A 144,179-nucleotide genomic window follows, 5' to 3' on the forward strand; every position below is an offset into this window, starting at 1 on the left:
AATCAGTGAAAGCCGCCTCCCCATACCAGAACCAGTTACATTCAATGGAGAACCACTCTCGTTCACTGACTGGAAGGTCTCTTTTCAGACTCTGATAGACAGGAAGAACATACCAGCAACTGAGAAGATATATTACTTAAGAAAATATGTCGGTGGGCCTGCCAAGAAAGCCATCGAAAGTTACTTTATGTTAGGAACAGAGTCAGCCTACCATGCTGCGTGGACCATTCTTGAAGAAAGGTACGGAAACAAATTCCTCATCGCCAAGTCCTTCAGAGATAAGCTCAATGCATGGCCTAAGATAGGATCCAAGGACAGTCTTGAACTTAGAGACATTGTAGACTTTCTTCGCAGCTGTGAGGCTGCTATGTCTCAGAATAAGGGCCTGGAGGTGCTTAATGACTGTAATGAAAACCAAAAGATCCTCGCTAAACTTCCAGATTGGCTAACTTCAAGATGGAATAGAAAGGTCGTAGACATCTTAGAAGAAACTGAGACCTTTCCAAGCTTCAGTCAGTTTGTGAAGTTTCTCACGAGAGAAGCAAAGATCGCTTGCAATCCTGTAACATCCCTTCATGCTTTGCAATCAAGCGAAGATGGAAAACCTAAGACACCAAGGATTCAAAGCCCCGGAGCAAGGGTGTTAGCAACTAACTCTGATGAGAAAGATACTGTTACTAGTTGTGTCTTCTGTGAGAAGTCAGGTCACAGTCTCCACAAATGCTGTAAGTTCATGGATAAGCCCACCACAGAGCGACAAAAGTTTGTTCAAGAGAATAAATTGTGCTTTGGCTGTTTAAGGCCTGGGCATCACTCAAAAGATTGTGATAACAGGAACACCTGCGACACGTGTCAGAGGAGGCATCCATCCTGCCTGCACGAAGATCGTACTAAAGAAAGGTTAAGGGATAGGAAGACAGAGCCCCCACAAGATAAGGGGACAAGAGCGTCAAGTGAGGCCATATCCAACAGAGTCGTAAGGGACATTAACAACACTCACACCTCCACAATCATTCCAGTATGGGTGTCAACCACAAGTGAGCCAGATCGTGAAGTTCTTGTGTATGCACTTCTTGACACCCAGAGCGACACCACCTTTATCCTTGAAGAGACAACAAACGCTCTCAATACAAGGAAGGAGCCAGTCCAACTGAAACTCTCTACAATGGCTTCAAGGAATACCATTGTGCCCTGCCAGAAGCTGTCTGGTTTGCAGGTTAGAGGGTTTTACTTGGAGAAGAAAATCCCTCTGCCAACGACTTACTCGAGAGAGTTTATTCCTGCAAACAGAGATCATATTCCTACTCCAGAGACTGCAAGAGCATGGTCTCATCTTGAACACATTGCAGAGGAGATTGCTCCTCAACAGAGCTGTGATGTCGGTCTCTTAATTGGCTACAACTGCTCCCAGGCTCTCCTTCCAAGAGAAATTGTGTCTGGTAAGGAAAATCAGCCTTTTGCTCAGAGAACAGACCTTGGCTGGAGCATAGTCGGCTATGGAAACCCATGTATCGACCATGGCGACGCTATTGGAGTGAGTCATCGGGTTATCGTTAGACAGGTGATGCCAAGCCTTCAATCTTCTTCCAACGTCACAAATCAAGTACACTATGTTAGTAGAACACGCGTAAGCGAGGTAATCACAGCACTGGACATTATCAAGACGCTTGAATCCGACTTCAACGAGAGAACTGCAGAAGAGGACCTCATATCTCAAGAGGATATCCGGTTCCTGACAAAAATGAAAGCGGGAATCAGACGCAAGGACAATGGACATTATGAGATGCCGCTGCCGTTTAAGGAAGAAAGACCCAACCTGCCGAACAATAAAACATGTGCAGTTCACCGTCTCAAGTGCCTGGAAAGGAGGCTAAGGAGAGACAAGCAGTACTACAAGGACTACACAGCATTCATGGAAGAGACCATAGCTTGTGGAGATGCTGAGAAGGTCTCCAAAGAGGAAATTAACAAGCATCCAGCATGGTACATCCCGCACCATGGGGTTTATCACCCACAAAAGCCTGGGAAGATACGAGTCGTCTTTGACTGCTCAGCTAAGTTTCGAGAGACGTCCTTGAATGACCATCTCCTTACCGGTCCAGAGTTGACAAACACATTGCTGGGCGTCCTTTGTCGTTTTCGTAAGGGTCCAGTTGCAATCATGTGTGATGTAGAGCGCATGTTCCACCAGTTTCATGTGAAAGCAGAAGACCAAGATTATCTACGGTTCCTTTGGTGGGAGAACGGAGATCTAGAGTCTCAATCCTCAGTGTATCGTATGAAGGTCCATTTGTTCGGCGCAGCTTCATCTCCTGGTTGCGCCAACTATGGTCTCAAACATCTTGCTGCCGAAGAACGAGGAAGCTTCAGCGAGAAGTATATCCAGTTCATAGAAAGGAACTTTTATGTTGATGATGGGTTGACGAGCGTATCGTCTGAAGCTGAAGCGGCCCAGCTGGTGAAAGAAGCAAGAGAGCTTTGCAGCATCGGCAAACTCCGGTTGCACAAGTTTATCTCTAACAGCAAGGAAGTTATAGCCATAATTCCCAAGGAAGAATGTGCCGAGGGTGCCAAAAACCTGGATATGGCTCTGGGTGAACCACACATGGAGAGAGCGCTTGGTGTACTGTGGTGTGTCGCATCAGACGAGATCCAGTTTAGAGTAGTTGTCAAGGAACGCCCACTCACAAGAAGAGGAGTATTGTCTACAGTAGCCTCTGTATATGATCCGCTTGGGTTTGTGGCACCCTTTGTCCTGGCAGGGAAGCAGATCGTGCAGCAGATGTGTCGTGACAAGATCGACTGGGATGACCCCCTTCCAGATGACCTACGTTCCCAGTGGGAATTCTGGCTCCAATGTCTACAAATCTTGTCTGAAGTAAGGATTCAACGAGGCTACTTGCCATCAAGTTTCAAGGAGGTGCAGAGTTATGAGCTCCATCACTTCTCCGACGCTAGTACATCAGGTTATGGAGAGTGCTCATACCTCAGAACAATCAATACAGACAGAAATGGAATAAAGACAGAAGAAACGCAAGGATTAATGACATTGTCATCTTGCAAGATGATACTGCACCACGCAACCAGTGGAAATTGGCAAAAGTTACAGAAGTGTCCCCGAGACAGGATGGCCGGGTGAGAAGATTCAAGTTACTGATCAGCGACTCCTGGATGAGAGAGGTAAACGCATCACCAAACCCACCTATCTGGAGAGGCCCATCCATAAGATAGTCCTGGAAGCCGATCAAGAAACCTGCAGACCCCTTTCACAGAAATCACCGGTGATTGGTGGGAGTGTAACTGACAGTTAGACTTACAGGTTATGTCGTTGTTTTGTGTTTGAATTGTGCAACTGACAGTTAGACTTACAGGTTATGTCGTTGTTTTGTGTTTGAATTGTTTACGTGTCCGCTGTGCGGGGAAATGATAAGACAAGCGGAACTACGTAGCTAATAACTGTTGTAACGGGGATTCTTATTGTAGCAACACACTTTTGGAGGGAAGGCAATCCCGCGCTGTGTTAGCTAAGTTTTCATGTCATCGGGTGTAGTTCATAAAGTTTGAAGCGTATATGTTAGGATGGTAACGTTATAATAATTAAGGATGAAGCGTGAATTCATGCCAGGAATAATAAGTGTGAAGTTTGATTTCCTCCCTTCTGTAATAAGCAGCCAATGAGTGTCACGACTTCTGCCGAAGTCGTTGCCTCTCCTTGTTCGGGCGGTGTTCGGCGGTCGACGTCACCGGTCTTCTAGCCATCATCGAACCATTTTTCATTTTCCATTGGTTTTGTCTTGTCTTCCCACACACCTGTTTTCAATCCCATCCATTACCTATTGTGTATTTAACCCTCTGTTTCCCCTCATGTCTTTGTCAGAGATTGTTATTTGTCAAGTGTTGTGTTTATTGTGTATAGGTGTGCGACGGGTCATCGTACCCATATTTGTTTTTCCTATGAGTGTTATGGAGCAGATTACTGGGACTATAATTAAAAAACTCCATTCTACACTCTATTTGACTCTCCTGCGCCTGACTTCCCTGCCACTTATACACGCAACTGTGACAGAATCTCTGACCTTTTATATATGAAGTTAGCAGGAGAGGACACGACGCCCATGGAGGTGGAAAAGCGCGTTATGGAACAAGCGAAGGAGATTGACTGTTTGAGCGCCGTCATGGATCGCATTGTCCAGAATATGGATCGCTGGGAGAGACAGGGAGTTTCTCCAGCGCCTCCACTGCCACAACTGGGATTTACCGTTAACGCGTTTTCCCCACCTGAACCTAACAAAATCCGTTTACCCCTACCCACGGGTTACAACGGAGATACTGCCGGCTGCCAGGGTTTCCTCCTTAAACTGAATTTATATCTGGCCACGGTCTCCCCAGTACCATCCGACCGGGAGAAGAGTTCCGCCCTCGTCTCATGCCTCACCGGGAAAGCACGGGAGTGGGCCAGCGCTGTGTGTAGAGAGGAGAATGCGGCGTTGGACCATTTTGAGGAGTTCACCCTTTATTTCAGGAGAGTATTCGACCATCCTCCCGAAGGAAAAACGGCGGGTGAGCTCCTCTATCATCTGAGGCAGGAGACGAGGAGTGCCCAGGAGTTTGCTTTGGAGTTTAGGACCTTGGCTGCCGGCGCTGGATGGAGCGACAGGGCCCTGATCGACCATTATCGTTGTAGCCTACGCGAGGACGTCCGTCGGGAGCTGGCCTGTAGAGACACCACCCTCAACTTCGACCAGCTGGTGGACATGTCCATCAGGCTGGACAACATGCTGGCTACTCGTGGACGTCTAGATCGGGGTCTGGTTGTTCCATCCTCCCGCACCCTCTCTCCCGAACCAATGGAATTGGGAGGGACGGTGCGCCGGGAGACCGGAGGGGGTTCCCGCTCGAGCACCATCTATGGTCGCAGAGATCACACTGCTGGTCGGTGCCGGGTTGGTTCCTCTGGGAATAGAGAAGGCAGGCAGGGCACTCTGGCATCACCCCAGGTGAGTAGGCACCATTCTCATCCAGAGCCCTCTGTTGCACTTATGTTTGTCTCTGTCACTTTTCTGGATTTTTCCCTGCATTCCCAGTATAAGGCGCTAGTAGATTCAGGCGCGGCTGGAAATTTCATTAATAAAAATTTAGCTCATAGTTTAGGGATCCCTATTGTGTCTGTGGATATGCCTTTCCCTATTCATGCCTTAGATAGTCAACCATTAGGGTCAGGTTTTATCAGGGAGGTCACCGCACCGTTGTATATGATAACGCAGGAGGGTCACAAGGAGAAGATTAGTCTTTTTCTTATTGATTCCCCTGCGTATTCTGTGGTGCTAGGTCTACCCTGGTTAGCGTGTCATAACCCCACTGTTTCTTGGCCACAGAGGGCTCTCACGGGGTGGTCGCGAGAGTGCTCAGGTAGGTGTTTAGGGGTTTCCGTTGGTGCTACTACGGTGGAAAGTCCAGACCAGGTCTCCACCGTGCACATTCCTCCAGAATATGCCGATTTGGCTCTCGCCTTCTGTAAAAAGAAGGCGACTCAATTACCACCCCATCGACAGGGGGATTGTGCGATAGATCTCCTGGTAGACGCTGCATATCCCAGGAGTCACGTGTATCCCCTGTCGCAAGCGGAGACGGTGGCTATGGATACATATATCTCTGAATCCCTGCGTCAGGGGTTCATTCAGCCATCCATTTCACCCGCCTCTTCGAGTTTTTTTTTTGTGAAGAAGAAGGATGGCGGTTTACGCCCGTGCATTGATTATCGAGGTCTCAATAAAATCACGGTGAAATATAGTTACCCGCTACCTCTGATAAATACAGTTATGGAGTCAATGCGCGGGGCACGCTTCTTCACAAAATTGGATCTCAGGAGTGCGTATAATCTGGTGCGTATTCGGAAGGGTGATGAGTGGAAGACGGCATTTAGCACCACCTCAGGTCATTATGAGTACCTGGTCATGCCATATGGGTTGATGAATGCTCCATCAGTCTTCCAATCATTTGTAGATGAGATCTTCAGGGACCTGCACGGGCAGGGTGTAGTGGTGTATATAGATGATATTCTGATATACTCCGCTACACGCGCCGAGCATGTGTCCCTGGTGCGCAGGGTGCTTGGTCGCCTGTTGGAGCATGATCTATATGTCAAGGCTGAGAAATGCTTGTTCTTCCAACAATCCATCTCCTTCCTAGGGCATCGGATTTCCACTTCAGGAGTGGAAATGGAGAGCGACCGCATTACAGCCGTGCGTAATTGGCCGACTCCAACCACGGTAAAGGAGGTCCAGCGCTTTTTGGGGTTTGCCAATTACTACCGGAGATTTATCCGGGGTTTTGGTCAGGTTGCGGCTCCCATTACCTCACTGCTAAAGGGGGGCCCGGTGCGCTTGCAGTGGTCGGCTGAGGCGAACAGGGCTTTTGGACACCTGAAGACTCTGTTTACCTCGGCGCCTGTGTTGGCTCATCCGGATCCCTCTTTGCCATTCATGGTAGAGGTGGACGCATCCGAAGCTGGGATAGGAGCAGTGCTCTCTCAGTGTTCGGGTGTGCCACTGAAGCTTCGCCCCTGTGCTTTCTTTTCGAAGAGGCTCAGCCCGGCGGAGCGAAACTATGATGTGGGGGACCGAGAGCTGTTAGCTGTCGTAGAAGCCTTGAAGGTGTGGAGGCACTGGCTTGAGGGGGCTAAACACCCTTTTCTCATCTGGACTGACCACCGCAATCTGGAGTACATCCGGCAGGCGAAGAGAATGAATCCTCGCCAGGCAAGGTGGGCCATGTTTTTCACTCGTTTTGTGTTTACTCTTACTTACAGACCAGGCTCCCAGAACGTCAAGGCAGACGCATTGTCTCGGCTGTATGACACAGAGGAGCGGTCCATGGATCCCACTCCCATACTCCCAGCTTCGTGTTTGGTGGCGCCAGTAGTGTGGGAGCTGGACGCGGACATTGAGCGGGCGTCACGTGCAGAGTCCTCTCCTCCTGAGTGTCCAGCTGGTCGTCTGTACGTTCCGTCTGCTGTCCGCGACCGATTGATCTATTGGGCTCACACGTCACCCTCCTCTGGTCATCCTGGGATAGGTCGGACGATGCGCTGTCTTGATGGAAGGTACTGGTGGCCCACTTTAGCTAAGGACGTGAGGATTTATGTTTCCTCCTGCTCGGTGTGCGCCCAGTGCAAGGCTCCTAGACACCTGCCTAGAGGTAAGCTTCAACCTTTACCTGTTCCTCAACGGCCGTGGTCGCACCTGTCGGTGGATTTTTTGACTGATCTTCGACCTTCACAGGGTTACACCACGATCTTGGTCGTTGTGGATCGGTTTTCGAAGTCCTGTCGTCTCCACCCTTTGCCCGGTCTCCCTACGGCCTTACAAACTGCAGAGGCCCTGTTTACACACGTTTTCCGGTACTATGGGGTGCCTGAGGATATAGTGTCTGATCGGGGTCCCCAGTTCACATCAAGGGTCTGGAAGGCGTTCATGGAACGTCTGGGGATCTCGGTTAGTCTTACCTCAGGTTTTCACCCCGAGAGTAATGGGCAGGTGGAGAGAGTTAACCAGGATATGGGCAGGTTTCTGCGGTCCTATTGCCAGGACCGGCCGGGGGAGTGGGCGAAGTTCGTGCCCTGGGCAGAGATGGCCCAGAACTCGCTACGTCACTCCTCCACTAACCTTACTCCTTTTCAATGTGTATTAGGGTATCAGCCGGTTCTGGCTCCTTGGCATCAGAGTCAGACCGAGGCTCCTGCGGTGGACAATTGGTTTCGGCACGCTGAGGAAACCTGGGAGGCAGCCCACGTCCACCTTCAGCGTGCCATAAGGCGCCAGAAAATTGGCGCAGACCGTCGCCGCAGTGAGGCCCCGGTGTTCGCACCAGGGTACAGGGTCTGGCTCTCGACCCGAAACCTGCCCCTCCGCCTGCTCTGCCGGAAGCTGGGTCCGCGGTTTGTGGGGCCGTTTAAAGTCCTGAGGAGAGTGAACGAGGTATGTTATAGGTTACAACTGCCCACTAATTACCGTATTAACCCCTCGTTCCATGTGTCTCTCCTCAGGCCGGTGGTGGCTGGCCCGCTCCAGGAGGCTGAAGTGCGTGAAGTTCCTCCACCTCCTCTAGACATCGAGGGGGTCCCGGCGTATTCTGTTCGATCCATTTTGGATTCGAGACGTCGGGCGAGGGGCCTTCAGTACCTCGTGGACTGGGAGGGGTACGGGCCGGAGGAGAGATGCTGGGTTCCGGTGGAGGACGTTTTAGATCCTTCCATGTTAAAATAATTCCACCGCCTCCATCCGGATCGCCCTGCACCTCGCCCTCCGGGTCGTCCCCGAGGCCGGTGTCGACGCGCTGCTGGAGCCGCGCGTCAGGGGGGGTGTAATGTCACGACTTCTGCCGAAGTCGTTGCCTCTCCTTGTTCGGGCGGTGTTCGGCGGTCGACGTCACCGGTCTTCTAGCCATCATCGAACCATTTTTCATTTTCCATTGGTTTTGTCTTGTCTTCCCACACACCTGTTTTCAATCCCATCCATTACCTATTGTGTATTTAACCCTCTGTTTCCCCTCATGTCTTTGTCAGAGATTGTTATTTGTCAAGTGTTGTGTTTATTGTGTATAGGTGTGCGACGGGTCATCGTACCCATATTTGTTTTTCCTATGAGTGTTATGGAGCAGATTACTGGGACTATAATTAAAAAACTCCATTCTACACTCTATTTGACTCTCCTGCGCCTGACTTCCCTGCCACTTATACACGCAACTGTGACAATGAGGTATTTTTCCTTTATTCATGTGTTTAATCTAATACTGTTATAGCGCCGGCTAAACTGTTTATGTATGTAAGCACTTCAGAGTTATACCAAGCTAATAAGTCACTCGTAAGATAAGGTTGTAAGAGTATGCTTAACTGTATTTTTCATTTACTTTATAGTTCTCATGGAAGGTGATAATTCTGACTAAATCTACAGAATAAAGCCGCCAGTTAAAATCAAGGAACGGTTGTGCTCGTGGTTACTGGAGGGAGCTACACACACTCCTGTAATAAAAACACATCTAAATGAAACCTTTCTAAAAAAGGATAAAACCGACTGTGCCTGTGTCTCTGTTTTTACACTCCTTACATTAATAGTTGTGATGTTAATAGCCATAAAAGGGGTGAGTAAAAACAGTGCTAATAGAAAAGAAGGCATTTTGAATAGTTAAAAGGGGTTACTTTCCGGGTACTTTCTCTCTCTCCCTCCGGGGTAAAGGGGGTGGCAGGGAGAGGAGGTTAAAACAGGACTTAAAAAGGAGATTTTGTTGGAGGAGTTGAGGGGGAAGGTTCTAGATTCTTCCTCCCCCTGGGAGCTCTCCCATTCCAACTTGCCCTTTTTTTCCTCACCCTGTTCGGGGTCGGAGAGCTCCTCAGCATTTCTTTTTCGTGGGGGAAGGTGTTCCTCCAGAATCTCCCCCACGTCTCCTGTATCTCCTGACACCGTCCCCATGCTGTTTGACCCACTTAGGGAGCTCTCGCTCAAAAACTCTTCCTTCAGGGGTCACAGCAGTCTGGGTCAGGGGGACTGGGGTGGGGAGGGTTTTTTCCTCTCCTCCCACTTCTTCCACCACCGCACCTTCCACAGGTGGGTGGGACCGCTCGCCACAGAGGTTGCACAACCTTCCGTTCGTGCATTCCTCGTAGCGTTGGCACACCTCCCGGCATTTCATGCAGACCACCTTGTCGCAGGCTTCTGCTAGGTGGCCATGTTCATCACACTTACGGCACAGCTTGGGCTGGTCCTGGTAGTGAACATAGGATGGCTTTCAACCACCATAGCCCCCGAGATCCTCCCTCTGCTGGACAGTGACCCTCCAGGCCCCTGTCCAGATCCCATCGGGATCCTTCACCTGGACCAGGGGCCCCCTCACATTGCAGTACCTGCCCAGCCATACTGCAACGTCCTCCGGTTCTACAGTTTCGATGTACATACGAATAATAACCGGACTCCTGGGTGTTCAGGGCGTTCTGGAGTTTCCCCCAGAACTCCCTCAGGAAGCTGGCACAGGTAAAACTAACATTGAAGCCTTTCCCATAGGAGAGGGCTAGGATGCAGTTCACATGCGCGGGTTTGAAAACGAGCTCTTTCTGGAGGAATTTTCTGGAGAAATCCGATCGGGATAACTCCATAAATTTCCCTCCCTTCTCCTTTAAGAGGAGGCGCACATCATGGTGCCTCCTCATGCCAGCCTGTGCTGGCATGCTCCCTTTAAAACCAAACACCAGTGAAAAGGGGGAGGGGAAGTGGAAAATGGGAGTGGGAAGGGAGAGGGGGTTGGGAGGAAGGGGGAGGAGTGTAGGCAACCGAGGAAGGTAGCAGGCTCCGCTAGGCTATGCTAACAGGGCCTACCAGCACCATGGGACATACAACAAACTATCTAGCGCAGCACCAAACTAATCTTATCTACAATGGGAAGGGACACTAGGAGGGGAATTTCAACTATCCACAAAGGGGAAGGGCACAAAGGGGAAAGACAAAAGTACACTACAAACCAAATAAAGGCTAGGAGGCCACACCAGTAGGTCAGGCTAAGCCTACCAGCTAGCAGGCCTGCCAGCCAAGAGGCCTCACAACAAAAACAAACAAAACACACAAACCAAAAGGAGGGACAAACTAGGGGGTAAAACTAGCGAAACAAGATGGTTGGGGTAAAGAGGAATGAGGGGACAACAAAAACACTGACCAACAATACCTGCCAAACTTAAGGGACGAGAAAGCTAGCAAGCCTCACCAGCAGGCCAGGCTAACCAGCTAGCAGGCCGGCCACCAAAAAGGTTCCTCAGTTGACAACACAAAACAACAAGAAACTGAAACAATGGGCAATTTGGGGAATAAACTAAGGGTACAAGATGGGTGGGGTCAAAAGTGGATAATGAAAGACTATCAAACAATGCCTGCCACGCCTAAGGGGCCAGGAGGCTAGCAGGCCAAGCCAGCTAAAGCTAGCAGGCCGGCAAGCCAGAAAGCCACCCCAGCTAGCAGACAACACAAAACTGAACACAGTGGGAGGAGCTAGGGGAAGACTATTAGGATACACGGGGGGAGGGGAGATGCAAAACAAGACAAGCAAAAGGAAAAACAAAAATTGAATTAATAAAGAAAAAGGACCAGAGGGCCTTAACTCACCCTACAGGTGCTAGTGCACCTGTAGTCCACCACCAAACCCATCCCACCTAACGCAGGACAAAAGAAAACAATGGTGAAACAGAACAAGAATAACACATTTAACAAAAATAAACCGGGCCCCCCCGGCTTATGATCGCCTCTCCGATCAAATGCAGCAACTGTTAAAGAAACTACACTTGATCTTAGCCAAAAGGCCGAGAAGCTAACTTCCTTCATACTGGACACAGACTTCATCATTGGTAGTGTACAATATATATTTTTTTAAACATTACACAACAGAACACTTAAACTGGAATGATACTCTCAGTAACGGTTGCACAAGAGGGAACTTGTGATCTTAGAACTACACCCATGTATCCCTGTCCTTTGCTTTCATCAAGCCCACCAAAGCCAAGGGACATGCTACTGAGGGGCTATTTTAGGCTCACAGTCTGACAAGTTCAGAGTCTACCTCGGCTGACTGCCAGTGCAAATGTTTGGCTTATCACAAACCTGGGCCTCTTTGAACTTCACCAGGCTGCTGATAAATTACTGGATCAATATTGACATGTGGCCCATCAGTCTGCCAAACACACTCTGCCTATTTCATAATTTTGTGTGACAGTAACCGGTTCAGAGGATGGTGCTAGTTAGTGAGAACCTCACCTGAGTGGACCAGTGTAATGCTGAGAAGGAGGTGGCATGTTTGGGAGACAAAGAAACACATTTATTTCTGAATAGAGCAATTCCCTACTGAGACATTAAATTATTTTAATCTGCTCTCTTGTGAAATGCGCCTTTGCTCATAGGCTCCACATTGGCCCCAAGGCTTTGACTCAGTTTTGCCCAGTGTGGGCAGCCCAAAGGTGCTTCATTCTGTAGCTAGAGGATTCCTGATATCTCCAGGAGTGATTAGTATACTTTTTGTCTTTTATCTGTTGTTGTCTAGTACTGTCTTTTTGCTAGCTAGGGCCATTTACTTTAGGTGCTGCCTGTCTTCCCAGTAGACTACTTGGTGTGTGAACTGCTGACTGCTATTAATTTGCAGATGATTGTTGACACATCAACCAGGATTAAGGGGCAGGGCAATTTGCGCTGTTGTTGTTTTGGTAATCAGAGGCTGTATTGGAGGGGGGGGGGTGGTTTCTCCTCTCCTATTCAATTAGTACCGGGAGGTGTGCTCTTCACCTTTGCAAAGCAATTTGCTATTATACTGAACAAAAATATAAAACGTAACATGCAACAATTTCTAAGATTTTACTGATTTACAGTTCATATAAGGAAATCAGTCAATTGAAATAAATAAATTAGGCCCTAATCTATGGATTTCACATGACTGGGAATACAGATATGCATGTGTTGGGCACAGATACCCCCCCAAAAAGTAGGGGTGTGTATCAGGAAACCAGTCAGTATCTGGTGTGACCCCTATTTGCCTCATGCTGCGTGACACATCTCCTTCGCATAGAGTTGATCAGGCAGTTGATTGTCGTACACATCGATCCAGAGCATCCCAAACATCCTCAATGAGTGACAGGCCATGGAAGAACTGAGACATTTTCAGAACTGAGACATCCTTGCGACATGGGGCCGTGCATTATCATGCTTTAAATATGAGGTGATGGCGGCGGATGAATGGCATGACAATGGGCCTCAGGATGTCGTCACGGTATCTCTGTGCATTGAAATTGCCATCGATAAAATGCAATCGTGTCCGTTTTCCTTAGCTTATGACTGTCCATACCAAAACCCCACTGCCACCATGGGGCACTCTGTTCACAACGTTGACATCAGCAACTGCTCACCCACACAACACCATACTGGTCTGCAGTTCTGAGGCCGGTTGGACATACTGCCAAATTCTCTGAAACGACGTTGGAGGAGGCTTATGGTAGAGAAATTAACATTAAATTATCTGGCAATAGCTCTGGTGGACATTCCTGCAGTCAGCATGTCAATGTCATTCTCCCTCAAAACTTGAAACATCTTTGGCATTGTATTGTGTGACAAAACTGCACATTTTAAAGTCGCCTTTTATTGTCCCCAGCACAAAGTGCAGCTGTGTAATGATTGTGATGTTTCATCAGCTTCATAATATGCCACACCTGTCAGGTGGATGGAATATCTTGGCAAATGAGAAATGCTCACTAAAAGGGATGTAAACAAATTTGTGCAAAAAGCTTTTTGTGCACATGGAAAATTTCAGGGATCTTTTATTGCAGCTCATGAAATATGGGACCAACACTTTACTTGTTGCATTTATATTTTGGTTCAGTGTAGTATTAGTACTTCAGTCTCCCATTTTCTAAGCCGTAAGTGGCGGTCTCAAAGCAAAACAAAGACCGTTGCCGAAACAAAGACGATTGTGCAGAGTTGTTCGAGGAAGGAAAGTGAGTAAGGCTCCACACCACTTTTTACATAGTTATTTTCAGATGATCTTACTTTGCTCTTTTGTAGCTTTGGCATCTATGTGTGTGTTTTCTATCCCTGTTTACTCCTCTCCCTGTAGGCTTTACAGACGTTCTCACCCCCTGGCTGCAACCCTTCTGATATAGATGCACGCACAACCCATTTGGAATTCCTGGTCTTTGGCAGCGTTTGGAACTGCCAATCTGAGCATATGGTGCCCTTCAGTCCCTCGACTTTGTGGCCCTGGCGGAGACATGGATCACCCCAGAGAACACTGCTACTCCAGCTGCTCCCTCTTAATCTGACTATATTTTCTCTCATAGTCCAAGAGCATCTGGTCGTCACGGTGGTGGCACAGGGCTACTCATTCCTCCTAAGTGGAGATTTTCTGTTTTCTCCCTCTCTCACCTGTCCATCTCCTCGTTTGAATTCCATGCTGTCACTGTCACTTGTCCACTCGAGCTTAAACTTGTTGTCATCTGTCGCCCAACAGGTGTCCTTAGAGAGTTCCTCAATGAGCTTGACACCTTGATAAGCTCATTTCCTGACGATGGCTTACCTCTTTTCATACTTGGCAACTTCAACCTCCCGACGTCTGCCTGATTAATTTCTTTCCAACTCTCTTGCCTCTTTTTACCTCACTCTTTCCCAGTCCCTTTCCACTCACAAGGCAGGTAATACGCTTGACGTCATCTTTACTAGAGGCTGTTAGCCTACGAACCTCACTGCAACCCCCTTCAGGTCTCTGATCACTACTTTGTTTCTTTTTCTGTGTCCCTTTCGTCCAACCTTAGCCATTTAGCCTCTACCCAAATGGCTCTCCCCTCCTGCTCTGTGGCTGAGTGACCCCCTCCCCTCCTCCCTTCTCCAGACCATCTCTTGAGACCTTCTACCGTTCCTCACATCCCTCATCCTTGACCACTGGCTACATCCCCTCTGACTTCAAAATTGCCCGTGTCGCTCCCCTCATCAAGAAACCAACAGTCGACCCCTCTGATGTCAAAAACTACAGACAAGTATCCCTTCTTTCTTTTCTTTCCAAAACATTTGAGAGTGCTGTCTCTGACCAAGCTCTCTCAAAACGATCTTCTTGACCTTAACCTGTCAGGCTTCAAGACCTGTCACTCGACCGAGACTGCTTTTCTCTGTGTTACGGAGGCTTTCCGCACTGCCAAAGCTGACTCTCTCCCCTTTGTTCTCGTCCTCCTAGATCTATCCACTGCTTTCAACAACATGAACCATCAGATTCTCCTCTCCACTCTCTCAGGGCTGGGCGTCTCTGGCTCTGCACACTCTTGGATTGCATCCTACCTGGCAGGCCGCGCCTACCAGGTGACAAGGAGAGGATCTTGTCTGCACTATACACTCTCACTACTGGTGTCCCCCAGTGCTCGGTTCTAGGCCCTCTCCTCTTCTCTCTATACACCAAGTCACTCTGCTCCATCATATCCTCACATGGTCTCTCCTATTATTGTTATGCAGATGACACTCAACTACTTCTCTCCTTCCCCCCTTCTGACACCCAGGTGGTGACACACCACATCTCTGCGTGCCAGGCAGATATCTCAGCTTGAATGTCGGCCCACCACCTCAAGCTCAACCTCGACAAGATGGAGCTGCTCTTCCTCCCGGGGAAGGCCTGCCCACTCCAAGACGTCTCCATCATGGTTGACAACTCCACAACTCTGTCGTTTTCTGCAAACATCAAAGCAGTGACTCGCTCCTGCAGGATCATGCTCGACACCATACCATGTCACCCCGCTCCTCCGCACACTCCACTGGCTTCCAGTCGAAGCTCGCATCCACTACAAGACCATGGTACCTGCCTACGGAGCAGCAGGAGGAACTGCCCATCTCTACCTTCAGGATGTGCTCAAACTCTGCACTCCAACCCAAGCACTCCATTCTGCCATCTCTGGTCTCTTGGCCCTCCCACCCCGACGGGAAGGCAGCACAACAATGGTGGAACCAGCTTCCCCCTGAAGCTAGGACAGCAGAGTCCCTGCCCATCTTCTGAAAACATCTGAAACCCTACCTCTTCAAAGAGTCTTAAATAAACCCACAGCACCCACCCCCCCACAAAAAATACTTTTGTGAACTAACACTCGCACTTGACTTTGTTTCCACCTTACGAGCTCTGACCTTGCTGATAGCTACCTTGAGGAAAATGTTTTACTTACTATGACTGTGATATGTGTTTGTCCCACCTAGCTATCTTAAGATGAATCTACTAACTGTAAGTCACTCTGGATAAGAGCGCCTGCTAAATGTCTAAAATGTAAATGCAGTCCATATCTGGTGAGGGCAGCCCTCACTTTGCCAGAAATTAGCCCATCTTTTGCCATTAAACATACCAATATTGGCATGATGTGGGCTCAATGCGGGTTAAAACATTGGGCCCATGAAGGCTGCCCACATAGAGAGCAATAGTAATGGTGTCTTTTTGTAGGTACTAACTCCACCATGGGCAAACCCTATGGGGATAATGAATAGAGTTTTTCGATAAATGCCAAAAATAAGGTCTGTGGTAAACACAGGCTTAGGAGATCTTACACGTTTTATTCTAATCAAATCAAATTGTATTGGTCTCATACACATATTTAGCAGATGTTATTGTGGGTGTAGCGAAATGCATGTGTTCCTAGCTCCAACAGTGCAGTAGCATCTAACAATTCACAACAATACACACAAATCTAAAAAGTAAAATAATGGAATTAAGAAATATATAAACATTAGGACGAGCAATGTCGGAGTGGCATTGACTAAAATACAGTAGAATAGAATAAAGTATATACATATGAGATGAGTAAAGCAGTATGAAAACATTATTAAAGGGACTAGTGTCCATTATTAAAGTGGCCAGTGATTCCATGTCTATGTATATAGGGCAGGAATGAGTAACCGGGTGGTAGCAGGCTAGTGATGGCTATTTAACAGTCTGATGGCCTTGAGATAGAAGCTGTTTTTCAGTCTCTCGGTCCCAGCTTTGATGCACCTGTACTGACCTCGCCTTCTGGATGATAGCGGGGTGAACAGGCAATGGCTCGGGTGGTTGATGTCCTTGATGATCTTTTTGGCCTTCCTGTGACATCGGGTGCTGTAGGTGTCCTGGAGGGTAGGCGGTGTGCCCCTGGTGATGCGTTGGGCAGACCGCACCACCCTCTGGAGAGGCCTGTGGTTGCGGGTGGTGCAGTTGCCATACCAGGCGGTGATATAGCCTGACAGGATGCTCTCAATTGTGCATCTGTAAACGTTTCTGAGGGTCTTAGGGGCCAAGCCGAATGTCTTCAGCCTCCTGAGGTTGAAGAGGCGCTGTTACGCCTTCTTTACCGCACTGTCTGTGTGGGTGGACCATTTCAAATTCTCAGTGACGTGTACGCCGAGGAACTTGAAACTTTCCACCTTCTCCACTGCGGTCCCGTCCATGTGGATAGGGGCATGCTCCCTCTGCTGTTTCCTGAAGTCCACTATCAGCTCCTTCGTTTTGTTGACATTGAGGGACAGGTTATTTTCCTGGCACCACTCCGCCAGGGCCCTCACCTCCTCCTTGTAGGCTGTCTCGTCATTGTTGGTAATCAGGTCTACTACTGTTGTGTCGTCTGAAAACTTGATGATTGAGTTGGTGACATTCGTGGCCACGCAGTCATGGGTGAACAGGGAGTGCAGGAGGGGGCTGAGCACGCACCCTTGTGGGGCCCTTGTGTTGAGGATCAGCGAAGTGGAGGTATTGTTTCCTACCTTCACCACCCGGGGGTGGCCAGTCAGGAAATCCAGGACACAGTTGCACAGGGTGGGGTTCAGACCCAGGGCCCCGAGCATAATGATGACCTTGGAGGGTACTATGGTGTTGAAGGCTGAGCTATAGTCAATGAACAGCATTCAGACGTAGGCATTCCTCTTGTCCAAATGGGATCGGGCAGTGTGCAGTGTGATGGCGATTGCATCGTCTGTAGATCTAATGGGGCGGTAAGCAAATTGAAGTGGGTCTAGGGTGTCAGGTAAGGTAGAGGTGATATGATCCTTAACTAGCCTCTTAAAGCACTTCATGATGGCAGAAGTGATTGCTACGGGGCGATAGTTCAGTTACCTTTGCTTTCTTGGGTACAGAAAGTGGGGACAGCAAGTGGGGACAGCAAACTGGGATAGGGAGAGATTGAATATGTCCGTTAACACTTCAATGTGTCCGTATACACTTAAATGTGTTACTCAAATGTCTTACCAGTGTCGGTGGCACTGTGTTATCCTCAAAGCGGGCAAAGAAGGTGTTTAGCTTGAATGGGAACAAGACGTCGGTGTCCGCGACGTGGCTGGTTTTCCCTTAGTAATCCGTGATTGTCTGTGGACCCTGCCACATATGTCTTGTGTCTGAGCCGTTGAATTGCGACTCCACTTTGTGTCTGGACTGACTTTTTGCCTGTTTGATTATCTTACGGAGGGAATAACTACACTGTTTGTATTCAACCATATTTTGAGTCACCTTGTCATGGTTAAATGCGGTGGTTCGTGCTTTCAGTTTTGCGCAAATGCCACAGTTTCTGGTTTGGGTAGGTTATAATAGCCACCGTGGGAACAACATCCCCTATACACTTCCTGATGAACTCACTACCCATGTCCGTGTAAACGTCAATATTATTCTCAGAGGCTACGCTGAACATATCGCAGTCCACGTAATTAAAACAAACAATCTTGAAGCATGGAGTTTGATTGGTCAGACCAGCGTTGAATAGACCTTAGCACAGGTACTTCTTGTTTGAGTTTCTGCCTATAGGAAGTGAGGAGCAAAATGGAGTCGTGATCTGATTTGCTGAAAGGAGGGCGGGGGAGTGCCTTGTAGTAGTGGTCTAGTGTTTTTCCTAAGCGAGTACTACAGTCAATTTGTTGATAGAACTTCGGTAGCATTTTCCTCAAATTTGCTTTGTTAAAATCCCCAGCTACAATAAATGCGGCCTCAGGATATGTGGTTGCCAGTTTGCATAAAGTCCAGTGTAGTTCCTTGAGGGCAGTTGTGGTATCGGCTTGAGGGGGAATATACATGGCTGTAACTATAACCGAAGTGAATTCTCTTGGGAGGTAATACGGTCGGCATTTGATTGTGAGTTATTCTAAGTGGGGTGAACAAAAGGACTTGAGTTTTTGTATGTTATCACAATCACACAATGAGTAGTTAATCATGAAACATACACCCCCGCCTTTCTTCTTCCCGGAGAGTTCTTAATTCCTGTCTGCGTGAATAACTGAGAACCCAGCTGGCTGTATGGACGGGGACCGTATATCCAAAGAGAGCCATGATTCCATGAAACAGAGTATGCTACAGTCCCTGATGTCTCTCTGGAAGGAGATCCTCGCCCTGAGCTTGTCTACTTTACTGTCCAGAGACTGAGTAATATACTCAGACATTTTTGCAAATGTATATAAAAAGAAAATGAAATACTATGTTGACAGAAGTATTCAGACCCTTTACTCAGTACCTTTGGCAGCGATTACAGCCTTGAGTTTTCTTGGGTATGACACTACAAGCTTGGCACACCTGTATTTGGGGAGTTTCTCCCATTCTTCTCTGTAGATCCTCTCAAGCTCTGTCAGGTTGGATGAGGAGTGTCACTGCACAGCTATTTTCAGGTCTCTCCAGAGATGTTCGATAGGGTTCAAGTCCTGGCTCTGGCTGGGCCACTCAAGGACATTCAGAGACTTGTCCTGAAGCCACTCCTGTGTTGTCTTGGCTGTGTGCTTAGGGTCGTTGTCCTGTTGGAAGGTGAACCGTCGCCCTAGTCTGAGGTCCTGAGCGCTCTGGAGCAGGTTTTCAACAAGGATCTCTCTGTACTTTGCTACGTCCATCTTTCCCTCGATCCTGACTAGTCTTCGAGTCCCTGCCGCTGAACAAGATCCCCACAGCAGGATGCTGCCTCTACCATGCTTCACCGTAGGGACGGTGCCAGGTTTCCTCCAGACGTGACGGTTGGTATTCAGGCCAAAGAGTTCAATCCTGGTTTAATCAGACCAGAGAATCTTGTTTCCCATTGACTTAGAGTCCTTTAGGTGCCTATTGAAAAACTCCAAGCGGGCTGACATGCGCCTTCTACTGAGGAGTGCCATAAAGGCCTGATTGGTGGAGTGCTGGAGAGATGGTCGTCGTGTTTCTGGAAAGTTCTCCCATCTCCACAGAGGAACTCTGGAGCTCTGTCAGAGTGACCATCGGGTTCTTGGTCACCTCCCTGTCCAAGGCCCTTCTCTCCCGATTGCCCAGTTTGGCCGAGCGGCCAACTCTAGGAAACTCTTGGTGGTTCCAAACTTCTTCCATTTAAGAATGATGGAGGCCACTGTGTTCTTGGGGACCTTCAAGGCTGCAACAATTCCTTAGACCTCATGGCTTGGTTTCTGCTCTGACATGCACTGTCAATTGTGGGTTTTTATATTTGTGCCTGTCCAAATCATGTCCAATCAATTGAATTTACCACAGGTGGACTCCAATCAAGTTGTAAAACATCTCAAAGATGATCAATGGAAACAGGATGCACCTGAGCTAAATTTTCGAGTCTCATAACAAAGGGTCTGAATACTTATGTAAATAAGGTTTTTCTGTTTTTTATTTGTAACACATTTGCAAAAATGTTTAAGAACCTGTTTTTTCTTTGTCATTTTGGTGTATTGTGTGTAGATTGGTGAGGGAAAACATTAATTTAATCAATTTTAGAATACGGCTGTAATGTAACAAAATTTGGAAAAAGTAAAGTGGTCTGAATACTTTCCCGAATGCACTGTATATCCAGGTATCTCTGCCCTGGCACTTAATCCCATTACATTACACATAAGTCATTGAATAAAAGTGTCTTCTGTAGGGGATGAGATTTGTTAAGAGCCGTGACGCATGGTCTGAATCATAACAAGCATTGCTTGTGGTATGGTTTTGGAAACATAAGGACCTTATCTTTAATATCAGAGAGAAATACTTTTCAAAAAACAAAAGGTTGTTGATACACACCTTTTAATAGGGCTAGGGTTCCCACAAGGCCATATTTCCATGTTACAGCGCTTGTTTACGGAAAACAGACAGAAGACCATGGACTACCTGTACTAGTTAGCCATCTTTGTCTCCGAACACCTGTGTGTAAACGGAAGACCGATGACACAAACCTGTTGTCACTGAAAAATACTGTAGGCTGCAACTGTATACAGTACAGTAAGTGTGTATTTTGCATTTGTGAAATGATTGATGTGATATGAAAGTAGAGGGATGTATGTTGCTAGTACCATTCCCGCAATTGAACATCGATAAACCTTTAGATTGTGAATTTGGCTGTTTTGGCTTCCAGAGCCAATTCGCCCTTTAAACAGAACATGTAAGGTCCTTGGACTAAGATGAGTAATGTTATGCTACTTTAGTCCAATATTGGGCATACTTGCCTTAAAATGCTTAAGCAGACTGGAACTGTGACAACAAAAAAGTAATGGTAAACGGCCTGAGTGGGACATCGTCATTGATCCACCATCTTTGATTTTGCTTTAGGACCTAGGCAGAAAGTAAGATGAGAAGCGAGAGGGTTTGCTCAGCCTAAAATCTGTCCAGGATAATAAAACCAAGAAGTGAGGATTTTTTTATGGAAGTCAATGAGTGTAGAATTTGGTCAACAAAAAATGTAATTCCTAATTTGCTACGTGAGTCTTATTTGATCGAATAGAAGTTGTATGCATACCTCACAAGGCATGCCACAAAAGGTCTCTTCACAGTCCCCAAATCCAGAACAGACTATGGGAGGCACACAGTACTACATAGAGCAATTACACGGAACTCTATTCCACATCAAGTAGCTCATGCCAGCAGTAAAATTAGATTTTAAAAAATAATTAAAAAACACCATATGGGACAGTGGGGACTGTGAAGCAACACAAACATTGGCACAGACACATGCATACACACACGATAACATACGCACTATACATACACATGGATTTAGTACTGTATAAATGTTGTGCTGGTGGAGTAGGGGTAATGTATTGTATTGTAATGTTTTTTAAATTGTATAAACTGCCTTAATTTTGCTTGACCCCAGGAAGAGTAGCTGCTGCCGGGGATCCATAATAAATACAAATGGTTAGGTTGTTAAGACGCACGTGGCATTCCGGCAATAAATAAATAAAAACGACTATATTGGTGTTGTGCCACTTGTTGACAAGCAAAACTGCCCTCTCATTTGCTAGAATGGTCCCGCCTGATCTTGCCTGCCTTCTATCTTTGAGGACATGTATTTCCATCGTTAGAGCGGTCATTCGACTATCTCTAGATTTTCTTTCACCAAGTTGATGATTCACCGAGTTCTTCTCCACGGCCCACTTTGATTGGCCACAGGTAGGCCTACATGTTCACTTGAACCTAGTATGGTGTTTGAAACGGTGGCATGACCGAAACTGGATACAGTTTGTGAAGTTGCTAGTTACATTTTATTTGTAGCAATAGTAGAGTAGCATTGCAGCAAAATTGATTATAGCCTACATGTAAACGACAAGGAAGAGGAGCTTTCACCGCTGAGAGGGCAATGGTGATTTCTGACTGGTAGAGTAGACGTAGCCTATCACGTCAATCCTACCTGAATTCATTGCAAATGTTTCAAACCAACTGCACAAGGTAAGTTTGTTTCGTGACTAACGTTAGATAGACAAAAGTATCACTTTTGCAGGATTATAATCCAATTCGCAGTGGTAGTCTATAACATTGAGTTAGTTCATAGCCAAGGAACTCAAACCTCAGCCTCTGAGGTCGAGAATACATAGTCACTGAATATGGCCCATAGACAATGCAGTCATGCAACATTCAACTAACCTTTACTTGCCGGTACTTTCTTCAGAAAGCTGCGGTGTATTATTCACATCTGTCTCCAATTGCAGGTGGAACGCCCAAAAAAAGAAAATATCCAGGAAAATCTTAAATCCACTTTTTGTATTAAGTGAGATGCGTCTTGCATGTGTGTAGATCTTTGTTTGGGTCGCGTGGCAGCGGCGTTGTCACTTAAAACTGAATAGTTGATGGAACGTGAAATGTCTCCTAACTAAAATGTATCCTCACTCTGTGCAAAAATTGCTTTTAATATCTTTCTGATGAATATTACCTGATTATTAGGTTTCTACCTGCAACTAGAACAGGAGTTTATAAGACAATGCGGACTTCCGAATCGAGATTTAATAAAGTATCGCCAAGTAGTCTGTAAGAATGGCAAAACATTTGCTGATTAGGCAAATCCTTAAACAGCACCATCATATCAATGGCTATTCGCAAGCTTTAACATGTAATGTTGGGTATAGTTTATTGGCTAGTTAGTATACATTGTTTTTTGTTTCACAATGAACTTTCAGAAAAACTGAAACCAGAAAAAGACACAATTATGTGTATTGTGTTGCTCAGTTGCAACACCAGGGTTGTGGGTTCGATTCCAACGGGGGACCAGTATGCTAATGTATGCGCTCACTACTGTAAGTTACACTGGATAAAATCGTCTGCTAAATTGCCCTTGTCTGGCATATTAGAAAATAAAGGACAACATGTGTGTAACACTGAGTAAGTAATGACCCCATCTGTAGCGTTTCAGTTCTGAAGTTCATGTTAGTAAAGTGGGACAAGTTTAGTGCATTAAGAATGGGCTTTAAAGGGATACTTCGGGATTTTGGCAATGAGGCCCTTTCTTTACTTCCCCAGAGTCAGATGAACTTGTGGATACTAGCATTTTAAAATACTTTCTTAACTCTATTTCTGTCAGATATCAGATGCGTGCCTATGCCTCACCTCAAGACAAGGCTATCCAATAAAATAGGTCAAGTACGAGAAATGTGGATATTATGGAGACCTCAAACTCATTTAGCATTTCAGAAGAAAACCCCTCATAGCATTTCAGGATAAGGCTATACATGATCACCTTCGCTTTTCCAAATGATTGCATGATGGATTGTACAAATGCTAAAGCATACCCATGATTATACACATCGGGCAAGTAGGTCAGAGAAGACCTTTTGACAACTTAAACAGTGATATTATACGGCAGACAACCAAATACATGTGATGGTTGGCTGAACAAGAGTAACTTGGGGGTTGATCTATCAGCTGATGAAATTGATGCAATGTTTGCTCTGGCCATGCACTTAGCCTACGGTTGCTTAATGTTTCACATGCAAATTCGGCAATAAAGATACTGTATACATTTCACAAGAGAATGTGTATTCTGTCAAACATTGTTTGAAGCAACTGGACGAATGACAACTTTCTGGTATCTTTGTTTTTCCCCTCAGTCTATTCAGCCTCTTTCCTCACAAGTCCACCATGCCGATTGAATTGGCCATGCCGCTCTACCTGTCAAACGACGACTTCTGCTACACGAGGTCCCCGGAATCACTACAACCACTACGACCCTGTCTGAAGCCCTGCCTGCGGTTCAAACCCTCTGCCCCTCCTATGCAGACTGAACCAGATTTGCTTCATGAGAAGAATGGGAAACCTAAAAGGCGAGTGTCCTTCGCTGACCACAAGGGCCTGGCCCTCACCAAGGTGAAGTTCTTTTCTCATTTTGACACTATTGACATCCCGCTCAACATCACAGACCTGTTCAGCTCTTCGCTCAAGTTACCATATGAGGAGGACAGACTGGTAATGGGCTTCACCCAGCCCTCCTCTGATTATCTGCTGTTCCGTCAGCGTCTGGAGACTGAGCTTGTCTGCCTAGAGCACTGCATGCTGAAAGAGAAGGCACTGTCTGGAACCGTGAAGGTCAAAAACCTGTCCTTTGAGAAGTCTGTCAAGGTGCGTGTAACCTTTGACACTTGGAAAAGCTACATGGACTTGGAGTGCCAGTACTTGAAGGACAACTACACAGGCTCGAACTATGACACCTTCGCCTTCGAGGTTTCCCTTCCAGCTGAGCTGAGGCCGCACAAGCACATAGAGTTTGCCATCTGCTATGAAGTCAATGGCCAGACATACTGGGACGGTAACCAGGGCCGAAACTACAGGATCATCTGGTCTGCTTTGAAGATGGACGGCCAGGGCAGCTTCAGCAGTAACCAGCAGAGACACTCGTTTGATCTTGGAATTCAATTCGACTTCTATGGAAGTCCCAGATGCTCCCATGGGATGTTCCCAGAGTGGCCAAGTTATGCAGGATATGAGGATATTAGACCTTACTACTGAAAAGCCGTCATCCTTAGAGTAAAATGTTTTTTTTGTTCAGAGAAAGTGCTGTTCCCGAAAATGAGTGATTTTTCAGGCCAGGCCCGTCCAGCCATGCTCGGGGGAACAAAAGCAATAAGAAAAATGTATACATTTTGGGATGGGGGTTGTATACTCTGTGGATTATTAGAATATTCAGATGTGACATTTACTGATTGCATAGCAGGTTTAATTAACAGGCATATCCCAGTGTAGATGTTGACTGAACCAAGAGAAAAACATAATTCATATCTAGCTTTTGTACTTGATCTACAGTGGGTTCTGGAATTATTGGATCCCTTGATAAAGATTAGTAAAAAACAAACAATTCAAACTGGTCTCTATTCTATGGTCAAAAAATGTAGAAATTATTATATTTTATACTAATACAATTGCTGAGACAAAGATTTTGTTAAACAAGTAATTTTAAAAAATCTCAAAGATGAGGTCAAAATGATTGGACCCCATGTTTTCAATAAGCCAGCACCCTTCCTGTGCGAGGATAATGACAATTGATCCTTTTTCAAAAATGTTTTATTAGATTGGAGAATATGTTGGAAGGGATCTTAGTTATTGTCTTGCTGGAAGATTCACTTGCGGCCAAGTTTCAGCCTCCTGGCAGAGGCAACCAGGTTTTTGGCTAAAATGTCCCGGTCATGGGTAAATTTCATGATGCCATTGACCTTAACAAGGGCGCCAGGACCGAAATAGCCTCATAACATCAAAGATGCACCACTATATTTTACAGTAGGGATTAGGTATTTTCTGCATATGCCATGTTCTTTGAAGGCTAAACCCATCATTGGTGTACATGGTCAAAGAGCTCTATTTTCATGTCATATGACCATAGCACCGCCTGAAGTTTGCTAAACGGCAATGGCACTTGGATTGGAACCGGTGCTATTGTCATAAGACATGAAAATAGTGGTCTTTGGCCACGCACACCAATGGTGGATTTAGCTTTGGAAAGAACGATGTGCATGCAGAAAATACCTCATCCCTACTGTGAATTGTGTCGTTATCCTCAAAAAGGGAGGGTGCTGGACTATTGAAAACAGAGGATCCAATCATTTTGGCCCTTTATCTTTTTGAGGTTGTTTAACAAGTAATAGATAAAATATACAATTCATGCAATATAGCTCAGTATTTATTTTATACAGTGTATTTTGCCCATCTTTGTCAAGTGATCCAGTAATTCTGGACCCCACTGTATGTGTTGGGATAAGCCATTGTTGACTCAACAGGAAATTACACTAACTGGTAAAACTATGTACACTGTTATGTGTGATGCAGGTCAAAATAATTGGAAGAGCAATGTTTATGATGAAACTTTCAATGATTTTTAACAAATAGATTCGGAATCAAAATGTCTATGTACTTTCACATCACATTTCTTGTACTGAGTTCTTTAAGTTGATTTATGTTAAGTGATATGACTTCAGAATAGACAGGTGTTTTTAAGTCTCTTCAGGATTTGCACCATGTTTGTACTGAGCTCATTCTGGTATGTGGGTGTTTGAGTTCAAATACTTTAATTTTTAAAGGGGTGGGAATGGCAGGAATTTACTTGACGGGAACCTTAGAAATACACATTTCTGTCTGCTCCTGATGATGATTTAAAATGTTTTACAGTGTTCACTATGCTGCTCTATGTAAATAAGAGTCATTGGATATGTTTTTAAAGGAACAAGTATGAAGGATGGATTTTTGTATGTCAGAATTAAATATGTTTTGCAAGAATATTACATTTTTTGTTTATTTAAACTCCTGATTGAAACCTTCAGTACAGAGGTGGTATTATTACTGTGGGTGATATGAAACGAGCCTTTTGATGGCAATTCAGTGAATGATAGGAGAGCTAACCAAAGGTTTGTTTGACTTATCAATCTCATGACCTCGTCACTATGAACTATGATACTCAAACAGATGTCTATAGAAGTGACTGATGAAGCCTGTTCAACGCATAGCAACCTGTACAAAGGTCTGCCAGCTGAACTATATTCAGCAAGACCCTTAGACACCATTCACCAAGCCATACATTAACAGATAAGACTGTTTACTGTGGAGTTCACTACTATATCAAACACACTAAAAACAAAAATGAAGTGAGTGAGGGGGAAGAAATCTTTCTTGATCACTAAGAACAATTTGCTGCCTTTATAAAGGGTCTTATAAGAGGTGGCAATTTTAGCATGTAAATCTTGGTGGGGCAAACAAAAAATAAGGGATTTGAAATGATTTATACTTTAACCTCTACTTTTGATACTTAAGTATATTTTAGCAATTACATTTACTTTGAGACTTTCTCAAGTAGTATTTTGCTGGGTGACTTTCCCTTTTACTTGAGTAACTTTCTATTAAGGTATCTATACTTTTACTCAAGTATGACAATTGGGTACTTTATCCATCACTGACAAACGGTGCCCACAAACTGTTAGGGCCTACATAAAGCTTTCCCAACTGCAGAGTACCAACATGCCTTACCACTGCTACACCTGGCAATCAGCGGAGCCTTGTGTGGAAGCGAAACAGTTCATTCAGCCTCATTTACTGCCTTAGAAAAAAAATCATGGCTGACTTGCTTAAACAAATGTGTTTTCTACTGACAATTGAGATGTACAAAATATGGCATAAGGGGACGACAAGCGGAAAAGAGGCAAATACGTAATTTTAAGAAATGAATGAGCGAGCTAGGTTGGAGGTAGCCATAACTATTTGTTCACCACTTTTGAAATGTAGAGTGACAAAATTCAGAACATGGGCCATTCTTACAGTGTTCTGTAAGACCAAGTCAGAACCGTAGCATAGATAATGGGGGCATATAAGCAGACAATGAAAGCTCTTACAATATTCAATGATTACATTTCTCTAAAACTTGAACCCGATCGAACATGTCTGGAGAGACCTGAAAATAGCTGTGCAGCTACGCTCCCAATCCAACCTGATGGAGCTTGAGAGGATCTGCAGAGAAGAATGGGAGAAACTCCCTAAATACAGGTGTGCCAAGCTTGTAGCATCATACCCAAGAAGATTCGAGGCTGTAATCGCTGCCAAAGGTGCTTAAACAAAGTACTGGCTAAAGGTTCTGAATACTTACACTACCGTTCAAAAGTTTGGGCTCACTTCGAAATGTTCTTGTTTTTGTAAGAAAAGCTTTTTTTTTTTTGTCCATTTAAAATAGCATCAAATTGAGCAGAAATAGTGAAGACATTGTTAATGTTGTAAATTTCTATTGTAGCTGCATAGAAAAAGCCATATCTCAGACTGGCCAATAAAAAGAAAAGATTAAGATGGGCAAAAGAACCCAGACACTGGACAGAGGAACTCTGCCTAGAAGGCCAGCATCCCGGAGTCGCCTCTTCACTGTTGACGTAGACTGGGGTTTTGCGGGTACTATTTAATGAAGCTGCCAGTTGAGGACTTGTGAGGCGTCTGTTTCTCAAACTAGACACTCTAATGTACTTGTCCTCTTGCTCAGTTGTGCACCGGGGCCTCCCACTCCTCTTTCTATTCTGGTTAGAGCCAGTTTACGTTGTTCTGTGAAGGGAGTAATACACAGATCTAGTACACAGATCTCGTACACAGCTTTGCACGATATCTTCAATTTGCTTTTCTTTCAAAAACAAGGACATTTCTAAGTGTATGTAAATGTGATATTTCCATTTTTAATTTTGTATACATTTGCAAACATAAAAAAAAATGTTTTTTGCTTTGTCATTATGGGGTGTTGTGTGTACATTGAGGAAGAAAAAAAACGATTTAATACATTTTAGAATAAGGCTGTAATGTACCAAAATGTGGGAAAAGTCAAGGGGTCTGAATACTTTCCGAATACACTGTATGTACAGTACCAGTCAAACGTTTGGACACACCTACTCATTCAAGGGTTTATTATTTTTTACTATTTTCTACATTGTAAAATAATAGTGAAGACATCAAAACTATTAAATAACACATATGGAATCATGTAGTAACCAAAAAAGTGTTAAACAAATCAAAATATATTTTAGATTATTCAAAGTAGCCACCCTTTGCCTTGATGACAGCTTTGCACACTCTTTGCTTTCTCTCAACCAGCTTCATGAGGTAGTCACTTGGAATGCATTTCAATTAACAGGTGTGCCTTGTTAAAAGTTCATTTTTAATGCGTTTGAGCCAATCAGTTGTGTTGTGAGAAGGTTGAGGTAGTATACAGAAGATAGCCCTATATGGTAAAAGACCAAGTCCATATTATGACAAGAATGAGTAGTTGTGTCCAAACCTTTGACTAGTACTGTATGTGGAACAATCTCTTACAATTATGTTTAGTTATTCATTTAATTTGAGAATAATTCACATCCCACTGTTAAATCAACTTTCCATGCACAGTGTAAGCACCAGTATTCCTGCCTGAGTTGTGCTGTGACCAATGTACTGTAGCTTCACCATTATTGTATACTGAAGAACAATATCAACGCAACATACAACAATTTCAAAGATTTTACTGAGTTACAGTTCATTTAAGGAAATCAGTCAATTGAAGTAAATTCATTAAACCCTAATCTATGGATTTCACATGACTGGGAATACAGATATGCATTTGTTGGTCACAGATACCAACAAAAAAAGAGGTAGGGGTGTGGATCAGAAAACCAGTCTATCTGGTGTGACCACCATTTGCCTCATGCATTGCGACACATTTCCATAGCATAGAGTTGATCAGGCTGTTGATTGTGGCCTGTGGAATGTTGTCCCACTCCTCTTCAATGGCTGTGCGAAGTTACTGGATATTGGCAGGAACTTGAACACGCTGTCGTACACGTCAACCCAGAGCATCCCAAACATGCTCAATGGATGACATGTCTGGTGAGTATGCAGGCCATGGAAGAACTCGGGTATTTTCAGCTTCCAGAAAATGTGTACAGAACCTTCCGACATGGGGCTGTGCATTATCATGCTGAAACATGAGTTGATGACAGCAGATGAATGGCACGACAATGGGTCTCAGGATCTCGTCACGGTATCTCAGCGCATTCAAATTGCCATCTGTAAAATTAAATTGTGTTCATTGACTAGTTTATGCCTGCCCATACCATAATCCCACAACCACCATGGGGCACTTTGTTCACAACGTTGACATCAGAAAATCTCTGGCTCACACAATGCCATACATGTGGTCTGCGGTTGTGAGGCCGGTTGGACGTACTGCCAAATTCTCTAAAATTATGTTGGGTATGGTATGGTAGAGAAATTAACATTCAATTCTCTGGTAACAGCTCTGGTGGACATTCCTGCAGTCAGCATGCAAATTGCTCATCCCTCAAAACTTGAGACATTGTGTTGTGTGACAAAACTGCACATTTTAGAGCTGCACCTGTGTAATGATCATCCTGTTTAATCAGCTTCTTGATATGCCACACCTGTCAGGTGGATGGATTATCTTGGCAAAGGGATGTAAACAAATTTGTTTACAACATTTGAGAGAAATAAGCTTTTTGTGCTTGTGGAAAATGTCTAGGATATTTTATTTCAGCTCATTAAACATGGGACCAACACTTTATATTTTGCGTTTATATTTTTGTTTCGTAAATTAGATTGGTTGCTTATTACTTTCTAGTGCCTCCTTGCTTAGATTCAACTAAAAAGAGGAGTCTGGTAGTCGATTTACTGGTGTAATGGTCTTCCATGTCAGCAAGTGGCGCTAATGTATTTTAGGCGTCAAGTTTAACCGGAACTGCAACCGGAGATTACGTTTGATTGTTTATATTTTCCCACAATTTTACGTTTTAGCTTGCTTGCCAGCTAGCTATCCAAATGTATATGTAAAATGTGTATTGTCTGAATAAGGTTGGAAAGATATGAATAAAGGGAAGTGTCTAATATGATGTAACGTTAACGTTGTTCCGCGACAAACTTCGGATAAATATTTTTTTTAAGCGCTGACCACTGGCACGGACACGCGGGAAGAACGCGCGGAAACAGGACATGACATGACAGGAGGATTGTTTGCTACAAGAGACATCTACCAGTTAGCTAGCAAGTAGCACGCAAACATTTTATTTCCAGTCAACATACTTGGATTAGTTGGTTGAGACAATCCTATCCCTCAATAATGGAGGAATACAAGGAGAATATTCAAGACAAGGGTGACAATGTGAAATTGTCTTCTAAACCCGAGGAAGATGACAAGGTGAATAACTTACTGTACAGCTAATGTTAACTCTGCTACAGTAGGAATAACAGCCAGGTGATGTTTTAAACGAGTTACCTACTTGTGAGACTAACGCTATATTCCTTTCTCTATTTCAAGTCTTGCAACAAGGTGTGTAGTAACATTGGTGAACCTGTCCCTCAAGTATCTTCTACTCGTGGCGAGTTCAGTGATCCTGTTTACAAAGAGATTGCTCTTGCAAATGGACAGATCAACCGCATGAACAAGGATGAGCTTCGGTCTAAACTGGCAGAGTGTAAGCTTGACACAAGGTATGTAGGAACACTTGTTTCAGCAGGAGATTGTTACAAACGTAATCCATTGGGGTTCAGGATTTCTACGTTAGGAAATCCCAGAGCTGCTTGACATGTCACTGGAAAAAGATCTGTATCACTGAACATGATCCCAAGTGTGTCTCTCTCTCTTTCACTGTGTGTAGAGGTGTGAAGGATGTGATGAAGAAGCGGTTGAAGAACTACTACAAGAAGCAGAAGCTGTCTTTGATGCAGTCTGTGACAGAGGGTGGACCAACTGATGCCTACTACGACTTCATCTGTGTGGTGGACTTTGAGGCAACGTGTGAACAGGACAACCCCCTTGACTTCACGCATGAAATCATTGAGTTCCCAATGGTCCTGTTCAACACCCACACTTTAGACATTGTGAGTAAGTGAGGAGGGGACATTGTTAGAATCAATGCTTTGTAAGGCTTGTGTGTACTATCAGATGTATGGCCCTTTTGAGTTCACATTATTAGTTGATGCAAATAATACAACTTAAACACACACACACAAATGTTTTGTTATCATGAATGACACTGGATTTCATTGTAGGAGGACAGCTTTCAGGAATATGTCAGGCCAGAAGTCAACACACAGCTGTCAGAGTTCTGCATAAAGTTGACAGGGATAACACAGGTGAGACACCAGACAGATGTTGTCTAAACCAATTTTGAAGGACTAGAATACTATGATCCACAATACTTCACACATTGTAATGTTAATATAAGAGTTTTCTAACTGTGCTTTTTTTGGTCCAGAAAATGGTGGATGAAGCAGACACATTCCCCAATGTTCTTAAGCGGGTGGTGCTTTGGCTTCAGGAGAAAGAGCTTGGCACAAAATACAAATATGCCATTCTTACAGATGGGTACGTACGTGTTGTCAGAGGGTACTAACACTGCTTTTGTGTATCAATGATAACTAGCGAGATATTACATGTTCTCATTAGTACAACTATGTGCTTTGTTATTTCCACAGATCTTGGGACATGAGCAAGTTCATGAACACCCAGTGCCGTTTAAGTCGGCTCAGATATCCACAGTTTGCAAAGAAGTGGATCAACATCAAGAAATTCTACGGAAACTTCTATAAGGTTGTGATAATAAAATTATCAGAAATATCTCTCTAAATGTAGAGACATGTTAGACACGATCTGTTGAGTAGAACAATAGAACTAGAATCCTCACTTTCTTTTTCACAGGTCCCTCGTACCCAGACCAAGCTGAGCAGCATGCTAGAGAAGCTGGGACTTCAATACGAGGGCCGCCCTCACTCTGGCCTGGATGACTCGCGCAACATTGCTCGCATTGCGCTGCGCATGCTGCAGGACGGCTGCCAACTGCGCATCAACGAGCGCATGCACGAAGGACAGCTGCGGACTGTGCCCAGCTCTGCCCCCGTGGAAGGAGCCCCACCCCCACATACTCCTCGCAGCAGAGACTAGCCCCCCACCTCGACTTCAGCTCCACATCCCCTGGCTCTGACTTCCACATTGGGGCCTTCAAGCAGGCATCCCGTGTCTGTTTTACTCCCATGACTTGAAAATAATACATAGCATTTTTCCCACTCAATCTGAGTCTACTTTTTGTCCCAAATTGTGGGACTCTGGATAGTTTTTTAATTTTATTAGTAGTGCCACTTACCACAATAAAAATGTTGTTTCTGCCTTTTGACTACTTCTGTAGATTTCCACAGTAGCACTCAGACATTGTTTGCTACGAGTTTCTTTAAAGAATAATTGTTATTTCGCTGGGCTTTTGTATTTCATATTGTCTGAAAACAAAACAACCTTGCTGACCCTCAAATGTACTGTGTCTGTTAGAGGCCTGGCTTCAGTTTTTTATTTTTATTTTACAGAGCATGGCCTTTGTACTTATTTAACTTGGGTCCACTCTAAAACAGGTTCAAGAAAATTGAGGATATGTTTGGTGTAAGCAATGCACAAACTCGTGGGCTAAGAATGTATGAGCTAATGTCTTAAACTATTTCTCGTTTAATACTAATAAATATTTCCTTTGTTTTAGCTTGTTTTCTTTACTTTCTGGGGGGACGAATATTTTAAATGTTTTAAAATTTTGTGGGAAAAATACCCAATTGTCATACTTGAGTAAAAGTAAAGATACCTTTTTAATAGAAAATTACTCAAGTGAAAGTCACCCAGTAAAATACTACTTGAGTATTTTGTGAATTTTGTGACACTTCTGTGAAATCAAACTGTCCACTGAGGAAGCAACACTGATTGACAATAAATTTCACATGCTGTTGTGCAAATGGAATAGACAACAGGTGGAAATTATAGGCAATTAGCAAGACACCCCCAATAAAGGAGTGGTTCTGCAGGTGGTGACCACAGACCACTTCTCAGTTCCTATGCTTCCTGGCTGATGTTTTGGTCACTTTTGAATGCTGGCAGTGCTTTCACTCTAGTGGTAGCATGAGACGGAGTCTACAACCCACACAAGTGGCTCAGGTAGTGCAGCTCATCCAGGATGGCACATCAATGCGAGCTGTGGCAAGAAGGTTTGCTGTGTCTGTCAGCGTAGTGTCCAGAGCATGGAGGCGCTACCAGGAGACAGACCAGTACATCAGGAGACGTGGAGGAGGCCGTAGGAAGGCAACAACCCAGCAGCAGGACCGCTACCTCCGCCTTTGTGCAAGGAGGAGCAGGAGGAGCACTGCCAGAGCCCTGCAAAATGACCTCCAGCAGGCCACAAATGTGCATGTGTCTGCTCAAACGGTCAGAAACAGACTCCATGAGGGTGGTATGAGGGCCCGACGTCCACAGGTGGGGGTTATGCTTACAGCCCAACATCGTGCAGGACGTTTGGCATTTGCCAGAGAACACCAAGATTGGCAAATTCGCCACTGGCGCCCTGTGCTCTTCACAGATGAAAGCAGGTTCACACTGAGCACATGTGACAGACGTGACAGATTCTGGAGATGCCGTGGAGAACGTTCTGCTGCCTGCAACATCCTCCAGCATGACCGGTTTGGCGGTGGGTCAGTCATGGTGTGGGGTGGCATTTCTTTGTGGGGCCGCACAGCCCTCCATGTGCTCGCCAGAGGTAGCCTGACTGCCATTAGGTACCGAGATGAGATCCTCAGACCCCTTGTGAGACCATATGCTGGTGCGGTTGGCCCTGGGTTCCTCCTAATGCAAGACAATGCTAGACCTCATGTGGCTGGAGTGTGTCAGCAGTTCCTGCAAGAGGAAGGCATTGATGCTATGGACTGGCCCACCCGTTCCCCAGACCTGAATCCAATTGAGCACATCTGGGACATCATGTCTCGCTCCATCCACCAACGCCACGTTGCACCACAGACTGTCCAGGAGTTGGCGGATGCTTTAGTCCAGGTCTGGGAGGAGATCCCTCAGGAGACCATCCGCCACCTCATCAGGAGCATGCCCAGGCGTTGTAGGGAGGTCATACAGGCACGTGGAGGCCACACACACTACTGAGCCTCATTTTGACTTGTTTTAAGGACATTACATCAAAGTTGGATCAGCCTGTAGTGTGGTTTTCCACTTTCATTTTGAGTGTGACTCCAAATCCAGACCTCCATGGGTTGATAAATTTGATTTCCATTGATAATTTTTGTGTGATTTTGTTGTCAGCACATTCAACTATGTAAAGAAAAAAAGTATTTAATAAGAATATTTCATTCATTCAGATCTAGGATGTGTTATTTTAGTGTTCCCTTTATTTTTTTGAGCAGTGTATAAATAGTAAAGTACAGATACTCCCAAAACTAATGCTGTACTTTAAAGTATTTTTACTTAAGTACTTTACACCACTGGTCCTTAACATGTATCGTTTATCTGCGTTTTTTAATCAGTTTGAACTTCATGGACTCATGACTGTTCAATGTACAGTTCCAATGCCAAAAGAGGGAGAAGGATAATTGCAATACAAACTAGCATCGCATTTGCATAAAATATAATTTACAAATGGTACATCTAACATTCCTAACATTTCTGTGCTTCATGGTATCGGTTTCACGAGAAAAGCATTATGCCCTTTTTATGTTATGTACAAATCCAATCAAATTTCAACTTTGGGCTCCCGAGTGGTGCAGCGGTCTAAGGCACGAGCATGTGTTCTTAACTGACTTGCCTAGTTTAAATAAAGGTAAAATAAAAATGTCTAATTTCAACACATAATCCAATGTGATATGGTGACGTAATGGTTTTACCAAACCCCGTGCATTCACATCATATCCGTTAGATGGAGACAAATCACATGTAACTCACGGTACAAAGAACACGCAGTTTCCCGTCAACGTATACCAAGAGAAAGTGGTACAGTGTTTTGTATTTGCCCCCAATGAGACATCAAATCAAATGTTATTTATCACATGCGCCAAATACAACTGGTGTAGACTTTAAAGTGAAATGCTTGCTTACGAACCTTTCCTTACGATGCCTAGAACTCATTACATCATGTACGTTTCAGTGTCTGCTACTAAAAAATACCTTTGGAAGGGGGACATTAAATATGGTGCTTGATAAAAATAACATTCCAGAAACTTAATTCTGTACTATTTGGTCTGTATTTCTTATAAGCATTTTATATCCCATCTATGACCAGAATAATTATGTGGAAAATGAGCTCAATATAGAATCATTAATTCAACTTTTTCAACTCATCAGTTGGTGGGGAAAATATATCTAAATAAAATGGAAAACAGTTGTCTTCTCTGGATTAAACATACATATTCCTTTATTTATTATTATCAATTTTCTTTCCAAGCAATAATAATAGCTTTTCCTCATCATGGTCAATAGAATAAATAACTTAACGAAGAAGGTGTGCTCAAAAGCTGACGCAGTGTGTTCTAGGCGTTGGTGCTCTTTCCACACGTCCCTGAGCAGGAAGGACTGCAGTTCACGAGAGAACACGGGCAGAGAGAGTAGCAACTAGCGAGACAAAAGGAGTGACCGTTCCCGTTGTTTGATTTCATGAATTGTTTGTTTGAATAAGGGACGCGATTGGATGCTACGATACCAGATAATGCGATGGAGGGGCCAGCCGAAACGCATGGGTTTTAAAATAGACTTGAAATTGCGGTAGGTTTCCCTTTTCATTGTGTGGTTCGCCGCCGTAGATAAAAGATGCGTGAAGCGCTGCTGCCCAGGTCCAATCGTCTTGATAGGATTGAAAAGCATGTTTCCTTGCTCCTACTCGAAATGGAGTTGTCGTTTTCCCCGTTGTTTGTATTGTTGATGATAAGAACAATAAACGATGAAACAAGCACCTAGACCGCCATGCGACCAGGATAACAAGGAGGGGTCGGTCTGCAAAGCCATGGAGGACAAGGAGAACAATCTCAAAACGGCTACGCTGTGGAGAGATGCTGCTGTCCGCTCTAGGAAGCTGCGAAGCAACCTGCGTCAGCTCACTATCTGCTCCAAAGACAGGGAGAGGATAATTCTACCTGAAAATATAAGCGAGATAGAGGTGCTCAATCTGGGCAATAACTCGCTGCACGAGCTACCAGAAGGATTGGGGGCTACCCTCACAAACCTGCGTATCCTTATCCTCCGCAGGAACAAATTTGTCACAGTTCCTTTTGTGGTGTTTGAACTAGGTCAACTTGTGGAGCTGGACATGAGCCACAACTGCTTGAGCCACTTCTCTGAGGATATAGGCCTGCTGAAGGGGCTGAAAAAGCTCTGCATCAGTCACAACAAGATCCAGTACCTGCCGTCACAGATTGGGGCACTGCAGTGCTTGGAGGAGCTGGACATAAGCTTCAATGACATACGTGATTTCCCCAGGTCCTTCTCACAGCTCAAGAGGCTCCGTACTCTGGATGCCGACCACAACAACCTGGACCAGTGTCCCCCGGAGATTCTTGCCTTCAGTGACCTGGAGGAGCTCGACTGCTCTGGGAATACGTTTGCGTGTCTACCAGGGGACATCATGAAGCTGCAGTTCATCAAGATCCTGTGGCTCAGCAGCATTCACATCTCCTCATTACCTGACACCTTCTGTCAGCTGCACAACCTGGAGAGCCTGATGCTGGACAGTAATAACCTCTCGGCTCTGCCTCGTTCCTTTGGCAACCTGCAGAGACTTAAAATGGTCAATCTTTCATCTAATGAGTTTGAGGAGTTTCCCCAGGTTATCCTGAACATCACAGGACTAGACGAGCTTTACCTGAGCAGAAATCAACTGTCTTTTGTCCCAGATGAGATAGGCCAGTTGCATAGGCTGGCAAACCTCTGGTTGGACAATAATAAGATTACTTATCTGCCTGACTCTATTGTGGAGCTAGAGAGATTGGAAGAGCTTGTTTTACAGGGTAATCAAATAGCCATACTTCCAGATAACTTTGGAAAACTCTCCAAGGTAAACATTTGGAAGGTGAAGGATAACCCCCTCATCCAGCCTCCCTATGAGGTCTGTATGAAAGGAATCCCCTACATCGCTGCCTATCAAAAGGAACTCGCACATTCCCAGCTCGCTGTGAAGCCCAGATTAAAACTGGTCCTGATGGGAATGAAAAATGCTGGGAAAACACGGCTCAGACAGAGTGTGGTGAGTGAGCAGCAGGATGCCAACTCTGCTCAGGCTAACAAAGGGATTGATGTGACTAACTGGGTAGCGGACGCTGATCGCAGTCTTACATTTTTAGTGTATGACCTGTCAGGGAAGCCAAATTATGACCTCATCAAACCGTTTTTTCTCTCACCCGGTGCTCTGTATATCCTTGTTGTGAATCTGAAAACGTACTCACCCAAGAGCTTTTACGCCCACGTGGGGTACTTCCTCCACCTCCTCAGTGCCAAAGTGCCCCACGCTGTGGTCTGCATGGTGGGCACACATACAGACCTGTGTGGAGACATGGAGGTGGAGGAGAAGAGCCTGGATATTCACAGACAGATTGCCCTGCAGGAGAAGTGGGACAGCCATTGCCTGCGGACCCTCGCCCACCAGGTGGACCAGGCCCTGGAACAGGGCTACAACATCCGCACCTCCAGCCCTCACATCCTCTTCTACGGCGTCACAGACAAGAACCTGAGGCGGAAGAAAGCCCAGCTGCAGTACATGCTGAACCACAGGCTGCAGCTCCTGTCCCCTGTCCTGTGTGTCAGCTGCACGGAGAGCCAGAGGAACATCCAGAGGCTGAGGGAGAAGCTCATGTCAGTGGCTGACCACAGGGATATCTTCCCCAACCTCCACCGCGTGCTGCCCAAGTCCTGGCAGATGCTGGAGGAGCTGCACTTTAAGCCCCAGGACCTGTGGCTCTCGTGGTGGGACTCGGCCCGCTTGGGCCTCCAGGCAGGACTCACAGAGGACCGCCTGCAGAGTGCCCTGTCCTACCTGCACGAGAGCGGGAAGCTACTCTACTTCGAGGACAGTCTGACACTAAAAGAGTACGTCTTCCACAACCTGCCACGCTTCATCGCCATCCTCAATGTCTTCTTCCAGAGTGATGAGTCCACGCTGCTGGAGAGGCTACTGTCAGATGGGGAGAGGGGGGACAAAAGGAGGGCCAGTGTGGTTATGGAGGGGGAGAAGGAAGAGGACCTCCGGGCTACCCATCTACAGCACCATGTGGAGGGCTTCCTCAGCCACGGCCTCCTGCCTTCCAACGTCATCCGGCTGCTCCTGAGACCTCTCATCCAGACCCAACAGGACCTCCACCTCATCATGGAGCTGCTGGAGAAGATGGGGGTCTGCTACTGCATCAACAAGCCCCGCAGCAAGCCTCTGAACGGGGCCACCGTCTGGTACAAGTTCCCCAGCTATGTCAGCAATGAGGAGCCCCATGCCGAGGCCTGGGTGAACGGGAGCTCAGTGGCTGCTAGTCCGTTCTTCTCTGTGGAGCAGCTGAAGATTGAATACAGCTTCCCCTTTCTCTTCCCACCTGGACTGTTTGCACGCTACAGTGTGCAGATCAACAGCCATGTGGTTCAGAGATCAGATGGGCGGCACCAGATATTTGCCTACCGTGGTAAAGTGCCTGTGGTAGTCAGCTACCGTCCGGCTCAGGGCAGACAGCAGTCCGAGACACTGTCCATAGCCAGCCATGCCTCCCTGCCAAATATCTGGACTGCTTGGCAAGCTATAACACCACTGGTTGAGGAGCTGAATGTCCTTCTGCAGGAGTGGCCCGGGCTCTACTACACTGTTCATGTTCTGTGTTCCAAGTGCCTCAAGAGAGGGTCACCCAACCCACACACCTTCCCAGGTAAATATGCTTTCCCCTCTCTCTGACTCTTTGATTCTCTGTCCCTCTCTTTCTCGATCACGTCCCTCTCTTTCTCTATCGAGTCCCTTGTCAAGCCTCCTAGAAGTAGGCACATTTTCATTGGCACCCTTCTAATTTAGCAAAGATGTGTAAAGGACTTTAGTTTACATTGCCCCACCCTAATTTTCATTATTTTAATGACAATATTGAGGGTTATATGTGGTGAGAGCAACTGGAAGTGTAAAATTATACTCAAGTATATCAGTTACCAGTGGTTTAGAATCATCATGGCATTATGGAAATATCTCATGGAGGGGACATCTGATACAGGTGTTTTTCATGACATACTCCTCTCCTGGGATTCATTTGAATGGATGAAAGAGAATAATGAACTGCTAATAACAACAGATTTGAGTCAGCATCACACCGTGGAATTACCCAACAGTAATATGTTCTGACCTATTATGAATGTGTCTAACAATCTTTGGAGGTTTGAGTGAGAAAGTGAAAGCTGTTCTGTACACTCATTCACTGCTCTTGTGCTATAGTCAATCAAAATAGGGGTTTATTGCTGTGTTTGTGTGAGGATGACTCATTAGGTTTAAGTTCAGTCAGTCAGTGGGGGATGGAGGCTACACAAAGGCTACAGTGCCGTTGTAGGTGACATTAGCTCAGCTAAAAGAGGGAGGAAGAGCTCCGTGGGCTCAAGCCCCACCTCTGATACACAAATTGACCTCGGAGTTGTCTATTCTCGGCCTCTGGCTGAGTTCATGGACAAGTTCTGACGTAGTGTAGACTGACGGTTGCCATGGCAACACACTGCCTTTATTGTCTTGGAATGTGACTATAGTAGATGGATCATACAGCGCGAGCAAGCCCAATGTCGGCTCTTTTGTTATGATGCACAATGCCATCCAGACATCAGTAGACCAGTGCAAGCTCATATGGTGAAATCAGTAAAGGTCTCCCTTCATGCATTCAGTGGGAAGAAGTGTAGGCCTACAGTACATTGTCTCGTTACTGCTGCTAGTATGAGATTGATTTTGTTGTGATGTCATTATATTACCACCTCGAGTGCACTCTTTTGTATGAGAATAGAGCGCCTACTCATTTTCCAGCTCCTATGAATGACAGAAAATCTGCCAGACTGATATCTTTCCCTTTTTTTAAATAGTGCTTTTAAATGGGCCTTTTCATACTGCAGATCTTGTTTGTATCTTCTGCTGAAGCAGTCTGTAGTGCTGGAGCTATGCGCCAACCAGGATTGTTGATATCGTAAGTTAGGTGAGGTCTGGAATTGAGCAGACAGCTGGGTCTTGGCTGGATGGGTAGCTACCCCAATCCCTGGCCCTCCTACCCTAATTTTATTTCTCCCTCTTTTCTTCTCTCTGTGTCAGTTCCCCACACTTGTGTTTTCACGCTTCAATCCCCACATCCACCTCTCCCTCTCTGGCCCAGGGAGGGCTTTGGCGGTCTTTTGTGGATTAGTTCACGTCTGTGGCGTGGCTGGTTTGAATCATTAGACATGAGACCGTGCTTTTTCAGAGCTGTTTCACTGGCATGCCTAGGCTTCCGGAGCAACCGTCTGTCTGACTGGCTCGGGAGCCGGGACACAGACCAGCGCCTGCTATACTAATACACTGGAGCTTAGCTAGGCACAGAAACTGGCCGGTAGATCAAAATAAGGCAGTTCTCTGGCAGATAGACTAATGTCATATACTGTAGTAGAAACCTAGGAGGAACATAGGAACTGTTGTAGTTTGCCACATTTCGGAAGGCACAACATATAGGGATTAAGTTTAGCAAGGTGATTGTCCTGTAGACACCAACAGTTTATTTAACTGAGTAGTAACTAGATGGTGACTGCTTCGTGCTTATGTAAATCTGTCACATTTCATTGCAAGCGTCATTCTAATTTCTGCTAGATAGGAGTGAGTGAGTTACTCTACCACAAGCTCGTCTTTCTGCTTGGGTATTTATTGAAGCAAGGCTGGATGTGATATCATGCTTGGGAGACTTTGACAAATTGAATGGGGTGGGAGGGAAGGGAGGAGACGGTTTTGTTTGCGTGGGTGGGGGATGTAATGTGTTGCAGGTTAGTGATTTGGAATTCAATTAATGGAACTTTAGCCCTGTAGCCTCTTTCTGACCAACCCCAGCTGTGCGCTTCTTAATTTCGACTGGCCAATAGCTGAACTTGAACAACTCACTCAAGTAGTTACTTTGCAGGTGACTGGCTCTCAGCTGCACCTGCCTGTTTCCATGGGAATGTGCCCTCTTGTTGTGTTCACTGGAGCAACTCAATGGTAGCTATAGGTTTGCTCTTCTGTAAAAACATTGGTGATTCAACTCCTATAGAATGTCCCTTTACCCCTGCTTTGTCCTTGTAGAAATGAAAATGTTCTACCTTTTTCCACAACCTGTGTTCCTCCTCCATTTAGCTTCACAGCTTTTCATATGTCCTAATATGGCCATGTTTTTGGCTGCTGCAGCTTGTTGACTCAGTGTTGGGGCTCCTCTCTTTCCGGCAGACTAAACATGGAGGACTCTTGAATATAATCTTTCTTCTGTGGAATCTAGGGAGAAGACCTCCATCGCAATAATCTTTTCCTTGCATCTGTTTTGGCCTGACATCTCTGAATCAAAGGCATGTACTCCCCTTTTTATTCATGACCTGATCTGCCTTTATATGGCTGAAAAAAAATCTCAGCCATGCAGACCAATTTCCCCCCTACACGATGCAACCCCACAAACCTTGTATTGTGTGTGTGTTTGTGTACGTGAGAGTCTGTTTGTGCTTTTGCTTGTGTTGAATGTATGTGTAAAGTGACAGCGGATGGTGAGTGAGTAATTAGTAATGTGCAGTTAATTGTCATTTCCTCTTCCACACACATCCAGATTTGTTTGTTGCCTTGTGCTGATCTGACAGATAATGACACTTGTTGTAAGCAGAAAGCCTTCACGTTCCACAGGGGTTAGTCACAAAGGTTATCCTTAAAATTGATGTGCCCACTCGCTCCTGACCACACAAATGGTGTTTTTAAAATACTGTTCAAATAGCCCTCGTTTTGGTGGAACTCTTATTGACCTCTTGAGTTTTTTGCGGGGGTACAGTACATGTTCCTGAAAATCGTCTCAAAGCTGCCGTCAGTCGACCCTGAGTGGAAGACGTGTGAGAAACCAGAGCATGATCTCTGGCTGGGCGCCCAGGGTCTGCCCTTCTCCTGTACTTTGCTGTACCTCGTGTAGCAACCTTCTCCCCTGCCCAGTGCTTAAGCCTACTCTGTGAATTGCAGTACAGTAACAGCACAACAAATAAACCTGCTGGCCCACTGGCCTATATATCTGGTTAATCAACCTGTGAACTTTTAAACATGCTTGGTGCAATTTACATTCCAAGTTGCTAAGTGCATCAGATATATTTCAGGTGCCTACCAAGATGCCTTATCTCACAGATCATTCGTGCCCATCATACAAGTTCAAAGGAAGAGGATAGTATTTTGTGTACATCTGCTCTTTTCAAATCAAATTTGATTGGTCACATCCAAATATTTAACAGATGTTATTGCGGATGTAGCGAAATGCTTGTCTTCCTAGCTCCAACAGTGCAGTAGTATATAACAATACATACATCTGAAGTAAAACAATGGAATTAAGAAATATATAAATATTAGGACGAGCAATGTTGGAGTGGCATTGCCTAGAATACAGTATATACATATGAAATGAGTAAAACAGTATGTAAACATTAAAGTGACCAATGATTCCATGTCTATGTACGTAGGGCATCAGCCTCTAAGGTGCAGGGTTGAGTAACCGGGTGGTAGCCGGCTAGTGACAGTGACTAAGTTCAGGGCAGGATACTGGGTGGAGGCCGGTTAGTAATGGCTATTTAACTGTCTGATGGCCTTGAGATAGAAGCTGTTTTTCAGTCTCTCTGTCCCAGCTTTGATGCACCTGTACTGACCTCGCTTTCTGGATGATAGCGGGGTGAACAGGCCGTGGCTCGGGTAATTGATGTCCTTGATGATCTTTTTGGCCTTCCTGTGACATCTGGTGCTGTAGGTGTCCTGGAGGGCAGGCAGTGCCCCCGGTGATGCGTTGGGCAGACCGCACCATCCTCTGGAGAGCCCTGCGCTTGCGGGCCGTGCAGTTGCCTTACCAGGCGGTGATACAACCCGACAGGATGCTCTCGATTGTGCATCTGTAAAAGTTTGTGAGGGTCTTAGGGGCCAAGCTGAATTTCTTCAGCCTCCTAATGTTGATGAGGCGCTGTTGCGCCTTCACCACACTCTGTGTGGGTGGACCATTTTCAGATTGTCAGTGATGTGTACATGAGGAACTTGAAGCTTTTCACCTTCTCCACTGTGGTCCCGTCCATGTGGATGGGGGCGTGCTCCCTCTGCTGTTTCCTGAAGTCAACGATCAGCTCCTTTGTTTTGTTGACGTTGAGGGAGAGGTTATTTTCCTGGCACCACTCCACCAGGGCCCTCACCTCCTCCCTGTAGGCTGTCTCTACTGTTGTGTCGTCTGCAAACTCGATGATTGAGTTGGAGGCATGCATGGCCACACAGTCATGGGTGAACAGGGAGTACAGGAGGGGGCTGAGCACGCACCCTTGTGGGGCCCCTGTGTTGAGGATCAGCGTAGTGGAGGTGTTGTTTCCTACCTTCACCTGGGGGAGGCCCGTCAGAAAGTTCAGGACCCAGTTCCACAGGGTAGAGTTTAAACCCAGGGCCTGAGCTTAATGATGAGCTTGGTGGGTACTGTGGTGTTGGAAGGCTGAGCTGTAATAATCAAAGTATCTGTTGTTGAAGGGCAGAGATCTAGGGAGTGGTGTCCAAAGCCGGCTTTGATTCTTAGTGTCGAAGGCGAGTCCTCCAGCACTTTCCCTCTCTGTGTGGATCCTCAAGTCCAGTTTGACTCTGTACCACTGGACAAACCCCTCTAATCCAGTTAGGGGATCTGCTAGGATCAGGCTGCTAGTGATAATGGTCATTCAGGGGACTGGCCTAGAAGGCAAAGCTGAGTTGGTTAGATTATCACAGAAACACAGACGCATAGTCACATAGACACACGACCAAACACATTCATCATTTCACTTACCCTCAAGCTCCTCACAGCCTCATCCACCCATACCTTTAGAGGTATAGTAGTTACATTGAACTTTACCCAGTTTTTCCTGTATCATTTCATCGTTCTTTTGTATTCTAAAAATGAAAGAGATGAGATTACTGAAAGCTCACGACTAGGCTACATGCCCAGCAACGACGGTATGAAGACATTTCAGTTCACTGGAACATTTGTTGGGACATGTTCCCACATAATTTTAATTTCATTCTGACTTTTTAGTGAATAAGAAACTGACTTTTCACTGTGGACGAGCTGCTAGCTGCTTGCTGAGGAATTGGATGAGTAGCGGTGAGCCGTAAGTGCCCATAGGGCTCCCTGCTTGCTAGTTATTACAGTCTGTACAGGCAGTCTATCCTCTTCCTCCCAGTAAGCCATGGATATACTGTATCAAGAAGGAGCATAGATCAGTCATACAATCATGTATTGTTTTCTCACCACATGGCGGTCAATTTAATTGGACTCCTTAAATGTTATTTAGATCCCCTGGGGAATATCTGGAAAATTCTTAGGCCAACTTAAGATAAATTATTGTGCTTTACCCCAAGAGACAGAACTGGTGGGTGCTCCAAATATAGCCAAAGGCCTCCAAGGCTAACTTTACGAGAAAGTAAGACGAGCCACTACATTGATACCTGTCACAGGAATCACAGAGAAGATGTCTATGTGGTAGTATCGGCTAAGTTTCATTGTTTAAAAATGTAGCAAACCACCTTTCGAAGTCTTGAGCAATATGGAGCTGTCATTACCAGTAATTGAGTACAGAGATTGGCAATGAAGTCTAAATGAGGAAAAAGTTGAAAACCTGTCAGTCTGTCTCTTGCAGCTCTTCAGTTGGAACTTCTCTGTCCAGTTATGACTGTGTGTTTGGCCCATTAAAACATTCCGCTGGTGGAAGTGCTGGGAAATAACGCAGCTTAGACGTTCTGGCCAATGACTGACTGCAGGGTCAAGAGGAAACTGAAAGGCTGGTGATGATTGTTACCTCAGTAACAGCCATGCACAAGGAACTCTGGAAGAATGAGCCAGAATCTATCAACCAAAGTAGAGCTGTTTTCAGGAACGGTTCGGAGACTGGAGTTTGTTGATTAATACAAACTTAGTAAGCTGCTGAAGGGCCTGACTTGTTGCTGAGTGGCTGTATCTAGTGAATGTGGGCCAGTCACAACTGTTGAGGCAGGGAGAGAGTTATCATATTAGTGATTGTGGCAGGAAACCTGGGGCTGGTTCTGCTATAAGGGAGAGGTTCAGATGTCTTGCGTTTCCGGCTCAGGGACAAGGCTGGAAGTGAAAGTGATAGAGCTCATATTGCCCCTCTGACTGATGTGCTGCTGTGGCCTTCTGAATTGTCTGTCTGTTCAGTACAGTTAGCCTAAAGTGTTCTTCTCGGTCGTGTATGTCTGTGTTGGTGACGTGAATGAGCCGTTGACCTGAAAGAAGGGGAGCCTAAAGGGTATTTTGTTTTGTTTTTAACTCTGTGGATATCACATGGGAAATGGTCTTATGGATATCTCACATTAGATGTGACCCTCTGATGACCTTACATGAAGTTAAATAGGGCTGGATAGGCCTACCTATGATTGTCTTCCTGTACAGCTCATGCTGAAATGGTTTTATTTTCTACCTGTGAATTCTAATTCTTGCTGTAGTCTGAGGAATTACTCCTGTCCGCACCTACCTGTGTACTCTTAACCACACACTAACTACACTTAGGTGGATAAGACACCAGTGAGTTAAATTCGTTTTCAGAGTTGCTGTGGGTTTTGGATGGTTTGGTCTGCTCTAAATGTTGTTTTCAATATCACCTACTTGTTTTGTTTTTTATTGCGCTGTATGAAATCTGTCCTCAAAGCAGCCTAGTAATCTCTAAGAGAGGACGTCAATCCTGTTATGTCACCAGTTGGCTGCCCAACTGGAGTTGTGTGCAGTAAGCCTGTCCACTGTATTATCTCTTAGACATGTGACAGACAGTGGCTGTCGGGTTTGGATGGGTTCATAGCTTCTATCCCGTGGGAACGCAGAGTCAATGGTCACTTGGCCTCTACCGAGTCCCCAACAATCGGCTGTTCAGGTTTTGTTGCTGTATTCATAATGTATGGGTTTTGCAAGCCTGGTCACCAGCCTTCGTTTTGTGTGATTGAATTATATCAAACCCTTTTCAGCATAGCTTTCCCCTTTTGCCCGCTAGCAAATAAAATTAGGGCACTCTCATTTATAGTTCTTCACATTCAGGCCTTTCTTCCGGTCAGCGCACACTCCTTTGACGTGGTCAGATGTCTAGAGCTGATAGCAATGGTGGAAATGGGCTGTTTTGGTCACCGTTGGACAGTTCACGTGAAGCATGAGCACAATGTTCCTCTAGGCCAGGGATAGACAACTTTGATGGGGGATGGAGCCATAAAAAATCTGAACTGATCATGAGGGGCCGCAGTTGCTCACGGATTTGCCTATCCACATCCCCCCCCCCCCCCCCCCCACTGCGAGCAAAACATTTTAGTGACCCCGTCTTTTGCAATTACACACATTTTGCCATGGGGTGTCGAAGTGTTTGGTTTACAGCTAATTTCCTGCAGTTCTACACATTTTGCCATAGTGGATAGAAATGTTTGCAGTTTTTAATATGATATCAGAGTCAGACTAACAAAATCAATAGGGGCCCCCTAGCTGGTAATTCAACCATGCTAACAAGGAGAATGAACCTGTCCTCCGATCATTTCAGTCCCTGGCAGATTGCCTTGCAAGCTGCCATTTACTCAGCTCTGCCTGAGGAATGATACATTTATCCACTTTAAACCCAACCAATGAGTGTACGTATTTATAGTATGTGGGTTGTTTTTTGTGGGGAGGGGGGTGGTGTGGTGAGCCGGCTGTCTGTTTTAATGACCGTGATAACCTAGCTATTACTGTTAGCTGCTAATTAATACACAGGGCTGTTCAGCAGCATCCTGCCCCAAGGAAAGGACAGCTATTTTAGGAGCCCCTCTTTTGTTGATTCTACTCTGGGTTTATTTTCACCATTGGTGGACATATACAGTTGAAGTCGGAAGTTTACATACACCTTAGCCAAATACATTTAAACAAATTTTTTCACAATTCCTGACACTTAATCCTCGTAAAAATTCTCTGTCATAGTTCAGTTAGGATCCCCACTTTATTTTAAGAATGTGAAATGTCAGAATAATAGTAGAGAGAATGATTTATTTCAGCTTTTATTTCTTTCATCACATTCCCAGTGGGTCAGAAGTTTGCATACACTCAATTAGTATTTGGTAGCATTGCCTTTAAATTGTTTGACTTGGGTCAAACGTTTTGGGTAGCCTTCCACAAGCTTCCCACAATAAGTTGGGTGAATTTTGGCCCATTCCTCCGGACAGAGCTGGTGTAACTGAGTCAGGTTTGTAGGCCTCCTTGCTCACACACACTTTTTCAGTTCTGCCCACAAATTATCTATGGGTTTGAGGTCAGGGCTTTGTGATGGCCACTCCAATACCTTGACTTTGTTGTCCTTAAGCCATTTTGCCACAACTTTGGGAGACCGAACGCGTCTCCTTCCTGAGCAGTATGACGGCTGCGTGGTCCCATGGTGTTTATACTTCCGTACTATTGTTTGTACAGATGAACGTGGTACCTTCAGGCGTTTGGAAATTGCTTCCAAGGATGAACCAGACTTGTGGAGGTCTACAATTTTGTTTCTGAGTTCTTGGCTGATCTCTTTTGATTTTCCCATGATGTCAAGCAATGAGGCACTGAGTTTGAAGGTAGGCCTTAATACATCCACAGGTACACCTCCCAATTGACTCAAATGATGTCAATTAGCCTATCTAAAGCCATGACATCATTTTCTGGAATTTTCCAAGCTGTTTAAAGGCACAGTCAACTTAGTGTATGTAAACTTCTGACCAACTGGAATTGTGATTAGAGGTCGACCGATTATGATTTTTCAATGCCGATACCGATTATTGGAGGACAAAAAAAGCCGATGCCGATTTATTAAAAAAAATATATATATATATTTAAAAAAAAATATATATATATATATCATACACACACACATTTTTGTAATAATGACAATTGCAACAATACTGAATGAATAATGAGCACTTTTATTTTAACTTAATATAATACATAAATACACAAATACACACACAGCTCTGAAGTGACAATGATACTGAAGAGTCTGCTTAGGAGACAAATACTCTCAACTGTTTGAATAAAAATAGTTTAAGTTACCTGTGATGAATGTTGAAAACAAAAACTTTAATTTCTATATGCAGGAAATCCTATTTTAATAATGGGCATGGTAAGAATTGACAACCAAAGTGCGAGTCATAATTCCCATGACACCTCTGAAAAGCGGTTCCTTCATTTATTCCATAGGATATTTTTAGATTCACTTAAAATAAGGTCTGTGTTTCGTGTAGGCTTACATCACCGTGCCAATTTTATAACTGTGTAGATATCCATAGGACAAGGTAACTCTGATCAATATTGGCTAAATATAAGCTAAGATTAAAAAAAAAATTGTAGAGTGGATTTATGAAAATATGTTGACAAACGTTACCTTATCCTAGTGGGATTTACACGGGTATCAAAACGTCGAGGCGGTTTAAGCCTGCACGAAACACAGACCTTATTTGAAGTAGATCAAGACATTCTCTATGGAAGACATGAACGGTAAAATAACGAAGGAACCCCTTTCAAGTTCAGCCGCAAGTTATTACAGGAATTATAACGCGTCGTCTATTTCTCTCTAAACCATATACCTTTGACTAATCCGGAAACTACCACCTCGAAAACAAAACGTTTATTCTGTTCCGTATTTTATCTAACGGGTGGCATCCATGAGTCTAAATATTCCTGTTACATTGCACAACCTTCAATGTTGTCATAATTACGTAAAATTCTGGCAAATTAGTTCGCAAAGAGCCAGGCGGCCCAAACTGTTGCATATACCCTGACTCTGCGTGCAATGAACGCAAGAGAAATGACACAATTTCACCTGGTTAATATTGCCTGCTAACCTGGATTTCTTTTAGCTAAATATGCAGGTTTAAAAATATATACTTGTGTATTGATTTTAAGAAAGGCATTGATGTTTATGGTTAAGTACACATTGGAGCAATGACAGTCATTGATTGATTGTTTTTTATAAGATAAGTTTAATGCTAGCTAGCAACTTACCTTAGCTTACTGCATTCGCTAACAGGCAGGCTCCTCGTGGAGTGCAATGTAATCAATGCAAGATTGGATCCCCCGAGATGACAAGGTTAAAAATCTGTCGTTCTGCCCCTAAACGAGGCAGAACGTTCCTAGGCCGTCATTGAAAATAAGAATATGTTCTTAACTGACTTGCCTAGTTAAATAAAGATTTTAAAAAAAAAAGGCAAATCGGCGCCCAAAAATACAGATATCTGATTGTTATGAAAACTTGAAATCGGCCCCGATTAATCGGTCGACCTCTAATTGTGATGCAGTGAATTATAAGTTAAATAATCTGTCTGTAAACAATTGTTGGAAATATTACTTGTGTCATGTACAAAGTAGATGTCCGACTTGCCAAAACTATAGTTTGTTTACAAGAAATAGATAACCGACTTGCCAAAACTATAGTTTGTTAACAAGAAATTTGTGGAGCGGTTGAAAAACGAGTTTTAATGACAGCAACCTAAGTGTATGTAAACTTCCGACTTCAACTGTATCTGGTTCTCTCATGTTGTGACATTACCGTGTAATTTAATGTATCCATGTTCAAGCTGATTTTTAAGAGGATACTGGACTGTCCATTTTCAGTGTTGATATGGGCTACATTTGAATGTGACAGATTTTATGAAAGACATTTGCACACAGGAAAAAAAATGTTATTGCTCGAGTGGACAATAATTGCATGAATTTTGCTGTGGGGAATCTTAAAAAAAAAAAAAAAAAAAAATGTCCCCCGCTCTCTCTCCCATTTCCCTGGGGCAGACTGAGGCATATTTGCTAGTCACATCACATGGTGTATTTTCCTGCGTTATACAGTCGCCAAGTGTTACAGGTGTTACCATTTTAAACCCATATTTAGTAATTTTCTTGTTTGCATATATGACCTTGCTACAACAACCCGATATACAGCACACAGTGTTTTTAAACGGATATCTGTTTTAATATGCATTACTCTATATTAGCATTCCTTTAGTTAAGCCCAAGGATTGTCTCATTCAAAATGAACATGATTGTGATGTAGGGCCTTAAGTCATCCGCACCAGCCAGGCCCATCAGTGTGAGTGGGCTGATAATGTGATTGGACAGCTTCAGTGTCAAAGGGAGAGGAGGGCAGTGGGGCTGGGGCTGTTTTTGACTGCTGTGCTGCATCAGGGTGATCATCTCATTATGCACCAGATGTTAACATCTGGCCCTGCAGCACGCACACACGTTCGCTCTTGCATGCACACACCACTGTCCGGACAGATGAGCAGCAGCTGTCTCTGTGCGCACAATATACAGGAGAGAATATAATGGTCTGCTAGTAGTTATTCCATATCCTGCCCTGGTTATAAGTGCCTGTCTGCCCTATGTTACTGCCCTGGTTATGATAAGTGCCTGTCTGCCCTATGTTACTGCCCTGGTTATGATAAGTGCCTGTCTGCCCTATGTTACTGCCCTGGCTGTGATAGGAGCTTGTCTGCCCTATGTTACTGCCCTGGCTGTGATAGGAGCTTGTCTGCGCTATGCTACTGCCCTGGCTGTGATAGGAGCTTGTCTGCGCTATGCTACTGCCCTGGCTGTGATAGGAGCTTGTCTGCGCTATGCTACTGCTCTGGCTGTGATAGGAGCTTGTCTGCGCTATGTTACTGCCCTGGCTGTGATAGGAGCCTGTCTGCGCTATGTTACTGCCCTGGCTGTGATAGGAGCCTGTCTGCGCTATGCTACTGCCCTGGCTGTGATAGGAGCCTGTCTGCGCTATGTTACTGCCCTGGCTGTGATAGGAGCCTGTCTGCGCTATGCTACTGCCCTGGCTGTGATAGGAGCCTGTCTGCGCTATGTTACTGCCCTGGCTGTGATAGGAGCCTGTCTGCGCTATGCTGCTACCCTGGCTATGATGGGAGCCTGTCTGCGCTATGTTACTGCCCTGGCTATGATGGGAGCCTGTCTGCACTATGCTGCTACCCTGGCTATGATGGGAGCCTGTCTGCGCTATACTGCTACCCTGGCTATGATAATGCAGACAGGCTCCTATGTTACTGCCTCCTCTCTCTCTCTCTTTAGTGCAGATGTGTTCATGTTCAGGATAATGCCGCTGTGATTAAACTCTCTTCTCTCCCTGCCAGGATTAAGCTCCACTTTAACCACAGCCATCTTAAACACACAAGTGCTGCTGGCTGGTTCTCCCGTCTTCACCTCTTCATCCTAAATTACCCCAGAAGGCTGCCTTTGACACTGCCAGATTCTCGTCTGGCCTACTTGCTGTTTGCCAGGCAGGCCCAACTCAGTCTCCAAGGCAACCCACTGTGGCATGGCCAGAATGGGTTATTTTTGTGCCATCTCCTCTGGCAGAGAAATAGGGCACACATTCCTCAGGCTGTGGGCCTGTCCGTGTCAGGAGGCAGGAGCCACTCGCTGTTCAAAAGGGATTAGTCTAATTTAACGTGTTTGAGAGACTGGTCACGATATCTTCCCGTCTCTTTGTTAAGCTGCCTCTAAGATAGTCATGTCTCCAAACGAACTCCCTCTGTCTGTGTAACCCTGACTCTTATCAGACTAGTCAGCGAAGTGTTTCTACATTTGTTTCTAGTGTTTGTTTTACCCCACATCTTGTTCTATAGCGGACTACAGTGCTTTATATAACTGATAGGAGCAACTATTTTATGATTTGGTCAATATTTCCCTCCTTTGGGATTTATGGAGTTTGTTAGAACTAGACTAGAATGCCAAGCAGCAAACTCTGTGTAATTATCCTCCCCCACTTTCTGGCAATGTGCATTGTTCATAAACAAACAGTCAGTTACCTCATCAGACAAATTATGATCTCATCGAGGTGGTGGTCCAAAGTGATGCAGCAACTAAAACTGGAACACTTACATTTGCTGGCCAAGGAAAGCCACTCCAACACTCAAAGCCAATCAAATTGCAGGCTTTTTGTTGTTGTTGTGGAGACTGAGTAGGTCTTGGCTGAGGCTACCAAGACCAAAGTTTATGCTCCACACCAGACGTCACAGACGTAGGCTAGTAACAACAGAACGTTGAGTGATTTAAAACCCTTGTTATGCAGTACGTGTAAGGTAACGACCTTGGTGATCAAAATGTGTGTTACTTAAAGTAGAAAGAATGTGGTTTGCGTTAGGACATTTTAAATGGCGTTCTGTTTGGGCCTCGTCCTGGGCCTCGTCCTGGGCCTTCTCACCTGCACAGCACAGAGTGGGCAGAGCAGACAGCTGCCTGTGTGGAAATCTCATTCGCACCCAGCCCTGACTCAACTGCATCTGACCACCAGACGGCTGCTGAACTCTGTGTGTGTTTGGGTATATGTAGCACTGCTATATGTCGGTCTGTGTCAGTGAGACAGAGTGAGTTGTCTCTGGCCATGTTTGTTGATCATGACCGGCTGCTTCATGTGATGTGCTTGGCCTGACTGTTGTTTTAACACACTGTGGTGTTAATCCTCTGACTGAGCTGCTGGCCTCTGGATCTGAACTCAGAGCAGCTGCCTCTGCCCTATGTCTACCACTGACTCACTGCTCTCTCTCTGCCTGCCCTGGGCACTACCACGTGGTCTGATGCTGCACTGGTGGCAACCTGAGCGCTGTGTCTACTCTACTGTCCAAGATGTCTGATCTGTTTACTAGAAACTCAAAGGTCAGAGTATGCCAGTACTCTGGCATCCAAACATCCTGAGGTCCTGACTGTACGAGCGACACTGACACTCTTTACTCAGGAAGAACCTGAACTGATCGGACTATGTACAGGCAAGCTGAGCTCTCTTTCCCTGTACTAGTGTAGATTTCCATCACTGTTCTCTGTGAGGGGTCAAATGGTAGGCTGCTGATGAGGGACATATAGTTGAAGTCGGAAGTTTACATACACCTTAGCCAAATACATTTAATCTGTTTTTCACAATTCCTGGCATTTAATCCTAGTAAAATTCCCTGTCTTAGGTCAGTTAGGATCACCACTTTACTTTAAGAATGTGAAATGTCAGAACAATAGTAGAGAGAATGATTTATTTCAGCTTTTATATCTTTCATCACATTCCCAGTGGGTCAGAAGTTTACATACACTCAATTAGTATTTGGTAGCATTGCCTTTTTAAAGTGTTTAACCTGGGCCAAATGTTTTGGGTAGCCTTCCACAAGCTTCCCACAATAAGTTGGGTGAATTGTGGCCCATTCCTCCGGACAGAGCTGGTGTAACTGAGTCAGGTTTGTAGGCCTCCTTGCTCGCACACGCTTTTTCAGTTCTGCCCACGAATTATCTATCGGTTTGAGGTCAGGGCTTGGTGATGGCCACTCCAATACCTTGACTTTGTTGTCCTTAAGCCATTTTTCCACAACTTTGGAAGTATGCTTGAGGGTCATTGTCCATTTGGAAGACCCATTTGTGACCAAACTTTAACTTCCTGACTGTCTTGCTTCAATATATCCACATATTTTTCCTCCCTCATGATGCCATCTATTTTGTGAAGTGCACCAGTCCCTCCTGTAGCAAAGCACCCCCACAACATGATGCTGCCACCCCCTTGCTTCACGTTTGGGATGGTGTTCTTTGGCTTGCAAGCATCCCCCTTTTTCCTCCAAACCTAACGATGGTCATTATGGCCAAACAGTTATATTTTTGTTTCATCAGAACAGAGGACATTTCTCCAAAAAGTACGATCTTTCTCCCCATGTGCAGTTACAAACCATAGTCTGGCTTTTTTATGGCGGTTTTGGAGCTGTGGCTTCTTCCTTGCTGAGCGGCCTTTCAGGTTATGTCGATATCGGACTCGTTTTACTGTGGATATTGATACTTTTGTACCGGTTTCCTCCAGCATCTTCACAAGGTCCTTTGCTGTTGTTCTGGGATTGATTTGCACTTCTCGCACCAAAGTACGTTCATCTCTAGGAGACAGAACACGTCTCCTTCCTGAGCGGTATGACGGCTGCGTGGTCCCATGGTGTTTATACTTGCGTACTACAGTTTGTACAAATGAACGTGGTACCTTCAGGTGTTTGGAAATTGCTTCCAAGGATGAACCAGACTTGTGGAGGTCTACAATTTTTTTTCTGAGGTCTTGGCTGATTTTTCTTTTGATTTTCCCATGATGTCAAGCAAACTGGTACTGAATTTGAAGGTAGGCTTTGAAATGCATCCACAGGTACACCTACAATTGACTCAAATGATGTCAATTAGCCTAACAGAAGCTTCTAAAGCCATGACGGAATTTTCCAAGCTGTTTAAAGGCACAGTATGTCCCAACCGACTTAACAAAACTATAGTTTGTTAATAAGACATTTGTGGAGTGGTTGAAAAATACGTTTTAATGACTCCAACCTAAGTGTATGTAAACTTCTGACCTCAACTGTATGTGGGCCAGTTGAACTGTAGGACAGAGGACACTCCAGCTGAATAAGTGAAAGGAAATCTTCTGAAGTAATTCGAGGTTGTTGAGATACAGGCAAGTCTACTGTCATGATAAATCACCCTGAAAATACCACAATTATTTAGGCCTGGTGCTGTTTGCCTCAGAAAATATGTCTCTTCATGATCAGTGTTGGCTAACTGTGAGCTGAATTTTGACAGAAAATTGTTTGAGCAACTGTATTCCAGTCATACATACGGTACAGCTGTTTGTTGTGTCCCTTGAACACTTAAGGTACATTCCCGGAGAGCTGGAAATACTTGACCCAAGTTTGACAGAAGCATGTCTCTGCTGGATGCGCTGGTGAAAACGTAATGGTATGTCAGGACTGGATAGTTATCATAGGATATTATTACAACACAAACATTACAGTAGTAGCTCTGCCATTATCTCAGCTTTGTGTTTGTGGGTCATAGTTCAAATTCAGTAGGTTTACAACAACACATCAGTTATTGCGTTGGGAGGTCTGACTCATTTCTTTCATGAGTCAAATCATATCAAATCAATTACCCTGGATAGTTGAGGTAATTGAGGTAATATGTACATGTAGGTGGAGTTATTAAAGTGACTATGCGTAGATAATAACAGTAGCAGCAGTGTAAAAGGGGGGGGGGGGGGGGGGGGCAATGCAAATAGTCTGGGTAGACATTTGATTAGATGTTCAGGAGTCATGGTACTGCGGTACCACATGCCGTGCGGCAGCGGAGAGAACAGTCTACGATTAGGGTGGCTGGAGTCTGACAATTTTTAGGGCCTTTCTCTGACACCGCCTGGTATAGAGATCATGGATGGCAGGAAGCTTGGCCCCAGTGATGTACTGGGCCGTACGCACTACCCTCTGTAGTACCTTGCGGTCGGAGGCCGAGCAGTTGCCTACCAGGCAGTGATGCAACCTGTCAGGATGCTCTCGATGGTGCAGCTGTAGAACTTTTTGAGGATCTGAGGACCAGTCTCCCGAGGGGGAAGAGGCGTTGTCGTGCCCTCTTCACGACTGTGTTGATGTGCTTGGACCATGATAATTTGTTAGTTATGTGAACACCAAGGAACGTGAAGCTGTCAACCTGCTCCACTACAACCCCATCGATGAGAATGGGGGCGTGCTCGGTCCTCCTTTTCCTGTAGTCCACAATCATCTCCTTTGTGTTGATCACGTTGAGGGAGAGGTTGTCCTGGCACCATACAGCCATGTCTCTGACCTCCACCCTATAGGCTGTCTCATCGTTGTCGGTGATCAGGCCTAACACTGTTGTGTCATCTGCAAACTTAATGATGGTGTTGGAGTCGTGCCTGGCCATGAAGTCATGAGTGAACAGGGAGTACAGGAGGGGACTGAGCACACACCCCTGAGGGGCCCCCGTGTTGAGGATCAGCGTGGCGGCTGTGTTACCTACCCTTACCAACTGGGGGAGGCCCGTCAGGAAGTCCAGGATCCAGTTGCAGAGGGAGGTGTTTAGTCCCAGGTAGAGGTCGACCGAATATGATTTTTCAACGCTGATACCGATTATTGGAGGACAAAAAAAGCCGATGCCGATTTTTAAAAAATGTCTTTGTAATAATGTCAATTACAACAATACTGAATAAACACGTATTTAACTTAATATAATACATCAATAAAATCAATTTAGCCTCAAATAAATAATGAAACATGTTCAATTTGGTTTAAATAATGCAAAAACAAAGTGTTAAAGAAGAAAGTAGAAGTGCAATATGTGCCATGTAAGAAAGCTCATGTTTAAGTTCCTTGCTCAGAACATGAGAACATATGAAAGCTGGTGGTTCCTTTTTAACAGGAGTCTTCAATATTCCCAGGTAATACGTTTTTGGTTGTAGTTTTTATAGGAATTATAGGACTATTTCTCTCTCTACCATTTGTATTTCATATACCTTTAACTATTGGATGTTCTTATAGGCACTTTAGTATTGCCAGTGTAACAGTATAGTTTCCGTCCCTCTCCTCGCTCCTACCTGGGCTCGAACCAGGAACACATCGACAACAGCCACCCTCGAAGCAGCATTACCCATGCAGAGCAAGGTGAACAACTACTCCAAGTCTCAGAGCGAGTGACGTTTGAAACGCTATTAGCGCGTTCACCCCACTAACTAGCTAGCCATTTCACATCGGTTACACCAGCCTAATCTTGGGAGTTGATAGGCTTGGAGTTGATAGGCTTGAATTCATAAACAGCAGAGCTGCTGGCAAAACGCAGGAAAGTGCTGTTTGAATGAATGCTTACGAGCCTGCTGGTGCCCACCATCGCTCAGTCAGACTGCTCTATCAAATCGTAGACTTAATTATAACTTAATAACACACAAATATGAGCCTTAGGTCATTAATATGGTCGAATCTGGAAACTATCATCTCGAAAACAAAACATTTATTCTTTCAGTGAAATAACGGAACCGTTCCGTATTTTATCTAACGGGTGGCATCCATCAGTCTAAATATTCCTGTTACATTGCACAACCTTCAATGTTATGTCATAATTACGTAAAATTCTGGCAAATTAGTTTGCAATGAGCCAGGCGGCCCAAACTGTTGCATATACCCTGACTCTACGTGCAATGAACGCAAGAGAAGTGACACAATTTCACCTGGGTAATATTGCCTGCTAACCTGGATTTATTTTAGCTAAATATGCAGGTTTAAAAATATATACTTCTGTATTGATTTTAAGAAAGGCATTGATGTTTATGGTTAGGTACACGTTGGAGCAACGACAGTGCTTTTTCGCGAATGCGCACTGCATCGATTATATGCAACGCAGGACACGCTAGATAAACTAGTAATATCATCAACCATGTGTAGTTATAACTACTGATTATGATTGATTGATTTTGTTTTTTTATAAGATAAGTTTAATGCTAGCTAGCAACTTACTTTGGCTTCTTACTGCATTCGCGTAACAGGCGGGCTCCTTGTGAGGCAGGTGGTTAGACCGTTGGACTAGTTAACCGTAAGGTTGCAAGATTGAATCCCTGAACTGACAAGGTAAAAATCTGTCGTTCTGCCCCTGAACAAGGCAGTTAACCCACCGTGTGTAAAAATAATAAATAAAAATCGGCGTCCAAAATTTCCGATTTGTTATGAAAACTTGAAATCGGCTTCCGATTAATCGGTCGACCTCTAGTCCCAGGGTCCTTAGCTTAGTGATGAGCTTTGAGGGCACTATGGTGTTGAACGCTGAGCAATGAATAGCATTCTCAGATAGGTGTTCCTTTTGTCCAGGTGTGAAAGGGCAGTGTGGAGTGCAATTGAGATTGCATCATCTGTTGGAGCGGTATGCAAATTGGAAGGGGTCTAGTTTTTCCAGGATGATGGTGTTGATATGAGCCATGACCAGCCTTTCAAAGCACTTCATGGCTACAGATGTGAGTGCTATGGGTCGGTAGTCATTTAGGCAGGTTACCTTAGTGTTCTTGGGCATAGGGACTATGGTGATCTGCTTGAAACATGTTGGTATTACAGTCTTGGGACAGGGAGAGGTTGAAAATGTCAGTGAAGATATTTGCCAGTAGGTGAGCGCATGCTCGGAGTACACGTCCTGGTAATCCATCTGGCCCTGCGGCCTTGTGAATGTTGACCTGTTTAAAGGTCTTACTCACATCAGCTACGGCGAGCGTGGTCACAGTCGTCTGGAACAGCTGATGCGAGCGTAGAAGTAATTTAGCTCGTCTGGTACGTGCATGTCACTGGGCAGCTCGCAGCTGTGCTTCCCTTTTTGTAGTCTAATAGTTTGCAAGCCCTGCCACATCCGACGAGCGTTGGAGCCGTTGTAGTACAATTCAATCTTAGTCCTGTATTGATGCTTTGCCTGTTAGATGGTTCTTCGGAGGGCATAGCGGGATTTCTTATAAGTTTCCGGGTTAGAGTCCCGCTCCTTGAAAGCGGCAGCTCTACCTTTTAGCTCAGTGTGGATGTTGCCTGTAATCTGTGGCTTCTGATTGAGGTATGTACGTACAGTCACTGTGGGAACGACGTCATCGATGCTCTTATTGATGAAGCCAATGACTGATATAGTGTACTCCTCAATGCCATCGGGAGAATCCCGGAACATATCAAATAAATAAAAATATTTGTCACATACACATGGTTAGCAGATGTTAATGCGAGTGTAGTGAAATGCTTGTGCTTCTAGTTCCGACAATGCAGTAATAACCAACGAGTAATCTAACCTAACAATTTCACAACAACTACCTTATACACACAAGTGTAAAGGGATGAAGAATATGTACATACAAATATATGAATGAGTGATGGTACAGAACGGCATAGGCAAGATGCAGTAGATGGCATAGAGTACAGTATATACATATGAGATGAGTAATGTAGGGTATGTAAACATTATATTAACTTCTCTGGGATACTGTAAAAAGTTTGACGCTAACGTCCCACTTGGCCAAAAGCCAGAAAAAATGCAGCGCGCCAAATTCAAATATATTACTATAAAAATCAATCTTTCATGAAATCACACATGAAAGACACCAAATTAAAGCTACACATGTTGTGAATCCAGCCAACATGTCTGATTTCAAAAAGGATTTACGGCGAAAGCACACCAAACGATTATGTTAGCTCAGTACATAGCCACAGAAAAACACAGCCATTTTCCCAGCCAAAAATAGGAGTCACAAAAAGCAGAAATAGAGATAAAATGAATCACTAACCTTTGATGATCTTCATCAGATGACACTCATAGGACATCATGTTACACAATACATGTATGTTTTGTTCGATAATGTGCATATTTATATCCAAAAATCTTAGTTTACATTGGCGCCATGTTCAGAAATGCCTCCAAAATATCTGGAGAAATTGCAGAGAGTCACATCTAATAACAGGAATACTCATCATACACTTTGATGAAAGATACATGTTTTACATAGAATTAAAGATACACTTGTTCTTAATGCAACCGCTGTGTCAGATTTCAAAAAAACTTTACGGAAAAAGCACACCATGCAATAATCTGAGACGGCGCTCAGATAGTGGGGCAAAAAAGTATTTAGTCAGCCACCAATTGTGCAAGTTCTCCCACTTAAAAAGATGAGAGAGGCCTGTAATTCATCATAGGTACACTTCAACTATGACAGACAAAATTAGAAGAAAAAAAATCCAGAAAATCACATTGTAGGATTTTTTATGAATTTATTTGCAAATTATGGTGGAAAATAAGTATTTGGTCACCTACAAACAAGCAAGATTTCTGGCTCTCACAGACCTGTAACTTCTTCTTTAAGAGGCTCCTCTGTCCTCCACTCGTTACCTGTATTAATGGCACCTGTTTGAACTTGTTATCAGTATAAAAGACACCTGTCCACAACCTCAAACAGTCACACTCCAAACTCCACTATGGCCAAGACCAAAGGACACCAGAAACAAAATTGTAGACCTGCACCAGGCTGGGAAGACTGAATCTGCAATAGGTAAGCAGCTTGGTTTGAAGAAATCAACTGTGGGAGCAATTATTAGGAATGGAAGACATACAAGACCACTGATAATCTCCCTCGATCTGTGGCTCCACGCAAGATCTCACCCCGTGGGGTCAAAATGATCACAAGAACGGTGAGCAAAAATCCCAGAACCACACGGGGGGACCTAGTGAATGACCTGCAGAGAGCTGGGACCAAAGTAACAAAGCCTACCATCAGCAAGGGCATTGAAGATGAAACGTGGCTGGGTCTTTCAGCATGACAATGATCCCAAACACACCGCCCGGGCAACGAAGGAGTGGCTTCGTAAGAAGCATTTCAAGGTCCTGGAGTGGCCTAGCCAGTCTCCAGATCTCAACCCCATAGAAAATCTTTGGAGGGAGTTGAAAGTCCGTGTTGCCCAGCAACAGCCCCAAAACATCACTGCTCTAGAGGAGATCTGCATGGAGGAATGGGCCAAAATACCAGCAACAGTGTGTGAAAACCTTGTGAAGACTTACAGAAAACGTTTGACCTCTGTCATTGCCAACAAAGGGTATATAACAAAGTATTGAGAAACTTTTGTTTTTGACCAAATACTTATTTTCCACCATAATTTGCAAATTAATTAAAATCCTACAATGTGATTTTCTGGATTTTCTATTTTTTATTTTGTCTGTCATAGTTGAAGTGTACCTATGATGAAAATTACAGGCCTCATCTTTTTAAGTGGGAGAACTTGCACAATTGGTGGCTGACTAAATACTTTTTTGCCCCACTGTATATCAACATTTCTCCGCCATGTTGGAGTCAACAGAAATACGAAATTACATCATAAATATTCCCTTACCTTTGATGATCTTCATCAGAATGCACTCCCAGGAATCCTAGTTCCACAATAAATTGTTGTTTTGTTCGATAATGTCCATTACTTATGTCTAAGTAGCTACTTTTGCTAGCACGTTTAGTGCACATGTCCAAACGCTCGCGCAGATGCAGGCGAACTCGGACGAAAACTTCAAAAAGTTATATTACAGGTCGAATAAACTGGTCAAACTAAGTAGTGAATCAATCTTCAGGATGTTACCATAACGTTCCAACCGGAGAATTCCTTTGTGTCTCTAGAAGTAATGGAAAGCAAGACAATATCGTTTGGAATGCACATAGCCAGGAACTGGCATTCTGCCAGACCAATGACTGAAACACCTCCAATCCGGCGTAGGAAGTGCAAACAGATCCATATCTTACAGGGAATTGAATAGGCGATGAGTTGAACATCGACCAGCCTCAGAATTCTCACTTCCTGTTTGGATTTTTTCTCCGTTTTTTGCCTGCCATATGAGTTCTGTTATACTCACAGACATCATTCAAACAGTTTTAGAAACTTCAGTGTTTTATATCCAATAGTAGTAATAATATGCATATATTAGCATCTGGGACAGAGTAGAAGGCAGTTCACATTTCCAAAAGTGAACTATCACAAGTTCAGTGGCATTGTTTAAAGTGGCTAGTGATACATTTTTTACATCAATTTTTCCATTATTAAAGTGGCTGGAGTCGAGTCAGTATGTTGGCAGCAGCCACTCAATGTTAGTGGTGGCTGTTTAACAGTCTGATGGCCTTGAGATAGAAGCTGTTTTTCAGTCTCTCGGTCCCTGCTTTGATGCACCTGTACTGACCTCGCCTTCTGGATGATAGCGGGGTGAACAGGCAGTGGCTCGGGTGGTTGTTGTCCTTGATGATCTTTATGGCCTTCCTGTGACATCGGGTGGTGTAGGTGTCCTGGAGGGCAGGTAGTTTGCCCCCGGTGATGCGTTGTGCAGACCTCACTACCCTCTGGAGAGCCTTACGGTTGTGGGCGGAGCAGTTGCCGTACCAGGCGGTGATACAGCCCGACAGGATGCTCTCAATTGTGCATCTGTAAAAGTTTGAGTGCTTTTGGTGACAAGCCGAATTTCTTCAGCCTCCTGAGGTTGAAGAGGCGCTGCTGAGTGGTGCCTTCTTCACCGCGCTGTCTGTGTGGGTGGACCAATTCAGTTTGTCCGTGATGTGTACGCCGAGGAACTTAACTTACTACCCTCTCCACTACTGTCCCGTCGATGTGGATAGGGGGGTGCTCCCTCTGCTGTTTCCTAAAGTCTACGATCATCTCCTTTGTTTTGTTGACATTTCCTGACACCACACTCCGAGGGCCCTCACCTCCTCCCTGTAGGCCGTCTCGTCGTTGTTGGTAATCAAGCCTACCACTGTAGTGTCGTCTGCAAACTTGATGATTGAGTTGGAGGCGTGTATGGCCACGCAGTCGTGGGTGAACAGGGAGTACAGGAGAGGGCTCAGAATGCACCCTTGTGGGGCCCCAGTGTTGAGGATCAGCGGGGTGGAGATGTTACCTACCCTCACCACCTGGGGGCAGCCTGTCAGGAAGTCCAGTACACAGTTGCACAGGGCGGGGTCGAGACCCAGGGTCTCGAGCTTGATGATGAGTTTGGAGGGTACTATGGTGTTAAATGCTGAGCTGTAGTCGATGAACAGCATTCTCACATAGGTATTCCTCTTGTCCAGATGGGTTAGGGCAGTGTGGTTGCGATTGCGTCGTCTGTGGACCTATTGTGGCGGTAAGCAAATTGGAGTGGGTCTAGGGTGTCAGGTAGGGTGGGGTTGATATGGTCCTTGACTAGTCTCTCAAAGCACTTCATGATGACGGAAGTGAGTGCTACGGGGCGGTAGTCGTTTAGCTCAGTTACCTTAGCTTTCTTGGGAACAGGAACAATGGTGGCCCTCTTGAAGCATGTGGGAACAGCAGACTGGGATAAGGATTGATTGAATATGTCCGTAAACACACCAGCCAGCTGGTCTGCCCATGCTCTGAGGACGCGGCTGGGGATGCCGTCTGGGCCTGCAGCCTTGCGAGGGTTAACACGTTTAAATGTTTTACTCACGTCGGTTGCAGTGAAGGAGAGTCCACAGGTTTTGGTAGCGGGCCGTGTCAGTGGCACTGTATTGTCCTCAAAGCGAGCAAATAAGTTGTTTAGTCTGTCTGGGAGCAAGACATCCTGGTCCGCGACGGGGCTGGTTTTCTTTTTGTAATCCGTGATTGGCTGTAGACCCTGCCACATACCTCGTGTTTGAGCCGTTGAATTGCGACTCTACTTTGTCTCTATACTGACGCTTAGCTTGTTTGATTGCCTTGCGGAGGGAATAGCTACACTGTTTGTATTCGGTCATGTTTCCGGTCACCTTGCCCTGGTTAAGCAGTGGTTCGCGCTTTCAGTTTTGCGCGAATGCTGCCATCAGTCCACGGTTTCTGGTTTGGGAATGTTTTAATAGTTGCTGTGGGTAAGACATCGCCGATGCACTTGCTAATAAACTCACTCACCGAATCAGCGTATTCGTCAATGTTGTTGTTTGACGCAGTGCGGAACATATCCCAATCCACGTGATCGAAGCAATCTTGAAGTGTGGAATCATATTGGTCGGACCAGCGTTGAACAGACCTGTGCGCGGGAGCTTCCTGTTTTAGTCTCTGTCTATAGGCTGGGAGCAACAAAATGGAGTTGTGGTCAGCTTTTCCAAAAGGAGGGCGGGGGAGGGCCTTATATGCATCGCGAAAGTTAGAATAACAATGATCTAGGGTTTTACCAGCCCTGGTAGCACAATCGATATGCTGATAGAATTTAGGGAGTCTTGTTTTCAGATTAGCCTTGTTAAAATCCCCAGCTACAATGAATGCAGCCTCAGGATATGTGGTTTACATAGAGTCAAATAAAGTTTGTTCAGGGCCATCGATGTGTCTGCTTGGGGGTGAATATATGCGGCTGTGATTATAATCGAAGAGAATTCTCTTGGTAGATAATGCGGTCGACATTTGATTGTGAGGAATTCTAAGTCAGGTGAACAGAAGGACTTGAGTTCCTGTATGTTATGATCACACCACGTCTCGTTAATCGTAAGGCATACCCCCCCGCCCCTCTTCTTACCAGAAAGATGCTTGTTTCTGTCGGCGCGATGCGTGAAGAAACCAGTTGGCTGTACCGACTCCGATAGCGTGTCTCGAGTGAGCCATGTTTCCGTGAAGCAAAGAGCGTTAGTCTCTTATGTCTCTCTGGAATGCTACCCTTGCTCGGATTTCATCAACCTTGTTGTCAAGAGACTGGACATTGGTGAGTAGTATGCTCCGGAGCGGTGCGCGATGTGCCAGTCTCCGGAGCCTGACCAGAAGACCGCTTCGTCTGCCCCTTTTACGGCGACGTTGTTTTGGTTCGCTGGCTGGGATCCGATCCATTGTCCTGGGTGGTGGGCAAAAGAGGATCCGCTTTTGGAAAGTCGTATTCCTGGTTGTAATGATGGGGAGTTGACGTTGCTCTTATATCCAGTAGTTCCTCCCAACTGTATGTAATAAAACCTAAGATTACCTGGGGTACCAATGTAAGAAATAACACGTAAAAAAACAAAATACTGCATAGTTTCCTAGGAACGCGAAGCGAGGCGGCCATCTCTGTCGGCGCCGGAAGTACCGGAATATTCCAGTCTGTGGCTAGCAAAACAGTCCTGTAGCTTAGCATCTGCTTCATCTGACCACATTTTTATTGATCTAGTCACTGGTGCTTCCTGCTTTAGTTTTTGCTTTTAAGCAGGAATCGGGAGGATAGAATTATGGTCAGATTTGCCAAGTGGAGGGCGAGGGAGACCTTTGTACACCTCTCTGTGTGTGGAGTAAAGGTGTTTTTTTCCCCTCTGTTTGCACATGTAACATGCTGGTAGAAATGAGGTAAAACGGATTTAAGTTTCCCTGCATTAAAGTCCCCGGCCTCTAGGATCACCACCTCTGGATGAGCATTTTCTTGTTTGCTTATGGCTTTATACAGCTCGTTGAGTGCGGTCTTAGTGCCAGCATCGGTTTGTGGTGGTAAATAGACAGCTACGAAGAATATAATGAAAACGTCTTCGTAAATAGTGTGGTCTACAGCTTATCATGTGATACGCTACCTCAGGCGAGCAAAACCTTGAGACTTCCTTAAATTTCATGCACCACCTGTTGTTTACAACTATACATAGACCGCCACCCCTTGTCATACTAGAGGCGGCTGTTCTATCCTGCCGAAAAAGTGTAAAACCCGCCAGCTGTATGTTATTCATGTCGTCGTTCAGCCACGACTCGGTGAAACAAGATTTTAATGTCCCGTTGGTAGAATATACTTGCTCGTAGTTCGTCTATTTTATTATCCAGTGATTGTACGTTGACTAATAGGATTGATGGTAAAGGCAGATTACCCTCTCGCCGTCAGATCCTTACATGGCACCCAGACCTACGTCCCCGATATCTCCGTCTCTTTCTCCTGCGAATGAGGGCCTTGTCGGGTGTCTGGAGTAAATCCTTAGCGTCAGACTCGTTAAAGGAAAAAATATATATATCTTCCAGTACAGGGTGAGTAATCGCTGTCTTGATATCTAGAAGCTCTTTTCGCTCATAAGAGACGGTGGCAGAAACATTATGTACAAAATAAGTTACAAATAACGTTTAAAAACATTCACAATTGGTTAGGGGACCGTAAAATGGCAGCCATCTCCTCCGGTGCCTTTCTCAGATAAACATAATGTGTTTAAGTTACACGTGACGTGGCGAATTCAGTGTTTTAGGTCGATTCCCTGTCCGAATATTCTGTTTGTTTCAACAGAAAACTGCAGTCAGTCCCGTGTGACTAATTAGAGCACGGGAGCTGGTGGAAATCCTCCTCTGGTGTGTGTGCATGCAAATGATGGTGAGTGTGGATACAGCGGCGGGGGTTCCAGGATCTCTCACACACAGCCCCACCCAGTTGTAGCTCCATTGTGTCGTTTCCCCCCCCCCCCCCCCCCGAACAGGACTGAGGCTGCAGGGGTGTAGTTTGAATACAGCCACTGTCCTCCTTTGTCCCCCTGCCTCAGAAAGGCTGGTGCATCCTCCCTGTTTCAATCCACTTGAGTCCCAGCGGTATCTTTGTGTGCACAACACACACACACACACACACACTAGTTATACATCTAGAAGGCTAGACCTGTGGGGCATGTTGTTTTGTGAAAGGGGCTGGCAGTGGCAGGCTGTAGGCTGATAGGAGGTTGGTAGTGTTGTTCTGTTACCCTTTGTATGGATATGCTCCAAGAGCATAATAATGTAATGCTGCAGTAGACGGGTGGGGCTGGGACATGTGCAGATGCTATCACGAGGACCATCATCCATGGGGTTGGGGATTAAACTGTGGAATTGGTTCCTAAAATCCCTTTGCTGTGACCTAAGCTGATTTTTTGTATTGAAACCAAATATGATCTTTTGTGCTTTGTCCAATCCCCCCTCTGCCCTGTTTAGCCTTAAAGGTGATTATGAATATGGCTATGACATGCTCACTGTTTGTCCTGTGTGTATTCTTCTGTTTGGTGTAGTGTATAGGAGTTCTCCTCTTTACCCTTCATTAATATGGAGTAACCTAATGTAGTAGGCGTAAAAGAAATGCCTGAGCGGGGTCGTCAGAACCCGTACGCATCCGGTTTTCAGGCTTCACCTCTACTCTCATTTCCCCCTGAACTGGATGCTTCCGGCTTCTACCAACCCCTGAGGGTGAGTGTGGATACTGGGGAGAAGGCAGCTAGATGCCCGCCCTGTTTGCTTTAGGCCAGACCTGGGCACACTGCCAGCTTTGTCACGGCATTGGCTGTTAGTCTGCGAGGGAAAGTCGCCTCTTCTCGGTGGCATTGCCTTTTCTTCACAGCTGTTCTAACAGAAACACTCTGGCTTTTTATCGATCTTCTCAAACCCCAGTGTGAGTTCTCACCTTCCAGTGTGGAGCGTGGCAGATGTGGAAAGAGGGAGGGACCCCTCCTTTTTGTTGTATAATGAATGATGTAACCTGAGGATGAGTAAGAGGGAATTAGTGTGTAAGAAGACGATGATTAAAATTTGGGGAAATGTTTGATGTTGTGACAGAATGGAAGAGGGACGAGGCCTGTAAAATCAGTCTTGATTGGATGCTGAGGGTCATTCCCCTTGCGGGGGATGGAGGCTGACTACAAGTGACCCATTTGATCTTCCTACAGAAACATTGTGTACAGAGAAAGATGTATGAACGAGAAAGTCATTGAGTCCGACACCCTCAGAAACCAGGCCCTTTCATGTGTTCACATGCCCCTCCTCCATCCCTCTGAGTGTGTGTTGTTATCGATCATTGTCAATAGCCTTCTTTGACATGAACCCCCTTCTACGACCCCCCCAACCCCTCTTCGCCCCTCTCCCTCTCTTTCCAATGATGCCTAAAGCCGGGGAAAAAGGGGAAGTAGAAGCGAAGGACTCAGTCTATTGTGAAAAGACCAGACGTGGACATTCTCAGCTAGACTCCTCCTGTGTTTTTCCAAACACATCCAACATCCTACTGGGACATTCTTGGAAACAGGGAAAAAATATATATATTTCTAGCAAGCCTGGAGAAATATCAGTTTTCCTTTTATTGGTGGCAGTGGTAGAGTTCAGTGGAGAGGAAAAAGAGCAGAAATGGACAACCTGGCAGAAAATCAAGCCTAGCAGAGCAGGGCAGCAGCACAGGAATGTACATGCTCATTATCCTACCTGCTTGCTGATGCTATTGTGAGGGGGGAGTGGAGGTGAATAGCACATTCCTAGTCCTTGATGTCAGGGCCAACAGAGTCCTCTGTCCATCTACATACTGTATGACTAGTCTACACCCAGTGAGCAGTGAAGGAGGTGAGACTGGAGTGAGTGTTTTTACTGTCCTCTGTCTGACTCTCTGACCCAGATGAGGGGAGCGGCAGAGATAACTAACTGGCTGTGTGATTCGGCACGTATGCTTCCTGTAACAGACTCCCCACTGTTTCCACACAGAGCGATCTGGTGCCAGCAACATTCTCAGGAATGAACCACTAATACATCACGTCAGGACGTCCTGTATAGCAAAGCTGTGATGTTATACATTCCGACTGTATTGCAGTGGACAGCAGCACTACAAGCACAATACTGTAAAAATCACATCTTTTTACCAGGACAAAAAACACCATGACTAACTTTTATTCCAGTCTGTCTGTTTCCGGTGCTAAACAACTCCAGCATGCTAGTTGGACCCCCTGCTTTGTCCTGGTGAGAAGAGAAAATCAATGGGTTAAGTGCTGCTTAGGACAGGCTATTAGATTGGGTGTGTAGAGCAGTAGCCTGAGGGAAGAACAGGCATTGGGATGAATCCTATACATTGTGTTGAGTGTAGGGAAGAAAATCTGTGTGAACTAAGTTTTCAGGACTAAAGACACACAGAGAAATGAACAGCGCTTGAAATTATTAGACATACCAAGACCAGAGCAAATATCAACCATGGTAACAAACTAGCCATATCCTTGGTAACAAAAAAATCCCCATTGCCTTTTGGATAGGGTTGCTACGAGGGTTTTAGTTTTACAGCATGGTGACAGTCATGGTCACACAGCCTCGGAGACAGTACTGGAGCTGAACAGTATTGATCCAGCAGGTCATGACGATATGAGGTGCAGATAGTAAAACCAGGTCAATCTTTTTCTGTAGCAGATAAGCCCAGATCAGACCCTGCCGGTGATGGGCCAGTACAATATTAGTCAGCTATCTAGGCAGACTAACAAAGACAAACAAGAGGGGTGCATCATTGGTTAACCAAGGAAAAGGATCATCGGGCCTAATCCATTCCTATAGCTAAACCATTCAAATCATGTGAGCTCTGAGCATGGTACAAGCCAGTGAGTATAGATGATTCTGTCAAAGTAGCATGCAACATCTGTCTCTCTCTCCACCCCCCAACAACATATTGATTGGGTTTGCCTTTAAATCACACAACAGAGATTTTATAATAAAACCATTAATGATAGAGAATGTAGTGACATAGTATTACTGATGGGATTTAACCACAGTTTGTCTCATGGACTTCCAAGCACTATGTGAGTACATTATCCAGTTGGCTATAGTAGCAGTGCGTGGTCAGACTGTCTGTGTACAGACAGAGCATGTACTAAACCCACTCACTGTCTGATGGGTGTAGTCTCGTGCTGCACTGCATTACTGTCAGAGGCAGCCAGCCAGCCAGGCAGGATGACCGTAATCTTATTCAGTGACGGATGATGTAACAACATTGTTTCTGCCTGCCTCAATCGGACCGATACCCCGCCATCATCACAAACAGACCTACGCACAGCATCCCAACATGCCCTGTTAGTTGCGAACTGGCTGACAGCGTTTGGAGGAACCCTGGCTGTGCCACACAGGACTTCTCTTAGAACCACAGTCTCTTTCCATTAAGGATGCAGCAGAGAATGAAGGAGAATTGGGATGTTTGTTTGTACCTTTAGCTGTGTTTCTGATTCTGTTCGTGCTGAACCTGCTCTGTTTCCTGCTATTGTTCTGAAAACAGAAAGAAGTCTTTCAAAAATGTTCTGCATAGATCCCTCCATTCAAACAAACTAAGGCTTTAAGGGTAATATTTAAGGTTTAGTTTTCTAGAAGATGACGAGTAAATCTACCAACAACTGAAGTCTTACATGTTGCTCGTTCGATATGAAGTGGTCCTGGATAGAGAATGAAGTTCAGGCATGTTTTTCTGTACATTCACGATCACACAACACAGTGGTTAAAGGCTTGCAGATGGCCTGTTAGTGAGACAAATGGGGCGTTTTTGTTTTTCCTATAATTAGAAGGCCATAACATGTGACGTACAGCCTGTTCTGTGCCGATAGTCAGGAAACGGCCTTGGTTACAGAACATGTGGTGATAAACACCCATGCACGTTCACATGCACGCGCATATTCAAACACACGCACAAGCTCTTTCTCTCACTAACATACATTCCCCAACAAACTGCCAGTACCTTGTGATTTTGCTGACGAGGACACACCCTTTGAATATGAGGGGATCTGCAGCTATTAAACAAAGCCTGTTGGAGCCCTCCACTCCAGAGGTCTCAAGGGAAATGAACATGCAGTTATTTTTCTCTGTAGCAGGCTCTGGCAATCAGTGGTAATGCAGTGAAATTGCCATCTAGTGGACAAATAAAGAATTATTTTGTTACAGCTCAAATTTTGGATCCTGTACAAAATCCACTATATCCTGATATCATTGGATAAATAATCTCTGTTGGTTGGATAATTAGAGTATTATTTTTAAACTAACTCTTCCCCCCCCCCCCCCCCCCCTGTCTTGCTCTTTCTTAGGTGAGCTTCTAAGCCAGCCGCGCCCTGAGGGGCTGACTGAGATAATCTGCCCAAAGAATGGTTTGGAGCGGGTCGACGTGGCGCTGGTTTACCCACCTACGCCCACTGTGGTCAGCCCCTGTCTCAAATGAGCCCTGCGGCCTGGCCTCTACTGTCCTGTCTGACTGTACCCTCACGCCCGACTCTCTAGCCAACACCTGCTGCACACCTGAGTCTGAACCCCACACCCCAGCTCTCCCTCTGAATCCCCTCAACCCACCCAGGCAGCAGCCAGACTGGACACATAGCCATGCAAGGTCACAGAGATATGCACCGTCAGCTGGATGGAGTAGAGCTGATAACTGTAAGTATCTTCCAGAAAGGGTCATAGGTTGGTAACTAGAGGGTTAGATGCTTAGAAGCTTCTATATACTGTGTAAATGGATCGACATCTAACCTTTTTATTTGAATATACCTGATAGCATTGATGATAGTGAAGCTGTACTACATATGACAAAGTATATAAGTAAGAGTATGTTATGTTCTTTGTATTTTATTTGCAGGTTATCCAACTGTTCGTACACTGCCTCACTATGATGACAAAGACCATATTACAGGACTTTGGCTGAAAGCAAACCTTCACCTTGGTCGTTTTTAAGACCCATCAACAAGCAGTCTTTTTCCCCAACTCTCTTACTCCACGCTGCCCTCCAGATCTATGACAAACCTCTGCCTACAACCTAACCAAGACGAAACACAGGAAATCCACCGTATCAACTATCCATCCATGCTATCAATTATACAATCGAGAGACGAGGGGGCAAAGACTTGGACGGATTTCTCTCTTTACTACTTAGTGGCGTCATGAAATGTTGGAGACCTCTTGGCTGGACTGCTACCCCATTCTAATTTCCTGTAATGCTCATTTTCCTGTCCACGTGTAAAGGCTGTGATTGGAAGAACATAGGAAAGAGAACTGACTGAACCTCCTACTATATCATGCTATGACTGACAGTTGTGGGGTTCTATCCGCCTGTCTGTTTCTATGTCTGTAAACCAAATATAGTCTTGTATAGCCAAACACATGTACACCACCTACTCTTAAAGAACACAACACACGTTACCCCCGTACGGACCTTAACCTTTGCTTTAGCTTGCGAAGGGGCAGATGTATCATATGAAGTAAATGCTGGGATTACATATTCTGTGAAGTCAGTGGACTGTTTTCATGCCAAGGAAATTCCACTTCAGCTGGACTTGTTTCATTTTAGCATATCCTGACTCTGGTTGGACGTATTTTGTGATTTGCCATTTCAGCTTCAGTAAGAAAAGTACTCAGTTTCACTTTAGACTCGTTCAAAAATGATCATTGTGTGTAAATAAAAGATGATCATGTTCTCTAAAGGAAACAGAAAAAAAATGTCTGTAGGTATTGAGTTTGAAGTCTTAATAATCTTTGGTCATGTTGGAATAGAGGAATTTATTTCAAGATGGTTTTCACTGGTATGGGGGAGATACTGCAATATGTTTAAAACATGCAAGAAAAAAGTTTAACTTTTGTATATATCTTTATTTTTGTATATTGACAAGTTGTCACCACCCTCTTTCAACATTATTTGCAGTGCAACGTTGTGCATGGCTCACTTAGCCATTGTGAGAGTAAGGCTACATACAATTTTATAAGTAGCAGGTCAAACTGTCTCACAGCACAACATAAAAAGCACCAAATACAAAATAAACCAACTACTGGTTTAAATATGACCACGTTGTGTCTTTTTCATTTGTCTTTCTCTACACACTAATACTGATTATACATTTTATGGGAAAGATACTTTGATATTGGTCGCTGTGTTTAAATAACTTTACATAGAGGCCGATAAGTCATGACTGATGGCAGCAAACTGTCTCCCAGCACTGTGTATATCACATGTTTGATTGATTAAAGTCAGGAATGTAGTCTCTGTATGCTCTCTCAGTAAAACTGCTCTAGCAGTAGAGCATGGGCGCTTAGTTGAAACGCCATGATAGTGGGTTCAGTTCCCAGGACCACCCAATATTTTCAAGTGTATGAGCACAACTACGTCACTTTGAATAAAAGCGTCTACTAAATGGCATATATTATATTGAATGACCACTCTCATCTCCGCCAACTACACACACCCAGTTTAATTAGCTGAGGTCACGTTCCTGACCTGGACTCCCAGTCCAGGCCAGAACGCAAGGATATTACACTGATTAGATTGACTAGAGTTCAAAAAAAGATGACCTGCCATTTTTGAAACTCCTAATCTATAATCTACATTAGATCTACTTAGAGGGGGCACCTCCACTGCAAACTGATCAGGTCAGAGATCAATAATGTTCTAGCTAGGGCAACAAGAGAAGAGGGGATGAGATACAGGATATTGTGCTGCTAAGGTGAGTTATTCCACACAACAACATATGCGCTGAACTCATATAGGTGATCGAGACAGTCTAGAATCAAGGGAAAAAATACAACATGCTGCATAGACCATCTATTTTACAACCTGGATTTCACAGACTAGTTCACAGCACTTTCTGATAAAAAGGAGCTCTCGTATATCAGTTACTTACGTCACAGCTGGTCCAATGTTGACTATTTGCCAAGGTGGCAGCATCACAAAATCAGAGACTCCTACAAGCATTTGAATGATTAGCCCCTCTAGTGATAAAACAGACCTCAGCTGCACACCTAATCATTTGAGGTGGAGATGAGTGGTCCCAAAAACTCAGCGGTGGAAAAGGTACCCAATTGTCATACTTGAGTAAAAGTAAAGATTCCTTAATAGAAAATGACTTGAGTAGAAGTCACCCAGTAAAATACTACTAGTAAAAGTCTAAATAATTTCAAATTCCTTAAATTAAGCAAACCAGACAGCACAATGTTCTAGTTTTTAAAATGTTTTTACAGATATCCAGGGGCACACTCCAACATCATGAAGCATTTGTGTTTAGCAAGTCCACCAGATCAGAGGCATGTTCTCTTGATAAGTGCATGAATTGTACCATTTTTATTTGAACCTTTATTTAACTAGGCAAGTCAGTTAAGAACAAATTCTTATTTACAATGACGGCCTACCCAGGCCAAACCCGGACGATGCTGGGCCAATTGTACACCACCCTATGGGACTCCCAATCACAGCCAGATGTGATACAGCTTGGATTTGAACCAGGAACTGTAGTGGCCTTAGACCACTGCACCACTCGGGAACCCCAGCATTCAAAATGTAACAAGTATTTTTGAGTGTCAGGGAAAATGTATGGAGTAAAAAGTACATTATTTTCTTAGAGGAATGTAGTGGATTAAAAGTAAAAGTTCTCAAAAATATAAATAGTAAAGTAAAGTACAGATACCCCCAAAAAACTACTAAAATAGTACTTTGAAGTATTTTTACTTAAGTACTTTACACCACTGCAAAAACTCCAGTACAAGAACATGATCTTATATTAAATACATATAAAGGTAGTTAGAGAAATGTGTGGTTTATGAAAAACAAGGCAACAGGAAGCATGTTGTCCCCCACGAATGATGCAGCCTCCCATCTTGTAGCCCCCGCCTTGTACCAATCAGTGGAATTTAGTAAATGCCAGATCTCTATGGCAAGATGCATCATTCACCCAAGTTTCGTCAAAATCCAGCTAGTGCTGTCTGAGATATCACATGTGACTAACGTACAAACGTACTAAAGAACGGAGACAGATGCACAGTTACCTCCCCGATTTCATCGTGGGGGTTAATCATTGAATTACTTACAGTATATGATCCCATCAAAATACTAGACTATTGGTCCCATCAGGCCTTTATTCTTATATTGATTTAGACAGGGGTCCTGAACTGCTCTGACTGAAAAACAGAAACCAAAATATATATTTTTAAAGGCAACAGTAAATATGTTGTCCCCCCACAAATGATGCAGCACCCCCCTTGGGCCAATCAGTGTAATTGTCTAAGTGATGGATCCCCTTGGCAAGACGCATCATTCACCCAAGTGTCGTCAAAATCGGGCCAGTGGTGTTTGATATATCACATGGGATAGCTAGACTCGTATCCCTGAGAATGTGTGCCAAATTTCAACACTCTGAGTCAAACAGATCAAGCAATATAAACATGTGCCCATTATAGCGCCACTGTGTGGTTGATATTAATGTTCTTTCGTGTACTGAGTCTTCACAGTGTTTGCAAGATGTGTACCAATTTTTTTGACAATACGAATATCCTTGACTGATTTATATGCATTTATGTGCCAGACCACGCCAACTGGAATGTTTATTGGTCAATAGCGGCCATGTTGTTTTAGGTACTAGTCTGTAAAATATTGCGTTGAGAGACCTTTGTCCATAGATGCCACATAATCAAGTTTAGTGCAGATCGATTTTTTGGTGCCAGAAGATTAGTGTTTAAGTGTTTTTTACAAAATAAAAAATCCATCATGGCGGACCTTATGGCTCACTGAGGCAAATTTGTTCCTTGTGAGGGGAGGGGGCTATGTATTGAATTTCATGACTTTAGGTCAAACGGGGTGAGGGGCGTGACCTTTGAAATAATTTTAAATATCTTGTTATAGTACCATCATCTGGCCAATTAGTGTATTTTAGTAAATGCTGGATCTCTATGGCAAGACCCATCATTCTGTCACGTTCTGACCTTAGTTCCTTTGTTTTGTCTTTTGCTTTAGTATGGTCAGGGCGTGAGTTGGGTGGGTTGTCTATGTTAGTTTTTCTATGATTTTCTATTTCTGTGTTTGGCCTGATATGGTTCTCAATCAGAGGCAGCTGTCAATCGTTGTCCCTGATTGGGAACCATATTTAGGTAGCCTGTTTTCTGTTGGGTTTGGTGGGTGGTTATTTTCAGTCTTTGTGTGTCTGCACCAGACAGAACTGTTTTCGGTTGTTTCTTTGTTGTTTTGTTATTCAGTGTTCAGTTTTGATTATTATTAAATATCATGAACACTTACCACGCTGCACCTTGGTCCTCACCTTCTTCCACCGACGACAGCCGTTACAGAACCACCCACCAAAAAAGGACAAAGCAGCGTGGTAACAGGCAGCAGCAGCAGGAGCAGGAGCAGCGCTATAAGGAGGAATGGACATGGGAGGACATTCTGGACGGCAAGGGTTGCTACACATGGGAGGAGATCCTGGCTGGAAGGGATCGCCTCCCATGGGAACAGGTGGAGGCAGCCAGGAGAGCGGAGGCAGCAGCTAAAGGGAGCCAGCGCTTTGAGGGAACACGGCTGGCAAGGAAGCCCGGGAGGCAGCCCCAAACATTTATTGGGGGGGCACACGGGGAGTGTGGCTAAGCCAGGTAGGAGACCTGAGCCAACTCCCCGTGCTTACCGTGGAGAGCGAGCGTACGGGCAGACACCGTGTTATGCGGAAGAGCGCACGGTGTCTCCAGTACGTGTGCATAGCCCGGTGCGGTACATAGCAGCACCTCGTATCGGCCGGGCTAGATTGGGCATCGAGCCAGGTGCCATGAAACCGGCTCTACGCATCTGGTCTCCAGTGCGTCTCCTCGGGCCGGGGTACATGGCACCAGCCCTACGCATGGTGTCTCCTGTACGTGTACATAGCCCAGTGCGGCTCCACCTCGCCGCACTGGCATGGCTACAGGGAGTATTCAGCCAAGTAGGGTTGGGCAGGCTCGGTGCTCGAGACCTGTAATGCGCCTCCACGGTCCGGTCTATCCGGTGCCTTCTCCAAGAACCAGCCCTCCTGTGGCAGCCCCACGCACCAGCCCTCCGGTGGCGGCGCCACGTACCAGGCCTCCAGTTCCAGCACCCCGCACTCGCCTTGAGGTGCGTGTTCCCAGCCCGGTACCACCAGTTCCGGCACCACGCACCAGGCCTACTGTGCGCCTCCAGGGTCCAGTATGCCCTGTTCCTGCTCCCCGCACTCGCCCAGTGGTGCGTGTCCCCAGCCCGGTACCTCCAGTTCCGGCACCACGCATCAGGCCTACAGTGCGCCTCCAGGGTCCAGTATGCACTGTTCCTGCTCCCCGCACTCGCCCAGAGGTGCGTGTCCCCAGCCCGGTACCACCAGTTGCGGCACCACGCACCAGGCCTACTGTGCGCCTCAGCAGGCCTGAGTTCTCCCGTCTGTCCAGCGCCGCCTGAGCTGCCCGTCTGTCCAGCGCCGCCTGACCTGCCCGTCTGTCCAGCGCTGCCTGAGCCGCCCGTCTGTCCAGCGCTGCCTGAGCCGCCCGTCTGTCCAGCGCTGCCTGAGCCGCCCGTCTGTCCAGCGCCGCCTGAGCCGCCCGTCTGTCCTGAGCCGTCAGAGCCGTCCGTCAGTCAGGAGCCGCCAGAGCCGCCCGCCAGTCAGGAGCTGCTCTTCAGTCCTGAGCTGCCCTTCAGTCCTGAGCTACCCCTCAGTCCTGAGCTACCCCTCAGTCCTGAGCTGCCTTTCAGTCCGGAGCTGCCTTTCAGTCCGGAGCTGCCTTTCAGTCCTGAGCTGCCTTTCAGTCCTGAGCTACCCCTCAGTCCTGAGCTGCCTTTCAGTCCGGAGCTGCCCTTCAGTCCGGAGCTGCCCTTCAGTCCTGAGCTACCCCTCAGTCCGGAGCTGCCCCTCAGTCCGGAGCTGCCCCTCAGTCCGGAGCTGCCCCTCAGTCCGGAGCTGCCCCTCAGTCCAGAGGCGTCCTTCAGTCCTGTGGGCCCATTTACTAGGGTTCCCAGGCCAAGGTCGGCGGCGAGGGTCGCCGTTCCTAGGAGGCCACAGAAGCGGACTAAGACTATGGTGGAGTGGGGTCCACGTCCAGCGCCAGAGCCGCCACCGCGGACAGATGCCCACCCAGACTCTCCCCTATAGATTCAGGTTTTGCGGCCGGAGTCCGCACCTTGGGGGGGGGGGAGGGGGGTACTGTGACGTTCTGACCTTAGTTTCTTTGTTTTGTCTTTTGTTTTAGTATGGTCAGGGCGTGAGTTGGGTGGGTTGTCTATGTTAGTTTTTCTATGATTTTCTATTTCTGTGTTTGGCCTGATATGGTTCTCAATCAGAGGCAGCTGTCAATCGTTGTCCCTGATTGGGAACCATATTTAGGTAGCCTGTTTTCTGTTGGGTTTGGTGGGTGGTTATTTTCAGTCTTTGTGTGTCTGCACCAGACAGAACTGTTTTCGGTTGTTTCTTTGTTGTTTTGTTATTCAGTGTTCAGTTTTGATTATTATTAAATATCATGAACACTTACCACGCTGCACCTTGGTCCGACATTTCTTACTCCTCAGACGAGGAGAACGAAGACTATCGTTACACATTCACCCAAGTTTCGTCAAAATCTGGCCAGTGCAGTCTGAGATATCACGTGTGACTAATGTACAAACGCACTAACGGACGGAGACAGATGCACAGTCCCCTCCCCGATTTAATCGTGGGAGACAATAATATGTCTCTGTTGATGGTGGTACTGTACTTGAAATAGTCAGAGAACATCATTTTCCTGCTCTTTGAGCCCATCTAGTCAGGGGGCGACTTAGTGATTTGGAGGGCTCAGGCAGAGGATGGAGAGTAAAGACGTAATTTAACTATAATAATGTATTACCTTTTAATGTGCCATGACAGTCATGATGTTTTCATCTGATTGTCAAACAAATCACTTAAAGTAAGTTACCCTTGCACGTTCATCCAAAATAATTCCAGCATCCGAACAGTGCACTGTGCACTTGCCAACTCTCCTTCAATTCGCAAGTGGCTGAAACTATCTCACTGGAGAAAGCATCCGAGCGAGCGTAGCAGCGCCCCTCTGTCTTACTACACAGTATGTAGCCCATGTATCTGAAGCTGTCTGGCCAGAAAGAGTATGATATGCCATAACATTTTTTGGACCAGACAGCATCAAGTACATGGGCTACACATGCATGTCCTCTGCCTCGATGACAATAGCAGTATTATCAGCAGCACCTGTCTTTTTACTAAAGAAATGCGTATTGTATCCCCCTAGAGTCTAAGGGCCTAGGTCTGGGTTTTCTACTATTTTACTTGATCTTATTTAACCTTTATTTAACTAGGCAAGTCAGTTAAGAACAAATTATTGTTTACAATGACGGCCTACTAAAAGGCAAAAGGCCTCCTGCGGGGGCGGGGTCTGGGATTAAACATCGAAATAAATTAAATAAAAATATAGGACAAAACACGACAAGAGACAACACAAGTGTAAAGGAATGAATAAGAATATGTACATAAAAATATATGGATGAGCGATGGCCGAACGGCATAGGCAAGATGCAGTAGATGGTATAGAGTACAGTATATACATATGAGATGAGTAATGTAAGGTATGTAAACATTATATAAAGTGGCATTGTTTAAAGTGACTAGTGATACATTTATTACATCCATTTATTACATATATGAGTATTTCCACGATAAAACAACATTCAGAGCTTTCTTATGCTGATTGTATCTCTCAGATATAGGACAGGTACTTCAAAACATACTTCCTTTTGTTCCTTCTGTTTTTCCATGTATGCTCTGTTATTCAATGGATTTCTATGGACTAAGGGGTAAGGCCAAATGTTTCATAAAATATATATATTTTTTATATATATACAGGTATTGCTAAATTATCCTTGGTATGAAAATCTTAAAACAATTCCATATGTTACATGCCATGTTGTGTTGCTACCATGTTGTTGTCATGTGTTGCTGCCATGCTATGTTGTTGTCTTAGGTCTCTCTTTATGTAGTATTGTGTGTAAAAGGTAGTTGTTGTGAAATTGTTAGATTACTTGTTAGATATTACTGCATGGTCGGAACTAGAAGCACAAACATTTCGCTGCACTTGCATTAATATCTGATAAACATGTGTACGTGACAAATAAAATTTGATTTGATTTGATAACTTTTTACGACGAAATTCCCTATTCAATTCCATTCATTTTTTAGCCCGGTATCGGTTTACCTTCAGACGAGTCCCGTGACACTTGTTTATTTTTTTTTTAATGCCCAGCTCATGAGGCCTCTTGTTGACGTGAGGCCTCTTCTGCCTAATGTTAAGTCCGCCAGTGCATCTAGTACATAAACGTTTCACAGTGCTTGTTCAAAACGAGAATGTAATGTCTTTGTAATACAACAGGTGGCGGTAAACTCTGTGTATTGGAATAAATGCCTGTCAGAAATTACACTAAAGAAGAACACCTAATCCCGTTCAAAGATCTCTGAATATATCGCGAGACGACATTCACGATTTCCACTCCCAGAATGCTTCTTTCTACCTCTTCCCTTCCGCGGCCTTAGAAAGTAAGTGAGCCGATATTCAACTGCTGCCGAGAATCCATGTAATCGCTTTAATATCTATGGCATCCCGATTCTTAAATGTTCAATTTACATGTATTTAAACCACTACTTAGAAACGTCGGTGTCCAAGTGTGTATCGGTGGCTATTTTCACCAAAAGTCATATTTGTGATATGCTTGGCCCCCAGCCACTTTTAGCATTGCTAACGAAACCATGACCATAATGTCGTCCCCGGCCCTACGAATGAGTTTTGATGAAATACATAGTCCCAGTGATGTAGTCTTTTGTGATTTGCTCGTTGTCTTGGGTTGTAATTACCCTACAGTTGCTGGTTTAACGTTTGCTAGCTATCAACTAACACGTAGCGCATCCTCCAAAGTGTCTTAATTGTTTCTCAGTCAAGCAACACACTAACACGTTCTCCGACTAGTTTTAGTCAGCTAGTTAACAACCCGTTTATCTTTTGCAGATCTCTGAAAATGGTCCGCTACTCGCTCGACCCCGAGAACCCGACTAAGTGTGAGTACCGGTGTGATTGTTTCCCTGGCTTTATTCATTAACTCGCTAATGCAAGTTAACAAGCTAGCTAGCTTATCAGACTTAACCATGGTTGCAATGATGACTTTCTTAGGACACCTTTAGATTACCCATGAAAATTAATATGAACGAGGCTGAGCAACCACACATTTGCACATAAATGGTTTATTCACCATGTAAGGTTATTTCTGTCTTGTGACCTCACTGATCATTGCTGTATTTTCTTCTGAAGCATGCAAGTCGAGGGGTTCTAATCTCCGGGTTCACTTCAAGGTAAGGTGTTCTCTCTTCTGATTCACATGAGAAGTTGCCTTCAGACATTTTGTCTACTGTAGTTGTATCAGTGTTGGAGTTAGTTGCTGTTATGTATTGGTAGTCATAAATGTGTGCAGACTGAAAGGTATGATGCATTGCTTTGATGACAACTTTGGAGACCTTTGGAATCAAATGTGACAATATCTAACAAATAACTGAGCAATTTTGCATTCATGCCTATCAAGACAGTTATAACAATCTGTTATTGATATAGCTAGCTACTACAGTATATGGATGCTTCTTGTTTGTTTCCCATCAGAACACCCGTGAGACAGCTCAGACCATCAAAGGCATGCACATCCGCAAGGCCACCAAGTACCTGAAGGATGTTACCATCAAGCACCAGTGTGTTCCCTTCCGTCGCTACAATGGGGGTGTCGGCAGGTGTGCCCAGGTAAACGCCAATCCAATTACATTTACTCTAGCCTCAATTTAAATGTGTATAGGGGACTTTGGTTGGTTATCTTCTGACAGTGTTTACGCTTTATTGTATTTCCCATGTAAAAGTATTGGGATTAGCAGGTATGAAAGTGATCTTTAAATAAAAAAATACATTTGTTCAACATGGGCTTTGGAGAGGGGCACAAAATGACTTAAAATCTTTCTGGCTTATCAGACCTGGCACTTATGGTTTTAATGCATGTCTGTATGAAATGGTTGCAATGATGACTTTCTTAGGACACCTTTGGATTACCCATGAAAATAAATACGAATGAGGCTGAGCAACCACAAATTTGCGCTTATGTCTACATACATTTTCCCCGATGTTGACCAGAAATGAGGGCACCTATTATGTCCCAGTCTTGTACACGACTGACCCAACTGTTCCTCTGCAGGCCAAGCAGTTTGACTGGACACAGGGCCGCTGGCCCAAGAAGAGTGCAGAGTTCCTTCTCCACATGCTGAAGAACGCTGAGAGCAACGCTGAGCTTAAGGTAAGGTTGGTAGTTTTGTTAGGCCTGCCTCTCATCGTGGCATGCCTGTAGTGGAGAGATTTGTGAAAAGTATGATGCTACCAAGCTTGTTGGGGTTCAAACTGTGAAATGGGCACAATTCATGATTGCAACGATGACCATTTGGGACATCTTTGTATTAACCATGAAAAATTACATCTGAGCCACCGTGATGCTTGTATGAACAATATAATTTAAAGCTGGAATCCTTCATTGAGAAGATTGTTTTGGTCAAAAGCTGCGGGATGGGCCTGAAATGTTAACCCTTTCAAATTCAAAGCGAGAGCTTTGAATGCATGGACTGACATCCATGATATAAGCATTGGGTTCAACCATGTTTTGAGGCTATGGTATTTGTTTAATATACTTTTTCAAACATTGGACTATAACAAGCTTATTGTGGGTTCTGATGGGGTACAACAGTTGAATTAAGATCATGAGGCATTTAGAAATTATTTTCTTCCCGAATCAATGAGTACATATTATTAATCCTAAAATTGATGTAGCAATTAAGGATTCTAGCTTTGCCATTTTCAACACTTATATGAGTGTAAATAATTAGATTTGTATGCTGAGACGCCCCTAAATTGGAACGTAGTGGCTGTACAGTGACATGCGATACATGTCAGAGTTCTGGCTCTGCGCTGAATGGGTTTTGACTGATGGCCGTTCTGAACTTGAGCACCACGAATGACAAGTTGCTCCACCCCTCCCGCTGTTTGAGGAAATTTTGCAAATTTTGCTTGAACGAGGGAATTGCTGTAAACTAAGATGACTATGTATTTTGACAGATGAGATGTTGAGGATTATAATAAATACCGCTTTGATGTAGCAAGCCAAACAGATGTCCAAATGTGCACTTCACATGTCCAAATCATAAAACTCATGTCAGTGTCAACGTTTATGATCACATTTAGCTGTAAAGTTACAAAGATGACATGTCTTTGAACAAAATTTGCTTGATTATTGAGAACAGAATTCGCTGCAGCACACGCACCTGAATGCACTCATGACTCCTTTCTACTGTGCATTCGGGAAGTATTCAGACCACTTCACTTTTTCCACATTTTATTACGTTACAGCCTTATTCTAAAATGGATTACCTTTTTTCCCGTCATGATTCTACACATAATACCCCGTAATGACAAAGCGAAAACAGGTGTTTAGTGCTCGGGTGCATCCTGCTTCCATTGAGTCCACCTGTGGCAAATAAAGTTGATTGGACATGATTTGGAAAGGCACACCTGTCTATATAAGGTCCCACAGTTGAGGATTGTGTCGAGGCACAGATCTTGGGAAGGGTACCAAAACATTTCTGCAGCATTGAAGGTCCCCAAGAACAGTGGCCTACATCATTCTTAAATGGAAGAAGTTTGTAATCACCAATAGTCTTCCTAGAGCTGGCCGCCTGGCCAATCGGAGGAGAAGGGAGCTGACCAAGAACCCGATGGTCACCGACAGAGCTCCAGAGTTCCTCTGTGGAGATGGAAGGACCTTCCAGAAGGACAACCATTTCTGCAGCACTCCACCAATCAAACCTTTATGGTAGACTGGCCAGACCAAAATTGAACTCTTTGGCCTGAATGCCAAGCGTCACGTCTGGAGGAAAACAGGCACCGCTCATCACCTGGCCAATACCATCCCTACGGTGAAGCATGGTGGCAGCATCATGCTGTGGGGATGTTTTTCAGTGGCAAGGACTGGGAGACCAGTCATGATTGCGGGAAAAGATGAACGAAGCAAAGTGCATAGAGATCCTTGATGAAAATCTGCTCCAGAGCACTCAGGACCTCAGACTGGGGTAAAGGTTCACCTTCCAACAGGACAATACCCTAAGCACACAGCCAAGATAATGCAGGAATGGCTTCGGGACAAGTCTCTCAAGGTCCTTGAGTGGCCCAGCCAGAACCCGGACTTGAACCCGACCGAACATCTCTGGAGAGACCTGAAAATAACTGTGCAGCAACGCTCCCCATCCAACCTGACAGAGCTTGAGAGAAGAATGGGAGAAACTCCCAAATACATATGTGCCACGCTTGTAGCGTCATACCCAAGAAGACTCAAGGCTGTAATTGCTGCCAAAGGTACTTCAGCAAAGTACTGAGTGAAGGGTCTGACTACTAATATAAATGTGATGTTTTATTTTGAATCAATTTGGGAAAATGTCACCTTTTTTTGCTTTGTCATTATGGGGTATTGTGTGTAGATTGGGGGGGGGGGGCAATTGAATCGATTTTAGAATACGGCTGTAATGTACCACATTTGGAACTCGCGAAGGGGTCTCAATACTTTCCGAATTCACTTTATGCCCACCAATTACGATGTTTCTCTGAATTACCTTGTAAAAGGTTAACACCGTAAAATTGTATTTTATTACTTAGCTAGTCATGTTGGTAATAGAACAAGCTTTCAAATCATGCCCACCTGACTCAGATTGGGACTTAAAATGGACCGTTGTTGTGTTCCAAAAGAAACCACTACAAGCGTGCCTGCTCTAGTTCAACGGCACAGCTAGGATAGCTCAAAGTACTTCATAAACTAGGTTCCTATCTAATTGGCAACAGATTTTTATGCAAATATTCTCATCTGCATAAAAACAATATCTGCATTTTCCCTCCAGAGATGTTTCCATCAAATTGACCTGTTGCGGATAAAAGGCTGTGAGTGATGACGTAGTGCATAGAAATAAATACAAGTGAAATGGTTTTGTCAAAAACAAAAGTTCTATTGCGACTGTGCCCAATCTGGTCTTGGCACGTATGCTCTAGCCGACAGCTCACAGATACAGTGTGGGTAGGATGACCTGCATGAGATTATTATGGACAAGAGTGAGAATTTTTTTTGTCGAAGGGCAGCCTCGCCTCGAGTATATCTCCAGAAGAGTACCCTCTATTTCCTGGAGAGGAACATTAATCACTGTGCACTTTCACCACCTTGTGAAGTTCATCGCTTATTTCATTTGTAGCCTAATAAACTGCATTCTGTCAATTGCTACTTTGCATGTACTTTTCGTATTTATTTTGTAAAAAACATTGTAATTTAGCCCTATACACACGGGCCAATTCCCACAAGTGTCAAGGTTAAGTACTGTATCCCACAGACAACTGGCCATGTAAGTGGATTATTTGACTTGTTAACCGGTTTAATCTTTGCTCTATTCTGACAGGGTCTGGATGTAGACTCCCTGGTGATCGAGCACATCCAGGTGAACAAGGCCCCCAAGATGCGCAGACGCACATACCGTGCCCACGGTCGCATCAACCCCTACATGAGCTCCCCATGCCACATTGAGATGATCCTCACAGAGAAGGAGCAGATCGTTCCCAAACCAGAGGAGGAAGTCGCCACTAAGAAAAAGGTACGCATGCCAACGCCTTTTGCAGAAGACTGCTTGGTATTTTTCTGAAAATATGCACTTGTTCCCATATTTCCCATGTAAAAGCAGTGTGATTAGAAGGTACAAGCTCTTGTTGAACAAGAGCTCTGTAGACTGTAACGAAATAGTTTACTATCCTTCTGGCATTACTTGTTAAATCTTATCAGACCTTTCACATAAGTGTGTTTGAAATGGTTGCAATGATGACTTTCTTAGGACACCTTTGGATTACCCATGAAAATAAATGTGAATTAGGCTGAGCAACCACAACTTTTCATTTAAGTCTACATCATTCTGTTCCTATGAGGGTAGTATCAGAATCAGTATGGTGTATGTTGGTCTAATACAATTTCTTTGTCCTGCAGATTTCTCAGAAGAAGCTGAAGAAGCAGAAACTCATGGCACGGGAGTAATGTAAATTAAATGGAACCATTCGTACCAAAATGGAATGTCTCTGTCTTTTCATGCTTCTTCATAAGTATTATGAAATCCCTACTGCTCATGTAAAGTTGGCTTTAATCCATCTAAAGGCCCTGGGTTTGATATGACCCAAATAGATAGGATACATGATTCATGACTAAGATCAATGCTGTTAAAAAGTTGCAGGTGAGACGGGTTATTTGGGTTACTTACTGAAATGTCACGTGCCGAACTAATCATATTCCGGCTTTAAGAGATATCTATTATTCACATCAGTATGTACATTGTAAAATCAAGCTGTTGGCACTTGTGACTCCAATGCTGTCTTTCATATGAGGGGCAAAGGGATTTATGTAAAAATGGAGGTGCTAGGCCACAATGTGCTATGAGGATTACATTTCAGATTAGTGCACATGACATTTCAACCTCATTTTCATTATTTCTAGAACATTGGGAAGGTGTTTTTATGTTTAATAGAAAAAATGTGTTAAACATTTCTACTCGACGACATCAAAAGTTTAAACATTTAACCTCTACGTGATCTCCAGCCTCCCTCCCCCCCGCTGGACGGTTGAGCTAAAGGGATTAGCATGACGTAAGTAACAATAATTTCCCAGGACCTAGACAAGTCTTATACGGGCAGAAAGCTTAAATTCTTGTTAATCCAACTGCACTGTCCAATTTACAGTAGCTAGTACAGTGAAAAAATACTATGCTATTGTTTTAAGGAGAGTGCACAACTTTTATTACGGCAACTGGTATGATGTATTCGTCTCTGAAGGTAAATAATGTACTTAAGTAATCTTGCTCTGATTTGTCATCCTGAGGGTACCAGAGATAAAATGTAGCACAGTTTTGTTTGAAAAAATACATTTTTGTATTAAAATGTAGGAACTGGGTTCTACAGTTTGAACCCATGCTGTGTCTGCACCCCCCTGTCAAGGTTGGTGTATTTTCTGTAGGGAAGCTTATTATCCATAATTTATGACATTACTGAGTGTGTAAACTTAAATGTATTACCATATCATATTTGTGTGTTCTCTAAAGTTATGTACTTAAATGTATCAATTGACCATTTTGGCTTGATACATTTTGAACAGTAATACAATGGTTCATTAGATTAGTCTAAATCTTTGCATATACAGTGCTGCTGTCTAGTGGCCAAAATAATTGGGTCTGGAGTCCTAAGTGATATACTGGTGTACTCTTGCATTTCAAAGATGGAACAACAAATAGAAAATGCATGTTTTTTTTGTTTTATCTTATACCTGATCCAACGTGTGTTATTCTACATTAATTTCACATTTCCACAAATTTAAGTGTTTACTTTCAAATGGTATCAAGAATATGCATATCCTTGCTTCAGGTCCTGAGCTACAGGCAGTTAGATTTGGGTTTGTCATTTTAGGTGAAAATTGAAAAAAGGTGATGTGGGGTGTGAGGAAATACCCTCCCTTGCTCTAAAGTTGTTGCAGGTTATGAAAATTTACTTTTAATCCTACCCTGTGATGTGAGACAAGCATTGTTGTAGGACCTAATCCTTTTTAACCACAGATCATAGAAAAGCTCTGTTCACGTGTAGATACTGGTTTGGTGCTGGAGTTGATGAATGAGGTTAGTGGCAGAATTGGCCTTTAATCCATTGACTTGGAAAGGAGTTTACACCAATTTATTTATACGAACAAAAATATAAACACAACGCGTAAAGTGTTGGTCCCATTTTCATGAGCTGAAATAAAAGATCCCGGGGATGTTCCATATGCACATAGCTTATTTCTGTCATTTGTATTTCTCCTTTGCAAGATAAACCATCCACTTGACAGGTGTGGCATATAAAGATGCTGATTAAACGGCATGATCATTACACAGGTGCACCTTGTGCTGGGGACAATAAAAATCCACTCTAAAATGTGCAGTTTCGGCGCAGAATACTGCCACAGATGTCTCAAGTTTTGAGGGAGTGTGCAATTGGCATGCCGACATCAGGAATGTCCAACGGAGCAGTTGCCAGAGAATGTAATGTTAATTTATTTACCGTAAGCCGCCTCCGATGTCGTTTTAGAGAATTTGGCAGTACATCCAACCGGCTTTGCAACCGCAGACCACTTGTAACCACTTCAGCCCAGGACCTCCACATACGGCTTCACCTGCAGGGTCAACGGGGGAAGGTGGGTGCTAAGAGTGTTTCTGTCGTAATAGCCTTTTTGTGGGGAAAAACGTATTCTGATTGGCTGCCCTGTTATGGGAAATCCATAGATCAGGGCCTAATGGATTTATTTAAACTGACTGATTTCCTTATGAACTGTAACTCAGTTGCAATTATATTTTTGTTATGTGTGTATATATACAGTGCCTTCAGAAAGTATTCAGACCCCTTGACCGTTTCCTCATTTTGTTAAGTTACAGCCGTATTCTAAAATTGAATCTTGTTTTTTCCCTCATCAGTCTACAGTCGTGGCCAAAAGTTTTGAGAATGACACAAATATAAATTTTCACAAAGTTTGCTGCTTCAGTTGTCTTTAGATATTTTTGTCAGGTGTTACTATGGAATACTTAAGTATAATTACAAGCATTTCATAAGTGTCAAAGGCTTTTATTGACAATTACATGAAGTTGATGCAAAGAGTCAATATTTGCAGTGTTGACCCTTCTTTTTTAAGACCTCTGTAATCTGCCCTGGCATGCTGTCAATTAACTTATGGGCCACATCCTGACTGATGGCAGCCCATTCTTGCATAATCAATGCTTGGAGTTTGTCAGAATTTGTGGGTTTTTGTTTGTCCACCCGCCTCTTGAGGATTGACCACAAGTTCTCAATTGGGATTAAGGTCTGGGGAGTTTCCTGGCCATGGACCCAAAATATCGATGTTTTGTTCCCCGAGCCACTTAGTTATCACTTTTGCCTTATGGCAAGGTGCTCCATCATGCTGGAAAAGGCATTGTTCGTCACCAAACTGTTCCTGGATGGTTGGGAGAAGTTGCTCTCGGAGGATGTGTTGGTACCATTCTTTATTCATGGCTGTGTTATTAGGCAAAATTGTGAGTGAGCCCACTCCCATGGCTGAGAAGCAACCCCACACATGAATGGTCTCAGGATGCTTTACTTTTGGCATGACACAGGGCTGATGGTAGCACTCACCTTGTCTTCTCCGGACAAGCTTTTTTCCGGATGCCCCAAACAATCGGAAGGGGATTCATCAGAGAAAATGACTTTACCCCAGTCATCAGCAGTCCAATCCCTGTACCTTTTGCAGAATATCAGTCTGTCCTTGATGTTTTACCTGTAGAGAAGTGGCTTCTTTGCTGCCCTTCTTGACACCAGGCCATCCTCCAAAAGTCTTCGCCTCACTGTGCGTGCAGATGCACTCACACCTGCCTGCTGCCATTCCTGAGCAAGCTCTGTACTGGTGGTGCCCCGATCCCGCAGCTGAATCAACTTTAGGAGACGGTCCTGGCGCTTGCTGGACTATCTTGTGCGCCCTGAAGCCTTCTTCACAACAATTGAACCACTCTCCTTGAAGTTCTTGATGATCAGATAAATGGTTGATTTAGGTGCAATCTTACAGGAAGCAATATCCTTGCCTGTGAAGCCCTTTTTGTGCAAAGCAATGATGACGGCAGGTAACCATGGCTGACAGAGATAACAGAGTGATCTCCAGCCTTGTCCTCGTCAACACTTACACCTGTGTTAACGAGAGAATCACTGACATGATGTCAGCTGGTCCTTTTGTGGCAGAGCTGAAATGCAGTGGAAATGTTTCTTTGGGATTCAGTACATTTGCATGGCAAAGAGGGACTTTGCAATTAATTTAAATTAATCTGATCTCTCCATAACATTCTGGAGTATATGCAAATTGCCATAATACAAACTGAGGCAGCAGACTGAAAATGTATATTTGTGTCATTCTCAAAACCTTTGGCCACAACTACACACAATATCCTATAATGACAGCAAAAATAGTTGTAGAAAAATTAGCAAATTTATTGCAAATAAAAAAACGGAACTATTACGTTTACATAAGTATTCAGACCCTTGACTCAGTACTTTGAAGCCCCTTTGGCTGTGATTACTGCATTAAGTCTTCTTGGGGAGGATGCTACAACTTTGGCAGACCTGTATTTGGGGAGTTTCTACCACCGTTTGATATGAGACTTGAAAATGAGCTCAGGTGCATCCTGTTTCCATTGATTATCCTTGAGCTGTTTCTACAACTTGATTGGAGTCCACCTGTGGTAAATTCAATTGATTGTACATGATTTGGAAAGGCACACACCTGTCTATATAAGGTCCCACAGTTGACAGTGCATGTCAGAGCAAAAACCAAGCCACGAGGTTGAAGGAATTGTCCGTAGAGCGCTGAGACAGGATTGTGTTGAGGCACAGATCTGGGGAAGGGTACCAAAAATGTCTGCAGCATCAAAGGTCCCCAAAAACACTGGCCTCCAGCAATCTTAAATGGAGTTTGGAAGTTTGGAACCACCTAGACTCTTCTAGAGCTGGCTGCCAGGCCAAACTGAGCATCTTAAATAAGCATGCCCCATTCAAAAAATGTAGAACCAGGAACAGATATATCCCTTGGTTCACTCCAGACCTGACTGCCTTTGACCAGCACAAAAACATCCTGTGGTGTACTGCATTAGCATCGAATAGCCCCCACGATATGCAACTTTTCAGGGAAGTTAGGAATCAATATACACAGGCAATTAGGAAAGCAAAGGCTAGCTTTTTCAAACAGAAATTTGCATCCTGTAACGCTAACTCCAAAAAGTTCTGGGACACTGTAAAGTTCATGGAGAATAAGAGCACCTCCTCCCAGCTGCCCACTGCACTGAGGCTAGGAAACACTGTCACCACCGATAAATCTGCGATAATTGCTAATTTCAATAAGCATTTTTCTACGGCTGGCCATGTTTTCCACCTGGCTACCCCTACCCTGGTCAACAGCTCTGCACCCCTCACTGCAACTTACCCAAGCCACACCCATTTCTCCTTCACCCAAATCGAGATAGCTGATGTTCTGAAAGAGCTGCAACATCTGGACCCCTACAAATCAGCAGGGCTAGACAATCTGGACCCTCTCTTTCTAAAATGATCTGCCGAAATTGTTGCAACCCCTATTACTAGCTTGTTCAAACTCTCTTTCGTATCGTCTGAGAACCCCAAAGATTGGAAAGCTGCTGCGGTCATCCCCCTCTTCAAAGGGGGAGACACTCTAGACCCAAACTGCTACAGACCTATATCTATCCTACCCTGCCTTTCTAAGGTCTTCGAAAGCCAAGTTAACAAACAGATCACCGACCATTTCGAATCCTACCCTACCTTCTCCGCTATGCAATCTGGTTTCCGAGCTGGTCATGGGTGCACCTCAGCCACGCTCAAGGTCCTAAACGACATCATAACCGCCATCGATAAGAGACAATACTGTGCAGCTGTATTCATCGACCTGGCCAAGGCTTTCGACTCTGTCAATCACCACAATTTTATCGGCAGACTCAACAGCCTTGGTTTCTCAAGTGACTGCCTCGCCTGGTTCACCAACTACTTCTCAGACAGAGTTCAGTGTGTCAAATCGGAGGGCCTGTTGTCCGGACCTCTGGCAGTCTATGGGGGTGCCACAGGGTTCAATCCTCGGGCCGACTCTTTTCTCTGTATACATCAATGATGTCGCTCTTGCTGCTGGTGATTCTCTGATCCACCCCTACGCAGACGACACCATTCTGTATACCTCTGGCCCTTCTTTGGACACTGTGTTAACTAACCTCCAGACAAGCTTCAATGGCATACAACTCTCCTTCCATGGCCTCCAACTGCTCTTAAATGCAAGCAAAACTAAATGCATGCTCTTCAACCGATCGCTGCCCACACCTACCCACCCGTCCAGCATGACTACACTGGATGGTTCTGACTTAGAATATGTGGACAACTACAAATACCTAGGTGATTGGTTAGACTCTAAACTCTCCTTCCAGACTCACATTAAGCATCTCCAATCCAAAATTAAATCTAGAATCGGCTTCCTATTTCGCAACAAAGCATCCTTCACTCATGCTGCCAAACATACCCTCGTAAAACTGACTATCCTACTGATCCTTGACTTCGGCGATGTCATTTACAAAATAGCCTCCAACACTCTACTCAGCAAATTGGATGCAGTATATCACAGTGCCATCCGTTTTGTCACCAAAGCCCCATATACTACCCACCACTGCGACCTGTATGCTCTCGTTGGCTGGCCCTCGCTTCATATTTGTCGCCAAACCCACTGGCTCCAGGTCATCTATAAGTATTTGCTAGGTAAAGCCCCGCCTTATCTCAGCTCACTGGTCACCATAGTAGCACCCACCCGCAGCACTCGCTCCAGCGGGTATATTTCACTGGTCACCCCCAAAGCCAATTCCTCCTTCGGCCGCCTTTGGTTCCAGTTCTCTGCTGCCAATGACTGGAACGAACTGCAAAAATCACTGAAGCTGGAGACTCATATCTCCCTCTCTAGCTTTAAGCACCAGCGGTCAGAGCAGCTCACAGATCACTGCACCTGTACATAGCCAATCTGTAAATAGCCCATCCAACTACCTCATCACCATCCTTTGCACCCCAGTACTGCTGGGGTGCACCCCAGTACTTGTACACTCATCTTCTGCACATCTATCACCCCAGTGTTTAATTTGTAATTTGCCATACTGTAATAATTTCGCCACTATGGCCTATTTATTGCCTCAAACTGAAAATAGACCAACTATTAGAATTTTTGGACCAAGAAATGGTCGAGCGATTTCTGCGTAGTGCAGCTATAATCTCAAGTACTAATGTTACTGTTGCCACTACAACAAAATACTGAAATGTAATTTTGTCCTTAAATTTAAATTAAATGCTGTAGAATTACGTATTTTTGTAGGCACTAACTCCGCCATGGTTCGTTGGACAAAGCGTATGGGATAATGAATGGCGTTTGATAAATGCCGGAAATGTCTGGCAAACACAGGTTTAGGAGATCTTATTTGTTTTGATCTACGAAAATCTTAATCTGCTAACAACCTTTGTTTGTGAATTTTGACAAATTTATGTTTAAAAAAAAAGCACAAAGGCTTCATAATTCATAAAGGTTGTAACTGACTGCTATTATCGTATAGAACGATCTTATTTTCTGCATTTATTCCAAACCCTATTCTTTCCCCATTCATTTTTCCCATAGGGATGGCTGAACGAACCAGAGGTAACTAATTTCTGGGTTTTAGAACTACAAACTAAAGAGCTCTATAAGGCTGACAGGTGGCTTCAAAGCCTCTTTGGTCAATAGAGCCCCACAGTGGAGGTGTCATAATATCCATAAAACCTAGCGGTCAACAGGGAAATGGTTCCAATTGTTTTTCCACCATTCATTTTTCCCATAGGGAATTTTAGTAACACAAAATAAGGTCTGTGTTTCATGTAGGCTTACCCTGGAGTGGCATTTTGATTACCATGTAAATCTCTCTCGGACAAGGTAACTCAGTATATTCGGCTCTATTTTCTCTGATTGGAAAATGCTAATTAGCATCAAAGTAGACATCATGCAAGACTACAAGTCTCTGCAAACTCGCATCTAATCTCTAGCTGACACCTTTGATAACAGGTACTGTGTCAATTTAAAACTTGCACAAGACAGTTCACAGAATTTTCAATTTAAAGAAATGTAGCCAATTTATTCATTACTAAATGTAGCTAACATTAGATAGTTAATCCAGAGATTCTTATCCTTGCCTCGATTTGGGAGTCTAGTCCAGATCATCATTACATTTATAGTTCTTTATGATAGCCACATTAGCAGCTAATTAGCAATTCATTTTTGGGGGGCGAATACAGGTGTTTTGGTAACTGTGTAATTCTCTCTTGGATAAGGTGAGTTTTAACAATATATTTGCCTCAATTTACTCTCAAATTCGAAATGCTAATTAGCAACAGAGAAGACCCCAGCAAGACTATACATTCCTACAGGAAGCTCCTGCACGTCATCTCTAGCCGACACTGTCAGCTACCATTCGCCAGTTCAATCAAAGAGACCTGTGCTCAATCCATGATGAATCCATGTGCTGTATTGAAATTAACTGAATAAAGTGTTGAACTTCCATCCCCTGCTCTCTTATAGCATCAGCAATCCAGGGTTTACATCAGAGATCTATATATAATGACGAGATGCTCATGTCTCTGCCCTAAAATGGGAGTCGTTGTCCCAAAGACGAGAAGGCAGGCGACAAGCGCTACCTCTCGCTTCGCCTCTTCCTCTCCGTTTATATACATCATTGGTCTACACTGGGATAAAATCTAAATTTGGTTGCGGCCATGTCCAGATTTCTGATCCCTACACTGGATGTAGGCTTCAATACAGGTTTATCATGGCAGAATTGTTACCTTTTTTTATTCAGAGAATAAAGGCACTTGAAAGAGTCACATCACATGAGTAATATCTGCCCATGTGTAAATAGGTCTAAACCATTTCTACATTTTGTCTACAATTAGTTTTCAACTTCTCATGAATCTGTCAGTTTATCTGTTAACTGGCCTCTGTAAAATGGTATAGAATCAGCTTGATCCCCTCTGTCAAATGCACTTAGACCTTCTTTTTTTTAAAGGAAAATGAGAATTAAAAAGAGGTTCAGCCCCTGGTTCGACCGTGATCTTGCAGAGTTACTCCACCTCAAGAATTGCATTTGGCGAAAGGCTTGGCACACGCATACTCAGGCTGACTGGCTCTAGTTCAGGCAAATGAGAAATAAGTGCACTCAGGCTATCCGGAAGGCCAAAATTAGTTACTTTAAGGAGCAGTTCTCTCTCTGTGGGTCTAACCCAAAGAAGTTCTGGAAAACGGTTAAAGACCAGGAGAATAAACCCTCCTCCTCACAGCTGCCCATGTCCCTTAATGTTGATGATGTGGTTGTTACTGACAAGAAGCACATGGCTGAGCTCTTTAATCACCACTTCATTAAGTCAGGATTCCTATTTGACTCAACATTGCTTCCTTGCCCGTCCAACATTTCCTCATCTCCCACCCCTTCTAATGCGACTATCCCCGATGCTTCTCCCTCTTTTTCCCCTGCCCCGCTACAAAGTTTCTCCCTGCAGGCAGTTACTGAGCGAGGTGCTAAAGGAGCTCCTTAAACTTGACCCCAAAAAAACATCTGGGTCAAATGGTTTAGACCCTTTCTCCTTTAAGGTTGTTGCCCATATCATTGCCAAGCCTATCTCCAACCTTTTTAACCTGTCTCTCCTTTCTGGGGAGATTCCCATTGCTTGGAAGGCAGCCACAGTTTGTCCTTTATTTAAAGGGGGAGATCAAGCTGATCGTAACCGTTATAGGCCTATTTCTATTTTGCCCTGTTTTTCAAAAGTGTTGGAAAACTTGTCAATAATCAACTGACTGGCTTTCTTGTTGTCTATAGTATTCTCTTGGGTATGCAATTTGGTTTCCGCTCAGGTTATGGATGTGTCACTGCAACCTTAAAGGTCCTCAGTGATGTCACCCTTGCCCTTGATTCTAAGCAATATAGTGCTGCTATTTTTATTGACTTGGCCAAAGCTTTTGATACGGTAGACCATTCCATTCTTGTGGACCGGCTAAGGACTATCGTTGTCTCTGAGGGGTCTTAGGCCTGATTTGCTAACTACCTCTCTCAAAGAGTGCAGTATATAAAGTCAGAAAAATTGCTGTCTCAGCCACTGTGTTGCTACCTTGCTATGTTGTTGTCTTAGGTCTCTCTTTATGTAGTGCTGTGTTGTCTCTCTTGTTGTGATATGTATTTTGTCCTATATTTATATTGTGTTTATTTTGCATTTTGGTAGGCCGTTATTGTAATTAAGAATTTGTTCTTAACTGACTTTCCTAGTTAAATATAGGTTAAATAAATACATTTAAAAACTTGTGGGTAATTGAACGCTAGTAACAAACTGCCTAGTCAAGACTGCCACCTAAAAAGAGGCCATAGGGGACTACTGTTCAGTCGTGTGGTCAGGTGTCACAAAGAGGGACTTAGGAAAATTACAATTTGTTCAGAATAGGGCAGCACGGCTGGCCCTTAAATGTACACAGAGTGCAAACCCTTAATAGTATTTGGTATTTTATTAGGATCCCCATTAGCTGTTGCAAAAGCAACAGCTACTCTTCCTGGGGTCCACACAAAACATGAAACAAAATACAAAATGAAATAATACAGAACATCAATAGACAAGAACAGCTCAAGGACAGAACTACATACATTTATGCTTGTCAATCTCTCATGGCTCAAGGTGGAGGAGAGATTGACTTCATCACTACTTGTTTTTGTAGGAAGTGTTTACAAGCTGAATGCACGAAGCTGTCTGTTTAAACTACTAGCACACAGCACAGACACCCCATGCATACCCCACAAGACATGTAACGGCCCTGAATTTTTCTGAACCATCTCAGTGCTTCTCCTTCCAATAGGGCGCTCCCCCTTTTATTCCCAATTAAATAGCCAGTATTAGCTGCGCAAAGTGGGGTTGTGATGGAGACGTGAATGAGGATGTGTTCAACCCTCAGTTCCGAAGCTTCTCTCTTCTGTTTGTTTTGTTGCCTTTAAAAGTGTGCTTTTGTAGCTTAATAGCGAGTTTACCCAGGATCGGATCCACTCTTTGCGTATGTGGACTACACCTCTCCGTGGTTCTTCTTGGCCTTTCTCCGCTGGAGATCTGTTGGCGGATTGGATTGTCTGACTGACCACAACCTTTTTGTATACGGTATTTCATTTGTTTTGGGGTGATGTATACCGTGATTTATGTGGTTAGTTGTAAGTGAGGACGTATTAGTATTTGATACGCTTTATAGTTGTGTTGTAAAATAAGTGTTATTTTAATTGTATGATTAATACTGGGTTTACGCTACACTTGAATGAACGGACAAACATTGCGTGACTAAGGTCACTTGAGTCCCTGAACTTCTTTACCGGGCGGCTGGACTCTTTTTAGGCCCGAGGTACAGGACATTTCTGGAGGAACCAGAGCTCATTATTTGTTATATTGTTATGTGTGTGTGTGATCATTTATGTTGTTAATACAACCCACGCAAAAGAATACAGTTGTTTTTGAAGTTCTTTCCAATGTTTTAAGGGTTTATGAAAAGTGTATTTCCATCCTGACTTTTACATAAGTCCTTTGTATTGGTGTAGACTTGACGGACCAGATGGGACTCATTCCCTCCCAAACCAAAAGGAGAAACCAATGTTTTCTCTGGTAGGCACAACCTACCTGGCACCTCTATAAATAATAACCTCAAGTCAAACGGTAACAATGTGGCCAGAGGTCTCTTCACAATCCCCAAGTCCAGAACAGACTAGGGGAGGTGTACAGTACTACATAGAGCCATGGCTACATGGAACTCTTCCACATCAGGTAACTGATGCAAGCAGTAGAATCAGATTTTAAAAAACAGATAACAATACACCATATGGAAGAGCGGGGACTGTGAAGAGAGACACACACACAGGTACAGACACACGCATACGCAGACTGTCGCTAGCACACGCAATCTACATACACGTATATGGTAATATTGTTGTATGGTGGTATTATACATTTTGTATTGTAGATATGTAGTGGTGTAATATTGTTATGATGTACAGTTTTATCTTTTGTTTTATGTGTGATGTAAGTGCCTTAATGTGTTTGGACCCCAGGAAGAGTAGCTGCTGCCTTGGCTAATTGGGATCCCTAGTAAATACAAATACAGGGGTAGCCTACTCAAATCTGAGCCTGGAGTTCTGGATGAGCCTACTGCTTTCTTTTCTCCTTGGTAGTTAGTTAGATGAATGTCATTGACTGGCCAGACATCCCACTCACCCAGAGCCCTATATTTCTGAATCAGTGTCAGGTTAGAGGGGGGAAAATTACAATCATCAGTAGAGGTAGAGGTCCAGATTTGAGAAAAAGTCATGTAATTGCAAGAAAATATTGGGGAAATGCAGCATTCCATTAACTGCAGTATTAGGTTCTACCACTGGGTGTCACTAGTGTCTGTCTTGCAATCCTTCAGTCGTTCTTTAGGAACAGCTTGCAATGTGGCATAGGGAGGCCTACTCAAACATTGATCCATATATGAGCCATATAACTTTTTTTCCAATACAGAAGAATATTATTGACATCCATTGTTCAAGATTTTTAAATCGTCAGTAGACAATTTATTTAATGGTTATTGGTGCATTTGATTTTGTCACTCTGAATTGATAGCCTATGCCCAGTCTTTCAGCCTATGATTGATTTCAAGTCAATACCGGATAGTTACCAAAAAACATCTGACAATGATATAGCCTGTTGAACAATATCCCAATAGATAAATGTACAATTCTGTTGGCAGAAAGTCATAGTATGAATTCATATTCGAATAGTGGAAGTGTTGTACTCAATTGATCTAATTAGTCTGATCACAGACACACACGCACACACAAATTAGTACCCTATTTTCTCAAATAGGAAGCAATCAAATAACCTATTGTTTCAAAGTAGTTTTAAACCTAAATAAGTGGGCTACAAAACTGGATGAAAACGGCTAGGCTACTCAAGGCTATATTTATTCCAAATGTTGTTTGGGCTTCAATTTCATGATGGACCTCCAACATAAACGAAAACGTTAGGGCTAGCCTACTATTTGTCCTTGTTGAACGGACAATAAATATGTCATGAGTCATATTTAGGTCTATGGCTGAAAGCATCTCTCAATAGCCTAAGCTACAGCTTCTTTAAAATGAATGGGTATGGATAGACAAAAGTTACATTTGGATATAGTTACCTAGGCTACTAGGCTATGTCACATGATGAGCACATGCAGATGTCCCTTTATCTAAAAAGTAGATCTAGAATTGACTGGATTGATTCTGTTCCTTTTGTGTTTCGGCTAATAGTGGGTCGGGTGGCAACTCTTTTAATGTGCAAATCAAAGCTATGATGGAGAGCCAATGAGGACACACTCCTAAATCCTGTTGGCGCTCACGCTTGACACACCGCCTACGTCACCGTTGGGTTACCCAATCGCAACAGAAACACCCCGTCTACTTTCTGTTTTCTACTCTCAAAGTTTTTACTTTTGCGGTAAAAGACAGCGGAAAGTGATGATAATGTTTTATTATCTCAATGATCGTCTTGTGCATCGGAAAGAAATGGTGGCGTTTTATCAATAGGTTTCAAACATTCAATAATATCATCTCTAAAGCAGTCTGTCCAAGTTAGCGAGGACGACGTGGGAAATTCATCCTATTTGAACAACTTTATTCTCAAGATTTGCAAGGTTGAAGAAGCGGAGTTATCCCTGTAATAATGGGTATTGGATCTCGGCTAAATTAATCTGGGATTTCATCTAGCATGGTTTCGTTTTAAAACACGACATTTTCATTTTAGAGACAATTTTTCAGGCGCTCAGTTTGCAAATGTTGAAGTTGGGCTAATATAGGCCTACCTCCAAGGAGACTTGTATTATTTTGTCTGTTTGATGAGAAAAACTTTGCATTATCACTTGAGAACGTGAGCATTGCGGGTATTTTTGTTGTTGACATAACCGTCGCATTTACCTATTCTCGGTTATGTTAGCCGTGGGGCAGATGGACGGGTCCAGACAGAGCGCTTTCCTCTTAAGCACCCCACCTTTAGCAGCTCTGCATAGCATGGCGGAGATGAAGACCCCACTCTACCCAGCCTACCCGTTATCTTCCACCGGGCCGGCCTCTTCTACCTCACCTACTGCCACCTCTCCAAACCCCGGTGGCATCCCGGTGTCCTCACCGGGGATCAAACCATCCTCCGGAATGTCATCTCTCGGATCCCCCCATCAATGCAGCGCGCTAGGAACACCTCATGGAATAAACGACATCCTCAGTCGTCCCTCGATCCTTTCCCCAGGAGCTGCTGCTGCCGTTGCTGCGTCCTCTTCTGCCGGAATCTTGTCCGGAATGCCCCGCTTCAGTAGCTTGAGCCCCCCGCCACCCCATGGGCTCTACTTCAGCCCCAGCGCTGCAGCAGTGGCAGTGGCTCGCTACCCCAAGCCGTTGACAGACCTTCCAGGCAGGACCCCGATATTCTGGCCAGGAGTCATGCAAAGCCCACACTGGAGAGACGCCAGATTCGCATGTTCACCCCGTAAGTAACTAGTCCACGTTTTTGAGCTATCTGAACTTCAATTTAACTTATTTTTATGGTTAATGTATAGGCTACAGGGGTTATTAGTAATTCCCCAGTAGCTTATGGTATTTATTCCTAAAAACCGAAGCTGATCTGACTTGAATGTCTAGCTGCAATGTGCATTATTATAATGGACCGAACAAAAGTTTATATTATAACAGCTCAAATTCAATTGATTATGATCTCGTATGAGAATATTTTAACATTAGGCCTATTCTAATATCATATAAATATTAAATAGCTTACTATTGGCATATTCTATCAATAGGCTACATTTAGTTTAATGGACTAGATGCTTTATGTTTTACATTTTCAGATCAGAATTCTGTACTGCTCGACAAAGATGGAAAAAGAAAACATACACGTCCCACCTTCTCTGGACAACAAATCTTTGCCCTGGAAAAGACTTTTGAACAAACGAAATACCTCGCTGGGCCAGAGAGAGCACGACTGGCCTATTCGTTGGGAATGACAGAGAGCCAAGTGAAGGTAAGACACATTCTGAAATAGTCTTTATAAAATCCAATGCATAATAATATTGTTTAATAAGTAGCCTGTAGTTAACCTGCAACTAAAGGGGAGCACACTAGCCTCTTGTAGCCTCTGCTACTCAATTTGACAATTTCTCACGCTTTCCATTTGAAGTGCCTCGTGTATTTTAGACAATGCTTTGTCTTTCGTTTCAATATTTCTAAATAGAAAGATATAGCCTACACTTTCAGTCGAATAACAGTGGTCAAACGAATCTAAATAGAAAGATATAGCCTACACTTTCAGTCGAATAACAGTGGTCAAACGAATCTAAATAGAAAGATATAGCCTACACTTTCAGTCGAATAACAGTGGTCAAACGAATCTAAATAGAAAGATATAGCCTACACTTTCAGTCGAATAACAGTGGTCAAACGAATCTAAATAGAAAGATATAGCCTACACTTTCAGTCGAATAACAGTGGTCAAACGAATCTAAATAGAAAGATATAGCCTACACTTTCAGTCGAATAACAGTGGTCAAACGAATCTAAATAGAAATGACTGTCTATTGCATTTCATATGAATGAATCGTTAAAGAGAATTCTCAAATAGGCCTAATTGTGGTTATAGTCACAACTATAAATATTTCTAAAATATTAGTATGTATATTTAATAAATTAATAATAAAGTAAACTACAATTTAACGAACATTTTGTTAATTTATGTCATGGAAATAATGGTAGCAACGTTTTGCAGTGCAGAGCAGCATGTAGATGTTTGCCAACAACATGGAAGGACGTAAATTAAACCTATATTTTCCCTTTAAAAAAATATTTTGTCAATTTTTCTAAACGAACGATTAGAATGAAATATAACCTACTATTATTTGGACATGTGGTGACTTCACGTGACCTAGGCATATGCCCTTTTCATTTGGCATATTAGCAACGTTTGTAGGCCCAGGCTACATAAATGATATGCAAATTATGTCTGATGGTTGTTAATCAATATCTTTGCAATAGATTAAGAGGTCCTTTGTTTGCATGTAATCAATGAATATCAACTTTTTAGGTGTGGTTTCAAAACCGAAGAACTAAATGGAGAAAACGGCACGCGGCTGAGATGGCTTCGGCAAAGAAGAAGCAGGATTCTGAGACCGAGAGGCTGAAAGGGGCTTCGGAGAACGAAGATGATGATGATGATTATAACAAGCCGTTGGACCCTAACTCAGACGACGAGAAAATAACACAACTACTGAAAAAACACAAACCAAACTCCTCACTCCTTATTCATACGTCAGAAAACGACAGTTCGTAGACAGACACGGGGGGAAAATACTTTTGACGCAACATTTCAAAGTGGAACTGGTGCAGGTTGTCCCTTTTCTCGTCCAAGTTTTGAAATTAATAAATTTGCACGAGGACGGAGGACGCATGCCAGATCAAAGGACTAGACGCAATTTTGTAGTCTGGATCATTGGCCAAAACATGGACTCTTCAATTTATAGAAGTTTCAGCATTAAGAAGATGGTACTTACATGTAAATAGAAACGTGAGTTGTATTAAATAGAAATTATATTACTGTGAATATTTATGTGTAAAAAAAAAAAAATGTTTTTGTATCAAGTACTGCTGAGTCTCTTCCTCTCAGTTCTGACGTCTGACATTGTTATAGCTTTGTCAATTGTTAAAAGCGTAGCCTATATTCTCTTCTTCATTTTCGTTTAGTATTTGAAATTTACATTACATTTCATAGTGAAGTAATAAGATACACCTGTTTATAGGACCCAATTTTCAACCTTTATGGACTCCGAAACAATATCAGAACAAGCTTACCTAAACCTATTGGCTTTGTATACTGAGTATAAGAGAAAAAAAAGAAATTAAATTGGCCACATATTTTACGTGTAAAAAATACTGGTTGTGACACAATTGAAGTACATTTGTAATATACATGAATACTGTTTGTCTCCCTATTGGTAAAATGTTTTTTTCCCCACATGTTACTTAATTTATATAATGTTTTAAGTTTGTAACAGTGATTGAATCCTGCATAAATGTGTAGGCCTAACGTTACCGCAGGTTCATATGTAATGCACTTTTATTTAATAAAAGATAAAATGCATGAACGTTGCTTTACTCTGGACATAAAACAATTACATGTTGTTCTCGGCAGCATTAAGCTAATGGAGAACATAATGGAAAAAGCATAGGGGGAGGGTCAACTAAATTATTTAATTTAGTTTTATTTTATCTACCTATAGGCCTACATTTCTATTTGTGTACATTAACGAAAGACATTTGAAGATATAAACAGGCTTTTGAGACACTGTTACTATTCATCTTAATGTAGGGGTAATCTCTTTTTGCAGGGCAGCGTAAAGTTTTAGATTTGTTTATGTAAACAGTTATTATTATTGCTGGTGTTGTCATGCCACGTTTCCTTGCTATGATATAGCACCAGCAATATGCACATCTATTGTTGTAGGCCTATAACCACGCTATAATAATAATAATAATAATAATTTATAGTAAATCAATAACAGTATATTCACTTTGCAGTGCTTTTATAAAAAATATTCTGCACTCTTTCCCTAGATTACTGGATTATAGAATAGATTTTTGAATATCGAATCGAATAAGTAAGCCTAGACCCCAGAGGGTACAACTAGTATGGACTTGCGTTCACAGTATCGTATGAGCCGATATTAATGAATTATAATTGTCTATCTGGCTGAAATTGTTCCTCGTGCGATGGCGTGAAGATATAGTCGATGGGCAGAATATTCCAACAGTCACAGACAGTTAAAACATGGCCTGAAAAGTTCATAATTAATTTATCTGTCGAAGAATCTAGAAATTCACTCCGCAGTGTCTATGCCTCTTCAGGTTCGCATGATTACGTCAGCATGTTCTTTTAAAATTGGAAATCACTCAACCGATTCACAGCGCTAGTAAATATTTAATTTATCAGATGTGGATATAAGTAAGTAGAGGCATTTGCCAAGTCATTTTGGAGAGACTCACTGTTAGTAAATGCTAGATTTAAGACTTTAGCCTTTTGAGAAGGGTATGTGATAGTGTCATCAAAATTTGGTCTAAGTTATATAGACTAGGTCTAGAGATAAATGCAAATTTTAAAATCTAATCGGCAATTTTATTGTACATTTGCAATATGGTAGTCCTAATAGCAACCTACATATATACAATGAACAGTTTGAAATAAAAGTAAGTTCAGGACACTGAAAGAACACAACGATGTCTCTCAGTTAGATATGATTTCGAGTGCAGAAATGGTTAGCTACTCCGATGTAAGCCTATACGAAATATATGCTACCAGACAGAAGGACCTGTAGCTTATGGGTGCACAATGAGGGCAGTTATACAGTAAATGGTTTGTAGACTTGAAAGGTAGGCCAATGCGTGCCAGTAGAGGCTGCTATTTGTATAACCATTTGAGATTCAAGCTATTACCTACTAAGTAACATTCTCAATTAACATCATGTTAAAAATGTGGTGGCAGTGTATTTTGTTTGACCACTTTTTCTGTCCACTTTCTCTTTGAATATGTAGCACAACTACAACTGCAGGATTTCAATAAATACATTTTGATCTGCCATTTTGTCTCAAGTCTACACTGCCACCACATTTTTTAACATGAAGTTAATTGATAAAAGTATGCAATGATGGAGAACAACAGCTGACAATGAGGATGTGTATGTCTTACATTATAAATATTATTGTGGCATATTTTCGAACGTCATTAGCAATTTTTTTGCCTACTAATTCAGGCGATATATTTGATGCCATTTATAGACCGCACTAGGGCATAACAGGAACGTAATAGTTCCGACCTTCATGTTGCACAGCGTAACGCATGCGCCTCTTCAGGGTTGAAACTTTTTTTTATAGCTGTCCGGTCACAGTGGCAGAAAAGTCGAATGAAAACTGCACAGGTAAGCATGTTTTTATATTTTCACAGACATTATGTGAGCGTCAAATGACAAGATCATGAACACGTGAAACATCCGACCGGTTCAAGTTAGACATTTGGGCAATAGGCCCACTGTAGGCTATTGTCGATCCTATAGTCCTATTCAGAGCATCATGTTTGTAGGCTATGCCAATATGACTGGAATGCATTTTCTATGTGTACTGGAGTAAAATGCTTACCATATTATACTTTTTTGTTTGTTGAAAAAGGCAATATTTGACGTGTATCCTTTTTACTCGGTTCCTCCTATTGCTCCCATGCTGCTTCTGTTCACACTTGCAGTGAACATGAATCTCTCTAGCACAAACCAGTGATTAGTTCCTTAAAGGCATCCATCCCAATAAGGGAAACTAATTCCAACCTAATCCATTCATGGACGCTCACTACCTTTAGCGCCTAACGACGATAGTATCTTCTGTCCGGGGGTGTTTTGTTAAGAGACCCGATACTCGTTCGGGACATTAAAACGCATCGAATGCAACAAGGATTTGGAAACATAAGGACAGTATATTTTATACCAGCTATAAATAATTTTCAAAAAATAAAAGGTTCAATTATCTCACACCTTTATAGGGTTAGAGTTAGTGTTCCCACACGGCCATATGATGACTACCTACTCCATTATTATTACATTGAGTAGCTAGGTCCTTTTCAGTGGCCACACTCAATGGAAGTATTTCAGATTGGGGGCGGTATGGCGATGTCAAGTCATGGCGTTTGGGGATAGCTCCTCCATATAACTGGCATCTTACACTGCCACAGGGGTCAGTGCAGCCACTGCATTGTGTGCTACTTGTCATTCTTAGCGGCTGCTTTTCAATTTGCTGCCTGTGCTATAATATCAGTCAGCACCAAAAGCACTCAACATGGGCTTTGTCCCGTCCACCTCTTCAAATGGATTTTGAATGAGGAATTAAATACAGACTCACTCTGGGTGAGATCTAAAGAGTGCATGTTTGATGACAGAAATGGAGTTATGCTGAAAAGCGGCAACAACAGTGGTTATCACTGGACGTGGTTTTCATTTTGTCACGATAAGGCCACAATATTCTAACACTGGTGATTTTATTGTGAGATTTTGATTAAATGTGATTTTTTAGCACAGATAGTTTTATTTGGGGGAAAATACTATTTGTTGATGCACCAGATAACACTGGTTCTGTGCATTCCAGGTGTAGGCCTAGTGAACACTGGTTCATTGGTTTGCATTGTGGGTACCACCAGACCTAGATTATTTAGGGTATTTCAATTACTTTCAAAGTATTTAGATGTGTTTTATTTGAAAAGACAAGTAGGCCTAGTTGAATATTGGAATCTATTTTTAAAATAATACTTATATACTCAAGTACACTCGCATGCATTTAACCCAGGTATTTGAAAATAGTATTTGAAATAAGTATTTGAAAATACGTTCAAATAGTTGGCTATTTATAGGGAATTATTTGAAAATACTTCAATAGAAGTAGTTGATTCGGGCCACATTATTTGAAGATACTCAAATACACAGAATATAAGTATGTAAATAACAAATAATCAAAAACATTTTGAACCCAGGTCTGGAGAACACTGGTTCGGTGGTTTCCAGGTGTGGAGAACATTGGTTCTGTGGGTTCCAGGTGTGGAGAAGACTAGTTCTATGAGTTCCAGGTGTGGAGAATGTGGGTGGTGTTCCTCGGGGACTGGCAGCAGCATCTGTTGACCAACTGCTCTGCCAGACTGCCAGCCAGCATGCTTGCTGACAATGCTCACCTACACCATTCTGCCAACCACAGCTATCCTGCTATATCTACCCAGATGCTACAGAGTCTCCAGCTTCCCACATCCTGGAGGAGAGGTTAATTAGTAGATAAATACATGCCCTGCTTCTAAAAAGGGCATTTGCACTGTCTCACCTGCACAGTCTCGCTATGCCTCAACCCTTCATGTACATTGTTATATACAATAGTGTTATTCTTATGCCACATAGTGAATTTCTGGTATTTTGTCTTCAAAAACATTTAGCTTGAAGCAATGTAATGGCAGGATGACTAACTGCATGGTGTTGAAAATAACATGTTTTTGGGAAAGTGTTGCTGAGGTTTAACAAAACCCCCAAATGGATTCATCATAATACCCCAAATATACAATACAGCTGAAGGTCTTAACTCTTGCTTCATATCCCTGCCTGTTGAATTCCCAATCGGCCAAAATAATTAGCTATTTAGTGGTGCGACTAATGTGTTAGCCTTACCCGGCTATCTTTATAAAGAGCCCATTGATTGGGCTCTCAGTTGACCATGTACTACAAGAGATTACGCACAACGACATGTGTCAAAGGGGACTGTAGATCCCACACTGTGAATTGTGGCTCACATTTGCCTGCAGCCTTATCTCTCCCCTCTCCCGTTTGGAGGCTTGTGATAAGGAGCGCCTTGGGAGCCCCCATTATGAAAACCTATCCGGCCACACAGTAATTGACTGTCAGAGAGGAACAGAACAGGGGCTTTTCACAGTGTTCACATTAGAGACTAATTCCCTTCTTTATGTTGTAACTTCTCCCCTGTTTCTTCCCATTTATGCTTGAATAAAAACTTTGTGTGGTCTAGAGCTCTGATTGCACCTCGTTCCATAAGAATGTAACTAATTCATTCTTGCAGTGTTACACTGCTCAGTGAGCGTAGTAATCAGTGGCCCATAGGGCCTGGAAATAAAGTAAATGTTAATTGCTCTGTCTGCTTGAGCAAATAAATTACAACTTATGTTGATGATTAACTCAATCCTACAGTGGATGAGGGTTTATGCAGGTGACAGGTGCTTCTGGAATCTAGAAGAATTTACCTGGTGTTGTGTGTGTGTGTATTTGGTCAGTCAGATAAAATCTACAGTCTTTAGGCTTTGTGGTGTTGTCACCATGTCCCCCGACTGTCCCCTGACTCTGTTTTTGGGGAAGACACCCTGGGTGGGAGGTTCTCTCAAGTATTTATTCTGAGATAATCTCCCCTAATGATGTCTCTCCTCTCTGCTTCTGTCAATGTCACCGCTCCTTCACAGGCTTATGAACAGATGTAGATGCTCAAATATAGAGTTTTGTGTAAACATGATTATAACCACACTTCAACCTACTCCTTACACAGAGACACCAGCACAGTGACTGTACACGCTTAGAAAAAAAGGTGCTATAGGAGAACCCCCTGAAGAACCCTTTTTTGGTTCCAGGTAGAACCCTTTTGGTTCCAGGTAGAACCCCTTTGGGTTCCATGTAGAACCCTATCCACAGGGGGTTCTACATGGAACCCAAAAGGGTTCTACCTGGAACCAAAAAAGGTTATCTTATGGGGATATTGTGTACGTGTACTAGTAATAACAAAGTCTCACTTTGTTCTGTCTGTGCACAGCTTCCCATTGCTGTAATGTTGTTTCTTATTAAAAAAGGGACACAAACTGCTGTGATTGATGAGGAGGCTAAAGTTTGTTATGGCCTTATTCAAAGGGCTCTGCGCAGACGCTCGCTGCTTGGTGAAAGACTGTGTCATGTCTCCTGCTTTGGAATAGGGGAAGGAGGGCAAGGGTAAGGCTGGGCTAAGTAATGACAAAATGAGCACCTTCAGTAGACTCTGGCTGTGAAAAAACCTGCCCTCATCACCCAAGTATTTTGTTCTGAATTTTATTAGCACTAGCCGTGCTAAAATAACCTGTTAATACGTATCATAGTGCAGCAATAATAACCTCCTCAATCATATTTTAAAAGTCACGTCAAGCCGGCCCAGTATAATTCATCTCTATGCAAATACATCAGTGTCAGCCCATTAATGTATTGCAAAGGGGATTTAATAAAATGCATTCTTCCTTCTTTTTTTACTCAGGAACAATAAAACACGAGCCCTGTTGCTCAAGAATTATAGCAACTATTACAGTAACACATGGACAGCATGCACTCTGAAAATAAAAACCAACAGATAAAGTGGCAGGGTCATGGTGGGGTGCAGACACTTAGGAAAATGGCAGTGAAGTAATAGATTGCGCCCTGGCTGTCTGAGGAGGCCTTAGCCTCCCTTGGAAATCAAAGCCTGATTATACATTCATTTGGGTCTGGATCCCCGACGTAGGATGCATAGCCCTCACTCACCAAGGTGGAGTTATTGCCAGCACAAAGTATAGTGAGGGTAATGAATTAAGGAGGTAGTAAAAAGGTGATGAAGTGCATTCAGAATGTGTTATGCCCGTAATGAAATTAAAGCAGCAGTGTGGCACGGGATATGGAGTGTATAGGCTCTAGCTATAGAGAAGGTAGGAAGGGAGGGAAAGTGTCCACTGGTTGGTGTAGGTTGAATAATGGTCAAAAGCTTACATGTAGAGTTCCCAGTTTGGCGTTGTTAATGGGAGGTGATATTTTATAGCAGTAGTTGCTAAGTCGTGTTGGAGGAGTCCAGGTCGGGAACTTTTACCTTCTGTCTGTCTGTTGTATTGCTCACACCATGCTGTCATAAGACTGCTCTTTTCTTGTTTCATATACATAATGACTGATGCTCAGTTAAACTATCAAATGGCATGACCCAGCCCAACTGTACTCCAATTGGTGATGGAGTTTCAGTGATTTAGCATGTGTTGTTCTAAGAAGATCGTTGTATGTAACCCTAGAATAGCTTCACAGCATGTGTTCTCTGACTTATATAGACAGCAGCAAGTTTCTCGTTCAGAATTTTGACTTTAATAGTGTATTTATCTTAGGGGGTGGTGGGGCGGGAGCGTACCCCCCCCGTACGGCCTGATGATGAGGCGCCCCACCCCCTGATTATCTGTCATTTAACGGTTTATCAAAGTCCCAAGATCCTGTCATGGCTGTGTGAACGGTGGATTTCTCTTTTTTATGGAGTCATTAATTTCATGTGGATCATTAGCTTCTATACACATCCTGTGTTTTGACAAATGCAGCCTGGGAATTATGTACATAATGTCCCTCCCACGGCCGTCTTCGTAGGCCCCCCTTCCCATCCGGCAAATGCATCACGTGATAAACAGGGAAGTGCACCCCCCCAAATGTGTTTCGAGGGGTGTCTCTGCTCAGGCCCATCACTCCATTTCTGTAGACGGCTCATTCAATAGCAACCGCGGTGTCGCTGTGACACATGTGGCCATTGACAGCATTTTCATTGTGACTATTGGTGCGTTTGGGGGAAACAGGATTAAATATTAGGTCTGTATGATAAATGATGAAAAGGTGAACATCTGTAGCCACAGTAATATTATGATCACATCTGATGTTGCTTTACTGTGACCAGTGATGTTTTGGGGGGAATAAGGGGTTCACGTCTCATTCAAGAGGCATTTGGTTGGTTTTAGAGGATTGCTCAGATTAGTAATTTGTCTGTGGTCCCAAGGTTGTCGCTTCTGCATGAATAACTGCATTTGAAAATAGTGATTTTAAAACTTTCCCCCTGAAATTCACTCTGTCCCGAAAGTATTAATGGGCTAATGTCTTTAAAATCCCTTTACTGTGAATAAGTAATTGCAGCAAGTAATGGAATTTTCAGGATGAAAATGGAATTGAAACCATTGCCTCTAAACACCTCCACTATGTTATTGAACCTGGGGTGGAGATGATTGTTCTAATGTTATATTTTTTGGCGACTCATTGTAAATGTGGACGATTCACCCATATGTTCTCAGAGTTTATTGCTCTGGTGAAAGCTTAAGTGAGAGGCAGGAGCATGAACTCCAGACAGCCTCACTTTGTAAAGCGCTAATATCTAAAATGCTTCTTATGACGTACTTATGAAGTCAATCTGGGAGAATCTATTGATCTGAATGCCAAATCATAGGATGTCTGTCTATGCCAAATCAGGCCGGACCAAGGAGAGAGGGGTACTTAAGTGCATGGTCCTGACCTGGCTCTCCTTCCTGCGACCCTCATGACTACTGCTCCAGACGCTCCCCAGTGTCAAAGGGCAAAGGTCAAACAACCCGCCCCAAGGTCACCCGACATCAACATTGCTGGGCATTTCATTTCATTTTCAAGACAACATAGTGTATACACAAAAAATGAAATCCTTTTTAACAGTGGTGATTTCGTGCGGTGAGGGGGAGAGGCTAATTGAATAATACTCTGATTTAACTGCCAAAGTATTTTCTCTGTTGTATTTAATCAATACTTAAGACTCATAATACCCCAGGTCATCGGGAGAGACATTTCCATAATCAATGATAAGAGGCTCTCAAGTTCATCAGGTTATTGTGCTCTCCCTCCTTCCTCATCTTTCATATACTTATTTATTGTCAGGCTGCCTGTCAGATAGATAGGGAAAACACTACAGGAGCCCAGGAGGTATCTCAGAGGACTCTCAGCTGTGCCAGTTGCCTGGGTAACCAACCACTCTCACTCTCTCTGTGTGGCCCTCTCACTCAGAGGTCAGGGTGAGATCACTGGTGCTGTGGACCTTGGTTCAGGCCTGACCTGACGTAGTAAAGGCTCTTTCTGTGAGAACTTGTGATGACCTCATCTGACACTGTGCTTCTATGACCCCTCACTCTGGTCAGAGTGGTCATTTTGGTGGGACAGTTTTCTCAGACCAAGTAGCAGTAATGGAAAGGGGTTTGTTGTCAGATGGTTAATGGTACCCACGTGAAGCCAGTCCTCTGTTAGGCACTTGAAGTGCTCAGTATAGTGTACCTTTTGTAAAAACAGAAGAATGTGTAAAATATGTAACGTTTTGTAAGATGGTAATGGTGGCATTGTAACACAATGTTTTCACACAAAGTGCATATTCACTTGTTACGCATGTCGTTTCAGGTATGAATTGTAGATACATCAGCATATACGGTATATCAACAGCAGCTATGTATTCCTGTTGTAAATCATCACCTAGTGTAAGCCCCATGTCCTCTCTGTCTGTTTGTTCTCAGTGGACGTCATGGCATGACTGTTGTTCTTTAAATTTTATTTCATTTTGTTTTATTTTTACGAGAGCCAATAAAACACACATTGATGCCCCGAGCTGTTAAACTCGTAAGAGCTTCAACAAAACTCCTCAGTCATTGGCCTGCCAATAAAAAATGAAAACCCATTTAACCCAGTGGAGGTGCTGTGGTCAGTCAATAAACCAAACAAGGCGGAGTGCAGGTTGGACCGGGCTGCGCAGGCCTCTGGTGGAGATGGCAAGGTCAGAGAAGAGATTGTAGTGAAAGGTTCAACAGACAACAAAGAACAATCCGATTCTAATATGGATATGTGCGGACCTAGTAGTGTGTCAGGGGAGTGGTGAGAGAAAGTTGGGAAAGTCATGCTTCTCTTGCAGTTACAGAAACATTTACGCATATCCTTTTGGTGTATGGTGTGTTGTGTTCGTGTGTTAATGTGTGGGCGGGAAGGACACTAGAGAGATCAGTGAAGTTGATTCGGCTTTGCATTTTCGAAAATCAACTGCAAGCCCAAATGACTTAGTTAATAAAGACCAATAGCAATTGTTCCTCCGTACATACAGAGAGAAAAAAGCACTGGGCTTGGCTGTGGTCTTTAGTATACTCTCTGAGGTATCTAGGCTAATGGGGCCTGCAGCTTTTCCCTCCTCATGTATGAAAGGAATGAGGATAGGGGCATATGATCACATTCATTCACTAGTCTTTACACTATCTCTGGTATCATTGACTAGTAAACCTTAACAAATGATCTGTAGCAAGATGTGGTCACGTGTTCTGTACTGTAACTAGAAATAAGCCTCCAGGATGCTGTATGATTTCATTACAGAAGGATGTTCTCTGTTTGAGAGAGAAATAGGGAAATAGTGACAAGTTTCTATCATGTATAGTAACTTTCCCAGGCAGAATCAGGTCCATATACTGTAAGGCCTGTTCCTGTGTGTGAGGTGATGCATCAGGCTTGCGGGATCTTTCCTCTCTCTCACCTCTCTCTCACCTCTCTCCCAGCACAAACAACAAGCAAACAGACACAGCTCCTGTCTATTCTCAGGGATGCACGGCCCTGCAGGTCTCTCAAGCTTGTGGCAGAAACTAGGCCACCATCTCAATCCTGCTCTGTTGACCTACTCACTTACTGACCCTTGACAGGATAGATTTAATTGATACTCTTTACTCAATATCTAGATATAAATTCACAGGTGCCTGTTCATTTATCAAATTAATTTATTCTCAAAATATCCAAAGGCCAAAACCAGTCAAAAATGTAAATGGTAACTTAACAACGTCCTCTAAATCTTTATGGCATCATTGCAATACTTTTACTCCTCAAGTCAATATCATAACAGTATACCTTAGTAACAGCATTACCAGCATTAATGTACCATTGCACGTCAGGTTGTCAAGGATCAGTTGTCCTGAGGTGTCGCCGTATGGCCTGGTCTGGCTGCAGGGTAAGGAGGGGACTGACCCTGACAGCAGTTGGCAGCTAATTCCCTGAGCCTCTTTGTTCATTAACAGCCCGTGTCTCCCTCCCTGCTGCTGCTGCTGCTGTCTGCTGGTTCTGGCCCATGGAGACGCCCGTTAGGGGCCCTTTTGTAATCCTATAAAGAGGAAAAATACCAATTTGTCACAATTTGTCTCACAGCTTTGTAGGATGTTAAAGAGGGGGTTGATAACGCCTCTCTCTGCCCACCACCAGCCCCCATCACACAAACTCAACATGGGATCCTAGCTGACTGTCACCTACTACAGATATATACTGGGAAAGTCATTGGAAGGGTTAAAGTGGCGGTTGGTGCCGTTGAAGATGAGGGATGACAAAACATTTTTTTTATGAGCATGGCCTTATTTCTATTACAGCATATTGGATGACTGTCATTCATATTCCATTCACCCAGCTCAATGTAACATCGATATGTTTAGGCTACTATATATTAAACTAGAATTTGCTCTATACCCATCATGAGGTTGCTACAACCTAGCCACAGGTCAAGAGACAAATTGGAGAAGTCAAGGTGACAGAGAGTGACACATTCAATATCGCCTTGAACACTTTTGCCTGCATCTGATCACTCGCACACACAGTTCCTTTTCATAGCAGCCATGTACAGCACCATCACTTTGCTCACATCTACGCGATCTGCCCTTCCCTTCGCTTGTGGACTTCACAGCACAACACAACAGCTGTCTGTGACCAGGCGCAATAACCTCTCCAAGCCAAACCTTCATACCATAACCGCTAACCTCTACACAGCCTACAACATAGTTGTCACCATATTAATGTTATAGTCAACAAACTATAACTGACGTGTTAGTAAACACACAATCCAATCCATGTGTACAATCACACAGGACAGTGTACAGCAAGCAGTTTAACAGTTACACAAGCAGGCCCCGGTGGCAATACCTTAATAAAACCAAAAGCTTAACTTGACTTGAAAGAGTTTCAGTGTTGGATAGCCTTAGCCAGCTAGCTAACATAAATAGTATTCCTCTCTATTTGAGTCAGGTTGTTGAGTAGGCTAAATTAGCTGCATTACCTAGCTAAGTAAGTGAAAGGTAAACTAAGAAGAAAAAAATATGATGAAATATAGCTCTCTTTCTCTCTCACTCTCTGCTGCTTCCCCTTAATTAAAAAAAAAAAATTGTTCAAAACTGTTAAACTATTGTCTTTCTCTCTCTTTGAGCCAACTACTCACCACACTTTATGCACTGCAGTGCTAGCTAGCTGTAGCTTATGCTTTCAGTACTAGATTCATTTTATGATCCTTTGATTGGGTGGACAACATGTCAGTTCATGCTGCAAGAGCTCTAATAGGTTGGAGGATGTCCTCCAGAAATTGTCATAATTACTATGTAAGTCTATGGAAGGGGTTGAGAACCATGAGCCTCCTAGGTTTTGTATTGAAGTCAAATGTACCCAGAGGAGGACAGAAGCTAGCTGTCCTCCGGCTACACCATGTGTAGAGAGTGCTGTTAAGGCTACTGTAGACGTTCATTCCAAAACAGTGTGTTTTAATCAATTATTTGGTGACGTGAATATATTTATTATCGTTTCATCTAAAAAGGATAACTTTTGTAATGTTTCACTATTTTTATTTTTTGAAAATTCACGAAGGATGATGGTCCTTCCCTTCCTCCTCTGAGGAGCCTCCCTGGTGTGAGGCTACTGTTGACCTTCATTGTAAAACAGTGTGTTTTATTCAGTTATTTGCTGACGTGAATATAAGTTAGTATGGTTTTATCTAAAAAGGATAGCTTTTTAAATGTTTCACTAGTCAAATGTTTATGAAATTCACTGAGTTAGATGGTCCTCCCCTTCCTCCTCTGAGGAGCCCAGTGAAGGGTTATGTATGGCACAACTTTTATTGAGTACAGGCGAAGTAAGTTTAATATGAATGTTACAGTGTCTTATAAACTTTAGATCTTTACAAAATAAGCAAAATATAGAATGTGAATGAAAAAAGAAACAACACAGCACATTGGTCTGTTGGTCTTGCGAGTGAAAGAGGTCTCTGTGGAATGTTTCTGTATTTAATTACAGCCCGTGTCGTCTTTCAATGGACAGATCATTTTATATTTATTTATGTTTAATGGAGGGCTGCTTCATAGCTTTCTACTTAATTCCTGAATTCAGTAAGAAATAGAGTATACGTCACATGGAATAAGGAGTGCAATGAAAGTATATGAGGCAGGGGCTGTATTTTTAGAATTGGTCATTTGATTTCCATACCAACTTAAGGACAGATGAGGAATTTATAATATAATGATAAACAAATTATAATGAGAATGGCATAGGGAGAAGCAGAAGCAGGCCAGCCAGACATTCTTAAAGTAAACCATTATAGAATTACATACTTAAGGATCAATCCATTTTCCTTCCAGAAGACCCAAGACTCGCACGCACGCACGCACGCACGCACGCACGCACGCACGCACGCACGCACGCACGCACGCACGCACGCACGCACACACACACACACACACATAATCTAACCTTAAGTTACCTCTATTCTCTATTAAAATACAGTAGGTCCATAATAAAGGCACAGTGGGACACAAAGCAATTAGTACTAAAGAATTAAATGCAAAATGAGCTTTCCAGAGTTATTGGAGTGGTGCTGTTGACTTATTGATCAATAGACAGACCAAAACTCCAAACTGTGTTGCAAACAGCATGGATCTCCTGGAATGATCTGCAACTGTGACACGCTGACTCATGAGAATCAAAGACATTTCATTGGTTTTTGTACCACAGAAATACTCAAAGCTGCCAATCAGCAACATGTAGAACACGGCAGAACATCAGCATAGTTAGGAGCTGTATAGATGGAGCAATCAATCTATCAATTGGTCATTCAGAGCTACCCAGACCAGAGAGGAGGTGTTTAGGCTTGTTCAATACATTGGACCCACAGTGTGATAATTAATGTGACAATGACCTTAAATAATTCAGTTTGCTGTATATGTTTGCGGGGAACGACGACAGGAGTGTTAAAGCAAAGCAATCCACAGTCCACAAAGCAATACTTCACACGTTCTAAGCAATTTCTTCACCGGATCACTCTCAGGCAGATTATAATGGGTCTATAAAGTCTGGTGACCTCACAGTCTCTCTCATTTACAGCCAATGACTTTAAGTGTGTCCAATCCAATCCTCAGGTATTTATTGAGAGGGAAGCACAGAGCTGCTCTCTAAGTAAATTGAAATCTTTCCTCCCCCTTGGGATATCTTTTCAACTGAATCCGATGACTTGAAAATAGCCTCAGGACTTGAGGGAGGCGGGGGATCATGCACTTAAGTGCCTGGAAATCTAAATATGTGTATATTTCTACCAATATTTGAATTATTCTATATTATTAAAAAAGTGAATATTGTCGTTTTAGGAGTTATGTGTGATCGTCTTTCGAGAAAAAAACCACAATTGAACAATTGAGATAATACTCAATAGCTAATGTGACACACATTTTGTTGTTACACATACATTTAGACCATACAAGAAAACGCAACTTGATGTATATGAGCCACTTCTCACATGATGTAAAGTCTGGGTTTGAACCATATAACTCTGTACACAAACTCCCTCAGCCGTTGGGAGTGAGTGTCCAGCTCTGTGGCCCTCCAAGGCACTCTGCTGCAGCTGTATCAATGGGTTATGTGTGAAATGTAAGCTATGCAGGTCAGAATGGGAAAGAGTCCTGCTAGGCAAATAAACAGTGTGATGTAATAACACAAAGAGACTTTCTCAGCCCTTCCAGGTTCAACCCACACTTCATTACCAATGAAACAAGTTTAACCCCATACAAGAACTCTTATGTCCCCATGGCCCCTTTCAATGATGAGGCATCAATCAAATAATGGTAAATATGCTGTTCAAAAGGTGCACTTTAGTGTGTCTATGGTGGGTTATAATGCAGAAAGATGGATCCTAAAATCAATACAGGATATTCTGTAGAAAGGTGTCAGCATTTAGTATTATGGATCATTTTGACAGATAAGCGGTGGCTATTTTAAGACGAAAACATTATGGTTCTGTCAATCGATGAAGGGTCCACTCCTTTGAGCATGGTCCCTTTTCACAGAGCATTCATCTTTTTAAGTATACTTAAACAGGTCACATCCGATTCTCTGGATAGACTAATGGTGATTTCCGAGGCAGAATTCTCTGTCCATTTAAGGCTAATTGTGGATATCTCAGTAAATGTAATATGCTTAATGCTTCGTTTTGCATTTTGTCCCCTCAACCCCTCAACCCATAGGTTAACACTCGTCCTGCTTCCATCTAATCTTTTGTCCAGGGCATTACCCTGGAGGAATCGAGAGAGAGCAACAACTAAAGGGAGAGGAGAGGGTCAGGTGGTCTGGTCCCTATCCAGAGGGTCAGGTCGTCGGTCCATATCCACTTCTCTGCTTCCTTCATCCCATTTTATCGATCGCACAGCCTCATAAAACACTTATTTTTTTGTTGGTCCTATTCTTTGAGAATCAGTGATTGCTGTGTCTATTTGACATCCTGTTTCACACTGCCAAGGAGAAAAACATCCACCAAAGCCATGGAGGATGAAATATTTCAGCACCTGTGAATTTGATTTGACGCTGAGTTCTTGTTTGGGTGCTTGTGATCGTGCTTGGCATTTCCACACGTTGACACCGTTCTCTCTGTCTTGTGGTTTGAGAGATGCAGACATGTAGATGAAGACATTAATGGTCCAGCACCTCCTTATTGTTATATAAACCAAGTGTAGAGACAGACAAGCCAATCTCAGATTGATTATGCCGTTCCTCTCCATTGATTGTCCCACTGATGTCCTCTGAAGTGTGTAAAAAACAAGAGCGAAAGTATTATTCAGAAAAAAATGACAAAAACACTCATTTCTATTTGTATTTATTATTTTCTACCATGAAGAGAGGCGAGTGATTGAAGAATAGTTTTTTAAAATTAATTTCATGGATTATTTGCTCATTATGCATTAATCATGGTGTCCCATCTGGAGGGTGCAGGCGTGACTGTGTGAGAAACAGCCATTCTGATCTCAATTAGATTATGCCTCTCCTCTCCGTCTAGCCATAAATCACTTCTCCAAAGTGAAATTAACAGTTACTGGAGCGCATTAATAACCCGCGTCAGGCATGAGGGAAGGGCAGCCACTGGAACCCCCACCCATCTCTCACAATGTTGAAAACATCATTTTGTTTGTGAAATATCAACATTTCACGCCAAGGTTGCTGCCCCCCCTCTCTCGTTCTCTCTCGCGGCGCTATGACAGGGAAAAATGACAGTACGTAGAGCACCAGACATCCACTTACCCGGTCACCAGACACTGGCTGTGCTGTGCGTGTGCTGTGCGCAGCAGCTAAACCAGACCGCGGTCCATATGGGCTCGTAGCTGAACACAAACTCAGCCCACATAACAACCTCTCTGGATGGAATCCCCAGGATAGGGGATGTCTTACTCCCAGTGTAAAGTCATTAAATAGATAATAATTATTTGCCCTAGAAAATAGCTAATGATTATTTGCTTAAAGCTGGAATCCATAGCGGTGAAACTGCCACGTCCGTTTGTGACATGTTACTTCAAACAATAACCACTGTCATCTGCCATCATCGAACATCATTGCACGCAATAGAGCAGCAGAATATTTTTTTTAACCACTATGCTGGATTCTAATTTCCTCAAAAATTTAAATAATAACAAATGCTCCTGGGGCAGCCAGTGAGGCTGTTTTCGCCTGTGACAGATCTCAACTTTAAAGAAATAGTATAAATAATATTAAGCTCGACATCAACAACACAAAAATATTATGTGTTGTCATCATTATGGGCCATATGAATAATCCTCGTGGTTGTAAATCCAGAGATAGACATTGGATGCATTCCAAACACTTAAAAGACACACCCTATCCCCTCAGCCCTCAAATTAAGTGGACACTTCTGATGACATGACGTCTGACCAGTATACACTTTCAGGGCAAAGGGCGAGGGAGGGAGGAAGGAATGATTTTTAAATGTACCGTCCTTGCCCGGAAATTCGTCACTAGTTCATCCCGCGATTATTGTGTTTTCAGCCATCAGTAGCTTGTGGGTGCTTTATATGTGCTACAGTAAATTATGATTGCATGTCTACTTATATTAACTATATAATTATTAATATACGCCTACTGTATGATAGCTAGCAAATTAATTAGCTAACTAATGTTAGCCTACCTAGCTGGAATTTCTGAAGAAGGAAAATGTTTTATTTCTACAATTTCCAAAAGATAACCAAACAAAACATAATTACTTTTACGAGATGTATTTGAGCAGTAGTAGCACAATTTCGAACCTTTTTGCATTAGTTTTTACTTACGCTCGTATATTGACTTATCCATATTGACGTTGAGGTTTTAAGTTTCGGCAGATTTTTCTTAGCGATCATCGCAAATTGAATTAATGGGGCGGTTCAGGCCCCGAAGTGAACATAATTGTACACTCGCAAACTCGATCAAAAATGAGGGCTGAGGGGCTTACGTTGCGAACTTCCCTTGTTTGGCTAATCGTTTGGACCTTTTGTCCAAGATGGTGACGGGGATTCCCACAAGGGCATAAGGCGAGGGTAAGTGGACGAGGGTGTGTCTTTTATGATTTTGAAACGCAGCCATTTGTGTCTTATACTGTATCCTCTATCACAGGGGTGTAAATGAATGGTGTTTTGACAGTGAGGTATCCTCACACACTTCCAATGCCTCGTAGGCAGTCAGTTGTGGCCTGGCCAATAGTGTTACTACACAAGGGGCAACAGATAGTGAGATATGAGGGGTAATTCTGCTGACTACCCAGGTGAAAGCACAGGGGCCCTGTGATTTATGAAGAGCACTTAAACCCTTTGTGCCGTGTACATCACATCTTTGATAGATTAGAAGTGTGACATTAAAATGGAAATTACTTCGGGGAAGCTTGACCAGGGACTGTGGACCACCCCTGACCTCCCAGTGAGACCACAAGCTGACCGTGCAATCCCTCAGAGAAAGAGTGACAGAGAAACAGAGAGAGAGAGAGAGAGAATGGAGATGGGGTAAGATAGGTGAGAGAGTGTAAATAATGTATGATAACACCTGTTTGAGATCGATGAGATTAAGACCAATCTACCAATCCATCAATGAAACCCGACACAAGTTATTTTTAGTTCTCTCTTGCTAAGAGCTCTCCCTTGCCACCACAACGGTTATATTTCACCAGCTCAACAAGAGATTACTTATTTAATTATTTTAACAAGAGCAGAGCAGCATGTTTCTATCAGATTAACAAGACCTTTCAGTCACATAGGATGAATGAGGAACAAGAGCCAGGAGCCAGGAACCAGAGACATTGTACATTACTCAGAGATGAGAGAGAGAGAGAGAATGAGAGAGAGTATGTGTGTGAGAGAAAGAGAGAATTAAAGGGTGATAAAGAACAGTAGATAGAGAGAGAGAGCGCTGGATTCTGGGACTGAGGAATTCCCCAAACCGCTGATTGGTCGTCTTACATCTGCCATGTGAACCAGAGGAGTGCCTTCTTCTGTCGTTTTCTCCCAGCAGCACTCTGACACCACCATCCATAATTAATGGCATCATTTCCATTAGACTATTGACTAAACAAATACATAAATCACACAGGCCTGAGTCTATAGACGCAGACATATTTAATCATGTTCTAAATAATGATTACTGTTCCCATAATACAATCATTATTTTCAGCAGTTGACTTGAATCAATCCTCTGTCACTGTGCCATCAAATACAGAGAGAGAGGTTGAGAGCGAGAGAGGCAGAGAAAGCGGGAGAGGCAGAGAAAGAGAGAGGGAGAGAAAGAGAGTTTGGAAGGCTAACGTGTGAGTGACAGTGATAGAGAAAAAAGACATGAGAATTTGGGGGCCGCTTGTCTCTTTATGTGGAGTGGCAGGTGAAAAGTGGCTGTCAGAAATGCACTGGATATTTGCTGTTTTGTTTATCAGCTGGCTGGCGCTGAATAAAAGAGGAGGAACATGTATTGCCTGTCCGTCTGTCTTTTCATCTGTTCCCTAAATGGGTCTGGGGATTGGAGAGTGCAGTTTATCCCCTCCATTCCCCCTGACAGAGAAACCATTTAAAGCTCACCGCCAAGGAGACAGCAGTCTGTCACCAGAGACACCGCTCAAATCAACTCCTCAAAAGCTGCTAGCCTGTTTAGCCATGGCACCGCACGGTGCTCTGAGTTTCATTAGGTTGTCGCCCCCGCCTCATTTTCCTTGTCTTACCATATGTGAGCGATACATTACCATGACTCCCATGGCTTCTCTCTCCATTTTATCTCAATAGTCATTGGGAAACTGTCATGATGATTAACCAAATATATTGTTTTCCTTTTAATTTATTTAATTTCCTGCTCTTTTCCCTGTGGATATAGGTAATACATTGTATTTGCTGTGAGTGGACTCTCCCGAGCACATTACAAACATGAATGGAGATTTATACAGGTTAACAACTGTCATTATCACTGTGAAGGTAAAGCCAATTTGATGAGCCCATTTCTTTCTGAAACCTCCCAAAGCTCCTGGGAATCTCCTTTTCAAACAGTGGGATGAGGAGATCACCATCCCCCAGCCTGTGATCGAGCGAGGTCAGAGGTTAATGACTTTGTGTTTACCATCCAACCCGCTCTTTGATAACAGGACAGCCCTCCCGTTTCTACTTTTCCACTGTTTTAATAAAGACGCTCAGTATAGCAACATGGAATGTGATGCCAGAAATGGCTTTGTGAGGAGAACAAGCACCCTCAAGCTGGAGGGAGAGTGAGAACCACTAATATTTATTCATGATAGAGAGAAAGTAGTGGAGTGTTGGCACAGGCTACTTCATTTACATGTTGTTATAGACTCTGTCTCCAAATAGATGAACCTGTCTTGCTCACTCCCTTTCCTTGTCATCCTGTCTTCCTGCTGGGGAAAGAGAATGTCTTCAAAACTCCTTGTCCCTCCATCCTCTTGCATCCGTCGCCTGGTTGTTGTTCTCAGTAATGGGGTTGAGACACCAAGGTGAAAATATTCTATCATAATCATATTAGATCATCACAATAGGTTTGAAAATCAGGCAATTAGCTAATGCACAAATAGTTATCTCTCAAGAATATGATTATCAATGTGTTGGAGTACTTCAACTCGAGAGCTGATGAATCATGGGAATCTAAAGATATTTCACTCATTTCAGTTCTGATTGCGTGGGAACCAGACATCATTGACAAAGTTTCTCATGATAAATGTGATGATGACGATTGCTCTGGCTGGCAGGATTAGATTTGGACACTGAATCACTTGTGTGCGAGAGAGAGACTAGGAGGGTAGTAGATAAGGCAGATGGGAGACCTGTGGCGTTGAACGCTGGATATATTGACTACCACTGACACCAACTGCAGTGTTTCTCACCATTACGATAGCCTTATCAGAGTCTTACGACAAGGCTGAATATCTCACTAACTAGAGGGGCAACTGGCCATAGACTAGTGGAATTTTCTCAGGAACATTTGTCGGTGTTGTGGGTGTGTTGTTTGACATGCTGTTTAAATACATTACAACAGACAGATACACAGAGCCAGAAACACATGGTTAAACATAGCCCTAGTCTTTCGTGAAACTCTAAAATAAGCACTTTATTCGGTTCAAATGTCTGAGAAGGTGTATTTTAGCGTTTACCACAAACCTCTACCTGAACAGGGGCTACCTGAAAGGGAGCTGAGTCTGTTTGAATCGACTTTCCCTTCGCTGCATGTCAGCAAAACTCTAACCTGTGCATCCTTAATAACACATGTTTAATTTGCACCTCAAACAGGATCATTTTCTTTTTCAGCCTCAAGTTGTTAAATTGCCCTCTTCCTGGTAAAATGTATTGCCATTTAAACATGACAAAGAGGCCGTTGAGGTGATCATTACAATAATCCATCATGTCTACCACTACTGGTAGCCAGTGTTGCGGTAAATCCCATCTGGACAAGGTCAACAGTGGGGTTTCTCCCCAACATGGCTGCATGCTGTGTCTCTTTGAATGTCATCCGTTTGCTTTTGTCAACAGAAGGCCACCAGAAAATTAATGCTGCAGATGATCTGACGAGCGGCTGAGAACAAACAAACCCACGAATACCTGTTGATTGTCAGATTAGCTGATTCAGAGACACTCTAGCTATTGCCTTACATATGCATAAGATCTATTTACATGGTTAGAAACTGGCCTGCCATTAACATCATAATACTGCCATATAGCCTAGTACATACTATATATAGCATGCTTCAGTACCACTGTGTATGTGGTGTGAATTAATCATATTGTAGTAAGTACACAAGGTGTGGGCTAGAGTACCTATGCCCATAAATGAGGTATAGACATATAATGAGGAGACATATCAATAGTATGTACTAATCCCTTAAACATCGCCTTTTGTTTATGGATTGTGTGTCTTCCTATAGCATTATCAGAGTCCCAGACATCCTCAGGGCAGCCTAAGGAACCCCCGCATAGAGTTAATCATTGCATCCCAACCCCTACCCCCATTGATTACCCACATAGTAAAGCCTCTGGAACAGTCAATCTTGCCTTCGATGCAGATTGCAGTGGCAGAGCAGTCGCCTCAGCCCTTAAAAGTGCTTTCATTTTGTGTGGTTGTGCTTAAGAAGTATCGATCTGCCCATTGGTTCAACTCAAGAAGTTTGTGCCGAGTCGGTCTTCAGCACAACCGTGCTATATCAAATACTGTTTTAGCACCCACACAGCCTTTCTTTCCAACACACACACACACACACACACACACACACACACACACACACACACACACACACACACACACACACACACACACACACACACACACACACACACACACACACACACACACACACACACACACACACACACACACACACACACACACACACACACACACACACACACACACACACATTCCTATGTGAATTGAGTTTTCATCTAAGTTTAATTGACTTTTTCTTTTCTCGCTGCTTGTGAGGCTTCAGCTATCTGCTGAGACCTGTTTGTGATGTGGCCTCGAAGAATGGTGAGGCAGGATACACAAGTTTAACTGAGCCCGATGATGAACTAGATTCCCATGGCTGAAACCCTATCCTGAGGCATACGCTGTCGACCATCTAAGAATCTTTCTTTTCACAATCACAGAATACCATTTGCATCCCCTGGAGCTGATTGGCTGTACACAAGCATTTCTGCATGAATGTGTAAGCATCAGCACCTTATGACATCGTAGTATATCCCTATATCACATTATCTACCACTGACAATGAAATATGCTTGTTTACTTTCTTGAGAACATGAACTATTTCATTTGATCTGAAATACTTATTACTATAAGTGCCCCTGCCTTTTATCAATAATATAACTTCAGGTTAATCAATTCTGTGGAATGGCCAGCAGTCACAGACAGAGCTAGTCTTTCCTGAACGATGGCAGGCAGAGCAACATTACATTCTCCAGTTGTAAATCTGAAGGGTCATACGCATCATTCAACGCAGGGCCCTTTAAAACATGGACCAATGAAGACGCTCTAAAAAAACAACCCTGCTCAGACAAAAGAGAGTGAAATGAGCGTTTTACATGCTTTTTCCAAGTCAAGAAAAGCTGGCTGGTGTTTCAGGCAATAGTTAAATACTGGAGAGTCCGTGTTGACCCACAGCTGTTTAAATAGGGCCACGCCACCTCCACTCACTGAGTGTTACAATGACTCTTTGCTTAGTTTCAAGAGAAAAAGCCCCGCACTGTCTCCAAGTGCTGTGCACAACTGTCAAGTTACATCTCAATAAACTTTGACCACAGCTGCAGCTAAATGAAAAACACCCAGATAACAGAGAAAGAAGAAGAGTTGTTCCTTTTTCAAAGCAATTTTTCTGAGCTGAACGAAATGTCCACTTTCAATAATCGTAGTCAACAACGGAGGATGTATTTCTTTATTCCGAGAAAGACAACTTCACTTTAAAAGCAACTTCACTTTAATCTCTACTTAAACCACAAGAGATAAAGACCATCTCCTTTGCCATGGCATTTTCCTCCCCAACATCCTAAAAGTGATCACTGTCTGTCTGCTGCAGGAGGATTTGAGTAGCTTAGCCTTGAGATGGCAACATCTCCTTATGACTTCAGCTCCGGTTTATAAGATGTAAAATCTTTGTTATAGATGTGCTAACTCAAAATATGTTCCCCCTCCCTCCGGCTCCCTCGAGACATTAAGCAAATGTGCAAAAAGCTTAATCTGTCTTGATTAATATTTCCTCCCAGGGAATGAGTTACAGGGCTTTAAAGTCCCTGCTATTATACCCCCGGCACAGTTATAAGAAATGTTGGAGGACTTATTTAAGTCTTTTGCAATTTATAGCTCTGAATTTCTGGTTTCCCATCATATCAGCCAACTAATGTACATGCCCTGGTTTGGATGGAACAGATAATTGTATTAATATATATGTTTTATTAGGTAATTTTCTGATATGAAACTATTAAAAGTCTGATATAACAGGAAGAACAAGCTGAATCCAACATGGTAGTACAGCTTCATGAATACCCCTATTATTTGTATAGATTGTAGATGAATTGCAATGTTTGATGGGGAATTAATATTACATAGTCTCCAATAGGCTGTATGGTGAAAAAGTAAATCACAATAAAGACATATGTCAAATTATCACAAGAATAATTCTCAAACCGTACTGATTCTTCTTCCATTGGTAGTCTACCTATAAAGGATCCACACACATCGCTTTCGTCCGTTGTGGTTTATGCTGATCTCAGCCAGGCCAGCAGGGTTGTTCACCTTGTCCCTGTGCTTATCTGATGTTTACAACAGAGATGTAAAAGTGCCTGAGTAAACTCCATTTAATGTGCCCGGCTGTATCTGAAATACATAAATATGCCAAGTAAGGAGCCTTAATAGACCTGCGTAGGCTGGTAAGTGCAGCAGTATTGTTTCTCCCTGATTAGGACAAAAGCGGTCCCAGAGGACCCCCCATCCTTCAGCTGTTTCATCTGCATTAGCTTGCTCTTCCTCTGCTTTAATCTTGTCCATGCTCAGGTATTTAGAATAAATCAATGGGAATACATGATTGTTTAATGATTTTTGGAGGAGCTCTCTTCGACCACAGCTGCATGATTTAGAATGACTAATTCCACTTTTTACCATTGATCCACCGCTATGGGAACCATGCATCCTTGCCAGGGAATGTCCGCAGAGAGAGAGAGAGAGTGTTTGTGTTTGTGTGATGAGATTGCTGAACGTTATGGAGAAAGTAGGAAATAATAGATTTACTTCTGTGTGTGTCGTGAGGTGAGACTGTGTGTGTCGTGAAGTGAGACTGTGTGTGTCGTGAGGTGAGACTGTGTGTGTCGTGAAGTGAGACTGTGTGTGTCGTGAAGTGAGACTGTGTGTGCGGAGATCTTTTCTCCAAAATACTAAGACACATTTAATGATAAAATTATTGCTTGCAACATACACTGAGTATACAAAACATTAAGAACACCTGCTTTTTCCATTACATAAACTGAACAGTTGAATCCAGGTGAAAGATATGATCCCTTATTGATGTCACCTGTTAAATCCACTAAAATAAGTGTAGATGAAGGGGAGAAGACACGTTAAAGGAGGATTTTGAAGCCTTGAGACAATTGAGACATGGATTGTGTATGTGTGCCATTCAGAGGGTGAATGGGCTAGAAAAAATATTTAAGTGCCTTTGAATGGGGTATGGTAGTAGGTGCCAGGCGCACCGGTTTGTGACAAGAACTGCAACTCTGCTGGGTTCTTTCACACTTGACAATTTCCCGTGTGTATCAAGAATGGTCCACCACCCGAAGGACATCCAGCCAACTTGACACAACTGTGGGAAGTATTGGAGTCTACATGGGCCAGCATCCCTGCGGAATTCTATCAACACCTTGTAGAGTCCATACCCCAACAAATTGAGGCTGTTCTGGGGGAAAACCCAGAGATTCACAATATTAGAATAGTGGGCTGTACAGTGAAGTTAAAACCTATGCCATTTAAGAAAAAATGAATCATACCTACCTGCCTTGGTCATTTGTGATAAAGGGATTAATTAACTACATGTTGTTAACATGCATAGGCTGTTAATTTAATACCATGCCAGTTACAGGTTAATTCATTATTCCGGCAGGTCTGAAACGATGCTACAGCTCCAGGGCAGCAGGGCTGCAGGACAGACACTGTGACACAGTATCCTTGCTTGTTGATGGACACCTTAATTACACTGGAAGCTGATTAATTATGGGTCTGCCAGTTGCCACTCATCTCAGCCCAGGTCTGCTTTCTGCTCAACCTCTCAGAGTAGCTGCTTATGAAAGGAGCTTCCCCTGAACCTCACAGTGCCAGTGAGATGAATGCAGCATATGGTGCTTCCTCTGTGTCTTATCAGTGCATTTCGCTGTGTTGAGAGAATATAAATCCACAACCCACTCAAAATGAATGGAAATAAATAGATGGATGTGTTAACATTTCCAATCAGTGGCTTTGCTCTGCTTTGCTTCAAACAGCCTGCGCTGTAAAAAGTAATTAGATCTGCTAACAAGATTTTTTGGTGGAAACCCGTTGCCTAGAACCATTCGAGTAACCCAACTCAAAGTAGGCAGTGTTCAATACTTAAAGTAATAAAGTGACATCATCACCCATATGGTTTTTAAGTTGTAAATACTTTACTGTTTTGTGTTTTATGACACTAAATTGCATGATGTATTCTGAACTATAACAATTAAAGTTACTTGAAAATGAATATTTGTTCTATTGAACATAAAGATTTAGGGTCCCTTCTACTTAAATATTCAAGTGTAAGTCGTAAGTAGTTCTGATTAGTAACCCACCTTTTAACCCACCTTAGCAGGCTTTGTTGAGCACAGTGCTCATTCCTCTAGCAGTAACTGGAGGTAGAGCTGTACACATGACAGGATTCTGCATTTGCCTCTATCATTTAGAGTGGTCTCCATCTTGTTGATGGTGGGAATGGCTGGTCTCATTATTTAACGTCATGATCAATTACATCTCATAGCACAACAAACTGCTTAAAACTATTTTAGAAATATACTTTTCTTTCTTCAAACATGCATACAACATTGTTTAAAAGACTCTTAAAGTCTAAGCATTTTGAATTACCCACAATCGTTTAACAACAGAGCCACGTGACACTATTAAGTATTCACAAATTGCAAAAACCTAATAATTCTATATCAGCACAAGACAGATAAATTAAGTGTTTTTTACTCAAAATTCAATGTCTGACTGCTACTTTTATTATTTTCAGTAAAAACTTAAAACGTAATAGAATCAAGTAAAAACAACTTATACATGTTAGATTGACTTTAAAATATTCAATAATCATAACTTAACTCAACTTTAGATTAGCAGAACACAAATAGATAAAGTTATACTTACTCAATAACCTAATATTTGTTAACAGTATTCAAAAATATTAAGTGATAAGAAATCTTATTGATATCTGAGTTAGTACCATTTTTATGATTTGAGTTCTACTGACCGTTGGAGATTTTATGATTTAGGTGGTTACTTTTTACAGTGTATGGATGTTATCCTATACCCCACAGGAAGCCTGTTCTCAATGTGTTACAGTGTAGTATTAAGGTGTTGAAATGAGGTTAAGTGACCTAGGCTGGTCTGGCCTGGCATATGTCCTGGTCTGTCATCCCTCTTTACCTGTAGACGTGCCTTGAAACTGGGGCTTAAATGGTCGCCAATGGAAACTTGTAACGTAGAAATCAGCACCTCGGACCTCCACTCTTGCCTGTTCACCTCCACTGCTCCGGGCTCATAATGCAGCCAGAGGTTCCATGGACTGGTGGACCCTTCTGCCCTCCCACCCAGCTGCAGCTACTGTGGAGATCACAGATGGGTGTCCATGGGGAGCCTAATGAGCTGTTGAATATTCACGAGGATATTCTGGGAATTTGTGGACTGTAGTAAAGGGATGGGATTATGAGGACTTTACCCTGGTCATTGGGGATGGGGTTGTCATGTACGTCTTGGGTTTACTAAACATTAATGAACAGTAAAGATGATATTCAAATACAGTTGTCAAAGACTGCAATGTTTTAGGGGTCATTTATATGCTTTATTTTACATTAAATATAGCACAGTCATTTAAAAAGAACACCACCAAGCTAAAACAAAAAATGAACTCTGCATTAGGATCAATTTAAACTCATTTGAATTCTAATTAAAAAAACATTCAAATAATTCCATCCTAAATCCTCATTATACTGCTTATACCTTGGTCTGTGGGCACAGCAAAGCACAGCACAGCACTCCCTATTCATCCTAACATTTGCTTTTCCAAAGTGGAGGGAGCACAGCATTTAAAAGTCACTTCCTCTCACCGACCAATGCTCTTAGCCCCCCTTCCCTCCCAGACCACCCCTTTCTGTCGCCTTCCCATCAGAAGAGCCCCAAGTCAGACTGTTTACCCACAGAGTAAACTTATTAAGTCAGTGATGTCAGATTACTGGAAGAATGGAGGCTGAATCAAAGCTGTTGGTATGTCGGGGCTTAAGGGACAGAGCAGCAGGAACCAGACTGTCCAGTGTTCAACCTCAGTCGTTTGCATCCGGTGAGCAGGGGGCAGTTTGCCACTGGCTGTCTTCATGGTCCTTTACTTACTCAGAATACTGTTGTGCAGTGTTGGATTCTCAACACTCTCATCCTTCTCGTGACAGGTGAAATGGAAAAATAAATCAAAGTTATACTTTATTTGCGAGTGCTGCCTGTGTTGTTGTATGTGTCGAATTGCTATGCTTTATCTTGGCAGGTCGCAGTTGCAAATGAGAACTTGTTCTCAACTAGCCTACCTGGTTAAATTAAGATGAAATAAAAAAAATAAAAATAAAATATATATTTCTCATATTCTCATCCCACCTTCCTCACACATCTAGGAGAAGTGACAGGAACTGGCAAAACAAAGAAAGCTTTAAAGTCTCGGGTGGCAATGAAAATGTCCTTAGCCTTATTTCAGTTATTGGGCTTTAATCATAATTACTTTGTAATTGGTGTCTATGATTAGATTAGTTGTAATAAAGTCAACCTCTCCTTTTTTAAAGGATTAAGGTGAATAAAATAGCAGCCATTAAAAAGTGTTCATTCTAAACTCTGTAGAGGAGGGTGGGATGGTGGATAGAAATGCAATCTTGTAAAAAAGAAGGAAAAAAACGATGAAGAAAAAACGTTGACTTGTTGGGAATGCAAATCAGCCCAATCGCATTTTATGCTAATAAAAGGAATGGCAAAACATTTCAATGTATTCTTGTCTTGTTACAGCCAGGCTAAGAGCTTCTAAATCCCTACCATTTACCAAATTAAACTAATTTAAAGTGCTTCCAAAAGGCACATCTGTAGGCTGACGTTTGTCCCAAGCCTTGAGAGTGGGCTGCGAAAGCATTCGACATTCCATTGATCCTTGAATAGTCATGCCTGTCATGGAGCCATATCAACCATTATCATTCTAATTTTACTGCCTTTCTTGGCCCCTAATCTAATTTGCAATGATGCTGGAGCATTTCCTGAGGCCACTGCACTTTCTTCAGAATTTCAACAAGGGCATTAAAGCCCCCCAATTTACATTAATGAAGTGCACATTTAATTAAACAGTGACTGCCCCTAAAAACCAACTAATCCCTTTGAATATATATATATTTCAAATGTAACCTTTATTTAACTAGCCAAATCAGTTAAGAACAAATTCTTATTTACAATGACGGCTTACACCGGCAAAACCTAGACGACGCTGGGGCCAATTGTGTGCCGCCCTATGGGACTCCAATTATGGCCGGTTGAGATACAGCCTGGAATCAAACCAGGGTGTCTGTAGCGACGCCTCAAGCAGTTTGTGACACCTCCTCCGTTGATGCCAGTCTCCCTCGACTCCTATGAAAAGGCCATGCCATCATGAGGCCTCTGATAGTGACCTGAGTTGCTGCCCTGATCCACAGACAACTTCATCAACAATGTCAGTTAATGTGTATTATGCCAAATAGGAAAAGTTCTATAAAAAAATACCCGGCTTGAGAAACTAGTAGGTTAATTCCCCAGCCAAGCAGATACAACTAGTACAGTCATTTTGGTTGTGAAGTACATTAGCAAAAATCTTTGTCCTTTCTTATATCACCATATCACAGGCCCTCCCAGTCAACACCACCTCATATGACTGCCTGCTGCAGTTGTTCGAGAGATGTCCAGTCTGCAGCCGAACATGCAGCATAAAGAAGACCAGCAAGGGGCCCCTCGTCCGGCCAGCAACCTTCACCTGTCAGCAGCAACAGCTTTCATAAGCTCATCATTTGTACAAATACAGAAGGTAACCCACTTCATTACTTTTGATACATTCGATAACCAATTGTTGGTAATTATCTGCTTCTTAGATGCATATAATGTCCAGGGCACTACCTAGCCTGGTGGAACCAGCCTCATCGCCATTCTATTTCACTTCACATTTGATGATATCTGAAGTGAAATAGAAAGGCGATCAGGTTGGTTTCACCAGGCTATTCATAACCACCATTGATAATGTAATCAGTGCTCTGTGTGTGTATGTGTGTGACCGACTAGCATCTTTGATGAGGGGCCAGGAGCTGATCTACGCTGCTATACCCATCAATGGGGCTCTGGCAAAGACCTCACCTCCAGCCTCACCTCTTGCCGGTCGTCGATGGGGAGAACAAAATGTAGGTAGGTTTAGTCTGACCTGTTCAAACTTCAACATAGTTTATATTTGTGTGTCAGATATCACCTATCCAGAACTGCCACTGGTAATAGAACAGTGACTGTGTGTACTGTATGTGTTCACAGATGCATGAGTTGCAGAGAGACCTGGCGCTCAACACATCCACAATGAGGTGATTACTAATAATACAGTACAGCACAACTGTCCAGTAATAGCAACACACTTTTCATTCTATGTGTCACTGATGAACACTGACTCAACTCTGCCTATTTCTACAGATGGACTGGGGGGGCTTTTGCCAGACCATAATTGTGTAGTTTTTATCTGACCTGTTCAAACTTTAACATAGGATAGGTAATACAGTAAAGTACTAACTGCCATTGGTAATAAAACAGTGACTATGTGTTCACAGAAACATGTATGGAGCCAGCACATGGAGACTTGCAAGATGATGTGATGAAGTCCAGACTGACAGATGGTCTCGATACTGGTGTCTCTGAATGGAGGGATACCTATCACTCTGCATATACATTTTATTAAACACAACTTTGACATGTTTTGTCTTTTTTTAAATTATTGAATTGAATGGTATCAGTCAATATGGGGAGGGAGAAATCCTGGGATTTCTGCACCAGGATCAGGGAACTCCTGTTGTATACGGGACGCCACACAGGAAGGTATGACCACTCTGACCACTCTGTTTGCCAAGGTAGCCACATTACCACCAGACAAAATGCCGATAGGCACAGTGTCTGTATCAGCTGGGAACGACAATGAAAGGTGCACATTGTTATATTAGCATGACACTGCTTCTATGGTATTATGTAAAGGGTTGTTTATTCTACATGGACCTGTTACTACATTTGAAAGTTATCACTTAGAATATCTACATACTGTAAATTAAGCAATTTCATTCTTCTCATATTACTCTGTAGGCTACTGACCTATTTAAAGCTTCTTCCGGCATCTCACCATACATCTGCCTGTAGTTATTGAACTCAACCTGCAGGAGGTTTGTTTGTTGTGATTGAGTGGAAGGAAACAGCTGCGGGCAAGGTTCTGACAGATAGGCATGTCTTGTTTGTGACACTCCCAAGAAACATCCACATCAAACCACACCCTCAAGCCAACTCACGTTTGGCTTCTGTCATGGCCGCCAGCATTTCTTGAGGAGCAAGCCAAAAAACGAGGCCAAATCAGCAGGTGCAGTTCCCCGTTAAGGGGGGAAGGAAGGAGGAGAAGTGGTGGAGGAGAGATGGAAGAGGAGAAATGGAGGAGTTGAGCAGGTTGAGGAGAGATGGAAGATTGGAGGAAGAAAGATGGACAAGGAGAGCTGAAGGGCTCAAATGGGGTGGGAAAGGATCTCCTTTTCAAGTGTTCCATAGTAATGTCAATGATCTCCTTTTCAAGTGTCCCATAGTAATGTCAATGATCTCCTTTTCAAGTGTTCCATAGTAATGTCAATGATCTCCTTTTCAAGTGTTCCATAGTAATGTCAATGATCTCCTTTTCAAGTGTTCCATAGTAATGTCAATGATCTCCTTTTCAAGTGTTCCATAGTAATGTCAATGATCTCCTTTTCAAGTGTCCCATAGTAATGTCAATGATCTCCTTTTCAAGTGTTCCATAGTAATGTCAATGATCTCCTTTTCAAGTGTCCCATAGTAATGTCAATGATCTCCTTTTCAAGTGTTCCATAGTAATGTCAATGATCTCCTTTTCACGTGTTCCATAGTAATGTCAATGATCTCCTTTTCAAGTGTTCCATAGTAATGTCAATGATCTCCTTTTCAAGTGTTCCATAGTAATGTCAATGATCTCCTTTTCAAGTGTTCCATAGTAATGTCAATGATCTCCTTTTCAAGTGTTCCATAGTAATGTCAATGATCTCCTTTTCAAGTGTCCCATAGTAATGTCAATGATCTCCTTTTCAAGTGTTCCATAGTAATGTCAATGATCTCCTTTTCAAGTGTTCCATAGTAATGTCAATGATCTCCTTTTCAAGTGTTCCATAGTAATGTCAATGATCTCCTTTTCAAGTGTCCCATAGTAATGTCAATGATCTCCTTTTCAAGTGTTCCATAGTAATGTCAATGATCTCCTTTTCAAGTGTCCCATAGTAATGTCAATGATCTCCTTTTCAAGTGTTCCATAGTAATGTCAATGATCTCCTTTTCAAGTGTTCCATAGTAATGTCAATGATCTCCTTTTCAAGTGTTCCATAGTAATGTCAATGATCTCCTTTTCAAGTGTTCCATAGTAATGTCAATGATCTCCAGCCACTGAGGACCTCAGCGCGTCCCTATCTTCTCTCACTATGTTTCTCCAGGAACCAGATAATCCCATAGAAGGTCATTGGGGGACTGATCATCTAAAAGAGAATGTATTGTTTAATTTTTGTGTTTATCTTTCTTCTAAAAGTATGTATTGTCTGTCTCAAGAGTCCTAAGCAAACACCTGCTATAATTCAATATTCAAATTCTTCAACGAGATAATGTTTTTCAGTACCCTTGATGAGAACATTAGCTATCCCATCCCATGGAGTTGAATAACAAATTGTTTTTAGACATTACTTCCTGTCCATTGTGATTGGCTTAACTGTGACTATTCTGTTCGATGTCTGGCATCTCCTTCAGACAGGGATTAAGAAGAGAACGCCTTGGTCAGGGCTGTCTGCCAATCAACAGGGGCTTGGACCTTTTTGGACTCCCCCCGCCGCCACCACCCTCTTCTGTGTGTCAGAATTTTCCCCCTTTCCCTCATCGCTCTCCATGATAGGGCTGGGGGGAATAAGGGAGGAGGGCCAGTACCAATGTCCTGGGCTGCTGAGAATGGGGGAGGCCAGATTCAGTTTGGGTGGTATGGAGGGGGAGAAAAGGCCCTGTTTTGAGACTGAGTGGTGCTCTCTGGATTGGAACAGGGGGGGGGGGGGGGGCAGACGGGACACAATATCCTCCGCTCCACTCGCAACGTGAAAAGGCAAAAGTTATAAATTCATCTATTTGCTCTCTGCTGACCCCAGCTTTCAGGCTGATCCATGCAGGGAGTGGAGGCTCAGACACAATGCATGAGCCTGTCACAATATTGAGCAACATTGAAAAGAGTAAGAAAGACCACCAGATGCTTTATTGTCTTTGCCATTTCCACATAATTAGCTGGGAAGAAAAGTTCCTGCTCTGGTTTAATCGCGCCGAATGAACTTGAGGATTGCCATTCTTCCTGACGACACCAGAAAGGGCAACCACTGTTCGGCCCCTGTCCTCTTCCTCCTCCTCCACTTCCCCTGTACGTACCCTGTGAGTATCCTGGGGTCTCTCTGCCAAAAATGTGTTGGTGGAAAGTTTAACTGTGCGTGACAGATGGGCGTGAAATTGGTTAACACACACACACTCACACAGAGGCTACTGGCTGCGTTAAGGCAGCTGACCTGCACCATGCTGACTGTTGGTGTAGTTTAACAGATTAGGCAAATCAATCTGTTAACACCTCCCAACATTAACTTGGGCAGGCTGATTTAATGGAGCTACACTGATGGCTAGGCCCTGTCATTAGTTAAGACTTCATATGCAGCACAATCAAAGGGACGTTAGTGTATTGATGATGTATAATTTGCTTTTGATATGCGACCTGAAAGTTGTCCTCAGTTGATGATCTTAATAGTTACTAATTATGAAGAAATGATGAATAGATTAAAAATGCATTAACTTCATTGACTTAAACTACTCAATCACTCCGGCTGGCGTATAGTTCAACTTCTAAGTAACTTTGGGTTGCTGCTAAGTCGTCATCTCCAACATTGTGACCTTCCATTACGGAACTTTGCTTTGGTGTGGATTAAGGCTAGTAACCGAAAGGTTGCAAGTTCGAATCCCCGAGCTGACAAGGTACAAATCTGTCGTTCTGTACCTGACCAAGGCAGTTAACTCACTGTTCCCCAGTAGGCCATCATTGAAAATAAGAATTTGTTCTTAACTGACTTGTCTAGTTAAATAAAGGTAAAATAAAATTTAAAACATTTAAAAGGGCTATACCAGGGTTCCCAACGGGTGGCCCGCAGGTGGTTTTAAATCGCCCCCCCGAGCAAAAATATATATATTTTTTTTGTACATTTTCATTGTAGGACATGAAAGACTGTAAAAACACCAGGAAATCAACTCCAAATGGTTTTAATTTCAGAAATCTGTTCCCTACTATTCCCACGCATAACAGAGAGACACGTGATCTTACACAAACGTAAGCAAGGTTTGAAATTATTATGTTTTAGTCAAATATGATATCTGTTTGGGCTTCTTGCGGTCAATTTGCAGTCTCCAAATTATCTTTTGTGATTATGTTCCGGCCCCCCGACCATCCACTCAATATAAAATTGTCCCGTGGCTGAAGCGGGTTGATGATCCCTGGCCTATGAATTCATATACGTTGTGTTCCTCCACAGTATTCACCTGTCCTTTTTTCATATGGGGATTGTGTTTCTGCTTGCTGATGAAACGTCTATTAACTTATGAGCAATTGAGCCTATGTATTGAATACATGGAATTGGCTTGTGATGATACCAGCGGTGAATAATCTGCACACAATGTGCTTATTTTCCATTTTCCTCTTCATTAGGAATAATTTTTGATTTGATGTAGACGTTTGGTGAAATATGCATAAGAGGAGAGTAATTACCCATAGTTCTGCACCTTTTGATAGTTCGAATTTTGATAATCATGATTTAGTGACTGCAAATAAAATGTATTGATCTACTGGGATTTTTAAAAGACAGACTAACTTTATGTTTTGTCTGCTTGGACTACGGTTGAGTTAATTGTTTTGTAGGCAGTTGGGTTCTTTTGATGAATGTATTTGCAATTTGTACGGTATAATATAGTTTTGAATAACGTATTTATGTTTTGAGAAGGCAACTACATTTTGAAAACACATTGACTGTTTTGAAAAAGGCCACAGAGTGCTTTTTTTTGGACTCTGTTTTGAAAATCGACAACATTGTTCCAAAGAATTATTGTACGCGATTGAGAAAAACTGGAATATCTTATTATCTTATTGCCTAGAAACCCCAGCATAACAACATTTCAGTGAATCCAAAATAAATATGACGGTACATATTCAATAGATTTACAGCAAATTGTCAATATATAACAAAATATAAGGGAAGATCTGCTAAACATTTGTAAAGGTTTTGCTTCAGGTGGTCAGTATTTTAAGACGCTAACGCTTTGAGGCAGCTCTCCTCCTCTGATCTGCCTGCATGGTGTTCAAGTGGTGGTGACTACTTACTCCACCACTGGAAGAGTGGCCAGTCATCCTCATAATCTCATACCACAGCTCTCCCTCTGACAATAGCAGGAGGAAGAAGAGCCAGGAAATGGGGAACAGAAAAGCCACCTTAAGATGTGTGTGCATGAATCCAAAAGATCAATTCAATCTATTGCAGCTGGCTGTGCTTTGGCACTCCATACACAAGCACCCTACCCTAAACTTCCCCCTCAGTGAGTCAGTGAAAGGGAGCGTGGGATGAATGGGCCACTTTATTACAGCGTGCCATGATCGGTCAAACGGCAGTGCCGGGCCCATTCTCTCCCCTTCAGATCCATTATTAACCAGGCTTTAGGGGGGCTTGTAAAAGTGTTCCCTCCACAGGGGGAAGTGGGGGGGGCTGCATAACAAAAATCAGTCTCGAATTAAAGCCCCCGCCGACAGACCGAGCCCAAAAGACTGTGGGTGGGCTAGCTACTGTAGCTACCCGCCTGACCTGAACCCCGTTGTGACAGAACATTCCCACCGTCTTTTAGCCGACCCTGGCCTGGCCTAACCGCCTCTATGGGGCTCTATGGGCCCGACAGCTTCATGGGCGAAGAAGATGCTAACTATTCACTAATGCTACAACTTCATGCCAGTTCTCCATTATAAAACATGCTGCATGTCTCTTCAAACTCCAATCATACATTGTGGTTTGATTACTGGTGAAAGGAACATGACAGTTTCACATTAACATATTAGATGTTTAGGACAATATTGTAGCTTTTCTGACTGATGGTTCCAGTGTGTTTAGGAACAGAGGGCTTACCACAGAGGTGAACATGGCATGAAATCAGCCACAAAAGGAGAGGCAGCGGGTGAGCAAACACCAAGCAGGCAGTGATGAGAGCGACAGAGGGAGGACAGAGGGAGACTGAAGAGACAGATGTCCACAAAAAAGACCTGAGAGGAGGAGGTTAACCTGATCAGGACAAGGATGAGCAGATACCAGGAGTGAGAGACAGAGAATAGGAACAAATTGAAAAGATGTGAGGAGCTAGAGGCCAGACAGACTGACTGACTGACAGACTGACTGGGAGGTCTGGATGAGGAGAAGGGGAAGATGAGATATGGTGGCTGAGTAAAAATGTGGAGGAAAGAGTGGAGGAGGGTTTTTTGGGGGGGTGAAGTTGGGAATGGAGGGTGCAGGGGGGGGTTGCATGTGTAGGGGGTTGGGGTGGTGGTGGCGGGATGGGGCAGGGTGTGTAAAGCCAATGAATAAATCAGGGCCTGGTAACAGTAGCAAAATAATAGGGCGGTGGGAGGGGACCGGGGCTGAATATGCTAAAGTGTTTTTCTTTCTGTAGAGAGAACAGGACTGGTCCTTTGCAGCTGTAACACTTAGCAGACAATGGCAACTCAACAGATGGGGAGAGTTTGGTAAAAGAAACTCAGTGTGGCTTAGTTAAGGACAACACCGCCCCCAAGTCCTCTCCAGCCAATCCCACAGACAGACCTGCTGTGTTGTGTGTCTGCTTTGGCAGGTGTCCTCTGACGGGGAACATCACTCAGCTCAGGCTCATGCCTTTCACCCAGAAGGTGTAACAGTTTGCCTCCTGATTTCACAGGGGTGTGCCTCATTGTTTTCAGAGGCTACTATTGGTAAAGGCACTGAGGTCCAGGCAGGGGCTTTATATGTCCCTTGCTAATCCTTATCCTATTCTCTGAAGACATGTAAGGAAATGATAAAGCCACAGCTGTCTCATCATAATATTCTCATTTAGAGCACACAGAACGTTTCTACTGTGTGTGGCGGGAGGGGTTTGGAGAGACACATATCCATGGAAGAACTTTCTTTTATCTGTCGGTTCTGGAATTGCATATAAAGTGCTACAATTTTTCCCTGAAACGAGGCTGGATCTGATTTTAAACATGGAGACTTAGGGAAGCTTAAATTATAGCAATTTAATCAACACTTTTACAGTTTTACAAGTCTTCAAGCCCAGCCCCTAATCTGTAGCGTGTCATAGTGTTTGTGAACAGAATATTAATATACGAATGTGGATCATTGTACAGAATCAGAATCAAACGTTAATGTATGACTTCTTGATGGAACATGAGCCAATCTGTAATTTCACAACATAATGGATTGCTGGAAAAAAGATCTGTCAGCCATAGTTTGTTCATTTGTCTTGTGCATGGTCACACACTTACCCTACAGATGGATTGACCCAATCTGACATCCACACATTCAGGGATAATATTCTAGATCTATGTCTGAACACCTCCATAAAAGCACTTGGGATGACATACTACAAGATAAAGACCCCCCCCTCTCTTGATGATGTATATTGTATTGTAATAGTTGAGTAGAAGAATCAGATCCACATTTTTCAGGTTTTTTTTCTCTCCCATTTGTCCTCTACAGTGGTAGTTCACACTGTGAAGATGAGAACGGTATTAAGTAGAGAGGTCTGCGCTCAAGAAAAAAGACAGGTTAAGTGTTTTTGCATGGTTTTATTTCTATTCAAATATACAAGAAACCAATGTACTGTATCACATATAATTAATTTGCTTATCCACGTCTGTTATATATCACACAAGCCAGATAGCAAACAAAGCAATAGGCCTAGCCTTACATTCTCAGATGTTAATGTAAATTCACATATACAATGTTGAATAAATAATGTTGACATTTTCACGTCAGACACGTGGTTTTCAGACACATGGGTGAAGTTTCACATGTACATTTTCTTTGTTTTTTTCCTCGTGAATTTTTTTTTCTCCACGTGTTTATTTTTCACCACTTACAGCTACATCTGGTCTCCCATCCAGGGACCGACCAGGACCGACCTTCCGACGCAAACCAGCAGTGGGATGCAGGGTAATATGTTTCCGGAAGGAATGTGCCAAAACTTGCAACTGGAAAAATGCCAGCGAAAGCAAAGGCCAGGGTAACATATCCAAAGATAGGGAAAATTGCAGGAAAGTGGGAGGCCTTTTATTTAATCGTGTTGTCATAAAAATCTTTTCACAGATTTGTCTTTTTTTTGCATCCATTTACAACTTATTTGTTCTCGTATTTCGAAATGATTTCCTTGCAATATTTTGTTTTGCTATCAATACTTTTGGGGTTTATGTTTTGTTTTCAATGTCATTATTTTTGTTTGTAATGCTACAAATCTTGCTCTCGACTTCACAAGTTTTGCTTGATATGAATTTTGCTTGATATTAATGACACAAAGGAAACTCACTCACTGAAGTATTGCACCATATAATAACACTATTACATCATTAAAGGTGTTTAAAGCGGCATTCCTTAATTTAAACATGAAAACTGTTCTCCACACCACAGTTTCAGTAAAAAGCTGAGGGATGGGGCTGGAGAAATGCAACCACCGTCAAATCCATAAACTACGTTATAGATGCAAGGACTGACCATCCATGATATAAAATTATAGTTTTAACCGTTTTTAGTGGTTGTTTATATTTACTTTGTTTACAAACATTGGAGCAAAACAAGTTTATATTTTGGCAGTGACCTTCATACAGGCAATGACCTTCATATAGCAGAACTACAATATGTCGCCACATGTGAAAGTGCGATTTTCACATGTGGAGTTCTTACATGTGAACCTGCAAATGTTATTTTCATGTGATTGATTTTCACATGTAAACTTGCAATTCCATATGTGAAAGTTAGTTTTTTAATGCAATTCACAAGTGAGGCGAAAACATGTAATTCTCCTCACATGTGAAAAGGTGGCGTTAACAGGTACATTCTAAATGTAATAATTGTGAAAATATGGTTTCATGTGTGAAATTTAACCTCAACATGTGAAAACAGCTATTTCACATGTGAAATCTGTAAATTTGACATGTGTATTTTTTACAAGGACTCTTATGCTCTCATGCTGCTAAATCTACATCTGTGAGTCTAGGGACGTTGAGGACATCTGAGTTAATCACTCTGTCTCTGCTTTTGGCTTGTGCCGTGCGTTCACTCGTTCCCGCTCTAATATCGCTCAAACCGATAATGATATTTCCCCTCATTGGGATAAGGGCCTCTTACTCTTCCCTGTGAAGGTTGAAATTAAAGTGTGGTTGTCGTTAGAAGGAAGGACAAACCTTCCGGTGTTATCCCCCGTTCCTCAGTTGGTGATTGTCTTTGAATGAATTATGAATGGATATTTTTTTTAACTGAATTAGCCAGGATGCATGGACATGAAGGAAAGCTTGATTCGGAGCTTTGTAGAATCACATTAAAAACAGCTTCGTTAGGGCGGAGCCCCGCTAATGACATGCAGAAGGCTTGGAACGGCCACAGGTCTGCTTATATTGTGGCTGATTCATGGAACTTTGATTGCTGTGTAGAATTGGATTAAAGGATCATCTTGGTACCTAAACACTGCATAAAAATAAATGGCTTATGCCCGTGCCAAACTATGAGCAGTTGCACAGCCGCCTCCTGCTTTGCATACATCAGCGCATCGCACAAGGAGAGGTGAAAGGCAACTTAAAGTTCATGCTTCCACTGTAAAACGGCTCTGCTGGGATGATCATGTTGTACCCCTTGTGTTGCACCTCTTGTAATGTTTGTTCCTCAAAGGTATCTTTCTTGCACTTTTTTGCAATAGAAAATGGTATAAAATGATGACAAAAACCACAGCATAGAAATATAAGATGCAACTAAATGCCCAGTGTAGTCATGTCATTCAGTGGGGTTGATGAAAGTGATTATGATCAGTCCAATGGTTTAAGATACTCTCTGCTCTATGCTTTAAGGCTGGGCCCTCAAACCACTGGCCTGCCTCTCTTCAGGGTCTTGGGACTCTTTAAAACGAGATGATTATGATCAAACTCACTGAATTAATGACACATTACATACAGGCACGTGTGGAGAGTAAGCCGCACAACCACACTGGGCTTTGGCATGAGGAGCAGTATCTCCCAAGGGTCAAGGGTCAAACCAAAATCACAGATGGGTCATCAGCAAACCACCGTCCCCATTCAGAGACCCACCCCTCCTCTCTCCTATAGCCCCCACACCCTCCAATTTATGAGCGATATATTCATTACCCAGCATCCCTGCTCACTTGATTAAAGATCAGGCGTCCATGACTGTCACCCCTGCTCACCGTGACATCTCCCTCCCGGCCTAATGTCTCAACGTGGATCCCGGACATCAACCCCCCCCCCCCCCCCCCCCGGTAACCCTCCCACCCCCACTTCCTGTGTGTCCCTGCGTGGCGGTGTGTGTGGATCATGTGACAGGGGTTATTAATGGCCGTAGTCTCTCCGCCACTTGACACGTTGCTCCAGCTGTCACTCTGCTAGTGAGGCCGTATGAGTCTTGGTCTGGGGTAGTGCCAGTGGCGGGCTGACCCATCCGTCACTGTCAGCGCCAGCCTGGTGATGAATGGTTCGGGGATCCACACCGTGGACAGAGGGGAGAGGTGTGTGTGTGGGGCGTGTGTAGGGGGTGTATGTTTGGGACGTGCGTGGATGTGTGTTTCGGTGTGTGTGTCGGCATATATGTGTGTGTGTATAGGTGGGGTGGACCCAGTGATGAATTGGTCTGGAATCCGCTGTGTGGACATTAGAAAGGTGCATTATGGGTAAACACTACCTGATACTCCCAGGTCTTTTCTGCCATACATATGCCAAATACTGTGTGCCAAACCACTGTCCACCACGCAACATCTGTGTTGTCCACGCAATTCACTTTAGTCACTTTCTCTTCATTCAGAATCAGCACACATTTTTTTAGTTACTCATAATATTTACACTTACTTACCAAAATCCTCACCTGTTGCAACTACCTGACCGCTAACTTCCTAAACCTCACACTCTTCTCTAGCGCCATATCCAGTCCCATGTTCCATATCTGTATCCCCTCTCAGTCTCACTCACTAGCAGTGGCATGCTATCCCTGCATCTCTTCCTCCCTCCATTCCTCCCTCCCTTTCTTCTTCACTCGCGCACAAACACAAAGGATTCCATACTAATGTAATTGTATCACTAATTATGCATTTAATTCAGTTATAAGGAGCTAACAGCTCCCTCAGTGGCAGCTTATACTGCTAAAAGGCAATTCATCCCTGAGATTGAGAAATCTAATTAGGAGGAAATGCTTAGTGGAGAAATCCTTTCTGAGGATAATCCTGTTTGCTGGCATTAACATCCCAGCTGTGGCTGCTGTTTGCCCATTATGAGTGTGTGTGTGTGCATATGGGTGCATTTGAGTGTGTGTGTACGTGTATGTGTGTGTACTGATATGTCTTGTTTTTTTCAAGCAGCACTTGAATGCCTATGGGATGGATCCTCATCCCCAACACATCTGTTCACCTTATGGGTTCAGACCCGGGCTAAGGCAGGAGGTGACCTCTATCGGGATCTGTGAAATGTGTATAGGTGCGGAGCTTTTGTGAAATAGCACAGTTACAAGTGGAAATAAAATTGGATGGACAACAGAAATAGAGGAAGGACTAAGAACAAACAAGAGAGAACTATTATAAAGTAGTCTGTGTCTGTAAAATAGGTATAAGATGTATAAATTGAAGGTAAAAGCAGAAGTGTTTATTAGTTTACTCCAATTGGGGGAGCGGTGGTAGGGTTGCGGGGAATAATAATAAAGGTATATTCTTTAAAAAAGTATGTATGTCTATATAGGTATGTGTATGTATATATGTATATATGTATGCATGCATGTATGGATATATATATTTACCCAAAAAAATATGGGGGATTGGAAATGATGCAGACAATTACATTGGAAGCAACATTCTTTCCGCAATATTAAGCTGATCCACCCCAAAAAAAAAAAAAATATATATATATATATATATATATAAAAAAAATAAAAAAAAAAAAGAAAAAAAAAGGAGGTGACCTCTACAGGACCAGGGTGTTCGTACCCCTAACAGCTATTTATCGCTGGTGTATTGACACAAGCAGGACATTCAAGAGTTTCAGGCCTGAACTTCACTTACGCTCTATGAGCTGCTGATATCATCTGTAAACATTGGAGGTGGGCCAAGTATGACTATAATTTGACTATAATATGAGAGGAGAAGAAGGGAAAAGACAGGCTGGAACTTAGTGATATCATGATATTGTTATTTTTGTCTTTGCCACATTCTCTCTATTCTAACCTGGATTTCTTGCACATTGTCAAATATGAAGAAAACAACGTAAGCAGAAATATTACTGCTACATTACTCAAGGATATGTAACATGCTACTGATATATTACTCAAGGATATGTAATATGCTACTGCTACATTACTTGTTGATATGTAACATGCTACTGCAACATTACTCGAGGATATGTAACATGCTACTGCTACATTACTTTAGGATATGTAACATGCTACTGCTACATTACTTGAGGATATGTAACATGCTACTGCTACATTACTCGAGGATATGTAACATGCTACTGCTACATTACTTTAGGATATGTAACATGCTACTGCTACATTACTTGAGGATATGTAACATGCTACTGCTACATTACTTGAGGATATGTAACATGCTACTGCTACATTACTCAAGGATATTTAACATGCTAGTGCTACATTACTCGAGGATATGTAACATGCTACTGCTACATTACTTTAGGATATGTAACATGC

The 144,179-nt window shown here is 43.4% G+C and overlaps 5 protein-coding genes and 4 non-coding genes across 10 annotated transcripts; all 9 read left to right on the forward strand.

Moving 5' to 3' along the window:
- The first annotated feature begins 21,759 nt into the window (after positions 1-21,759).
- Positions 21,760-26,459, forward strand: LOC120025791 (protein phosphatase 1 regulatory subunit 3B-like). Of its 2 annotated transcripts, none has more exons than XM_038970443.1 (2): positions 21,760-21,876; positions 23,805-26,459. In XM_038970443.1, the coding sequence occupies exon 2, from the start codon at positions 23,836-23,838 to the stop codon at positions 24,697-24,699; it is 864 nt and encodes a 287-aa protein (XP_038826371.1). In that variant the 5' UTR covers positions 21,760-21,876; positions 23,805-23,835; the 3' UTR covers positions 24,700-26,459. The 2 variants fall into 2 exon arrangements, with proteins under 2 accessions (XP_038826371.1, XP_038826370.1); XM_038970442.1 differs by lacking the exon at positions 21,760-21,876 and adding an exon at positions 21,884-22,152.
- Positions 26,460-30,468: 4,009 nt separating this feature from the next.
- Positions 30,469-32,852, forward strand: LOC120025852 (3'-5' exoribonuclease 1-like). The gene is made up of 7 exons (XM_038970554.1): positions 30,469-30,886; positions 31,007-31,179; positions 31,347-31,569; positions 31,741-31,824; positions 31,947-32,056; positions 32,167-32,281; positions 32,390-32,852. Exons 1-7 carry the CDS (start codon positions 30,809-30,811, stop codon positions 32,630-32,632), a joined length of 1,026 nt encoding a protein of 341 aa, XP_038826482.1. The 5' UTR covers positions 30,469-30,808; the 3' UTR covers positions 32,633-32,852.
- Positions 32,853-36,070: 3,218 nt separating this feature from the next.
- On the forward strand, positions 36,071-72,466 carry mfhas1 (malignant fibrous histiocytoma amplified sequence 1). Its single transcript, XM_038970562.1, has 3 exons — positions 36,071-39,387; positions 70,727-71,069; positions 71,269-72,466. The coding sequence occupies exons 1-2, from the start codon at positions 36,432-36,434 to the stop codon at positions 70,855-70,857; spliced, it is 3,087 nt and encodes a 1,028-aa protein (XP_038826490.1). The 5' UTR covers positions 36,071-36,431; the 3' UTR covers positions 70,858-71,069; positions 71,269-72,466.
- Positions 72,467-79,885: 7,419 nt separating this feature from the next.
- Positions 79,886-86,407, forward strand: rpl17 (ribosomal protein L17). The gene is made up of 7 exons (XM_038970512.1): positions 79,886-79,954; positions 80,421-80,470; positions 80,721-80,761; positions 81,063-81,197; positions 81,640-81,738; positions 84,923-85,114; positions 85,498-86,407. The coding sequence occupies exons 2-7, from the start codon at positions 80,431-80,433 to the stop codon at positions 85,543-85,545; spliced, it is 555 nt and encodes a 184-aa protein (XP_038826440.1). The 5' UTR covers positions 79,886-79,954; positions 80,421-80,430; the 3' UTR covers positions 85,546-86,407.
- Positions 80,562-80,631, forward strand: LOC120026604. The gene has a single exon (XR_005473176.1). It is a non-coding gene; the product is annotated as a small nucleolar RNA SNORD58 (small nucleolar RNA).
- LOC120026602 lies at positions 81,461-81,530 on the forward strand. The gene has a single exon (XR_005473174.1). It is a non-coding gene; the product is annotated as a small nucleolar RNA SNORD58 (small nucleolar RNA).
- On the forward strand, positions 81,864-81,924 carry LOC120026605. Its single transcript, XR_005473177.1, has one exon. It is a non-coding gene; the product is annotated as a small nucleolar RNA SNORD58 (small nucleolar RNA).
- Positions 85,328-85,397, forward strand: LOC120026603. Its single transcript, XR_005473175.1, has one exon. It is a non-coding gene; the product is annotated as a small nucleolar RNA SNORD58 (small nucleolar RNA).
- A 12,708-nt stretch (positions 86,408-99,115) lies between the features above and the next one.
- Positions 99,116-101,501, forward strand: nkx6.1 (NK6 homeobox 1). The gene is made up of 3 exons (XM_038970204.1): positions 99,116-99,668; positions 100,027-100,199; positions 101,256-101,501. The coding sequence occupies exons 1-3, from the start codon at positions 99,116-99,118 to the stop codon at positions 101,499-101,501; spliced, it is 972 nt and encodes a 323-aa protein (XP_038826132.1).
- Positions 101,502-144,179: the final 42,678 nt, after the last annotated feature.

This window comes from Salvelinus namaycush, chromosome 31 (genome assembly GCF_016432855.1).
Source record: "Salvelinus namaycush isolate Seneca chromosome 31, SaNama_1.0, whole genome shotgun sequence".
In the NCBI taxonomy this organism is placed as follows: domain Eukaryota; kingdom Metazoa; phylum Chordata; class Actinopteri; order Salmoniformes; family Salmonidae; genus Salvelinus; species Salvelinus namaycush.

Coding starts and splice junctions, on each gene's coding strand:
- LOC120025791 (XM_038970442.1), top strand. CDS start 22,130: ATGTTTCAAACCAACTGCACAAG. Junction 22,153..23,804: donor TTTCAAACCAACTGCACAAG/GTAAGTTTGTTT, acceptor TTTTCCCCTCAG/TCTATTCAGCCTCTTTCCTC.
- LOC120025852 (XM_038970554.1), top strand. CDS start 30,809: ATGGAGGAATACAAGGAGAATATTCAAGACAAGGGTGACAATGTGAAA. Junction 30,887..31,006: donor AACCCGAGGAAGATGACAAG/GTGAATAACTTA, acceptor CTCTATTTCAAG/TCTTGCAACAAGGTGTGTAG. Junction 32,057..32,166: donor TATGCCATTCTTACAGATGG/GTACGTACGTGT, acceptor TTATTTCCACAG/ATCTTGGGACATGAGCAAGT.
- mfhas1 (XM_038970562.1), top strand. CDS start 36,432: ATGAAACAAGCACCTAGACCGCCATGCGACCAGGATAACAAGGAGGGG. Junction 39,388..70,726: donor CAACCCACACACCTTCCCAG/GTAAATATGCTT, acceptor GCTCTTTCTTAG/GTGAGCTTCTAAGCCAGCCG.
- rpl17 (XM_038970512.1), top strand. CDS start 80,431: ATGGTCCGCTACTCGCTCGACCCCGAGAACCCGACTAAGT. Junction 81,198..81,639: donor GTGTCGGCAGGTGTGCCCAG/GTAAACGCCAAT, acceptor GTTCCTCTGCAG/GCCAAGCAGTTTGACTGGAC. Junction 85,115..85,497: donor AAGTCGCCACTAAGAAAAAG/GTACGCATGCCA, acceptor TTTGTCCTGCAG/ATTTCTCAGAAGAAGCTGAA.
- nkx6.1 (XM_038970204.1), top strand. CDS start 99,116: ATGTTAGCCGTGGGGCAGATGGACGGGTCCAGACAGAGCGCTTTCCTC. Junction 99,669..100,026: donor CAGATTCGCATGTTCACCCC/GTAAGTAACTAG, acceptor TTACATTTTCAG/ATCAGAATTCTGTACTGCTC. Junction 100,200..101,255: donor TGACAGAGAGCCAAGTGAAG/GTAAGACACATT, acceptor TCAACTTTTTAG/GTGTGGTTTCAAAACCGAAG.